We start from the raw sequence: 144,179 nt of genomic DNA, 5'->3' as shown, positions 1-144,179 counted from the left end.
AAATGACGTCTCTAAAAAGTGCAAAACCTCAAAACATATAGAGAACCACATCAAAATACTTCAAATTGTGGGAAAACAATAAATTAAATTATATAAATGAATTCCCACTCCACCTTATCTTCCAAAATAGACTATTACTTATACTATCAACTTGTAATTATACCTTGTATAGATGTTGTCATAGATTCCAATCATAGATGTCATAACTCTTCTAAAAATAGGTCCTATTTATTACAAAAGGATCTTAGCCACAATCCACACTGCTCTTTTTTTGTATTAAGTATCATAGAATCACAAAGCTCAGTTTTTTCTCATTCTAGCATCCACGTTACAAACTTATTACAAATTCCAGCTCCTTTCGAGCAAACTTATTACAAATACTAGCTCTTTTCGAGCACCAAACTAGAAACAACAATTGGAAGACCAAGGGTCACGACTTAGAAATCCACTTTAAACAATGAAACAAATACAACCAATGGAAGACCAAGAGTCACAACTTAGAATTCTACACAAAGGTGTCCCTCATGGGAGTTGAACTTGGGTCTCCACATTGAGAACTTGATGCTTTAACCAACTAAGCTCAACCCCTTGGACAATCCACACTACTCTTGAAAAAATAAATATCAATATTTAATATTTACTTAGTCTCATATGAACTATTAACTCCTAAATTTATGAAAATAATTAAAATATTAAACGTAATATTTTCTCTTATTTAATTTACAAAAAAAAATCGAATTATTAAAAATAACCAAAACCTTGGGGTGATCATTTTGTGCCTAAAAATTTAAATTTTCTCAAGATATGTGTGCATTTGAATTTGTGTGTTGAGAGTGTGTCAAAACACTTGTTAATATAATTGACATTATAGTAACAAACATTTACAAAACTCAAAGAAAATTTAACTAAGCATCGAATTGACTTGGAGATAAATTAAAATTATGCTTGAAAAACTCAACACAAAAAACACACTAGCTTCCTCTTGATTGATTTCTTAATATGTGTAGGAGCAATGACTTTCTAGATGAAGTCCCGAGCCTAGAAAATTTGTCTTTGTACTCAAAAGAAATAAGTTAAAGTAGAATAGGCTCATTTTTAAGTATAAATATTATAAAACAAGGAGTTGGGGATTTTCACCTAGAATAAAACTACAATACTTGATGTAAACTAACTTATGGATTTCTTAAAATGTGAAATCATGCTAAATTTTCAACTTCTTATAGACTCTATAATGCACCAAGCCTTAATAAATGATAGTATCCTCAGGTTTGAAAAGAATGAAAGGAAACCAAAATATGTTGGACAATTGATTGGTCAAGTATATAAAAATACCAACAACAAATTGTTAATAAAATCATCCTTTTGGTGTGAAATGTATGCAAAATTAATTTTTTAATTTTTGAGGAGAGAAATATAAAATAAAATGATAAGAAAAATAAAATAAAATAAATAAGTTGACATAGACAATCATGACAATAAGTAAAACCAAAACAAAGACCTTGAAAGAAATCCCAGGACCTAAAACAAGCATTAAAAAAGAAGAGCTACGACCAACCTAAAAAATGATGTGAATTGGAAATAAACTAAAACAAGAAGCAAAGCACGATCCTCTTCTTCAAAGTTTTCCTTTTTTATTGCCATTTCTTCTAAAAATAGATGTCAAATTTGTTAGTTTGAATAACTTTATTTCCTATCTAGTTATTAATGGGAACCTATTCACATGTTAAGTTCTCTTAAGAGTTAAGTTAGTTGTTCTTATATCGTAGGTGCCATTTCTAAAAGTTAGTTATAAGTGGGCCATGTCTCATTATTTGTTTTTAGTCATTTAGGCATTTAATATTTTGCATTGAACATTTAATGTTTGTATAAAGGTGTTTGTACATTGTATCATATCATAATCATCTCATTATAAATTGATCATTTCTCAATATTTAAGCAAGCTCTTGTTGTAACACTCTCTTGTGGAAGGTATATTTCTTGGTTGATCCTAAAGTTTGAGACTTCATTATGGTTCCATTATCATTTCCACATAGTATTAGAGCCATGACCATGAAAACGATTCTCATATTGGAGAGTTGATCTATTTCTATATGAGAGTTATTTTGTTGCAAGTTATTTTTGGTTAGTGTTGGAGGATATTTGATCTCACCGTTGAGTCCAAAATGATTGAGAGAGTCAAGATTGGATTTTATTTCATCTAAATCTAACCATTTCTGACAAATTTGTGAGGGTACAAGTTTGGGTTAGTTACCCTATTTGGGAGGTAGCTGATATTTTAGGGCGAATTGGGCCAACTTTGACCTTGCCATTGCATCAAGAAGGCAAAAATCCTTTATAAGTTTTGTCAAATAATTGAAATTCAACTTTTTTTTGGAGGGTATCAAAGGTTTTTTTTTTTTTTCCTATAGTCAAATATTTTGTACGACCATACGAATCCATACTTGGTCGTACCATATGGATCTATGAACAATAGGAAAAAATTCCCCTCGCCTGCTACTAGAGAATATTATAAGCATCACGACTTTATTTATTTTATGTAATTTTTATTACAATTTTCTACATAATGTGGGTGTCATCATAGGTACTCATACTTGTCAACTTCAATAGTACATTTTTGTAGTTTTTTTTTAATTCACTTTTAAAATTTGCGGTTGGCCTATTTGGTTTGGTAGCCAAAAGTTATTATTTGTGGCATATTTATTGACAGTCACAATTATTTGTTTATTGGTGCATTAATCTGGTAGTTTACATTAATTTTGTGGCGCATGTTTGTATTGGTTTGTGGATTATCCATGGTCACATTGTATCCATCCGCCATTTGTACAACCATCTATTAGGTTTCTCATTGATGACTGATATCCCAAACTACTAGTTTTTGGCTCAGAATTGACCTATCTTTAATGTTCGACACCTTTAGTCAATGGTGTGGAAACTTGGCATCAAGGCCCCACTAACCCTTGTGTTGCCTTTACTTGCCCCTCAATGCTGCGAGTACTCTACCCACAACCAAGATCTTAGTCCAAATGTAGTCGCCCAAGCAACTATATTAATTTTTAATGCATGCACTTGTAGCATAACAAATTGTAACCAATACAATTCACACCTCATATTTTTGCTCATACTTTAGTGTGTCCTATCATCATTCCCCCTAGGCCCGTTTTGACCCTCTTTAATCCAAACCTAATGTCACTTGTGTACATAGCTGAGTGGACCCCATCCCAGGGTTATGCCCCCTTTATCTAGTAGCTTCTTGCCTTGCTTTTGGAGGACAAGGGCACCGTGGTGCCCTTGTCTGAACCATGGTGCCATGGCGCCCTGGTCCTCCTTAAAAAAGACCTATTTTAAATATGGACGTGTACTCCCCTTCCCCAATGGATTTCGGTCCTTGTAGCTACACTTGGCCATTGGAGGCTAGCCTAATTAGTAATTCACCTAGGAAACCCTATATAAGAACATCTCATCAATTCATTTTGATATCCACTCTCATACCCCATCATTTGTGCATTCATTAAGCATTCACCATCATGCATTCTCAAGCATTCAAGGTAGCATTCCATCCCATCATATCTTTCAGGCATCATGGAGTGAATTCACATCAATCTTCATGCAAGCATGTGTGTTTGATTAGGTCATTTATGCTCATGTGTTTGTCATGTTATTGCATTCAACATTCGTGATCACATCTAGAGAGCACTGCATCATCAGTTTTCTATCTTCTATTATAATTTGAGGCATATCTTCCGGCATTTACATTTAATACTTTAATTTAATTCAAGATTAATTCCTAAACCACAGTTTGACCCAAGGCAAATCCCTACCCACAACCCTTTTTCTCTCTTTCTGTGTACAGGGAATTGATTCGGGAGCTGTGATTGAAGATTCTGACAGAATAGACAATGACGAACGAGTTTAGATTTTGAAGGAATGAAAAGTGGAGGACCAGGACAACCTACCATCCTAGTCTTCATAATTTTTCCCAATATTCTAACAAGGGATCCTATGCACCTCCTTGATTCGAAAAAGATCCCACTTGCCCATCTAGAAGTTATAGGATCAGGGCAATCTACTACCTTGGTCCTCACAATTCAGTCCGAACTTTCAGCATCAGGTTTTGTTCCTATCTTCTTCTTAGATCTTTGTCTATGGCTCTGTCTTCATCGATCCATTGTTTCACCCTAAAGTTTACAATACAAATCTAATTTCAAATATAAAAGGGGAGACAACCTATAGGTAAATTTAATTGGTATCTTAGCCCTTTTCCCTAATTGAATTGTGGCTAGATCAATTGAATTTCCTCCCCCTTTTAATGTATAGTTAATTATGTGAGATTTTTCCAAGATCAAGAGCTCAATGAAAAGTACAATAAAGAGACAAAATATAGGATAAGAATAAACTGTATTCTCATCAATAGATAAATGATCAATTGTTCCATTTTTATACAATGTAGATGAGCCTGCTTATATAGGCAAGGCTTATGGATATGTGAGCACACAAACATGACATGTGGCTCAATAAGAAACAAGGGTAGGTAGGAAATAGGTGTGGGTACGTAGGAGAAACAATATAATAGTCCGCATGAGGTGGATCACCCACTGAATGTGGAGTGTAACAACAAGATCAACACCATAAAAGGTGGAAATTCTCCTACACACACTATCCCAATGTGGCACAAACACCCAAGTGTCTCATACCCAAACTACTAAGAAATGCATTTCCTAAGTAAACTTAAGTAAAGTGTAATAATATCCATGATGAATAATTATTTACACCAACACCCCCCCTTAAGTGCAACTTAGGGGAATGCACTTAAGTCTATAATGCAACTAAGCAATGCAAGATGGGTCCCAGCTACTAGGTCATGTTAGGTACCTATGTACAAATGCAAATGCATGAAAACCAATGCAATGAAATCTCTCACAAAGTGGGGAAAGAGAGAAAAACCCAATGGAAAAAAACCCTCCCCCAAAAGAGAGATGAAAACATACAAGAGAACTCTCATAGAAGAATGTGAAGGACAAAACCCCATGTGAGGAAAAAGTCCCCCCCATATGAGAGAAGAAGAGAAGCTAGGAAGCCCCCCCTCAATGTGGAATTTGCACCAATGATAGAAGCTCGATGTATGAAGAAACTGCTCCACGAACGTCGAACAACATTCCTCCCCTTAGGAAGAAACAAAACCAAAGGTGTATCCATGAAGTCTCCCCAATCATGAAGGGAAGATGTATGAAAAAAACTCATGATGAAAGGAATCTCTGAAAACTACTCAAGTGTCCCCATGTTGATGTTGAAAGATACCCCCTCCAAAGGTGGTAAACTGTGCCACACTGCTGAAAAAGGCACTCCAAGATCTAGTGGAGATGGATGTAGAACATGTCCCAAAGATTCACATGTCTCCTCAAAAAATAAAGAGACCTCCTCCAACTGTTGTACATAACTGTCCACAATCATGTCAACCTCAAAAGAATGATCATGTAGAGAATGAACAAGAGGGTCAGAGTGTTCCCTCGCAATAATCGAAGAAGGATCATCTTCATCCAAGAGAAGATGAATGACATCAATGATGTCTCCCAAATCTGCAATGTAGGATTCCATAAATAAACCTGCAATGTCTGTCAAGTAATCATCCCATGAATCTGAATCTGGAAGACAATGAATATCCTACTGCACTGAATCACATGAAGGCAAAATTGTCGCACTATTTGCATCATCAGGTGCAATAGGTGATGTGATATCAATATGAGGAGATGAAATACAAGACTCAAGAACGGGTTCACATGTGAGAATCCCCATGTTCAAGTGCCCAAAGTTCTCCTCAAAATCTGAACCATCACAAGAAGTGTGATCATCATGTGTAGAATCATCAAATGTGAAATCATCATCATCAACAAAATCTAAAAAGGAGTATAACTGAGATGCATGATCAACCACCCCAGTCACAATGATAGCTCTAGTCTCTAAGTCTCGAATGAAAACTGACTCAAGTGTGAACTCCACAACTCTCTTAGTTGCGCCATGTGTGATTTGATAGATGGAAAGGAGATTGTTTGTCAAGTGGGGTACACACAACACATCATTGAAGGAGTTATCCCCAATGTCAATAGATCCTTTCCCAATCACATCCATGTATGTATGATTGCCCATCAATATCTACGGCATGGTGCAAGGCTCAAATGTAGAGAACATAGACTGCAAAGATGCCACATGATGAGAAGCCCCTGAATCTAGAAGCCATCTCTCTGAATCATGACTGATAGTAGCACATAGAGCTTTTCCTTTTCTTGTCCCAAAAGAGTGAGTCTTCCCACTTGTAGAAGCCATGAATGCTTGCCCTTTTCCTTTTGAATGTGAGGAAGTGGAAGTTGATGAATCATCCTTCTTGTAGACATTAGGCAAATCAATGTTATGCTTTTTGATGATATGTGTGAGCTCATCAATCTTCTTAGAATGGAAACGACGCTCCTCATGACCAAACTTTTTACAATAGGCACAAGTAGGTCTCTCCCTCTTTGGTGAGTTATCCCTCTTGGAAGAGGATGAATCTCCTTTTTGTGGAGAAGATGGTGCTTTGTCCTTAGGCTTTGATTGCCATTTCTTCTTGTTTGAGTTGTCGTTTCCTTGATTTCCTTTGTTCCCTTGATTTGCCACTAATGCTTGAGACTTAGAAGTCTTAAGAATGCCCATGCTTATCAACTTAGTTTGTTCCATCATCAACATTTCATTGAAAGCATCAAATGTAGGCATTGTGTAGCTTGAACCCATTGTCATCCTATGGGTTTGGAAACTAGAAACAAATGCTGCATATTCTTGTGGAAGCTTGCCTATCAAGTTGAAGATCAATTGAGTATCCTTCTTATCAATGCCACAATCTTTGAGTTGTGCCCTCAACTCATTTGCCTTAGTGACATAATCTTGTATAGTATCAAAGTTCTTGGGATCCAACATGGTGAGATCACTATCAATTTGATATCCCCTAGTCTCATCAACTTGACCATATAAGTCTTGAAACTTTTGCCAAGCATCCTTGATTAGAGTACACTTCTCAATATGCAAAATGAGATCCTTTGATACATACTTTCTTAAGGTACCAATTGCCACGATATTTTTAGTGAGCCAATCCAAGTGACCAACTGGATCAACCTTAGGATCAGCGGGAGCAACAATAGTTCCATCAATGTAATGAGTGAGTCCTTTTTCCATAAGTTTACTCCATGCATCAATTTTCCAAGTAGCATAATTATGAGGAGTTAAGAGAGGAAACTTAGAAGAACCCATAGTAGCAGAAAGGAAGGAACACAAGAGCACAAAAGCACAAGAGACACCCCCCTTAATTCACTCAATCAAGTACCCCCCAAAATGATGATTTTGGCACTTTATATGTAGTGCGTGTACAATAGGCCACTTGCAAACAATGGCAAGGTGGAATTCTGGATTTGTTTTACAACTGCCCCAATAGGCTGAGAACTATAAAATGAAAGATCAGAAAGATAGATCTATGCAATACAAATGACAAATTGGCCAAATAAGACCATATGATGAAAGTACAATTTCTACCCACAATTGCTGCAAACTGATAGCATATTCTGAGAGTACACAAAAAATAGTGCACTTTCAAAAAAAATGCCACTTGAAAAGGAGTTCGTATGAGCCCGAACGGAGACTTGGAAGTTGCAAAAATAGGGATTGGACAGATACAGTCACCAGAAACTGAGAATTTTGAAAAATTTGTCCATCAAAATTAGAAAATAATTCCTCCACATAAAAGTACACAAAATTCTAGCCCATTTCAAAAAAAATTGCACAAAAAAAGGGGCAAAAATGAGCAAGATATGGCCATTTGAAGTTGAACTGCAAAATCAAAAAGCTCAATGAGAGGGGCCTGCAAATTTTTTGAAAAAATGATGACATCAATGGATTGTGGGGTTGAATTTGATGGCTGTATGACCGTCGCCCAAACTTCACGGTTGACTGGGCGCTGACGTGGTGCTGACTGTGCAAGTGATTTGACAGGTGATGTGGCAGCCAACTGGGCTATTGACGTGGCGCTGCTGACTGGGCAGAAGGTATGGATCCCAAAAATAATTTCCAATTTTTAAACTGGAAAATAATTTTCAGAAAATAATTTTTTTTTTTTTTTTGAAAAAAAAAATCCGAAAATTCCGTACCGTACCGCCCAAATTGGGCAGATAATTTCCTCCACACCCAAAAACCGATTTTCACCAAAATAGGTCGAATTTATACTTAATTTTTATGGAAATGGCCTCCCGGACTCAATGGTGAGGTCAAAAATGCTCTAAGATGCCTCCAAAAAATGCAATCCCTCATATCCGAAATAGAAGCCTTCCATAATGTCTCCGAAAACCAATCAATGAAGCTCCAATGGCCCTAATACCATGTGAGATTTTGCCAAGATCAAGAGCTCCATGAAAAGTACAATAGAGAGACAAAATATAGGATAAGAATAAACTGTATTCTCTAAATGATCAATTGTTCCATTTTTATACAATGTAGATGAGCCTGCTTATATAGGCAAGGCTTATGGATATGTGAGCACACAAACATGACATGTGGTTCAATAAGAAACAAGGGCAGGTAGGAGAAACAATATAATAGTCCACATGAGGTGGATCACCCACTGAATGTGGAGTGTAACAACAAGATCAACACCATAAAAGGTGGAAATTCTCCTACACACACTATCCCAATGTGGCACAAACACCCAAGTGTCTCATACCCAAACTACTATGAAATGCATTTCCTAAGTAAACTTAAGTAAAGTGTAATAATATCCATGATGAATAATTATTTACACCAACAAATTGGGTAATATTAATGGTTTTGTTATCTTAATTAGTAAAACCTTAATTTTACCACCATTACATTTTGGCGACTTATGTTACATTTCCATCATTCAATTTTTAGATATGATTTGGGGTGTTTCATAATGGAATTCACTAAATCTGATTTCTATGCTATTTTACATGGGATTACATTATTTCTTAGTTACATTTATCAAAATCATGTGCTGGATAATGGTTTCTTTCACTTTATATAACTTCTTTTCATTCATAGTACTCTTTCATATGACATTAATAGAGTTTCAAAGATATTTCCTACTTGCCAATCATCTCTTAAAGCTTTTATCCATATTGTATGTTGTTTTATGATGATATTTATAAGACAATTCATTACATATGTGGATTACATAAAATCTTTCATAGATAATGATAATCCTAGAGATGACATTGAAAAGGTTAACACTTGTACCTCTCCTAGGGTATCTCATGAGAATGAGAAAAGAATCAATGCTCCTATCGATGATCTATCTAATAGAGAGCAAGCATTGAAGAGCAACTAGATACCATCTTATTGTCATACACATACCCTAGTGCAAGGGAGACAAGATAAACATTTTGGTGTATCAATCTCTCTAGATCCCCCTTATTCTCCTAGAGCCTATCTTGATCATCAACATATTTGTAGACAAGATGAAGTTATGCATTTTATTCATGACCCTTCTCCTCACACAACATTAAGCAAAGATGAAGCCCTAAATATGATAAGGACCCTTCTTTCCCACCTACCAAAGGGGACATGAATAATGATGATAGAAAGGAGAATCTCCCTACAAAGGATGTTCCTTCGTCATCTAATTATCTCTTTGACCCTTCTATGTGTCCTTACACTACAAATTTTGAAGAATTTCACAATGAAAGCCCTTCTCCTTCATAATTGAGAACATATTATGTAGTTGAATATGATATGATTTTAAAACAAGGCTATAGAAGACAAGGACTTGGAAAACATGAACAAGGAATTAAGATCCTTGTACACCCTCATACACAATTTACTTAATAAGGCCTAGGATATCCCAAATCTCAAAAATCTATGAAAGATTTTTGTAAGGTTCTAATGCTTAAAGAGTATTTTGCAAAAAATAAAAACTATCACCTATCCAAACATGCTTCTACATCAAGTAATCCTCCTTCTCCTTTACCAATTCTTTTGCCTTATGAGAACAATCCTTCTCCTTCCACTAGCATACCTTATCCTACATCTCAAGAGATAAGACCTAACCATATTAACAATCACCCAAAAAAAGCTAAAAGAATCTTTTGGAGATTGAAGTATGATAGGCATGCTATATTTCCTTTCATAAAATACAATAATAAGAACATAGAAGGTGATGAGTATTGTCTTTTGCATCATTGTTATTATCATTCTCTTGGAAACTGTAAATCTTTCAAACAATTTGTTCAAGACCAATATGATCGAGCTTGCATAGCTCTTACAACCGATCATTAGAAGTTTAACTTTATTGGGGGATTTTTTTTTTGATGTGTGGTGATGCATATTCAATTACAATCATACTTGTGCAACAACTTAATTCTTCCTTGTTTCTTCGCTTGGGGGAAAGGATAGTAAATTCAATTCTCTCCTTTTCTGAAGATTACCTCTTTTGTTGAGTTGTATTTTTCATAACTTGATGTCGTTTCTCACATTTAATTGTTCTTCATGCGAGTACATGTTGTTGAATATACGAAATACTGAGAGGGGAGGGGAGAATCAATATTCCCTTGAACTTATTAAAACTTCTAACTAACCAATCACATAACATAATTTAAATACAGTAAAGGGAAATTAACACAAAATACATAACTCCAGATTTATACCTGGAAAACCCAACATGGGAAAAACCACAGAGAGGATGAACTCTCAAGTATAGTGCAATATGTAACCGGTTATACATTACAAAGGTGGCTCACCGTCGGTGGGGCTCACTATCGAAGAGATGACTCATAGCCAGAATACAAAATTGAACTGCTAGAATTGCATCTGTTATATGCATGAGACACAGTTCTGTTGAAGTACACAAAATTCTTTACTTCCACTGTACATCTACCACCTAAGCAACATTCACATTAACAAAACTTTTCACATATACAATATGTACACATTAGTTGTTCTTAAAACAACTCTACACATATCTTGCAAAATTGCTGATTATATATTTGGACAAAAAATTCTGATGTCAACTCAACCAAAGATGGGATGAGACCGAGATACACACACGCTACTACAAAATAGCTTCATACGATGTTGGCTACAATATTAAATCCAAAACATCATGTAGAATATGCCTCCTTTATATCTGGATAGGACCGGATCCAAAACTACCTTACTTGATCACAAAACTACATGAGATAAATGCCCAAACAAGTACAAACTTTACACATATAACAAAGCAAAAATCGAACCAGAAACATATGCTAGAGAAAATAACCAGACCACACCAACATTATGTATGCCTGACCGGACTACATCAATGAAATCAATTACAATAGGCCAACAATATCCCCCTTTGTCATTGATGGCAACATAAAGAAATAATGTATAGGTTTGCTAAAAAAGAAAACTGAAGTTTTTAAAAAAAAACTAAAAAACTGAAAAGTCAGAAGAACTGTCTAAAAGTATTACATAACATTACATTGCACTGCTCCCCCTTTGACAACAATGACAAATGACAAAATCAAAAAGAAAATGTTCATAAATTTAACTCTCCCTAAGGGAGAGAAACAATGTTAATTGGAGAATTGCTTGATCATTTGAGCATGTGTTGTCCATGAATATTTATGCTTGTCCCAATGTGAAATTGCTTTTATAAAAAACTTGATCTACACCTACAAGGATGCATGCACTTGCTTTGCTTCTTGCACTGAACCATGGTTAGAATACTTGAACTGGAGAGCCTTGGAAAGAGCACGGTTCATAATAGATATGCTTTCACTGCACATGTCTCTTATTTGATACAAAGAAAGAATGATATTGTCTCTTTGTTGCTGCAACTCATAATATTTTTTATGCAGCTCTTCAATAGCCAATCTGCCGAAGCTGGACAGATCCTGAGTTAACTGGTAATTAGCATAGGCTTGCTGATTTTTTTCTTCAATAATGTTGATTTCATCTTTAATACTTTTTGTGGCGTCTAGCCACTAAAGACCGTATGAGAAGAGTACATTCCCATTTAAAAAATATGATTGACCATGAGGGATAAGTTTGGAGAGATGTTGATATGCGATCTCACATTTACCTTTAAGTTCTTGTAACAGTTTCTCTTTGTCTTCCTCTTTGTCTTTCTCATATTTTTTTTTCAATTTTTCTGAATGATTTTTCAGAGTATCAAAACTTTACATTTATCAGCACTAGGGGGCAACTGGATCTAATTCACATTTAGGCATAGCAACATGAAGTGTAGTAAGTAATTCTTTAACAATTTTATCTTTCTTTTGTGACTCACCTATAAAGTCTTGTCTGGCAGAAGATAGAAAAGCTTCTCCAATCTGAAATTTCTGTATTGGATCTACCTTAGCAAAGTCAACTATTAATTTAGATGAAGTTATGGGTTGAATATTTAAGGGCAAAGCAAACAAACTATTCCAGGAGTCATCAATTGTACTGAAACTGGTACCAATCTTAGTCACAATCTCAATGACTTCTTCACCTAATACATTGTCTTGATTCTATATCTTTTCCTTTGTTGCTACCTTTGGTTCAAAATCACTTCTTTCTTGTTCTATTGTCACATGTGCTTCTTGACCTCTATCACTTGAGCTTTTAATTTCTTTATCTTTTCCAAAATCAGTGTTTACTGGACGATCGATATAAGTTTCAAGTACACTCATTACATCTTCCATAATAGATACATTATCTATAGGATCAATATTCACATCCTCAGACATACCAATAACGATACAAAAATCATCAATTGGTAACATTACAAGGTTTTTGGCTATAGACATTATCTTTCCAATGGTTTCTTCCTTAAGTTTTTCTTTAGCATCTGTTCTCCTAACATGAGACTGCCCAAACTTTTCTTTGTCCTTGGTTCTATCTTACAGGCTTCTATAAGACTGGCTTTGTTTTCTTCTGAAAGAGTGAAACCAATAAAATCAAAAGAATGATCCTTAATGACTTGTTCTTCTTTTCTTGCAGCTTGTCTAATTCTTATTAACACTTTCCACAATTCATCTGGTATATCCTTTCTAAATTCTTTTGCAACTGCATCTAACTTAACACAATAACATAAAAAATATTTTATTATACTATCCTTATCTTCATTACTAGCCTCGTTGTAGAGATCACCTACCTCTTTTAGGTTTTCTCCTTGTGGAATTGAGTTGAACAGGCTATCCGCATCAAGGGGTCTCTTGGATTTCTTAACTTTGGACTTCTGAACGTGTATCTAGTATTTCTTTGGTTCTTCTTCTTCCTCAAACTCAATTTCTATGGTTTTCCTTTCTGCATCTTTTTGTCCTTTTTCTTCGAGGGGACCAAATGGAGGAAGTACCTTTAGATTCTCTTTGGCAGAGGTTTCAGATGAGCCAACTAGTCTTCTAGAGCATCTATACTCTGTAATCTCCTCTTCAACTACATTTCCTTTTTCCATTGATTCCCGAATGACTTTCTTCACATTCTTTTCACGAGTTTTCTTGGTATGTTCCATGTGGATTTTTCAGAGATTTCTTAGCTGTCGTTCCAAATATTTCTTGTGTCATCCACATGGCTCTTTGCTTATACTCGAGTTGTACCTTCTATCATGTCCTCAATAAACTCATAATCGAATGGCAGAATCCAAATTTTCCTTGGGACAACGATCTCCATGAAGCATTTCTCAGTTGTGAACACGAAGGTGATATCTTCTTTGTATTTCTCAACAATTTCCTTGAGAATTCTTTGTCTCATCTGCATGTTGAGTTCAAAGAGAGAGAAATAGAAGGTGAACACATCTTCCCTTGTCTCATCGTTAGGAAATTTCCTCAGCCATTCCGCAATTTGATTAGCCACTGGTTTGTCTGGTGACCAAAGCACTCTTCCTTGACTGATAATTTCTTGCAGAAAGTAGAACAAAATACATAGTGCTAGGGTTCCATAATTGAAAGGGTGTTTCTTCTTGCTACATTGCGCAAGGTTGTCCAAGAATTGCTATTTCAAAATTTCTCAGAGATCAATGTCCTTATTTAACTTAGCTTTTTCACAAGCCATGTTTATCGCCATGGTAGAAATGGAAGTGTTGTGGTTGGTAAAGTAGAGTTTGTTTTCTATCATCCTTGACAAATACTATACAACCTTGTTCTTAACAAAAGTGATGGACATGGAACACCCATCAAAAATTGCCCCTGTTAGGCTCACCATGTCTTTATTCTTTGCCGATTTCGAAACAAGAATGGCCCTGAAATCGCTCAAACTAGTAATAACCCTCATTACTTCCTTAGTGATATGATAGTTCTGATCTGACCATAAGAAATCATCGTGGAATCTACTCATTGATATTCTTACCCATTTATCATTATAGCAGAAATTGGGAAAATCATGCCAGGTACTCAATTTCTTTTCAACTAGGGTTTTGAATTCAGGTTTTACCTCAAGGTTGTTTCCCATCAGCTCATCTGTTCACAGATTCAACAATTTTCCATGGTGACTGAATTCATCAAGCTTCACATGAATGTATGCCTAGATATCTTTAGCCAACACAACTCCAACATGTATACTTGAAAATGCGTGCCAGTTGGATCAGTCTCCATTACCTTTTAAGGAGTTTTCTCAAATACTGGGCGAGGCTCAATTGCGATGTCAACAACTATGAGAGTAGCCATGAAAGCAAATCCAACGGATTGCAACTCAAATAGATCCGCTAGGAAACCCTAATTGCCTTCATCACCTTTGACACTTTACAATGCTCTTCAATATTCGGTAGATAATTTTTTTTTGAAAATCCCCTTTTAACAGGTTCCATCCACTAGCTCACATTAAATGTTTATGCACTGTCATCCACTACCTTGATTTACACGATGACTTGCCAGACCTCCATGATGAGTCATAACTTTGCACACTTTTATGAATTTACACACTCTCCACTAGGCTATCACTGTAGCCTTACTTTTCTTCGCAAGGGAAAATATATTTCTATGATTGCTCCCCTTGGGACAAAGCCACACGTTCTTCAATTTTTGGATGAAGTACCTACACCAGAGCTAGGTGCATCCACAATTTATTTCTTCTTCCATATCTTCTTCATTTTGACCTTCACATCTTCTTCATTGATTCTCTTTACCAGTTTATTTGGAGCTTTAACCTCATTCCTTCTACATTGCCTTGCCATGTGTTCGGATATGTTACAGTTATAGCATCTGATATTTGCTGGATCTTGCCTTGACTTGCACTAGTTATATTTATGTCCAGAAATCTTGCATGTATAATAGTGACCTTCAAAATAGTTATATTTATTTTGGTCTATGACTGGATTCCTACATTGATTAGCTTTGTGACCATATTTATTACATGCATAACACCTACTAGAGAAGAAATTGGAATTTTGATTCATTCTATTCCTACATTCTATTTCTCTATGACCTATTTTATTGAATTTATAACAAGATCCATTAAAGAAACTATTCCTTTTACTTACCTATTGCTCGACAAGTGACTTACCTTTGTCCTCCTTGGTGTATTTGTTGGACTCTACTGCCTTTGTTGGAGATGGATTCTCTTTGTGATTCATGTTGGATTGTGAGCATTTGTTGGATTCTAATCTTGCATTCTTTTTGTTTTCCAAAGACATCTTCGCAACTATCATCTTATCAGACTTACCAGAACCAGGTTTGTTTTCTTGTTTCTTTGCTTTCTCTAGATCTGCCTTTAGAGTTGTTACTTCTTGTTTTAGCTTTTCACACTCCTAAGATTTGCATTTCATAATTTTGTTTAAGTACTCCTTGGTCTTATCATTATTTTCACTTTTGGTTTTTTAGATCTGTGATAGTGCCATTTGCTTGCTTGAGCTCTTCACCAAATTATTTATGCTTTATTTTAAACTTCTAGATTTTCTCTCTTAGCTTCTTAATGCATTCATTGGCTAGCTAGATATTATTTTTTAGATCTTTGTTTTCACTTTCTACTACCTCAAGATACTCAAGAGCATTCCTAGGATCTTCACTTAAATCTATAAGTTCAAATTTTTGGATCTCCTTCGAGTGGTTAAACTCTTCCAAAGGACTTAGCTCTGATACCAATTGTTGAATATCCAAAATACTGAGAGGGTAGGGGTGAATGAGTATTCCTTTGAACTTATAAAAACTTCTAACTAACCAATCACATAACATAATTTAAATGCAGTAAAGGGAAATTAACACAAAACACATAACACCAAATTTATACGTGGAAAACCTAACATGGGAAAAAACACAAAGAGGACGAACTCTCAAGTATAATGTAATATGTAACCAGTTATATAGTACAAAGGTGGCTCACTGCCCAAATACAAAAAAAGGCTCACTGCCGAAGAGAGGGCTTATAACCAAAATACAAAAATGAACTGCTAGAATTGCATGTGTTATATGCATGAGACACCAATCTGTTAAAGTACACAAAATGTTTTTACATCCACTATACATCTACCACCTAAGAAACATTCACATTCGCAAATTTTTTTGCATATACAATATGTACACATTAGTTGTTCTTAAAACAACTCTACACATATCTTGCAAAAATAGTGATTATATATTTGCACCAAATACTTTTATAAATTGACTCAATCGAAAATGGGATGAGACCGAGATACACACACGCTACTACAAAATAGCTTCATACGACGTTGGCTACAATATTAAATCCAAAACACCGTGTAGAATATGCCTCCTTCATATCTATATAGGATTGGATCTAAATCTGCCTAACTGGATCACAAAACAACGTGAGATAAATACCAAAACAAGTTTACAAACTTTGCACATATAATGAAGCAAAAACCGGACCAGAAACATATGTCGGAGCAAATAATTGGACCACACCAAAATTATGTATGCCGGACCAGACTACATCAATGACAACAAGCCAACACATGTGTGTTCCTTAGTTAGGACCTATTCTCTGCTTGAAATGGTACATCCTTTATGTATAATCTCTCTTTGGAGGAAGCGTAATCCTTCACTTCGACCCTATTCTTAGGGGCATTGATTCTATAGTCTATCTTCTATCCCTTCTAAGGACCAACTTTTCTTATGATGAGTGGAGTTGCTTATGATACAATGTTATTCCTTGTGTGAAGTTGTTTGTTTTCTTAAGGATTCTCTCTTATGTAAGAGGTGTGTATCCTTGACTACAACCTCTTTCACCTGGAAATGTATGTCTACTATAAACAAACCCCTTTCTTAGGGTCAAAAGTGTGTTATTCTTCATCAAGAATCCCTTTACCTAGCAATAGGAGGAAGGTGTGAATTCTTATTCTCCTTCCATTCTTTTGGTTAATGATGTTATTTTTGTCTGAATTCTCCTCTTGAAGGTAGATGTCTTTGAGCAAAGATGACTTCCTCCTTCTCTTCCAATGAATTCCCTTTACATTTGTTACAAATATCTCTTTTCCAACTATTTTTTCCTTTCTTATAAGATTCATGCCTCTTTGGCTTGGATTTATGTACATTGTTGCCTAAAGAATATCTCCTTGATGATGAAGATGTGTATCCTTGTTTATATCTTCCTTAGGACATCAACATACCACTATGTTGACATCTTAAGGGGAGGGGAGCGTGAGGGAAGGGGCATACGTCACTCCCTCTTTGTACCATATTTTATTCTATTTTGCATGTCTTATATGGGTTGCCGCATGCTCAAAAGCATACCTAACTCTCAAACAAGATTCTTCATTCCCTAAACTGTATACAACCCTTTTATATGTCTTATATGGGGTGTACATGCTTGAAACCAGATCTAACATTTAAATGAGATGTTTTCATTCTTGAAACCAAACATAATGGTTTTAAATTGCATGACTTATAAGGGTTGTTGTATGCTAGAAACTAGACCTAAAGTCTTAGACGAGTTTAACTCCCAAAACCAAATGGTGACATATGTAGTAGGGTGAGTTGAATAGCATAGTGCAACTTGCTAAAACTTTCAGCTCTTCCTTTTCCAACTTCTTTAAGGTAGCTTGACTAGCATAACACAACTTGCTAGACTATTTCGACTCTCCTTCTCTACACGAATCATACAACATAAAACAACTTGCTAGACTATTCCGACTCTCCTTCTCTACATGAAGCACACAACATAACACAACTTGTTGTCCTATGAATATTTATGATCTTATGGATCACCTAACACAACACATCTTGCTAGCTTGTCGGTTCCACAATTTCTCTCTTACTTTTCTTCTCATGGATCACCTAGTACAATGCAACTTGCTAGCCTATGGCATCCATCTTCTCTTTTTTCTCCTTCCCATGAGCTCATAGCTTTGCAACTTGTTAGATCATGGTTCATTACTCAATGCATGCTCTTGCTCTTTTCATGTGACCACTTATGTTCTTGTAATAGCATTCCGAGAATGAGATTAGTGGCTGAGACATTTTGACTACCGAGGTCTCTTTAACTAGTTGACTTAGAGCTTTTTGTTTTTAGTACCAACCCCTTTGTGTGTATTGTTTTGTGTGTTCTTGCATGTGATTGCATGGGTTAAGATCCTAGGATTGGGGGTTTGGTTCCTCAAAAATAGTGATGTCTTATCTCCTCATGATCTTGCTCCTAGTCAATCCTTTCTCTTCCTCATCTTTCTTCTTTACCATGAGTATTTGCATAGGCTCATACTCATGTTAAAGTGGGGGCTAAATGTAGCATCACAAATTGTAACTGAACAATTCACACCTCATATTTGTGCTCCTACTTTAGTGTGTCCTATCTTCATTCCCCCTAAGCCTATTTTGACCCTTTTTACTCTGAACTTGATGTCACTTGTGTACATAGCTGAGTGGACTCCATCCCAGGGCTATGCCCCCTTTATTTGGTAGCTTCTTGTCCTAATTTTGGAGGTCAATGGCATTGTGGTGCCCCTGTCTCGACCATGGTGCCATAGTGCCCTGGTTCTCCTTAAACAAGACCCAGTTTAAATATGGGCAAGCACTCCCCTTTCCTGATGGATTTTGGTCCTTGTGGCTACACTTAACCATTGGAAGTTGGCCTAATCAATAATTCACCTAGGAAACCCTATATAAGGACATCTTATCAATTTATTTTGATATCCACTCCCATACCCCATTATTCATGCATCCATCAAGAATTCTCAGACATTCAAGGAAGCATTCAATCCCATCACATCCTTCAATCATTGTGGATCATAGTCACATCAATATTCATGCAAGCATGTGTGTTTGATTAGGTGATTCATTTTCATGTGTTTGTCATTTTATTGCATTCAACATTCGTGATCACATCTAAAGAGAATCGCATCACCATTCTTCTATCTTCTATTGCACATTTGAGGTATATCTTCCAACATTTACATTTCATATTTCAACTCAATTCAAATTTAATTCTTAAACTAGGGTTTGACCCAAGGAAAACCACTAACAACAACCCTCTTTCTCTCTTTTTGTGTAGGGAATTGATTCAAAAGTTACGATTGAAGATTCTGATAGAATAAATGATGAAGAACAAGTTCAAATTTTGAAGGAGCAAAAAGTGGAGGACCGAGACGACCTACCACACTATTCTCGAGAATTTCGCTTGATGTTCCAACACTAGATCCTATGCATCTCCTTGATCTAGAAAATATCCCACTTGTTCGTCCAAGAGTTATAGGATTAGGGATACATACCACCCTAGTCTTGACAATCCAGCCTGAACTTTTAGCATCAGGATCCTATTCTTCTTCTTAGATCTCTATATGTGGCTTTGCTTGACATCTGTAGCACTCTGCTATTGCTATTTTACTCCACTAATCCATTGTTTTACCCTAAACTTTACAATACAAATCAAATTTCAACTGTAAAATAGGAGACAACCTATAGGTAAATTTAATTGTTATCTCAATCATTTTCCCTACTTGAATTATGGGTAGATCTATTGAATTTCATCCCCCTTTTAATGAATGATTAATTAGCTAATATAAGTGGTTTTATTATCTTAATTGGTGAAACCCTAATTTTACCACCATTACAACACCTAAGGTCATATTGACGACCAAGGGCTTATTCGTGTGCCCCACTTTTGGCTCCCAAGTGCCCAAATTGGGGTTTTTTTCAAACTGAGATAAATTTTGATCAAGGAGGGAAATCTAAAATGAGATGTCGTTGGAAACCCGATTTAGGTAGATTTGTTGTGGTGTAGTTGTTTCTCGACATTTTATTGTTTGATAATATTTATTGTAGCTTGAAGTGAATATTCTTTTTTGGACTCTCGAGTTACAATTTTTTGCCAAATTGTCCAATTTTGGTGATTCTAGTAGTATTTGAAAGGTGATCAAAAGCTCTATCATTTTGTCTATACACTTTTTCTAGATTCACCCCCAAGTATTATTTATTAGGTCTTTCTAATTTATGACATCTACTTTGATTACTTGAACATACTATATCTTGGAGAATTTCTATTTGTTAGGGGGAGCTTACTTTTTAGTTGTACATCATATATTGAAGGTTTCATAACAATTTCTATTAGATATTTTGTCATTTTACTCAATTTGTGCTTGTGTCTCTAATTGACGATTCGGGATTTGAGGTTCTTCTCACAATTTTCATATATGGAAGGTGAGAATGCAAAGATTCTTTGGTTTAGAGGATTATCGTTTACATTGAATGAGGAACAACCTACCTTCACTAAGGAGTATGAAAAGTTTGCTCATAATAAAAAATGTGATGAGGTGATGTGGTTGATTGCAATACACATTTCAAATTCTTTATTCTTCCACATTGAGGAATGTACCACACCTAGAGAGGTATTGGATAAAAACAAGGATCTCTTTGGTTTAGTTAGTGATATAAGAGATTTATAACTAGTGCAAAATTGGCATCTCTTTCTATCGATTCATTTCCTACTATTAAGGATTATTTGGTTGTTTGAATGTTTGAGATCTTAATTAGCTAGTTATGGGAAGGAGAAATTGATAAGGAATGCATATTTACGATTTCTCCTTTGAAAGGTTCTTTTTCATATTTCTCTACTTTCTTTAACTTAACTATGGATGGGTTAGGTGCTTCATTTATCATGCCTTCATTAGAGACATTTTGTGAGATATTGACTAGGGGACAAACTAAGCTTAGTCAAAATGATTCCACTCCTAAATCTCATGCATTGATAACTACATCACCTAAGCGTAAAGAGAAGAAAAAGAATAAGCCTAAGACAAAATCTAGTTTTAATTCCACAACCTCTTATAAAGAGGTTCAATCCAAGAAGGAGAAACCTAACTGTACCTTTTATAAAGGAATTGGACATAGTGAAGTAAGTTTTTTATAAGAAGTAAATTCATGAATTGAAACAACTTCTCAAGGAGCATCATATTTCCATTCCTTCTTTATCTTTTATTTCACAATCTTCTTCTACCAATCATGAGGATTCTTCACACACTAGGTTAGCAAGATTTACTAATAGAGAATTGAAACAAAAGGGTCATGCTTTGATCACCACTCATGTTGATAGAGATATTGGTTGGCTTATTGATTTAGGTGCCTTTGAAGATATTTATTGCTCATTCGATCACATTATTCCATGATCTCTTAGAGCACCATAATTTAATAGGATCTTGATTGCAGATAATCAATCTGTTAATGTTGTGATGTTGGACATGTTGAATTGCGTGCAGGGTTTGTATCTAATGTTATTTGCATTACTGATATTTCTCATTAACTTCTTTCAGTTTATCAGATTACATAGACAAACAACATAGTGGATATCACATTGAATTCAGGTTTTATTCGTTAGGAGACAAGGAAGCTTATTACAATGGGTAGGGCTGATTATAGGTCTAAGGTGTATAATTTTTCCCACTTCCATCCTAACTATGATCCTTATGTTCCTATATCTTCCTCTTCCAGTGTGGGGAGTAATTCAATTCCTCTTAATGGGTTTGTGAATCTCGCCATGATTTCCCCAATACCTACTTCATTAGAGTTGATAGTTAACATGGATTCTAAGACTTCAGTAAAGTAGGATATATTTAGTTTTTCAAATTTGTGGATGTAAAATGGATTCATTTCAAGTATTTTAGACTTGGTTTGTCATTCTTCTTCTACATGTTTGGAGAACATTCTTGAGGGGGTAGCTCTCCTCTTTGAAAATTTTACTTTGGAGGATGTTATTAAGTCTCCTTATTCTATTGTTTCTTCCTTGATTGGGGTTCTACCTGATTTTGATGAGATATCTTTGAAGGCACTTGATTCTTCTTTTGCGATTTGATTTGTGAGACTTCTTCCTTCTTACTTCTTCATGGAGGAGTTTATTCTCTATTCATGATTGGATTTATTTCTTCCTAAGTGGAGACATGTGATTTGTCACCATTGGATTCTCTTTTGGCTTTAGACTTACTCTAGTGTTTTTGGGGACACTTCATTATGCGTGTTTGTGTGTGTGTGGGGGGGAAGCAATTTATTCTCTATCTTTTCCTTCATTGGAGGGGTTCTTGTATTGTATCTTTGTGATGGATGTAGTTCTTAGGGGGTATTGATGTTGAGCCCTACTTACATCACTTACTCTATCACTTGTATATTATGTAGATTTCCCTCTTGGAGAGGAGTTTTGTTTCATCGGGTTTTCTCATTTACCCCATTTGTGAGAGACCATTTGTGCATGGGTACCTAACACGGCTTAGTTGTCGGGACCCGTATTGCATCATCATTTAAGATCGTGCATCATTTGCATAATAATTTCACTCCCTAAGTTACACTTAAGGGGGTGTGTTAGTGTGAAAGAGGTTATTTCTCATCTAGTTATTAGTGAGAACCTATTCACATGTTAAGTTTACTTAGGAGTTAAGTTGTCCTTATAGCCTAGGTGTCATTTCTAGAAGTTAGTTATAATGGGGTCATTTATCATTATTTACTTTTCGTCATTTGGGCTTTTAATATTTTGCATTAAGCATTTAATGTTTGTATCAAGGTTTTTGTACATTGTATCATATCATTCAATCGTCTCATTATAAATCGATCATTTCTCAATATTCAAGCCAACTCTTGTTGCAAAACTTTGATGCAGAAGTTGGGGTTAGACTCAATAATGACAAACACAACTTATAGGTTTCTACGCCACATTCCTCAAAATAACTCTTTTAGGTTTATTTATTAGCCTCCCTCATGAGCCTTTTCAAAAAGATTTGGTTCTTACATATGGAATATGAGGAGAGGGGAGGCTTGACAAAGGTTTGTGCTAAGGGTTATGGAACCAAAAGATACTTTCACTTGTTGGTTTACAATGCCAAATTCTCAACTTTTAGGACTGCACTATTTTGCCTAGAAAGGATGGGGCTTCAACCCTTGTGCAACATGAAAACACTATTGCTGATTTTATCTAACCCCAAATAGGTCTATGAGTGTTCCAATTCACAAACAAACACCTTAGAGTGAGGTTTCAAAGTTCCACTGACAACTACAACCATGACTGCTCACAAATTAACCCAAATTGTCAACTTTATCCTAGTAAGACACTTCATAAGTAATGACACCAAAACTTGTTAGAAACTTCAGACTTAAGGAGTAAAGAGTCCCTAGGACCATTTAACACCCGATATAGTCCTTCAAAATTGACTGACTTCTACTAATTCACTTTTTTGTGGCAGATCCATGACTGAGAATTGTGACTGTGACAGTCATTTCAATATAGCTTAGTTTTTTTTGTTATGCCTTTCAACCGCTTCCAAAGGATGTGCAGGGTCCTAACATTCCTCTCTCTATCACCAACCATTCACCAAAACCATTCACTTGGTCTTCCAACCAACTTCTTCACCCTTACTGCTCTGCTACTATTTGATATATGGAGATATCAGACTATCCTCATGCCCAAACATGTGCCAAATCCAATTTGGAGCCCCACACACAACATAATATGATAGATAGCATGAAAAAGGTCTTCCCATAAATTTGGTAAATTTTTATGCATGGGAGACCAAATTATACATTATTTACACCTTTCGGTAAACCCTAGGTAGGGTTTTGACAGTTTTTAGAAAAACTAAGATTTCTTTTTTCAGAACACAATGAATTCAATGCCACAAAAGCCAAATTAAAGTTAATTCATTGCTTTATCACATCTAATTTGTTTCCAATCAAAACATGATGGATTTCCATATGAAAAATTGAGAGGACCAGATTGTAACATCCAAAAAACAGTGAAAATGCAAGGAAACTCAAAATTTTATTGTCCTTTTCCTTCAATACATCCACCCCATTGACCTAATGGTCGATGAAAGAAAGCTATTTATAGGTTGGATCAACCCTCGATTGTACATAACTGACATTTGGACACTAACTAACCAAAACTTAACAACTTTGCTCAATGGGACCGTTTTCAAGAAAAATTATAATGACAACTTTTGGCAAAACTTGCTAAGGGACCCTTAAAGGACCTCCTATGACTCTAAACCATTTCAAACAATCTTAAAGAGGTAAAATAGACCTTATTACATGATGAAGAGTTGATAATAACTACGTTGACAACTTTTATGCTCATATGACAACTTTTGGCATCATCATGACAATATGACAACTTTGTATCAACCTAACTTCCTAATGCACTAATATGACTCAAACACTTACCCAGATGATCCAAAGGTCCTTATTCAATGCTCACAACATAAAATCCAACATATATTTTGAAAATGGTGCCTCATAGATGCATGCATCCATCCATTAGGTGCTCCTGTACCAAACTCTCTTATGGAAGGTACCTTTCTTGGTCGATCCTAACGTCTGCTTCTTCATTATAAATTCATTAGCATTTAATTTTTTTTTGCGTACAATACAATAGCTTAATGTATGCATTTTCACTACTCAACAAAACTAGGAAACTCCTCCTTGATTAAAAAACTACATAGGCCAACTAAGCCATCACACATAGTTGTGAACAAATTTCTAAGTCCTTGGGGGTAACCAACATATCAATTAGTTATAATTTTAGGAGCAGTGCAATGAATTCACCTGAAATTATTGAATTGTGTTGACTAACATTAACAAGCCTATGACTATAAAGGACGGTACATGAGTATGAATAATGTAGAGTCTTGGAAGGTGGCCATATATGAGGAGATGTTTGATTTAAAGAAAAATAACGTGTGGGACCTAGTACCTTTTTTCGATGGATGAAAGTTTTTTGGATCCAAATGAGTGTAAAAATATAGGGTCCAATGACAATGTTGAAAAGTATAAGAAAAAAATAGTTGCAAAAGGTAATCCACAAGTTGAGGGAATATATTATGGTGAAATTTTTTCCTTAGTAGCAAATATGAAATCCATTTAATTTTGTATTTTTTATTTTTTTTATGTAACGTATGATCTTGAGGTTGAGCAGATGAATGTGAAGACAACATTTCTTCATGGCGATTTGAAGGAAGAGATTTGTATTGCATAGCTAGAGTGCTATATTAAGAAAGATAAAAAACATTTAGTTTTTAAATTGAAGAAATGTTTGTATAGTCTTGAGCAATCTCGTAGGATGACACCAAAATTTTAATTCTTTTGTGTTAAGTTTGAAATCTTTGAGATCTAAAATAGATAATTGTATCTAGTATAAGATGGATAGTGATGATATTCCCATTATTGTGTTATCTTAATGATACGTTATTTTTTGGTATTTGAATATGTTTGATTTGTGAATTAAAAGTTTCAACTTTTAGCTCAATTTGAGATGAAGGACTTAGGGGCAGTCAGGTACATAGGTATGGAAATTAGAAGAGATAAAGTAATTAAATTTTTTTGTTGGGCTAGATAAACTATGCGAGCTTGGTGTTGGATATATTTACCATATTAGATTGTAGGGCCCTGTGTTATTGCTATAATGAAGACAAAGTTATCTATTGAAGTGTCTAATTTCTCCTAGGAATATGGAGGATGTGAGAAAAGTACCTTATTTTAGTGCAACAAAGAGTTTGATAAATGATATGATCTACACAAGACCAAACATTGGCCAAGTAGTGGGAGTCCATAGTTGATTTATGGCTAATCCTAGATGAGTACATTGAGATGCAATGAAGAGGGTCTTCAAGTTTTTGCGATGTAGATTTGAGTATTTATTATTCTATCATGGTTATTTTATTAAGGATAGATATTTATTTTGTATTCATGAATTTATGGATTCATATTGGGTTGGATATTTCAATAGCAAAAGGTTCACCAATGGAAACATTGTCACTATGTTTGTTGGTGCAATCCATTGGATGACTAAGAAACAAGTTGTGGTTGCTTTGTCCACTATAGAATTAGAGTTCATGTAAGCAAAACATACTTATAAGGAATCCGTTTGGTTTAAAAGATTGTCTTTATATGTATGGCTAGAGAAAGGATCCATATATTTCATTGTGACATTTAGAGTGTCATATGTCTAGCAAAGAACGAAAAACCTTTCATGTGAAGATGAAGCATATTGACGTCTAGTGCCAATTTTGAGATATGAGAAAGGATGGGAGGGCGATGCTAGAAAATGTTAACGCTTTGAAGAATGTTACAAATGCACTAAGAAATATAGTAAAAATATAATATGTGTAATGTCCCCTTTTGTAAATGTCCTAGTTTTTACCCAAAAATCACAAATTCCATTCAAATAAGATGGTTAGAGGTATAAATTTCCCAATTAGACGAGACCCCTCATCATGTTAGATATAAGATCAATCTTTCCTATTAAGGTTAGGAACATTATCTTAATCATCATTGTAGTTTACATAATGTGCATGTGGATTCCCTTTAGGCTTTTCCCGATAACCTATCCACATTATGAAGTACCATGGGAGATCATATAAGGCGCCTCAAGCCTATCCATCAACCCCAGAAGCATGAAATGACACCCACCATTCAGCCTCCCAACCCTACTTAGGGTTACCCAAATCGAATGGACACTTATGCTACTTACATTCCTTATATGCTCATATCTCCCCTCGATAATGGGATGATAGGTTGGATAAAGCTTAAAGGAATTTTCATCATCGTTATCTATGCACATATATGCATATATTAATTACAATAGTAGAAACAATAACCTTAGAAATGATATATTAGTTTCTTATCAATTCAAGCATTATTATATCATGAGTGAAAAAGCATAATAAATATTCTATAATATTTGACCCAACACTTTGTGAATCACAAAGTCTACTAACTACTTTCGATATCTCTACAGTAGATATGTCTTCTTTATTTGATTCATTTATTTCTGCTATTTGATAGTTGATACCTTCATGCAAATGGAGTTCTCTTTTTTTTTTATATCATCCAAGGGTAAGAAGTCACATCCCTCCACCTTGAAAGGGACACCATTCTTAAACTAATCACAAGGGATGCCACTCTTCAATTAATCACTTTGATGTTAACCTTTACATGCATCGTGTAGCCTTAGTGAATAACTCTTAAAAGGATCATTTCCCTAGATATAATCACACCCCTTTATAATTGCTACTTATACCTCTTGATCTAGTCATGACTCTGTAATTGTCTTCTATTTGTTAACTTATAGTTTGTTGTATGACATTTTTGTTGATTGATTCTTAATGACTACCGGTTGGAGACTAGAAAACTATGGTCTTATAAATAAGGTAATTTTTTGTTTGATTGATTTTAATTTTACTTTATATATTCTATCTTTTAAGAATGACTCTAAGAAGTATTAGGCAGGAGCATGATAGTCAGTCCTTCACAAGATTGCTTGTCCTCAAGCTATTCTAATATGGATAATTATGGAGTAGACATGCTAGAAACATATCAGGCATGAACCAAACACGAAGAATACACATAAAATCATGAAGCATACACAAAAACATGAAGAGCACACATGGATATGTGCAAACACAAAGCATACACACAAATACATGTATTGTTAGAAGCCTTTAGTATCATTGTGTCTATCAAACTCATGTTCCTAGTGCAACCTTCTATCAACATTATTTCAATTTCATTGCAACACATTCTATATGCTTATTGCAGGGTTTAAATGGCTAGCCCACATAAAAAGTTATGACAGTGAAAAATATTATTGCGTGTCCATCTATTTGAGCTGGCCCATCTTCTATAGTAAAACCCAAATGCTTAGAGATCATGATCATTTTTTTTTATCTTACCCACACCTTTTCAAATCAATGGTCAATATACAAACTCAAGAATGATCAACTGTGGATGCTCTGTTTGCTTGAATGAGTAGTAATAGAAAACTTGACTACTACCATTCTAGTACCTCATTGAATTGCTCAATAAATAGGACCATGTTGCTGCCATAACATCCACTTTGCATTATATGAGATATTTGGGCAAAACAAGTTATATAGAAGATTTTGATTAGACCATGATTGTTGCAATTTGTTTTGCAAGATAAAAATGGACAATGATGTAAAAACCCATAGTCTAGTAGGTTGCCCCATGCTAGGTGGTTTGGAATGATTCTAGATTGTTAAAATGTTTTGTTATATAATTTAAAAGAAATGTGTTTGTGCATTGTGATGGGCCTCATTAAAATAATTTGCAGGATTCAAGAATTGCAAGTTATTTTAAGGAGAAGAGAAGAGTAGGATGTTGTGTCATGAGATACATAGCAATATTTATTCATAGAATGCCATCACTTATCAAGAAAAATGACAAATGAAAATCCACAACATCACTTATTGAATAATAACACAAAGGGATCCAAAGATCTAGCATTAGTATGATTCAACACTAGCAATAAAGATATATAAATAATACTAGTAAACTGACATAGCTTCCTAGATTTTGTGGATCAACAATCACAAAGGAAGAATATTTACATGAAACAAAAAAGATTTTTAGGTCAACATGAAAGAGACCTAAATGCCTCAACAATTTGCATCAACCCTGAAAGAAAAGAAAAGCTAATGTACAACATATAGAATAATTTACAACATGTTCTCATTTGTATCCATGTACCTACAAGGGTAACATGGGTCTTCTAGGTAAGAGGCACAATCATAAACACACAAGTACAAGAGAAACACATACAAACAAGCAAATTTCTACTTCTAAAGATAAGAAGAGTATCACCCTAGTTGATAAACAAATCCTCATCCTCCCAATATTGATAATATGGAGAGGGAGGGTGAACTTGTAATGGCATCATGACTAGTGCAACACTAGGCATCTCACTTGCAGTTAGGGCCAAAGAGGTACCTACAATCTGAACAACATCATCTTTGGTCTTGCAAGGTGATTATCAACAATCTTATAAAGATAGATGACACCATCAAAATATCCTCAAATGATTCAAACACACACTTTCAAAGAAGAGTAAATTGAATGCACTGTAAGATTTGATGTAGGAGGAATATCACTATTAATCACTAGAGGAGGAACAATGATTGGTATAGAAGAAGAGGAAACTTCTTCTGTAAGAAATACAAATGCAGAAAGGTTGTTGTAAGAAGTAGATAAAACTTTTTTTTGTGATGTGCTAGAATGAGTCCTTTATCAAACTTGCACTTAGGTGATTGATGTGTTATGTTCAAATCAACTATGGAAAGGTTGAGAATTCCAGAGGATCTCTGATGATGGGTATGTTGTGGAGAAGAATTCAAAGCAAGAAAAATACTAGATATGACTTTTGTGTTAGGCATATCTGGAGGCTCAACAAAAGACAAAAGCAAGGAAGTGTGGTGATTAACTGAGGTTTCATCAAAAGGGTGATGAAATCTTGCACCTATTTAAGATGAGGTTCATCAAGATCACTAGGAGAGACCGCAGGTAGAGTAGAAGATGCACTGACTGATGTTGCAAAAAATGAAGAAACTAGATTGGGTTGGACCAAGTTAGAATGTGGTTTCATAGGAGGAGGATGTTCATCCTTCGTCATCTACAAAGAAGCTTCTTCATGAGCCAATGCTCATCTATGATGCTTAATCTTACATGTAAGATATGTTGCAAATATGCCTTCAACTTGTCATTGATGTCAACTCCCTGATCCAGAAGTAGTTTAGTTAAGCATAATTTATGTATATATGTGTCAGATATTATCTGGTGATCAAAATCTATCTAAAGATGTTTAGGAGGTTAAATAAGGTTATCATGATGAATTTTCAGAATATATAAGGATTCTATTTGGTCCGGTTGGCATTGGGAATATATTCAAATGGTTAATACAAAGCTTATTTTAGGTTCAAATTGATGTGGAGGAATGCGTTGCACTCCTTGTCTTACTGGTATGGGAAGAATGATACATATTGTTAGATCATGTTCCTAATCCATGTTGTAATATTTTTTTGATCCTATTTCTGGTCCAGATTAAGGATTAGTGGGTGACAACCTATCTCTTGGAGATGCTCTTGTCTATGTGGTTGTGTGCGGAATGGTTAGAACTCTTTTTAAATAACGAGCTGACAATCTGAAGGTCTCTACATGTTTTTGGGCCAATGGTAAAATACATGTTACATATCCACTAGGCCGAATTCATGAGAAGTATAATTGATCTGGATGGTATAAATAAGTCAAAATTGTTGGGCAATAGTGTGTGTGATATGGTGTCGAGTTAGAAAAGTAAGTTGTGTGAATATAATGCGAAGCTAAGGCAGAACGAAGTTCCAAAAGTGCTTAAGAGTAGTCAGATGAGTGCTTAACAATGAACTGTTATCTGCATTTTGATAGATGCTTGTTTCTTCATACAGTTCAAACTATCTAGATAGTTGTTTGTATCTAGCCTTGAAGAAGTGATCTTCAACTATCCAAGTCTTTATTTTGTATCTTGCCTAAGGTTGTGCACCTCAGTCTGCAAGTATGGAGCAATGATCTCCTAGGATGGTGGCCTTAATCATTGTAATAAGTTTGTGTGTGTGTGTATGTATATATATGTATATATCTATATATATGTGTATACGTATATATCTATATATATGTATACGTATATATCTATATATATGTATATATATATGTATGTATATATGTATATATATATACATATACATATATATGAATGTATGTATATATGTATAGATATATACATATATATGCATATATACATACATATACACATATATAGATATATAGACATATACATATACATATACATATACATATACATATACATATACATATACATATACATGACTACTCCGGGGACTAATCTTTTGTGCATAGCGATCCACTTCGCCACTTGTCGAATGGAACCTTACTTTTTGTTCATATTGCCCCAAGACTAGAAGCGACCTGTCCACTTTTTCAGCGGGTGTAAGATGCGAATCAATAGGGTTATGTATATACAGAGGACCTTGCCCATCATGAAGGCAAGGCATTTTGTTTTTTGGGTTTAGTCCGATCCCTAACGCTACGTACGAGGTGTGAGTTACTTCGCTTCGATTAGACAAATTCTTAGATAGAAAAGGGGTTCAACTCACCCTCGATTCTTTCATGTTTTCTGGGTGGACGAACAAATCAACCCAGTTTGTTTTCGGGCACAATCTTTGCTTCGATGTGGACCCTAACCCAAGCAATCCATGGGTTCTAAATGGTATCGCAATCCATAGGTCACACACACACACACACACACACACATCTTGGTGTTCTTGTGTGGCTGCATTTGTTGTTACTCATTTACATGTATTGGATGAATGTTTTCATTCAAGCCGTTTTGATTTGATCAGATATTAGTTTATGCTGATTCACCCCCTATCTCAACATTTGGTAGTGTTCAACAAGATGGTTTCGATGGGTATGTGAGCTTGGAACAAGTGTTCAAGATGACATGGACACACTTTGTTCATCAAGTGTAGCTACTTCAACTCTAAATGATGTGGAGGAATAGGCTTAACAAGAGGAGCAAGACGTACTTGAGGTGTATATGGTCTATAACTCACCACAATGTCATTTCCTTTGCTTACCTTCGGGGCAGTAGGAGGAATAAAAGTCACCCTCAAAGGATAAGGGACAAATGATTCACCTAAGGTGTTACCACCATTACACTATTTAACTTTTCCTAATGAGATGGGTTTAGGTACCATACAAGCTATAGGAAATTGAAAGACACGAGGCAAAGACTTAGACAACATGGGTGCTTTTCTTTTCTTTATTTTGAAACAAAGGGAAGAATAGAAGAATTTGTCAAAGGCTACAAAATATTTGGATGGAGGGGCGGTGTACTGAAGGGAGAATGATTGTCTCTAGCTCCTGAAGTGGAAGGCATAGAGGTAGGGGCATGCTTTTGTTAGAATATTTAATCTTTACTTAGCTTAGGTTTATTTGTATTTAGTTTAGGATATTCCTTTGGAATTCCTACATGTAATTTGTCCTCTAGTACATGTGTGAGGACAAGTCATTTCTTTTTATTTTCCTTTATTAAGGAATATTAGATTTCCTCCATAAGAGGATGTGGACACATGGCACACACATTTTATGAATGGTGGCATTCATAGATTTGGTAGTTACTTTGTAACTCCTCTCCTCATCTCTATTTAAGGGATGTCTCCTCTCTCATTTCTTCTTAATGACAATATTGTAAAGAGCTTCTCTCTCTCTCTCTCTCTCTCTCTCTCTCTCTCACACACACACACACACACACACACACACATTTTAGGCATTGCCTCATTCATAATATCACAAGGGGTTTTTCTTTGCTTTTCCCCTTTCAAAAGTTCTTGTGCCTCCTTCTTCATATTTGGGTGATTGCTCCAAGGTTTTTGCATTTCTCTTGGTAACATTTACTTCATCAATAAACTTTCTTGGATATTATTATTCTTTCCTTGCTCTTGTATTTCCTTTCATGGTATCAGAGCAGGTTTCTAATCCTTGTTTTAAGTTGACATTGATGAAGGTTGCCATTCTGTGGAGTTCACCTTGTTGGAGGCATTCTTGAGAGGAGAAGAAGTTCTTTTTCTAATATTTTCTATTGTGCAGGTTTTGGTTTCAGATTTTAATTTTTTTTTCAAACTTGTTAACAAGTTTACATGCAGATTTAATCTTCTTTTGATTCTAGTTTTCAAGTTCGAGTTTTGGTTTTTGGAAGGCTTGCCGCCAAAACTCCATTTCTAACCTGTTTAACTCGCTTTGGAAGGCTTGCCGCCAAAGTTTTTGGTTTTTTCATTGTGACTAGTTTGGAAGGTTTACCGCCAAACTAAGCCTCCTTAATTTGTTTGGTCGGCTTGCCGCCAAATCTACTTTATTATTACATTGCATTCTCTATTTGTTTGCAGGTTCTAACATTTCCTTTACTTGCAAATATTTTTGATAAAAATAAATTTCATATTATTACTTCATTAAATCTCCATGCATTTAAAAAAAAAAACATTAGAGTTTAACAGTTCCTACAGGTTCTATATTTGTTTGATTTATAACTTGCACAACTATTAAAATCAACGTCTCCTTACATTGATGCACAAAGGAAAGTTAACATCTTTAACTTTTTTCTTCCTTTGCACCTGTCTGAAACCTCTGTAATTTCATTTACACCATTGCCTCTTGGTACCGTATTTCGTGTTCTCTGTTTATCGTTTTCTTTTCTATTTTCATCTCTACTATAATTTACAGTCGCTCTTTGTTTTGTTGAGAGAGCACATATTTAATATTACAGATAAGCTTTTTTGTTGTTGCATGCAACTCTTATCTCAGTTCGTGGTGAACCTGCATCCCCCACTTTAAAAAAAAAAAATTAACACTTCAGGATTCTCTGCAAAGTAACGTCTCTGTTCTCTCTGCACACCTCTACCAGTCTGCTCGTCTTCCTTTAACGTCTCTATACTCTGTGCCATATGTTTGGTAACTTCAGAATCTCAATGTTTCCTTCAGGCATTTTCTGATCCTTTTGTGTAACGTTTCTATTTCTTTATCATTTCAACATTTCTTGCAGACCCGCTCCTTCATTCCTTCTGCAGAGCAAGTGTCTTTAATTTGAGAATATATTATTTTCCAAGTACTTAATGCTTACCATTTAAATCAAGAGAATGAACGTTTAAAGCTTTTCAAAGTTTCAATCTTTCTTTTATTCTTAATCGTTTGCGTATAAAATCCACATTATTTCAAATCAAAACCTCGTTTCTTTAACTTAAAATTCACTTCAAATAAAATAAGGATAAGTTTATAAAAAAAGTTTCAGTTAATTTTAACATTCACGTATTAAAATTTTTTAATATATAAACTTTTAATATATTTAACATTCACGTATTAAAAATTTTAATATATAAACTTTTAATATATTAAAGTTTATAAAGTTAAAAAGTTTTTTTCAATGCTTTTTAAAAAGTAAAGTTTTTAAAAGTATTTTTTAAATAATTTTTTTTTACAATATAAAGTTTTATTTTAGAATTTAGAATTCAAATTTGTTATTGAATCTTTGAAAATAATATTTCTTGATTAATTTTTTTAAAAAATTAAAATTTGGTTCAATTTTTTAATTAAGAAGGTTATTTTTCCTTTTTTAATCAAAAGGGATTTTTTTTTTTTTTAATCATTATTTTACTATCATGTCTACATTAATTCCGAAAATTAAATTAAATAGTTCCAATTATCATTCTTGGAAAACACATATCTCGTTTATTTTTCGTTTCAAACACCTTTTGGATGTTGCAACTGATAAAACCTTTGAGCCTGCTACAATTGCTCCTCAAGTTGACCAAGATAGATGGAAGGCTCAAAATGAGGAAGCACTTGGTTTAATTGGTATTTCAATGGTTCCTGATTTGTATGTTTTAATTGGAAATTGTACAAAAGCGTATGAAGCTTGGAAAATTTTAAAAACAACTTATGATAGCTCAAATGAATCTTGAAAAATTTAGCTTCAAGATCAACTTGAAGATCTCAGGTATACAGATTTTAAAACCATGGATGAATTCTTATTAAAGTTTGATTCTGTTAATAGTTAATTAACTGGTTTAGGAGTTACTCTAGCTGATTTACGTTTAATTCATCTTATTCTGAAAAAATGTCTTCCTCGTCAATTTCAGCAATTTATTACAAATATTCATGCTCAACTTGCTATTCCTAGCGTAGCTACTCAATTAACTTATGATATTTTTCGTAATTTATTACGTCAAGAGGAAGCTAAATTAATTCAATTTGGTACTCTTAAAAGTAGTGAACATGCTTTTATGTCTAAAAATCAAAATCATAATAATAATTTTAGATCCAATCATAATAATCATAATCATAATCACAAATCTTCTAATTATCAAACTCATTCTAAATCCTATCATAATAATTCTCATAATAATAATCATAATAATACGTACAATAATCAAAGGAATAATTCTCAAACAAGACCCCATTGCACATATTGTGGGAAAGATGGACATATTACTAATAATTGTTTTAAGAAGCAAAATGGTAAAAAGCCCATGAACCAAAATAATCAAAATAATCAACAACATAAACCTCATTATAAGAAAGGTAATAATAATGGTAATTCATCTCATCATGCATTTACATGTACTTATAATGTTTCTCAACCACTTGAGTGGATTATTGATTCTGGTGCATTTCAACATGTTACCTCTCATATAGAGTGTTTTGAATATTTGCATCCTGATACTTCTAATATTCCTGTTCAATTAGCTAATAATCATAGTTGTAAAGTTGAAGCTATTGGTGATGTGAATGTTTCTAATGGGAAGTTACATGATGTTCTTTATGTTCCTGAATTAAAATCAAATTTGATTTTAGTTCCTAAACTTTGTCAAGATTATAAGATTAACTTTTATAGGGGCATATGTTATATCATTGATCCAAAAACTAATCATGTTATTGCTACTGCTAAAATGGATAGTGATAACTTATTCAAGTTCTATGAATTTGCTCCTCCAAAGTATTCTTTGCTTACTACTGTTGATTTTACTATATGGCATGAAAGACTTGGCCATCTCAATTCTGATTATATTTCATTGATGCAAAAAGCAAATATGGTTGATGGATTGCCTACTATTGTTCCTTCTCAAATTGTTTGCAATGGTTGCATAGTGGTAAGATGCATAGGGAACCCTTTCCTCATGGTCAATCTTGGAGGGCATATACTAAATTGCATTTAGTTCATAGTGATCTCTTGGGTCCCATGGAGAATCCCCCCATCCAAGGTTCAAGGTATGCTCTTACCTTTGTTGATGATTTTTCAAGGAGAACATGGATATATTTCCTTCATAGTAAGGATCAAGTGCTTGATGTGTTTATTGAATTTCATATGTTTGTAGAAAGGCAATCTAGTTCTAAAATTAAGATTCTTCGTACTGACAATGGAAGAGAATATGTCAATAATGCATTTAATGCTTATTTGAAATCTTTTGGAATTAAACATGAGCTTACCATTCCTTATACACCACAACAAAATGGTGTGGCAGAACGGAAGCATAGGACAATTTTTGAAATGGCTAGATGTTTATTGCATGCAAAAAATATGGATTACAAGTTTTGGGCTGAAGCTATGGCTTGTGCAACTTATTTAATTAATAGAACACCTACCAAAGCCTTAAAGGATAAAACTCCCGAAGAAGCTTGGTCTCGTAGAAAGCTCAATTTGCAGAATTTAAGAATTTTTGGTTCCATAGCTTATGTTCACAAACCTAAGGAGAAAAGAAAAAAATTAGATGCTAAATCTTCTCCTTTTATTTTTGTTGGTTATGATGAAAATACTAAAGGTTATAGAGTTTACAATCCTATTACTAACAAGGTAAAAGTTGCAAGAGATGTTTGTATTGCAGAAAAAGGTATTCATGATTGTTCTAAAGTGGAGGATGATAAACTTGCTCAAAGAAAAGTTGTGCTTGTGGAGGACCAACCTCCTTCTCTTAACCCTACTCCTAATGCATCTCTTTCTATTCCTTCTAGTGATAGTGATGATGATAATAATAACTCTACTCCTCATGACTCTTCTTCTAGTGATGAATCCATTACTTCTAAAAGAGGACCTAAATGGTTTAAATCTTTAATACAAGATAGTGATGAATACTTAGCTAGAATGGATACACTTCAAGCTGGAAGAGTTAATTATTGTAATTATGCTTTAATGACTACCATTATGAATTCTAATGATCCTAAAACATTTGATCAAGCTAAAAATCAACCACATTGGCAAAAAGCAATGAAGGAAGAATATGATACTCTAATTTCTAACCAAACTTGGGATTTAGTTCCCTTGCCTCATGGTAAAAATCTTGTTTCTTGCAAGTGGCTTTATAAAACCAAATTGAATGTTAATAATCAAGTTAGTAAATTTAAAGCTAGATTAGTTACTAGAGGTTTTTCTCAAATTGAAGGCTTAGATTATACTGAAACTTTTGCTCTTGTTGCTAAAATGTCTACAATTAAACTTGTGCTTGCTTTAGCTTCTAGAATGAATTGGCCTATTCACCAAATGGATGTTAAAAGTGCTTTTCTTAATGGTGATTTACATGAGGAAATTTATATGTCTCAACCTCTTGGTTTTATTAAAGAAGATAATGCACACTTAGTTTGTAAATTAAAGAAATCAATTTATGGATTAAAGCAATCTCCTAGGGAGTGGTATTCAAAGTTTAATGCATTCTTTCTTTCTCAAGGCTTTATTAGAAGTAAAAATGATCCTAACTTGTATATTAAACATAGTGAAGATAATATTATCATTATTATCTTGTATGTAGATGATTTGATTCTTACTTCAAGTTCCAATACTTTGATTTCTGATATTAAGTTTCAACTTATTCAAAAATTTCAAATGACTGATTTAGGTCTTTTACATTATTTCTTAGGAATGCAAATTTGGCAAACCTCTAAAGGAATTTTCTTATCTCAAAGTAAATATTCTCAAGATCTCATAGATAAGTTTAAAATGAATGATGCTCACCATGTTTCAATTCCTATTGAATTAGGCACCAAGTTAATGCTTGATATGCAAACTCCTTTTGTTGATCCTACTTTGTATAGACAATTAGTTGGAAGTTTGAATTATTTAACTCTTACTAGGCCGGATATTGCTTATAGTGTTGGTTTGGTTTCAAGATTCATGTCTAAACCTCAACAAACACACTTTAAAGTTGCTAAAAGAATATTAAGATATATTAAAGGAACTATAAATTTAGGTTTGTTTTATGATGCAAATTCTAATTTTACTTTAAAAGGTTTTACTGATTCCGATCTAGGTGGAGATTCCCAATGATGGGAAATCTACTTGTGGTTATTGTTTTTTTGTTGGTTCAGGAGAAATTTCTTGGAATAGTAAAAAACAACAATCTACCTCTCTTGGATCCACTGAAGCTGAGTACAAAGGATGCACTAATGCTTCCAAAGAAGTCTTGTGGCTTAGAAGACTACTTGAAGATTTGGGTCTACCTCAACACGAACCAACTCAATTGTATTGTGACAACCAAAGTGCCATTGCCTTGGCTAAAAATCCAGTTTTCCATGCAAGGACAAAACACATTTCTCTCCAACACCACTTTATTAGAGAACAAATTGAAGACAAACAAGTTTCACTCCTTTTGCAAGGGGGAAGACCAAGTTGCAGATATTTTGACCAAGCCACTTTGTAAAGAAAAGTTCCAATTTCATTGTAAAAATCTTGGCTCCCCAAGTACAGCTTAAGGGGGGGTGTTAGAATATTTAATCTTTACTTAGCTTAGGTTTATTTGTATTTAGTTTAGGATATTCCTTTGGAATTCCTACATGTAATTTGTCCTCTAGTACATGTGTGAGGACAAGTCATTTCTTTTTATTTTCCTTTATTAAGGAATATTAGATTTCCTCCATAAGAGGATGTGGACACATGGCACACACATTTTATGAATGGTGGCATTCATAGATTTGGGAGTTACTTTGTAACTCCTCTCCTCATCTCTATTTAAGAGATGTCTCCTCTCTCATTTCTTCTTAATGATAATATTGTAAAGAGCTTCTTGCTCTCTCTCTCTCTCTCTCTCTCTCTCTCTCTCTCTCTCTCTCTCTCTCTCTCTCTCATTTTAGGCATTGCCTCATTCATAATATCACAAGGGGTTTTTCTTTGCTTTTCCCCTTTCAAAAGTTCTTGTGCCTCCTTCTTCACATTTGGGTGATTGCTCCAAGGTTTTTGCATTTCTCTTGGTAACATTTACTTCATCAATAAACTTTCTTGGATATTATTATTCTTTCCTTGCTCTTGTATTTCCTTTCAGCTTCAATGGTTGAGAGACAGGTGGGAATGCAAGCACAAGAGGTGTTAAAAAAAGATCTAAAGAGGATGCCAAGAAGCTATCTTTGAACTTAGAATATGCCGAATAATAAATCACCTCAAGGTTGCAAGGGTCATATTAGATGAGGCCAAAAATGATCAAGAGAGAGTCCTATTAGTTGTTTATATCCCGTGTCATGGATAGTGTGCATGACATTGTTATGGGTAAATTTGAGACATTTGTGGACAATTGAAGTGACCAAATTCATGGAAACTAGCCATGAAATTCATAGTTTTCACTTTGAAAAGATTAGGTTTGACGATCACTACAAATTTTGAATCTATCATTTGGTTCCAACTAGGACTAACAAAGTGATAGACTCCATAGATAGCAAAGAAAGACCATTGTGAGTACGAATGGTCACATAATATCTCTCATATTTTTCTTGATGAAAATTGTTGATGTATATATATGTATGTATGTATGTATATATTGGTTTAGTTTTGCAATAGATTTATTTGCATGCAATTTCTTATCACTTGTATGGATGGTACAATTATCAATGTACTCTTTGACAAATATTCTAAGATGGAGACATTGCTTGGTATCATATCTAGAGACAAAATAATTTGATATTGATGGAATGTGCTCTCATCAAACTAGCTCAGATATGATTTATCTAAAGGTAGTAGTATAATTTTTGGAAGGGTAATTAATTTTTCCATTAATAGCCTTTGCATGATAGTATAGTAGCCATTAGATAGTTTGAAAGAATGTATTTGTCTATGAGGTGCTAATGCAAAATCCTCAAGAGCTTCCCGTATAGTAATGACATTGGCTTGAATTAAAGGTTTGTTCTTTTTGTACCCTCTAGAAGAGAATGTTGCATCTTGACTATTAGAGTGAAATAATGATGAGGAGCCCCCATATCGATTCACATTTTGCTAATAGTTGTACAATGTAATACACAGATGCACATAAGAGTTGTATTTCATTAACAATATTTTCTCCCTAAGAGCTAGTTGCAAGTTTTCGATGGATATACAATATGCTTCAAAATCAAGGAGTGCATAGGGGATTTATGAGAAGAGAGATTGATATCATAAAATTAAATCAATTAATTTTTTTTTTATATTTTCCTACTTACCTGTGGATGAGGTCAATGAAGGTGACCTACAAACCAGTATTTGCCTAAAAATATTGTAAAAATTGATTAACTAATTGATCAAAAGAGTTGATAGAATGGTATGGGAGAAATAAAAATCAATCCAACATTATATCCTTGGGTAACAATAGGAAGATTTTTTCTAACAACTCATCCTAGAATAAGAAATCACTACACAAGGAAGTGAAAGTAGAGACATGTGATTGTTGATGACCCTTTCCACTACAATTCTTAAATCTCGGTGCTTCAAATACATGTGGTAAAGGAGTGTTCATGATATGTAAAGCTAAAGGGTGTGGTGATATCAAGACTGTATTAATGGTTGCAATGGAGCATGTGTAAGGTTAACATGTTGATTTTGCATTTGGCCCATGTTTTGAAGGAGTGTGTTAAGGACAGGGTTCAACAAAACAACAAAAGTTTGGATTATGGATGTTGGAATGTTAGAAGTTTGAGTGGTAGTTGATTTAGTGGCAACAAATCTAGTAACAAATGCAAGATGAGATGTGAAAATATGTTGCATACTGATCAAGGTTTGATAGGTGTTGAAAAGACTCAAAGTTGCAACAATAACAAATCTGGTAGAAAATCTACTAGAAGGCACAATCGACATCACAAGTGATGTGGTCAGCATATGAACAAAATGTCTTGACATCAACATAGATAACAACGTGCAAGTGATGTTAGATTGCGAGTCTCTTGAGTACATCCATATATCCTTATATCCCCTTTTATATCACATATCTTCCTTTGTACTCTTCTATACTCATCTATTTCATCATATACACATCTTATCCTAGTTACATCATATATCCTCTTTCATATCTCATCCTATGTCATTTACATTTTTCACTATACATATATCTAGAGGATGGGATGTGACTCGTCTATCCTAACCCTACCCTAGATGGTATCTTTTGAATCTCATGCTTTGTGAGCTCCTTGCAACAAGATGCACAAGGATTTGCTTTACTATATCTAAACTATTGCACTTTCCTACCAACACGCAACATCTCTTTATGGTAGATTGAGAATCGCCTAAGTTCCACCTTAAGTTTTTGAATCTCAAAGGGAATCAGAAGCTTGTTTTGTATGAGCATGAGTCCATTCCTTCTCTAGAAGCATTACATTCCAAAAGAAAGGGAAGGGAAAAATTAAGGATAGCTAACACAAGGTGTGAGCTCATTACCTCCTTTATTTGTCAATTTTTTGTTGTGTTGCTTCTATCCACCTAAAGGCTCCTTTCTTTGTTACATCTATTAAGGGGGTGGTCATTTCAAATGGCCCCTAAATGAATCCTTGATAATAACTATTGAGCCCAAAGAATTCTTGTAATTACATTAGAGTTAGGCAAGGGCCAACCTACAATCGCTTTGATCTTCTCCATCCACCTACACTCTTAAGTAGTGATGATGTGCCCCAGACACATAATTTGTCATTGGAATTCACATATGAACTCTTTAGCAAAAAGAGTTTGGGTTTCCAAAAGCTCCAACACCTCATCAAAGTGCCTTAGGTGCTCTTCCAAGGTCTTATTGGATACGAGAGTTGTTGAAGAAAACGAGGACAAATTTCCTCAATTGATTGATGAACACTTGGTTCAAGCATTATAGGAATATTGTTAGAGCATAATTAGGTCAAATGGCACAATTAGAAACTCATAGTACCTATAGTGGCATCAAAAAGGCTATTTTATAAATGCCCTCTTAGTTTCGTATCTAATGGTAACCAATTTGAGGTCTGTTTTTGAGAAATAGACCGCTCCTTGAAGTTCAACTATCAATTTGTCAATCTTGGGGACCAAATATCGATTTTTGATACTCTTATTTAGAGCTTTGTAATCAATGCAGATTTTCACTATGCCATGCCATCCTTTTTAATAAGCACTCCAAAAGACACTAAATGGTTCAAACTAGGATGGATGTATCTCCTATCTAGAAGTTCCTTAATTTGTCTTTCAATTTTCTCCTTATGCCTTTGAGGGTGGCGGTAAGGAGTGGTGATAATAGGCTTCACTTCCTCCAACTTAGTAACATGGTCAAAGCTCTTGTCCTTAGTTTCCCAAGAGGAATGTTGTTGAGTATCTTGTTGTGCTTGTCCAAAATCTTTTGCATATTTGCAAAGTATGTTTTATTGTTATTGGGAGAGCTAGTTGTGAATACTACACACTACACTAACTAATTTGCTTGTCCATGGCTAAAAATACTCTTAATCATCTTTGTAGACAATATTAGGTACTCCATTAGTCATCCCTCAAAAGACCTATTTCCTTTGCTTTTGAAAGGGAATCTTAACTACATGTTTAGAAATTTCGTGTGATCTCTCCCTACAAATGCAACCATCGAATATCTAAAACCATGTTTGGGCTCCCATGCCAACCACATAGAAGTCATCCTTCACATTATACTTTCCTAAAGTTGTGGGTTCAACTAGGTATTTTAGGTGCATTAGAAGGAAAACCGTCACCCATCATTACATTGAAGCCCTTATCTTCCATTTTGAGTCCTTGTTTGGCTACCAAATCTTCATCTATAAAGTTTTATGTGGCATTGGTGTTGATGAGCATTGACATGTTTTGTCCCTTCAAAATTCCTCAAATATGAAAAGGGTTGTATATTAAAGTATTTGGTAGCTTAGCCAAAGTGCTTCCTAAATTTCCATCTTGATAGATTTTGATTTATCTTCTTATGTTCCACTCTCTAGCCTTAGCTCTTCTTCCTCGCTCTATGGTTCAGGTTATTTAACTCCTTGACTTATCCTTACAGACTAACTTAATGTAATGCACTTACCCTTTAACAAGGCACCTTTGTCCTGGTGACCAAGGCTCCTCATAGGAGAAGCATACTATCTTTCTTCTCAATTCATTTCTTGCCAACAATTCTTGCTTTGAAGGATAGCCTTTAGGTTCCTAAGCATTCTTGCATATAATTTTTTTGTAGGGAAGGTCTTTTTGTAGAACCTACTTTGTGGCATAATTCTCTCTTTGTTTAAGGTCGCCTTGATTACCACTTGAAAAGGTGATTCAAAGGTTTTGACCGAGCTCCTAATAGATTCAATAAGTCCTTCAATGAAAAGCATCATTAACCTTTTCTCTAAAACATCAAGCATTTTGATATTTTCTACATCCCAAATGCCAATGTGTTTCCACCCAAAAAATTTACATATTCACAACTCACAAGCCCTTGTCATCTTCAATGGTCAGAAGGGGGCACATTTTGTTTATAAATGAGGATAAAACAAGAAATGGACACAAGTCATACCTAAGAGAGGAGAATGTTAGGGTCAAGAAGAATATACACTAACTATTTTTAATTCCTCGCATAGGAACAACCTTACAATACGAGTAACTATTAGCTAATTTCCATTGTTGCAACACACATAGGCACAACCTCACACTTGTAGTAACTATTAGCTAACTTCCACTATTATAACACACACACACACACACCTAAGATTTCACATTTCAAGCTTTTCCCAATACCACTGTTAAACAAACTTGTCAAATTAACTCGCGAATCCCTTAATGTGCCATAGACAAATTCTTTCCTAGATAAGAAGTGGCACATTTTTGTCAAGAGTCATGTGGGAAGTCGAACAATGCAGGACGACAACACGTGATTTGAATAGGACTACAATCATCCTAGACAACTATGTGTATTTTAAATAAAACCATACTAGAAACAACACCCCCCCAACAACTATCTTGAATGACACAAATTGTGAGTGTCGAATGCATAACAACATTAATACTCCTTTTGTCTTCATCCTATTTATAACTTCTTCACCACTAAAAACAAACATGACATATTATCCTTTCTTTTACTTTGTGTAGTTCATGATATGCAATCTCAACCTCAACTCATTATTCTTAGAATAATAAAAGAACCAAAATTAATGTTTAAACATTTATGTATGCTTATGTTATTTCATACAATTGAGAATAAACTGAAAAGAATGGAAAACTGCAAAATAGCACTTGTTTAATCCCTAGATGAACTAAAACTGATGCCATGTTTAGCCCCAACAAGATTGTAAAAGCAAAATAAAGAAGCCCAACATAATTTAAAATAGCAACAAAAATGTAAATAATATGCATTTACATCATTAAATTCCTTGGATAAAATTCACTTTTGATGAAAAAATAAAGTCAATACTTTTAAAACGACACGCTGCTTTTTCCATTTTATTGGATTAGATTTTAACCCAAATAAAAGAAAACAAAACGATTGTGAGGTTCCATGTGATATGATTGGGTCTGAGTGCGGGGAGGGCATTATGTTTTTATTTTAAAAATGACATTAAGCACATAGAAACACAACTGATTTTATATTATACATTGATTTCAAAAATGGCTAGAGCTCTTGGCAAAATCCAATATGAAACTCAAACACCTAGATGGAAAGGCAATGCAATAAATATAAAATGCACTTGCCTAAAACATACCAATAGAAAGATACAACCTACAACGTATCTTTCTCAATGGATGAACCGTTTTTTGGTCTCAACTAGAAAGACTTTTCTCCATTACAACAAATCTACTTGGCCTTAATATGCACTACAATCTAAGTTACTTAAAACACAAAATAAAAAGATGATAACAATATGCACTACAATCTAAGTTACTTAAAACACAAAATAAAAAGATGATAATTAATGTTATGGTTTTATCATTTCATTGAAAACCATAGGCATAATGCTACTTAGATGATAATTATAAGCCATAATGCTACTTAGATGATAAATATAAGCCATAATGTTACTTAGATGATACATACAAGCCTCAAAAGGCTGTAACCAGGTAATAGTTAAATATATAATAATTCCTATATTCATACTTTTATGATGAGCAAAGTATACACTACTTAGTTCATAAATACATTTACATATTATTTATTTTCCTATGGTGCTTAACTCATAAATACAAGAATGCATCGAAGAATTCAAGAGATTGTTCATACACTAAACCACATGCACAACAGCATATTATATTACTAAAGGCAATTTTGTCCCAAATAAATTTCATGATAAAAGAATAACGTGTGTTTGAAAATTGCTCAAGCCTCCTTTTCCATGGTGATTAAAATATGCACTACCTAGTTAACAAATAAATTTAAAATAATTTCGTTTTCCACAGTGCTTCTCATAAATAAGATAATGCATGTAAATTTTGAAGAAGATTGATTGATTATACATTTGAACATCTGCGCAGCAGCCTGTTGTATTACTAGAGGTAATTTAGTCCAAGTAAATTTCAATATTGTAAACAATTCTATAAAATTCATTGATTCAAATTAGTTTGAGTTTAAACAATTAAAATGAACACTTATTTTTACATATTTCAAACATGTTCATTAGTCCTTTTGTGTGATAATTTGATTTGTTGATCACTTTCTGTTTTCCTTCTTTGCGAAAGTCATTCCTACCACAAAGATGATTGCTTCTTTGCAACCACACGAAATGAAATGTAAAACAAATGGAAAGAGTTTGTAGAAGACCGAAAGAAAACATGGTTCGTATAAAAAAAAATATGAATAACTATTTAAACAGGATGTGAAACATAAAAGATATCCACAAGACCCAATGCTTTAGCAATTCGCTTCTAAAATGATCCAACATGTGCAAATAGAAAGCACATATAACAAACGTACCTTTTGCCATTTCCTCGTTCATCATAGAGAAATAAACTATCATCTGGATCCTTAAGGAACCATCAAAAGTTACAGACATCAAAATGAAGAATGTCAAACAGTGCTACTAGAGAGGTAGATGCGGTGGATATTTTTCATTGTAAGTCTTTTCCTGCAGGTTGGACATTTCTTCTGAACTTGGATAGCATTTGTGATGCACTTTTTGCAAAAAATGTGTCCACAAATAGTCGATGTCTCTTCATCCATTGTAGACATGCAAATTGCACAGGTGAGCTTGAGTTCCTTTGGTTCATCAGATCTGACATCCACCTTCTGCAGATACACAATTTCAAGGTCAATTTTACACAAAATCACCTAAAGCAAATGAGTTGATGAAACACAGCCTATTTGTCGTACCGCATTAAAAAACCACAAAGGCCTCTTTTTACTGGCTTTAAAATCCACCATTCATAGGCAGCCCTATCAATAATATTAATCACAAAATTTGATATAGATAATTCCTATGTTACATACTATCTGGTCCCATGTCTTTCTAGCTTATACCTTAAAGATGTAAAAATCCAGTTGAGCTTGAATCCCTTGTTCTACCTCTTTAATACCAAATTGAGAATCCCTCCCCTCAGTTAGTTTTATATTCATTAGCAACCAAGTGAATCTTACATAGAACAAGCATGTTTGCAGGTAAAAAATCAGCAATGCTGATCTTTTCTGGCCTGCTCTCAAATTTTCTAACCAAAATCACTAGGTTACTTGAATCCTGTTATACGGAGAAGACCTATACAATAATAGTTTCTACCACCTCCCAAGTTTCACAACCAAACCCACCAGATTATATGAACCTTGGTACATGAAGACCTATGCAATCATTTATTTGTTCCTTCCTGATGCATTCTTTGTAACTTAGGCTATTCACTGGAGATAATACACTGATGCAGCATGTTTCCCAGGAATACTTTGCAGTGTAAATATTAAACCAAAAAATGTGTATCTAGTGGATCATCAAAGTGAATTGGAAACAAAATGCAACTATCTATAATAAGCACTCACTTAGGAGATGAATGGCGTCCTTTAGGTGTTTGACCATGACGCCAAGAGCATTTAAGCTCTTGACATCCACATGGAGGGCCTTTAGGCTGCAACTCTTGTAAAGACAGTCTTATAAACATTTTCATGTCAATCTGGTATTGTCAGATTGCCAGTTAATTTTAGAAAAGACTTTCACTCCCTGCATCTGATCAAAATCAATGATTGTAGGCAAGAAATAAATATTACTAATCGTTGTCTTAACTTTTTGAAAGTTAATTGTAACCAATAAACTTCAGACTCAAACCTGTTGGTGTAATTATTTATTCATCTTGGATATAATTACACTTTACTTAAGTTTACTTAGGTACATGCATAACATTGTAGTTTGCATATGAGACACTTAAGGAGATGTGATACATTGGCAGTGTGTATGTAGGAGAATTTCCACCTTTTATGGTGTGATCTTGTTGTTACATTCCACCTTCGGTGGGTGATCCACCTCATGTGGAATATTTTACTAGTACCCCTACCTACCCTTGCATCTCATTGAGCCACGTCATCACTGTGTGCTCTCTTGTCTCTTAGCCTTGCCTTTATAAATAGGCTCATCTACATTGTATGTAACAATTTTTAATGATGATCCAGTTGATCTATTTTGCATCTTGATAGGAATACAATTTATTCTTGTCATATTTTATCTCTCTCGTCATTGTGCTATCTTTTGGTCTCTTTGATCTTGGTTGCTTCAAGCATAATCTCACATGGTATCAGAGCGATTGGAGCACCTTTGGAGAGATTTTGTTGCCTCCTTGAGGAAGTTCAAGAGGCAGATTTGAGGAGCAGCATCTTTTAGAGGCGTATCCTAGACCAGATCCGACCTCGCCATTGCGTCCGGATGGCCGTTTCCATGAATTTTCACTATAAATTCGCCTATGTTAGGTAAAAGTCAAATTTGGGGCTTTGGAGAAATTTTTTTGTCCAATTAGGCAGTACGGTATGGATTTTCTTAAAAAAAAAAAACAATTGTATTTTCTGCGAAATTATTTTAATTTGTTTATTTTTAAATATTTCGCAAAAAATTTATTTATTTGAAAAGTTTTATTTATTCAAATAAAATAAAAAAATATTTATTTGGGGGGCGTATTTACCCCACCCCTGACACCCGTACTGCGCATTCATTGTTGCAGGGTACTTACAGCTCGTACCGTTGTTGCCCACCCGTTGGCCACTTACTTTGTGTCGGCCCCTCACATCCCGCCGACTACCGTCTTCGGTGTTCTCCGTTCACCGGCTACCACTACCGGCCCCTGCTCCTGCCGGTGACTTTCCTCTCGCCGGTTCTGCACTTCCTGACGCCCGCAATAACTCAAGCCCACTGCCCAGGTCCACTGCCGCCGACAGCGGCCCACGTTCTGACGAGTCAGCAACACTTGGCACGCATTTATTGCGTGAATCGACTGCCACATCACTCCGTCGTACTGCCACCTACTCGTACAATCTGCTAACTCACCCAGCATAGTTGGCCGCCCAGTCAGCTTGCCACGTGGCAATCCACGTCACATTGCCACATCAGCGTATGGATTTGACAAATCATCGACCGTATAGTCTAGTCAGCAAGCCACGCAGACCGGTCGTACAGACACATCAACAATTTCGACCAATCGGGTTATGCCATGTCATCTATCCGTACAGTACGAACGTTGAGCAGACAGGGAGGTGAAGTTTTTTTCTGATGGCCATACGACCGTCAATTTTAATGCAGTGTTTTGCTGATGTCATCAGTTTTAAAAAAATTTAGTAGGCCCCTCTCATTTTGTTTTTTGTTTTTGCAGTCCAACTTCAAATAGCCATATCTGTTAATGCATAGATAGCTTAGGTAAGATAAATGATTGAATGAGAGATAAATGAAGTCTCTCATTCAATCATTTATCATATCGATTATTAAAATGAATATCATCATGCCCTCAATTGATAAGCATTCTTTATTCATACATAATTGTTTATTATCATAGAATTCCGATTTGATAATCTATTATATTAGTTGCATTCACCAATTAGCAAATCGGGATAACCATTGCAAAACCGATTTGATGATTATCGGTAAACTGAACATCAATTAGTATTGATGATTATGCTTGAACCGATTGTTATCGGGGAGATGTAATAAACTCACACCGATTGATATCGGGTGTTAAGGAAAACATTTGAAGCATTAATATAACCATACACTGATCGGTATAACTTCGATGGTTATCGAATATAATATGCACCACTTGGTTAATAAACACCGGGCACTATTGTTATAGCGAATGGGCACGATCAAGTGATGTCTTGATCGGCCATGTCCAAAAGACATGGTCGGTCAAGGCATCGCTTGACCGTACCCAACCCACTATATATGTAAAATGGTATGTGTGAGAATGGACATCGAAATTGATAAATGTTCCTCTCACCTGCCACAAAGAAGAAGATAGTCAGATTCATATATTAATTCAATAATATATATAAAGATCATTTTAAATAGAATATAACTTGCGTATTGAATGTAAATTGAACATCATTTACAATATCTTGCTCATTTTTGCTCCTTTTTTGGTGCAATTTGTTTTGAAATGGGCTAATTTTTCGTATACTTTCACGTGGTGGTGTTATTTTCTAATTTGCCTGGACAAATTTTTCAGAAAATTCAATTTTTGGTGACTGTACCTATCCAATCCCCATTTCTACAACTTCCGGGACTCCATTTGGGCTCATATGAACTCCTTTTCAGGTGCCTTTTTTTGAAAGTGCATGATTTTTTGTCTACTTTCATAATCTGCTATCATTTTACAGTGATTTTGAGTAGAAATTGTACTTTCAGCATATGGGCTTTTTTGGCCAATTTGGCACTTGTATTGCATACATCTATCTTTTTGGTCTTTTGCATTGTAGCTCTTAGCCTATTGGGGAAAGTTGTAAAACAAAATCAGAAGTCCACTTTGCCATTGTTTGAAAATGGCCTATTGTACATGCACTACATATAAAGTGTCAAAATCATCATTTTTGGGAGGGTACTTTGATTGAGTGAATTTGGGGGGGTGTCTTTTGTGCTCGTGTTCTTTCATTTTGCTGCTATGGGTTATCCTAAGTTTCATCTCTTAACTCCTCATAATTATGATACTTGAAAAATTGATGCATGGAGTAAACTAATGGAAAAAGGGTTAACTCATTACATTGATGGAACTATTGTTGCTCCCGTTGATCCTAAGGTTGATCCCAATGGTCACTTGGATTAGCTCACTAAGAACATCATGGCAATTGGTACCTTAAGAAAGTATGTATCAAAGGATCTCATCTTTCATATTGAAAAATGTACCTTAATTAAGGATGCTTGGCAAAAGTTTCAAGACTTGTATGGTCAAATTGATGAGATTAGGGGATATCAAATTGATAGTGATCTCACCATGTTAGATCCAAGAACTTTGATACTATGCAAGATTATGTCACTAAGGCAAAAGAGTTGAGGGCACAACTCAAGGATTGTGGCATTGATAAGAAGGATACTCAATTGATCTTCAATTTGATAGGCAAGCTTCCACAAGAATATGCAGCATTTGTTTCTAGTTTCCAAACCCATAGAATGACAATGGGTTTAGGCTACACAATGCCTACATTTGATGCTTCCACCCAAATGTTGATGATGGAACAAACTAAGTTGATAAGCATGGGCATTCTTAAGACTTCTAAGTCTCAAGCATTAGTGGCAAATCAAGGGAACAAAGGAACTCAAGGAAAGGACAACTCAAACAAGAAGAAAGGCAAATCAAAGCCTAAGGACAAAGCACCACCTTCTCCACAACAAGGGGATTCATCCTCTTCCAAGAAGGACAATTCACCAAAGGAGAGACCTACTTGTGCCTATTGTAAAAAGGTTGGTCATGAGGAGCATCGTTGCCATTCTAAGAAGATTGATGAGCTCCTCCATATCTTCAAAAAGAACAACATTGATTTGCCTAATGCCTACAAGAAGGAGGATTCGTCACCTTCCACTTCCTCACAATCAAAGGGGAAAGGACAAACATTTATGGCAGCAACAAGTGGGAAGACTCACTCTTTTGGGACAAGAAAAGGACAAGCTCTTTGTGCTACTACAAGTCATGATTCAGAGAAATGGCTTCTAGATTCAGGGGCTTCTTATCATATGGCATCTTCGCAATCTATGTTTTCTACATTTGAGTCTTGCACCATGCCACAGATTTTGATGGGCAATCATACATACATGGATGTGATTGGGAAATGAACTATTGCCATTGGGGATAACTCCTTCAATGATGTGTTGTGTGTACCCCATTTGACAAACAATCTTCTTTCCATCTATCAAATCACACATGGGGCAACAAAGAAAATTGTGGAGTTCACACCTGAGTCAGTTTTCATTAGAGACTTGGAAAGTAGAGCTATCATTGTGACTGGGGTGGTGGATCATGCATTTCGGTTATATTCCTTTTCAGATTTTGTTCCTATTGATGAGGATGATTTTACATATGATGATCACACTTCTTGTGATGATTCAGATTTCGAGGAAAACTTTGGGTACTTGAACTTGGGGATTCTCACATATGACCCCGTTCTTGAGCCTTGCATTTCATCTCCTCATATTGATATCACATCACCTATTGCACCCGATGATGTGGATAGTGCGACAGTTTTGCCTCCTTGTGATTCAGTGCAGCAGGGTATTCCTTGTCTTCCAGCTTCAGTTCATTAGGATGACTACTTGACAGACATTGCAGATTTGGGAGACATAATTGATGACATTCATCTTCTCTTTGATGAAGATGATCCTTCTTCGATTGTTGCGAGGGAACACTTTGACCCTCTTGTTCATTCTCTACATGATCATTCTTTTGAGGTTGACATGATTGTGGATTCTTATGTACAGCAGTTGGAGGAGGTCTCTTTATCCTTAGAGGAGACATGTGAGTCTTTGGATCATGTTCTACATTCATCTCCACTAGATCTTGGAGTGCCTTTTTTAGCAGTGTGGAGCAGTTCACCACCTTTGGAGAGGGTAACTTTCAACATCGACATGGGGACGCTTGAGCAGTTTTCAGAGACTTCACTCATCATGACTTTTTTTCCTACATCTTCCCTTCATGATTGGGGAGACTTCATGGATACACCTTTGGTTTTGTTTCTTCCTAAGGGGAGGAACGTTGTTCGACGTTCATGGAGCAGTTTCTTCATTGATCTTCGAGCTTCTACCATTGGTGCAGATTCTACATTGAGGGGGGGCTACCTAGCTTCTCTTCTTCTCTCATATGGGGGGGACTTTTTCTTCACATGGGGATTTGTTCTTCACATACTTCTTTTTTGAGAGTTCTTTGTATAGTTTTCATCTCTCTTTTTGGGGAGGGTTTTTTTCCATTGGGTTTTTCTCTCTTTCCCCGCTTTATGGGAGATTGCATTTGCATTTGTACATGGGTACCTAACATGGCCTAGTAGCCGAGACCCATCTTGCATTGCTTAGTTGCATTGTAGACTTATGTACATTCCCCTAAGTTGCACTTAAGGGGGGGTGTTGGTGTAATTATTTATTCATCTTGGATATAATTACACTTTACTTAAGTTTACTTAGGTACATGCATAACATTGTAGTTTGCATATGAGACACTTAGGGAGATGTGATACATTGGAAGTGTCTATGTAGGAGAATTTCCACCTTTTTTGGTGTGATCTTGTTGTTACATTCCACCTTTGGTGGGTGATCCACCTCATGTGGAATATTTTACTATTTCTCCTACCTACCCCTACCTACTCTTGCATCTCATTGAGCCACATGTCATCATTGTGTGCTCTCTTGTCTCTTAGCTTGCCTTTATAAGAAGACTCATTTACATTGTATGTAACAATTCTTAATGATGATCTAGTTGATCTATTTTGCATCTTGATAGAAATACAGTTTATTCTTGTCATATTTTCTCTCTCGTCATTGTGCTATCTTTTGGTCTCTTTGATCTTGGTTGCTTCAAGCATAATCTCACAAAACCGCATTGACAAAAATGGCTATTACACCCCCAGTGAAACATGGTCAAACAAATTGAGATTTATATCCATCAACTCTTGGAGTTGGATCTTCAACCCAATTGACACAATATTAGATACATTAGATAATAATCAAGGAAATAATGTTTATCATGTTTGCTGAAATAGGGTAGATTAGATCTTCTATTCTAAAGCATATAATATTTTGGTTGTACGTGTGTGTGTTACATGGGTATGAAGTTTTCTATGACCTGGAAAGCCTATATAAGCGGCAATTACCATTATGCAATATATTTTCATGCCTTTCTGAATAGAAGCTTATATGGTATTAGAGCCATTGTCCATCATTCTAGTCTGAATTGAAGAAGCAAGGTGATTGGAGTCATTTGCCAATTTATTAAGCTTTCTAAATTTTATTTTCTGCAGGTTTTCATTACGGCCAATAAAAGTCTCACATGCCTGTCCTATATTGGACATATCTTTTTGAGTTTTTACTGATAACTTCATCTGTAGTTGAAATTCTTTTGCTGGAAAGCTGAAGAAAAAATCTTCAAAATGATATGATACAGTACTAGGTAGTGAGAAACATAAAGGGGTTGAAAACAGATTGAAATCAAGCAACGTGAATATTTCAAGTGTAAGTCAGATGTCGATTCAAAAAAAAAAATATTACTTTGAAGTTCAAAAAAGAAAAAATCAACTTTTTAACTTTTAAAACATACCAAAATATTTACCTTTTTGAGTTGCGAGCAAAGTTATATCAAATGCTTTTGAATTGTGAGAGATTCCAAAAGGAATTTTTCAAGATCATCTGTTCTAGTGTGTTAGAGTCAGAGATTAGAAAATCGCCACAAACTCACCAAACTCGGCAAGTTCGAGCCCGAGACATGCTCGCCGAGTCTGTGGAGCTCGGACTTGGGCTCGCCCGAGTCTGGCTCGCCAGACTCGCCGAGTTGGTGAGTTTAGCAAAAACTCGCCAAACTCGGCGAGTCCCGTGCCTAGGACTTGACTGACGTTTAGTGGGAGAAAAGACCAAAAAAAAAACATTTTTAAAAGCTTTTTGAAGTCCCTTTTTTTGGTTAATTATCTCCTACCCCTAAAAGTGAACTTCATTTCATTCACTTGCAAAAATAGGAGTAAAGTGAGTTGGGAAGAAAAACAAGGGTGCATAGAAGAAAAACCAGCAAGGAGGAAGCTCAAGTTTTCTTCAATTTTTCACATTGAGGCTGCATTGTGTTTGGATTTGGTGCACCAAGAGTTGGATAGGAAGAGTTTGCAGCTCATTTCAAGCTTGTTGTAAGAGGTAAGATTGTGTTTTGGGAGATTTTTTTGTTTCTTGTATGCAAAAATTTCATTTTCTATTCATTTATTTTTGAAAGTTTTACATTTTCTTCCAAAATCTTTTGTATGTTTGTATGTAGTATGTAGTATGTAGTATGTAGGGTTTGACAAACCCTACAGTTTTTTTTAAAAAAAATTTACACCCTACCTTAGTTTTTTTGAATGTATGTATTAATTTCATTTTGTATTTGTAATGTTTTATTGCAGCAAACTTCACTTTCTTATTTGCCTCAAATTCAAGTTTCACAAAACTATCCTACAATGTCTACTTCAGCTTCTAGACCCCCCATTAGAAAGAACCCTGCTTGGAAATATCATGAGGATTTTCTAGGGCAAGGAAAGGGGCAAACAAAATGTACATTTTGCAAAACAATATTCCATGGAGGTATATATAGACTGAAATACCGTATTGCTGGTGTGCGTGGACATGATGCCGAACCATGCCTAAAAGCACTCCCTGAGGCCGTACATGATTGTTATGTAATGGTTGAGGAAATTGAAAGGAAAAAGAAGCAAAAGGAGGATTAAGCGGCCATTGGGAGAGAGGCGACTTTAGGAAGAGGGACACAGTTAGGTTGTGTTGGAGGCCCTTCTTCCTTACCTCCATATCGTCCCACTTAGTTTGCTACTGCTAGTGCTGGTGTTTCCGATTCTACTTCTGTAAGTGCTAGTGCCAGTGCCACTTCTCATGTTCCTAGCAATGGTAGTTGTAGTGGGAGTGTTAGCATTGGACCTAGGATTTGTAAATCTAGGTTGGATACCTTCTTTGTGCCTCGCACTACTCCTGAGTCTCAACAATCGCTTGAGAGTATGGGTTGGAACAAGGAAGTCCATGATGCCACTAAAATTGTAGTTGATAGGTTTTGGGTCTACGACAGTGTTCCATTCTTTACAGCCGGGTGAATGTTTTATGTTTGATTGTTTTAATTTTTATACTTTGATTCTTCGTTTTATTTTTTCTTGTACATACTACATACTTATCTCATTTAATTTATTTGTGACAGGTCTCCTTGTTGGCAAGAAATGGTTGATGCCTTTACCATATGCGGGGTGGTGTTCAAAGCCTCTTCTGAGTCTGATTTGAGGGGACCCATTTTGACTCAATTGGTGAATGATGTGAACAAAGAATTAGATGAACAACACCAGATATGGAGCACTAAAGGTTGCACCATCATGACTGATGGTTGGACGGATAGGAGAAATATAACTCTCTTTAATTTTCTTGTTTCTCCCGCAGGTGATTGATTAATTTTAGTTTCATTTAGTCATCAATTTTTTTATTTTTTATTTAATGATTTATTGAATGATCATTGATCTTGCTTTATTTTTTTATTTCAAGGGGCACCGTTTTCATCAAGTCCATTGATGCCTCCGCCCATTGCAAGAATGCCACCTACCTATGTGAGCAGATAGAGGAGGTGATTGATGAGGTGGGTGAGGAGAACGTGGTACAGGTGGTCACTGACAATGCAGCAATTTATGTTTTTGCAGGTAAACTTTTGATTACAAACTAATTTTGTTTGCAAATTAATTACTATTTTGTAACTTCATTAATTACAATGCAACAAATTATGTTGCTGCAGGTAGAATATTGATGGAGAGACATCCATCTATAGTTTGGACTCCATGTGCCGCCCATTGCATTGACCTCATGTTGGAGGATATTGGAAAACTCCCATGAGTCAAGAGATGTGTATAAAGGGCGAGAAATGTGTGCAAATTTGTATATAATCATTCATGGGTGTTGGCTCTTATGAGACAATACACAAAGCAGAAGGAGTTAGCTCTTCTAGGAATCACAAGATTTGCCACAAACTTCATCACATTGCAGTCCATGCTTCGCTGTAAGTCAGCCTTGAGAAGTATGATTGTTGGTGAGGAGTGGTCTTCCTCACCCTATGCTGCCACTTCTGCAGGGAAAGATATGGCATACTGCATTTTTGATGAGCGAGACTTTTGGACCCCTTGTGATGAGATAGTGAAGGTAATTTTTTTATAAATTCTACAATTTAACTTTTTGTTTTATAACTTATTCATCATATTCTCTTATTTGCTCATTTTTCTAAATTACACAATATTTTCAATTTTGTAGTTTGTTAAGCCCTTGGTGGTTTTGTTGCGAGTTGCGGATGGAGAAAAGCCCACAATGGGCTACATATATGAGGGCATGAATAGGGCGAAGGAGGGCATCAAATCCGTCTATGAAGGAGATGAAAGTAAGTGTGGTCCCATTTGGGAGATCATTGATAGGAGATGGCATCATCACCTTCATAGGCCCATCCATGCAGCAGCGTATTATCTAAATCCAGCATTCCATTTTATCCCTACTTTCAAGGCTGATGTTGAGGTCCTTAATGGGCTATACTCAATCATGGAGAAGATGGCACCTGCTGGTACTACTTAGATAAAGCTTATTAGAGAGCTACAATTGTTCTCAAATGCATAAGGGGAGACCTTCTCTTGTCCTATCGCCAAAGAAAGTAGGACAACTATGATGCCAGGTAAAAATAAATTGTAAGGCTTAATTTTAGTTTTATTGTATATTGTTAAATGAGTTTATGAGTGAGACTGATTTTATTTATTTTTGTCATTTTAAACTTAGATAATTGGTGGAGCTTTTTTGGCCCAATGACACCAAATATTCAGAAGTTGGCCATTCGCATCTTGAGCCAACCATACAACGCATCTGGTTGTGAGCGCAATTGGAGTATGTTTGAGCACATACACTCCAAGAGGCGCAATAGATTATCCGTGGAGAAGATGAGTGATCTTGTCTTTCTTCACTACAACCTCCGCCTGCAAAATGGGAAAAAATGCATTAGCTGACATCTCTCCTATCATTCTAGATGAGGTTGATCCTGATGCAGAGTGGGCCACTGAGACAGATCCTGCGACTGTCTTTAGTGATGATGACACTGATTGGATCGATCAGGTAGATATAGACGCTGAGGCTGTAGCCATGGCAGAGGAGGAGCGGAGAGCACAAGCAAAGACAGGAGATTCAGAGGCAGATACTAATAGTGACATAGATGTTTCTGATGTTGGTGAGCATGGCATGGTGTCACGGGGAGCGGCTATGGCTGCCGAATCATCCAGGACCTACCTTAGATGCCTTCGCAGGGGGTCGGGGCCAAAGGGTGCACGCTCCTCTGAGCCATAGGCTTGTAGTTGTATTTACCTTTGGTATTTGTATGGAACATTTGATGATGATCATATGATGACATGGATTTTTTATTCCATGAGTTTTGTAATATTGTATACATTTGACAATATTTATATATCTATGTTTGTTATTTTCTTCCGCTACAATTTGCGTTTATGCTTATGTGATTGATGTATACTTGTGTATGTAATCAAATGAGCCGAGTTTGATGATGTTATTGTGTCTTTAAGGTGTATTCAATAAAGGGTGCATGGAACAAGTTTTAAATCTTTAAAAATCTCTAAATTTCTTGAATTTTTCACTTTCTCGAGTCCAGCCGAGTCCGACTCCAAGTCCTGAGTCCGAGTCTGAGTCCCGTTTCTTTGGTTAGAGTGGTTGATGAGTGCCTTTTGGCCTTTGCATTTTTTATTTGCAAGAGTTATAATTTTTGCAGTCTAGGTGGTTAAGTTTTTAGGTCAAACATGACTAGCAAACATGACTAGCTATTCCCCAAGTTTCAAAAATTAAACAATGAAATATTATAGCTCGTGGAGTCAAATATCAACTATTACTGAGCAGAGACATCACAACCAGACAACAAAAACAAAGAAACAGGAGTGATTACTGACATTGGGGATTTCGAAAAAAGACATAAGGAAGTTTTAATGCTTCTAAAGTTGTCAGTTACAGTAGATTGATACCAGAGGTCCAAAATGTTACATGGGCACTACCACTTTGGGAAACTCTTAAGAACAAATAATAGATATCTGAAGCTGGGCAGGCCTTGTATCTAAAGTACTTCGTGTTTTCATGTAAGATGCGGCAAGGACAATATTTGAATGCTTGTTATGACTGAAGGATCTTAGTGATCAACTGTTTATGATCAAGAAGCCAATAGATGATGAAGATATGATAGCTTTAGTCTTATAAAATTTACCATCATCCTCTGACTCATTTGTTGAATCCCTAAACCTCATTGTGAAAACCCAAGCACTCGACTTTGCAAATTATCAACACTTCTCTTGCAGGAGTAAAGACAAGATCAGTTGGATGCATAAACTTCAGATACTACAATGAATGCTTTTAGTGCACAGATCATTGGAAAATGTTGGTACACCACTACATTTCATTTAGCGACTCTCCTTCAAAGGCAATAATACATCGAAGAGATAAAAATGGAATGCTTTTACTACAAGGAACCTAGATATTTTAATGAAAATTTTTAAAAAGAAATTGATAGAGAAAGAGTGATATGGTACACCAATGGAAATCCAAGTAAGCTAACCTTATTGATGATCTGTAGAATTCACAATATCTGGATATACTGATTCCAAAGGGGCTGAATCAGTTGATATTCAAAGGTCTACAAATGGTTATGTTTTTACTCATTATTTTAGGAAAAATCTCTTTGCAGAGCCAGCTACAACATGCACTCACTTATCCTCCACTGAAGCAAAATACAATGTTATGGTTAGCATAGGTTGTTAGATGATGTTATGGCAAAGGATGTTGGTTGATCATCAAGTTGACTAACCATACTTTTCTGCAACAATTAGAGCATCTCAAGATGGTGAAGAATGCCACTTATCATGCTAGAACAAAGCATATTTAAGTTTATCATCATTATATTCAACAGTTGGATGATAATGAATTATTTTGTCTATTTTTAACTTTTTTATTCTCCTGTGGCGAAGCAGATAGTTGATATAATGACTAAATCCTTGGATTTGTATAATGGAGGAAATAGGACCATGTATGTAGCATGTCTTGTTTGATTGGGATGATGAAAAAGAATTGAAGACATGTCCAAGTTGACCTGAATCTCATTACTAAGATGTGTAGGTGGTTCTTGATGTCACTATTAATTGTTCAGAACAATGTGTTGTCCGCAAACTGAAAATTATCAAACCTCATCACCTTTGATAAAGCAGAAAGATTTTGTCTAATGTCTATGGTTATACATCAGTGCACAGGTGGAGAAGTACTCAAGGTGTGGATATGCAACATGCAGTGTGAACTCCCAAAACTTAGGTATATGGGTGCAAGGGTGCAGAGGTACACAAGGGAAAAGTATGTGAGCTATACAGGGTGCATTAGGTAAACTGTAAGATTTAAACTAAAACATATCAAACACAAATTTTCAAACATAATATCTTCATGAAACCTAGTCAAACTGAAAACAAATATTATTTTTCCCTTGTTATCCTTGAAAGATGTTTTTTCATAAAATAATGTCTTTTGGTGTGGTGCACATGAAATCTAGGCAATGCATTGGGTATGCTGGGGTGCATTAGATTGTACCAAGTGTGCCTCACCTACGAATTTGGATGTGTTTTGCATCCACATATGGACTGCAGGTGTGCCTTTAGTGTGCCCCAATTTCAATTAGGTGTGCTCAACTTGACAACCTTGGTTACAATACTTACAACAAAGCTCCTATTGAAGCCTTCACACAAAATGATAAATAGATATTGTGAAAGGTGATCTCTCTGGCCCTTGACCCCATTGGGAGCTCTGTTCCAAATCCCCACAAGGGGCACTACCCCTTGACCCCAAATATCCACCCACCATTGTTATTGTTAATGCAATCATTGTCATGTTTTATGTTTATTAGTTTAAACTTCACTCAGTATGCCAAAGTTTCATTTGCAATTCTTATACTTATTCTTGCTTTGCTCCCAAAGTTCGAAAGCTCTGCCCACCATTGTTAATGTTCAAATTTGAATGCAATCATTGTCATTTTTTTAATGTTTGTTAGTTTAATTTACATAGTATGCCAAAGTTTCATTTGCAATTCTTATACTTATTCTTGGTTTGCTCCCAAAGTTTAAAAGCTCTGCCCACCACTGTTAATGTTCAAATTTCAATGCAATCATTGTCATGTTTTTTATGTTTGTTAATTTACTTTACATAGTATGCCAAAGTTTCATTTACAATTCTTATACTTGTTCCTTATACATCTTTTTATAACTAATTTTTCAATTACAATATGTATTTGTGCCAGCAGCAACCAGAACAACCTAATCATTCCACAAGCAGTGAGCATTCCATGATGAAAGATGGATAACAATCTGCAAAGATAGTTTTAAGTTGAATGTAGGATGGACAACATATTAAATAAACTGTGAAAATCAATAGATTAAAATACATGCAGATCATTGGTAGAACCAGCATATCCAGAACATGAGAATGTATGGAGAATGCATTCACTACTGGCCATATACTTTGATGAATTGTGGTTGAGAACCAAACAAACAAAGTGTTGGCAAGAGACATTGCATAAATATAGATGAGTGTATGGGAGTTGTCATAGATGCCAACCCAGTTCAGAGATTCGATCCGGACTGTATAGATTCATCCTACCGGAAGTATGAAGTCCAATTTTGCTTAAGTTTGGAAGGTGGAACACAGTATCGGATAGTATGGAAGTATTTTGAGTAGAACTTCATTTTGGTTGTACATCTTGCTTTGAGGTGATACAGGTAGTGGGTTAAATGTTTGGAGTAGCTTATTCCAGAATCTTAGCCTCCGGTGTTGTCTTTCGTGCATGATTGAAGATCTGGTATTCGGCATTTCAGGAAGAACGATGCTATTTGGCTGACTGATGATGTAACATGCTGTGCGGAATCATTGGGATGATTTTGGTGATTGATTTTGTGTTCGAGGTTGCTTGGCCGACATGTGGGAAGCGTGTAGTCAATTTGTTTTGGTCTGCATATGCATTGGTAATTGGATTCCGCAAACTCATCTTACACGTTTCATATTTTGCAAGTGTTCTTGAAGCTGACTTGTTGGTGAGCTAAATTCACCTTGCGGATATATATAAGAGATTGGAAAGTTCATTTTGTGTATAAGAGACTGTGCGAGTGTTGTGAATGTGCGATTGTGCGCAGTTCCATGTGTGCAACTGAAGGATTTTTGCTCTGGATTAAAGCAGATCAGCATAATAGAGTAGAGAGTCTTAGAACAGTGAGATAGTTGTATTTTGTGCTTAAACTGAAACTATCCCAGGCATTTATAGATGCTAATTTATAGTTCAATCTTGTTGTTACCTTTTGTAATTCCTTTGTAAGGCAATGATTCTTCCGAATTTCATTTGTATTGAGTAGTGAGCTCTAGATAGTGTGCCTGAATGCATGTGCATTCCTATGTAAGCTTTTCACATACTTATAACAAAGTATTATCTTACTGTGGGTAGGATTCCCACCGTGGTTTTTCCCTTGACTGGGTTTCCCACATACAAAATCTTGGTGTTATGGTGGTATTTTTGTGTGTGTTTTTCTTACGCTTATCTCTCTTATTCATTTGCATTAAATGGTTTGAAGAACTGGTTAATAAAGTTAAAAGTTGCAGAACACTGATTCACCCCCACCTCTCAATGTTCATTGATTCCAACAATTGGTATAAGAGCCTAATAGCTTGAGGAAGATCTAGGAAGGTGAATCAATGGATTCAGGTAGTCTTAGAAAGCAACTGTTGTTGCTCTTGAAGATCTTGATCATGCACAAAATGAGAACCAGCAAGTGAAAGCAAATCTCAAAGATGTTGAAGAATACATTGAAACATTGAAGGATTAGTTGAACAAGTCAAGGGAAAAGAGAAAGGAGCTTGTTGATTAACTTAAGCAAAAAGAAAGTCAAAGCATTGATGAAGAAGTCTTGAAGGAGAAGACAAAAGAATGTGACAGACTTGCTAGAGCCAATATGGTCCAAAAGAATAAGATGGAAGTTATTGTGACGAGATTGACAAAAGAGATTGAAGAAAGGAAGAAGAATGAGGAGAAGCTTGCTCAGTCCTTTAAAGACAAATCTGAAGAATGTTGCAGACTTGAGAGTGAGAGTGGACAACTGAAGCTTGACCTGCAAGATGCTAGACAACATGAGGAAGATCTTGAAAGGCAGATCATTCTTATTAGACATGATCTTGATGTTGCAAATGAGTACAAGGAGAAGTTCAGGGTCAGCTCAGCCAAGCTTGATGAGATGCTTGCTAGCCAAAAGAATCCTAATGACACACAAGGTCTTGGATTTGAGAAAGGTGAAAGCTCCAAGTCAGCACAACAAAAGAATAGTTCGAGAAAGCCTCCGATAAGACAACCTAATACTCATAAAATCAATGATAACTGTTTTGTTTGCAATAAATTTGGTCATATGGCCAGTTAGTGAAGAAATAGGATGAACAATAATGGTCCATCTTTTACCGGTCAATGTTTCAAGTGCAATAAGTATGGTCATAAGGCAAATGTATGCAAAAGCGTGATGAATAACTTTCAGAATAGGAGAAATGTTAGATGCTATACTTGTGGAAGATTTGGATATATTGCTAATCAATGCAAATCAAGGACAAATCAAGGAAATTTCAGACCTAGTCAGAGGAACAATGTTGTTTGCTATAATTGCAACAAATCCGATCACATTGCTAAGTTTGTAGAAGCAAGAATGCAAACAAGAAGGCTCAGGAAGATAAGAATAAGAATGCAAAGTCAGATGAGAAGGGAAAAGCAAAAGTTGAAGAGATCAGAGATCAAATGCAGAAGACATGGGTGAGAAAGAGTGACTCAGATGCAGGAAATGGATCTGTACTGGATTCAAGCACTACAAATTCCTCCGGAAAATAGATTATAGCCTTTGGCTTAAGGGGAGTTTTCATGCCAATCCAATTCTCCCTGTGAGATGTTGGTGCCAAATGATCAGTAGTATGTTGGAAGCTATGTTTTGATAATGCAAATGTTCATGATAAATTTCCGGAAGATATGAACCGAACTGAAGGTCTGCAGAAGAGAACTTTGTGAATGCAAGGTATCCGAAAGAATTAGGGCTAAGAGCATTTATTATACCTAAAAGTTAGGAATGCGGTCGATAAAAAGTGACCCAACCTCTCATTTCTCACTTTACATTCGAAGCGAGTAGGCAGTGGAGTGTGGCGAAGGTGATTTTGCTGAGATTCCAAAGTGAAAGAGAGATTTGTCGAAGAGATCTTGCATCCGGTTGAAGATTGAAAAGGTATTTCTTTGTTAGAACTTTTTCAGTTTGAAACCTAAATTTTCCGATGTGGCATCGACTGGTGTTGCGACCCCACTAGTAGTTGATGTAACTGAACGACCTAGACCAAACTTCAAGAAACACCCCTAGAATTTGATGGAAGACGATCCAAACGAGACATTTTCATCGGTCCCATATGGAGTTTTACATGTGGAGGACATTAGGGTTTACAGTCACTGTAATATTGAGGAGCTTGGGAATGCCCAAATGTTGAAACTTTACACAAATCATATGATTGACGAGATGGGAAGCTTAAAACCAGAATTCAAAACGCTTGAGGAAAAGGGTTTCGCACAGTTTGTGAATTTTCCAATTTTTGATGAACCTGAGTGGGTCCGATATATCTTAAGCAGAATGCATGACGAGTTCATGTGGCTTGACAAACCACACATGATCATCAAAACAGCAATCAAGGCGGTGACTAGTCTGAATTCGACTGGTAACGTACTTGGTCTAAGAAATCTGAAAAACTAGACCGTAACAGAAGTAACCGGTACACAATTTGACAAAAGGGCAATGACAATCAATGACATAATTATATATGATGTCATATTTGCATCGATGGTGATAGGATACAAAGTCTATCAATCCAGCCGGGACAATTCGGTACCCGATACGACCATCTATGCTGCCTACCAAATCTTGAAGGAAGATAAGAAGTACGGCCTGTGTGAGGTGCTCCGGAGTGAGCTTTTGAGCAATCAGAAGGAAATCAAGAAAGACAAGAAGCATGTGTTCAAATTCGGCACTTTGATTATTTGTCTATACTTCTACTTTATGAATGAGATTCTGGGAGTGGGAAAGGTTCAATGGGCCAATGACAGACTGGTGGCTATGCAGATCAAAGAGACACTTCAGAGTCTAGGAGATTTACAAGCACAAAAAGGCATAATTTGGGGATACTTCAGGACCTTTCAAAGCATGATGCAAAGCAAAGAAAGGATTCCTAGAGAGATAGTTGAGAAGTATCAAGATACTATTTGCTTTATGGTAGACACTGACCAATGCCTTATGGAAGCCGTTGAGCCAAGGATTTCATGGATCATGCCAATGGGGTATGAGGTTGAAGGACATGTACTTGAGGCATATGCTCAACACCTATTGAGCAAACTGGTGGACAAGTCTGAGGAGAAGTTCGACACATATAAGGAAAAGAGCTTGAGCCTGCACTCTCAATTCAAGAAACCTGAGATACAGAAGAAGGTAAGGAAGGAGGTGGAGCAGCTGGCGGAGAGCATGGGGAACATCTTGAAGGACGAAGATATGGTCAAGCCCAAGGAAGTCAAACCGAAAACCCGTCCACCTAAGCCAAGGCAGACAAGGAGTTCTGCACCCTCCTCTGGTGCTCAGAAACCACTCAATTAACCTAAACCTCAAGCCTAGCCATCCGGTGGAGCAGTAATGGGGAAGAAAGTGCAACCACATAGAATTTATGTGGCAGCCCCTGCAGAAGAAGAGGAAACTGAATTTGATGAAGTGGTAAAAGAAGTGAAGAAAAGTACTACAGCTGCCAGGGTTGTCAAAAAGAGACCATCCGGTTGAGGGGTAGCCTAGCAAGAAGCCAAGAGCTGAAGCAGAACAATCCAGAATAACACTTAAGCAAGTAAAGGAAGCAATGACTGAACAAGGTAATCTCAAACTACTTTCTCAATTTTATAATCTATTGGATGACAAAGGGAAGAGATCATTGGAAGAGGCCACAGTTGTATAGCTAAATAAGTATAGGGCTCTCATTGAGATTGTATCAGAAATTCCCAAGAGCCTATATGATCTCTTAGAATTAAGGAAAGAGACAACTAGATTAGAGGAAGAAAGGATAAGGGAGTATGTGTTAGTGCAACTTTGTCCGGTAATTGCTAAAGTGGAAATAGATAGAATTCTTAAAGAGAACAAAGAAAAGTTCAGGAGCAAATCAAGGGTGAACAAATTAATGATTGGGAAAAATGAAGAAGTCCACAAGGAGACTGAACAAATTTTGAGAGAAATACTTTTGAAGTATCAATATGAGGGTGATAGAAAGGCATTATTAAACTGTCATACATATTGCAGTCTAAATTAATATTACTATTAAATTCTACATAAAAAGTTAAAAACATTATCAGGCTTCATATACTAAGCATACATATTCAACAACTATGTCCATAGAAAAATAATGACTAATTATCACTAACTGTTCATATCATAGTTGGACTACTCGAGACTCGGCTCGACTCGCCAAGCCCTTGGGAAAAACTCGAAAAAACTCGGCGAAAAACTCAACAACTTAAAAACATGCTTAAATTTAATAAAAAATGCAAAAATTTCATGAGAAGATGCATCCAATGAGTTAGTAAATGATAACACAAAAGAAATGAGCTGATTCTAGATATATTTAAATGCAAGGTGTCTACAAAATCGCATCCTCATGAGGAATGCTGATGGCTGGAAGCCTGGAAGCAAAATAGTAAATAGTTTTTGTAAAACCAAAAGTAAATACCACATTACAAATTACAATTACAACTTCCTCTTCCCAACTCTAGCAAAAACTAGGGGAGAGGTAAAACTAGAGGGTCTAGTTCTAGAAGTCTGTAGTGGGCGTGACTGTGCCTCCTCGCTTGGTATGGCTGGCTCATCCTCCATCCTGGATGAAGCTATGTCTCCACCTGCTTGTGGCACTGACAATGACTCCTCATCCTCATCCTCTTCCTCCTCAATGTCATCTAGCGTGAAACCAAATCCACCCCCCTCCTCCAAAGCCTGCCTCTCCAAATCAGTGATGTCATCCTCGTAAAACAATGGAGGCTGCTCCTGTGATGTCCAATCACTGTAAAGATCTATATCATCCAAGTCAAGTGGACCACCTGCTACTTCTTCTACCTTCCTTACGGGCAAATTGAAGATTATATTACACAAAGACAAGATCATTGAGGTGTTTTTGAGCTAACTTGCTCCTCTTCTTCGTGTCGATGGCTTCAAACAAGCTCTAATTGCGCTCACAACTGGATGTACTACAAGGTTGACATAAGATTTTGAGGGCAATTTTTTTGAGATTTGGGGTATTTCCACCCCAACTTTGCCACCAAGCATCTGCAAACTAAAATTAGGTTCAGAATAGCACCTCTCGTCGGGGTCTGAGGGTGAGAAAAAGAAGGGTAGAGAGATAGGTCTAGATCTTGGGGGAGAGAGGAGAGAGTGAGATGGACTCAGGTTTTCGTGAGCATCTCTCAAATCTGATTGAAAAGGACATCAACCTTCATGTGGTAATCGGTGATGATGCTCGATATTCGGTAAAAGGTTCTGGTACCACCTCTTTAAAACTAGATTCTGGTATTTCCTTACAACTCTGTGATTTTCTCTTTGTACCTGGTATTAAAAGAAATCTTATTTCCATTTCTGCCTTAGAAGATAAGGGTTTGCAAATAGCATTTTCTGAAGGGAAAGTACTCGCTTGGTCTAAGAAATCTAATTTCAAAACTGCTCGTGTTATTGGAAATAGATGTGATAGTTTATATAAGCTTGCAGCTAATCCAATTCAAGCTCTCATTCATGAGGCCCCTAAATCATGCGAGCTATGGCATAGAAGACTTGGACATCTATACTTTCAAGCCCTTCCCACTCTCGGTAAAATGGTTAAAGGTATGCCTAAACTTAGTTTATCTCATGATGATGCTTGTAAAGGTTGTGCAATGGGTAAGAATGTAAAGAATCCTTTTCATAAAAGCGATAGTAGGGCTAAAGAAAAGTTAGAACTTATTCATTCAGGTTTATGTGGTCCTATGTCTGTAGCATCTCCTAGTGGTTTCCTGTATTATGTTATCTTCATTGATGATTTCTCTAGGAAAACATGGATCTACTTTCTTAAATCTAAAGAGTCTGAAGAAGTCCTAAACAGATTTAAAGAATTCAAAGCCTTAGTTGAAAATACTACAGGAAATCGAATTAAATGTTTAAGGTCTGACAATGGAGGTGAATACACCTCAGGTAGTTTCTATGAGTTTTGTGTTAAAGCAAGAATTAAGAGGCAGTTCTATGTTCCCTACAATCTTCAGCAAAATGGAGTTGTTGAAAGAAAGAACGGGACCATTGTTGAAGCTGCAAGAGCAATGATCCATGATCAAGACCTGCAACCTTTTCTATGGGCGGAAGCATCCAAAACTGTAGTTTATATTCAGAATAGATGTCCTCATCGTACCCTAAAGGATGTGACTCCTGAAGAAGCCTTTACAGGAATCAAACCTGACATCAGCCACCTAAGGATATTCGGGAGCCTGGTGTATATTCATGTGCCTAAAGAAAAACGAACCAAGTTGGATCCTTCTGGAAAGAAAGGCATCTTAGTGGGATACAACGAATCTTCCAAAGCCTTCAGGATCTACATTTCAGGTCAAAGGTATGTTGAGGTAAGTAGAGATGTAACTTTTGAAGAAGACATTGCTTTCAAAAGATCTAAAGGTTCATTATCTAACAATAATGATATGGTGATTGAAAATCAAGATTCAATAGTTGATGCTAACCCTGAGATACAGGAGGAGTCTACTGACCTTCCGGATCAGGAAGTTTAGAATGACCCAATAGAACCCATGAACTCTACCGATATACCTCAGGATATTGTAGTTTGCAAGAAGAGACCACTTTGGGTTAGAAACACGATTCAAGATGCTGAAGGATTTGCTGCTCCTAGAGGAACCTTTAAAGATAGCAAGAGATTCCAAAATCATGCCAACTACATTTCTGTGATGTGTAATATCATTGAGTCTGAACCTCACAATGTCAAAGAAGCCATGTCCCATCATGCTTGGAAATTAGCCATGGATGAAGAGTATGGATCTATCATCAAGAATGATGTCTAGGACATTGTACCCAGACCCAAAGGTAAGTCTGTTGTTTCCTCTAAATGGTTGTTTAAAATTAAGCATAATGCTGATGGTAGTATTGAAAAATACAAAGCTAGGTTTGTAGCTCGTGGTTTTTCTCAAAAGGAAGGAATAGATTATGAAGAAACTTTTGCTCCTATTGCTAGATATACTTCTATTAGATCTATAATAGCTATTGCTACAGTCAAAGGTTGGGAACTGCATCAAATGGACGTTAAGACAACCTTCCTCAATGGTGTTATTGAGGAGGAAGTCTATATTGAGCAACCAGAAGGTTATGTAATCCATAAAAGAGATTCTCATGTTTGCAGGTTGAAGAAAGCCTTACATGGGCTCAAACAGGCTCCTCAAGCTTGGTATGAAAGAATTGATAAGTACTTACTAAGCTTAGGGTTTTGTAAAAATGATGCTGATGCTAACATTTACTTAAAGGTTTTTAATGATGATATGCTTATTTTGGTTTTGTATGTGGATGATTTATTTCTCACCGGTAAAAATAAATTAATTATCAAATGTAAGAAAGAATTAGCCTCAGAATTTGAAATGAAGGATTTAGGTCTAATGCATTACTTCCTAGGGTTAGAAGTATGGCAAAAATCCAATGAAATTTTTCTAAGTCAAGGAAAATATACTATTGATATTTTGAAAAGATTTAGAATGATGGATTGTAAACCCATGCATACTCCTATGGAATCTAACTTAAAGAAGTTAAGTGTTTCAGTAGCTAACTCTGATTTTGCAGATCCATCTGAGTACAGGCAGCTGATTGGATCATTGATGTATTTAGTCAATACAAGGCCAGATATCTGTTATGCTGTGAATGCCCTCAGTCAGTTCGTGAGCTTGCCTAAACTTGTTCACCTGGTGGCTGCCAGGCACATCCTAAGATACCTGTGTGGCACTATTGGTTATGGGCTGAAGTATTCACTCAACACTTCAATCTTCCTGGAAGGCTATTCAGATTCAGATTGGGCAGGAAGTGTCAAGGACAGGAAAAGTACTTCGGGTATCTTTTTCAACTTGCATTCTGCAGTGATCTCTTGGGCATGTAGAAAGCAATGTTCCGTAGCATTGAGCACCGCAGAAGTTGAGTACATTGCAGCGTCTGTTGCATCCAGAGAAGCAGTGTGGCTTCGCAAACTTCTCGTTGAATTATTTGGTCAAACTAGTGGTCCTACCACCATTCATTGTGATAATCAAAGTTGTATAAAGATGTCAGTAAATCCTGTATTCCATGACCGGTCCAAACATGTGGAAACACATTATCACTTCATTCGGGATATGGTGCAAAGAGGTGCCATTCATCCAAAGTACATTAGCATGGATGAACAGGTTGCGGACATCCTTACCAAACCTTTATCTAGAGTGAAGTTCGAGTACTTCAGAGACAGACTTGGAGTTGTGGAAAACGGAACCCTAATTGAGAGGGAGCTCCAACCTCAGTGACTCTATTTGCAACACTTTGATCATTCCTTGCTTGTGTGCAAGAATGAATTGTGTCCAGTCTATGCTTGTGTGCTAGATGGATAATTGTAATTATGTAAAGACCCACTTGTGTATTACACTTTCTATGCTTGTGTGCTAGAACCATCCTATGCTTATGTGCTAGGTGGAAGATGTAATTCTATGCTTGTGTGCTAGATGGAACTCTAAAGGTTCAGATTATGTATTCTCTTCTTCCCTAGTTAAGAGGGAGTGTTGTTTGTGACTAGGTCTATATATGGGTTCAGATTGCCTTAAGGCAACATCCGAACCCATTTAGGACTGGGCCCTATCCTAAAGGGTAACGTGACCCAAGTCTAAGCCCAACCCTATACTTCACGCCATCCTAAATACCCACGCCACAATAACTATATTGGCGCCAAAAAGGAAGGAGGTCGACTTGAATTAATAAAGGCTAAAGACATATATAAATAAAGATATCTTGCAAAGACAATTCATTCAAGTCAAGCGAATTAGCTTTGCATAAAAGGTGCGAACTGTTAATGCATTAATAGCTTTTGCAAGATAAGACTTTCCTAACTCATTAATCTTCTCTATTCTATTTTGGTTTACTCATCTATGCTATTAGATTATCTGATTTATGCTTTCCGAACTGAATATGTTTATCAGACTGTAACATTGATCATGATTATGATATTGACATTGGATAAAGATGGATTAGATCGACAACTTGCTTAACTATGTTAAGCGTCGATCTAAATGCTATCGGGCTAGTAACCCGATAGCATATGTAATGCTATTAGTTATCGGGCTTGTTTGCTTTGATACCGATTCATTATCGGGTGTGTTCATATCGATCTCTTATCATTTACAAAGGCACCGATTCATTATCGGATGTGTTTATATCGATCTGTTATCATTTACAATGGCACCGATTAGTTATCATAGACACCGAGTGGATCGATTGACATTTGTAAGAGTCACGACCAAGTGACATCTTGGTCGGACATGTCTAAAGGACATGTCCGATCAAGGTGCCACTTGATTGTGACTACCTTACTATCTATGCATCATTCAAAAGAAAGGGGATGATATTGAAATCGATACATGTTCATCCTCCATACCTGCAGCAAAAGAAAGACAAAAATATTATTGTCATTGTCATAATACCAAAATCTTAAATACACCATCTTGCATATAACTTGTTCATTAAATTGGAAATTGCAATAACATTTACACAAACTTGTCCAGACTAGTGCGAAATTGTCCAAGAGGACATAGGCTGTTTAGGTGCAGACTTGAAGATCTTAGAAGTGCAGATCTGTCATACAAAAGGGATCAGATCTGACAAGGAAGCTAAGTATTGTACTTGTGATTTTAAGGGAGAATATATAATCTGACCTGTGGGTCTTTAATGCTGGGTATTTCCTCCTTGGAGGTTTTCCCAGGGAATGTGTGTTTGTCACTTGTTTACTTCCTTCATTTCTGAGTTTACTAAATTATGATTTACTAAAATGTTACAAATCTGATTAACAAACTAGGGCATAATTAAAGGACATAAAACTGATTACTGATCTAGGGCACAAAAATTACAAGAATAGGGATCTTGATATGAGAGAAATGAAGCTTATGACCAAAAACAACAAGTGCAGATGGTTATGAATGGATTTTTGAAGAACTTTTCCATGTTGATCACATGAAAAATGGGAAGAACTTTTACTTGTAATCAAGTTTTAAAAACCTGATTTTGAACGGATGAATTTTTCCAATTTAGAAACTTGGAGTTTCACCAAAAGATGATTAAAATATTCCAGCCAAAGGGGAAGATCAATTATTTTCATCCTACTTGTAATCGGGATTTAAAATCCCGATTACAAGTAAAGAGGGAAAATGGGGAAGAACAATGCAATTCACAAATTGCTATCAAAGGGAAAAATCTCTCTCACAAAAACTGATTTTATGAAAGAGCAAAACAAAACTAACAACTATCATGAAGAGAAAGAATCTTTTATAGAAAAAAGAAGAAGATTCAAACCCTAGCCACATTTTTGAAAATATGCCATATGTATCAAAATGCCCATTAAAAGAATGAAGAATCGGTCAAGTAAAGCACCCAACCTCCACGCCTAGGCAAGACAAGCCAAAACGATTTAGGAAAGACAAGATTTGTGGCACTTGAATGAGACAAATCGTGGCATTTTTCAAATACGTTTTTGCTGTTAAAACCCCATAAAACCAGCGATAATGTCTTCCAAATGGTATGAAGAGAGTTGGAAAATGCATGAAAATAGCAAGGAATCCAAAACGCCTTCCTCCTTGAATTTCTCCACAAAAATCATTGGAAATATTCAACAAAATCCTCCAATATTGCTGGTCGGGTTTTTGGGAAAGAACAACAAGTTTAAAATTGCACGCAATAAGGAAAATCGGGTTTTTGAGAGCAAACAACAAGTTTAAAATGTTACTTTTCTCTCAACAAGGCAAAATCAGGTTTTAACAATCTAATTGCAAGTTTAAAATTTCACTTTTTCCATCAACAAGGCAAAATAGGGTTTTTGAGAGCAAACAACAAGTTTAAAATGTTAATTTTCTCTCAACAAGGCAAAATCGGGTTTTAAAAATCTAATTGCAAGTTTAAAATTTCACTTTTTCCATCAACAAGGCAAAATCGGGTTTTAAAAATGCAATTACAAGTTTAAAATTCCCCAATTTGCACTTTATGGAGAAAATCGGGTTTTTGGGCAAAATAGCAAGTTTAAAATGTCACTTTATTTCAATTCTAGGCAAAATCGGGTTTTGGAGAGAGATGTCCAAGTTACAAATTACTTGTAAAGGGAAAATAAAATCCCTACAACAAGTTTTAATAACTTGCACATATGTAATAGAGGTTTAAAATCCCTATTACAAGCAAAAGACATTAAAATAGGGGTTTTAGAAAAGAATTACAAGTTTACTTGTAACTTATCCAAAAAATCACTATTTTAATTTAAAAAGCCAAAAAGTATCAAGGGGGAAATAAAAAGCAAATTACAAGTTCTTATTTTTCAATAAAGTGCACTTGTAAATTAGCCAAAGATTTCCCTACAAAGACCAAAACAATGGAAATCATTAAAACTTGCAATTCAAGAGAAATTTCCCACCTGTAGTCAGGGAGAAAAACCCGAAATTGAAGGAAAGACATAGCAAACGAATCCAGAATGCGACGAAATTTGAAACGCGGTTCGAGGATGGACTGAGGATTAAGCCAGTCCAAGGATTAGTCGAAATTATGCCTCGGCAAGCATGCCATAGAGTAAAATTTTCATTTTTTTCACAAAAAATTCATGTAAAGGTCCATTTTTGAAAACAAAAATGAGGACAACAAGAATCATAAAAATAATGTAGCTATTTCTCTTATTATTTTTATACCATCAGTACTAGCAAGGATTCTTGAAGACTTAACATAGAATCATGCAGAATTTCTTTTGGGAAGAGCTTAAAGGGGATGTCCAAAAATATGTGGTCAAATGTATGTTGTGCCAGCCAAAAAAGGGGAGACAATTGAGATTCTAGATCTTTTGTAACCTTTATCTATTTTTACACTAAATCTGATATTAACTTTAATTCGTGATCATACTATTTAATAATGGATAATTAAATACCCTTTCATTGTGACATCCATCTTTGACCCTAGTCCATTTTTTGGCTATTTAAGAAATCTCAGAAAGATGTGCAAAAGTCTGTTCTGGAAGTCCTAGGAATGCCATCCCTTGGAGATGAGCCAAAAGTTGTTGAACCGGGAGAACAGACAGCCCAATAGGTTGACATAGATGGTTAGGGAGATGTAGGAGTTGAGGATATTGCAGTTGTGGAAGCAGATGTAAGTCAAAAGGAAGTTGATGCGGATGAGGGAACTTAGAACCCTCCGGTGGTGACTGTTGAACCTAAGAAGGAAGCAGAGAAGGGAGCAGAGGAAATAGAAAGCAAGGTTGAGCAGATTTCGGTGGAAAGAGACATTGTGGAATCTGAGAAGGGGAAGCAGATCATAAGTAACTTAGACTTCACCCAAGGCCCCATCAATCTTGACTCTCTATCCCCTGTCCAGGCGCTCAAATTGGCTCTCACTTGCTCAAGCCAAAACAAGTGAAGACTTACTAAAATCTCACATAGAGGACAGTGAGGTGATATCATTGGCAACGAGTGTTCTTGAGAAAATTTTGCCATCTTTCAAGCAGGACTCATCCGACACACCCTCCGGTAAGCTAAAGAGTTTGCTAGAGTCAATTGATTCTCATTTTGAATCATTAGAGAAAGCTATTGAGGCAAAGGTTCTAAGAAATTTTAATGCTATGAGGATGAGGACAGTTCTGAAAATGATTGAAGGAGATAGAAAAAGTTTGGTCACCTATGTTAAAGGCATTCAAGATGCATTGGACGAAGGAGGAAGAGTCTAAAAGTCATGCCTCTTATTGCCTAAGTTCACTATTGAGGTTGACAAGAAGATAAAGGAGTATGAAGGGCAGCTAGCTAGCCTATCTCAATCTTATGATCCTCGTCTGTTTTTGCAAGCAGTAGAGAAAATCAGGTGATATTTTTGCTTGATAAAATCAAGAGTTTGAATTAGGAGAAGAATAGGATTGTAGGAAGAGTGGGAGAGCTAAGGAATCTTATCACTCCCCGATTAGACACTTTGCTTAGTAGTCTACAGAATGCTCAGAATGCATTGAATAAAAGTGCTCCTACAGATCTTAGGGCAGCAGAGATGCATGCATATCTATTCAGCGCCCTCATATCTATTTTGGAGAATCTAAAGAAGGGACGGGATGACCATTTGCAATCATTGAAGAACATTTTTGCAGATATCTTCAAATTTTTTAAGTTTTGAGAAAATTTTGATATGCGGATACTTGCCTTTGTCATTGATGTCAAAGGGGGAGATAGGGAAGTGAAAAATGGTGTATAGTCTAAGGGGGAGTCTGTAGAAGTTTTGTTTTTTGCAAGTTTGCAGTGTATGATATTTTTGGTTTGACACTTAGTCATTTTTCACTAAGTGTTGCCATCAATGCCAAAGGGGGAGATTGTTGGCAAGCGACACTGCATAAGTATAGATAAATGTATGGGAGTTGTCATTGATGGCAACCCAGCTCAAAGAATCCATCCGGACTGTATAGATTCATCCTACCAAAAGTATGAAGTCCAATTTTGCTTAAGTCTGGAAGGTGGAACACAGTATCGGACAGTATGGAAGTATTTTGAGTAGAACTTCAGTTTGGTTGCACATTTTGCTTTGTGGTGATACAGGTAGTTGGTTGGATGTCTGGAGTAGCTTATTACATAATCTTAGCCTCCGGTGTTGTCTTTCGTGCATGATTGAAGATCCGATATTCAGGATTTCAGGATGAACAGTTCTATTTGGCTGACTGATGATGTAACGTGTTGTGCGGAATTATTGGGATGATTTTGATGATTGATTTTGTGTTTGAGGCTGCTTGGCCGACATGTGGGAAGCGTGTAGCCAATTTGTTTTGGTCCGCATATGCATTGGTGATCGGATTCTGCCGACTCATCTTACACGTTTCATATTTTGCAAGTGTTATTGAAGCCGACTTGCTGGTGAGCTAAATTCATGTTGCAAATACATATAAGAGATTGGAAGGTTCATTTTGTATATAAGAGAGTGTGCGAGTGTTGTGAATGTGCGATTGTGCGCAGTTACACATGCACAACTGAAGGAGTTTTGCTTTGAATTAAAGCAAATCAGCAGAACAGAACAGAGAGTCTCATAGTAGTGAGACAGTTGTATTTTGTGCTTAAACCGGAACTATCCCAGGCATTTATAGATGTTAATTTATAGTTCAATCTTGTTGTTACCTTTTGTAATTCCTTTGTAAGGCAGTGAGCCTTCCGAATTTCATTTGTATTGAGCAGTGAGCTCTAGGCAGTGTGCTTGAATCCATGTGCATTCGTATGTAAACTTTTCACATACTTCTAACAAAGTATTATCAACTGTGGGTAGGATTCCCACTGTGGTTTTTCCCTTGAATGGGTTTTCTGCATACAAATTCTTGGTATTTTTGTGTGTGTTTTGCTTATGCTTATCTTTCTTGTTCATTTGCATTAAATGGTTTGAAGAACTAGTTAAGAAAGGTTAAAGTTGCAGAACACTGATTCACCCCCCCCCCCCAAGTGTTCATTGATTCCAACACAAGGAACCAATCTGAAGGTGCTTGGGACTCTTGAAATGCTTCGGCGAAATGAACATTGCACCCAAATAGTACTTCAGGCACTACAAAGATATCCTCATTACGAAAATATTGCTCAATATCCCCATATGTGATTTTGCCAAACTCGCTGAATTGTAGAAACGATTCCCTATCTTTGTCAATTATACAATTTGGAGAAAAAAGTGAATTACAAAAGGATGAATAGATGTAGTTGAAGAGTCACTGATCATTTCAGCAAGATACATGAATGTTGTAGAAAGGAATAGACCATACAGATAGAGAATAAACAATGTGTAAGAATTGACTAGCAACCCAAGATCTAGAGGCCAATTGAATAGCACAAAAGCAAGAGAGAATAAGATAGACAAGAACAATCTGTATTCTCATCAAGAGGCAAAAATCAATCAGCATACAATGTACACGTGCCTGCTTATAAAGGCAAGGCAATAGGGAAAGAGAGCACACAATAATGACATGTGGCCCAATGAGATGCAAGGGTAGGTGGAAGTTAATTAAAACTCAACCACCCAACACAAGTAGCTATGCATCCTAGGAAAGGACAATTCCACCTTAAGTGGAAATGCTCCAACTAATCTTATGTAATTCCCGAAGTAAAGCTCAAGTAAAGTGTTATTATATCCTAAAGATAAATAAAATAAATTAATTACACCAACACACTGTTGATGTGTCTTTTGTACACATACGAACACAGAATAAAATACCTAAAGGTACCTTATCCTCTCTTGAACAAAGTTTCCCGACTGCTGAAGATTTCGCCGAAGGATCAATCAAGGCAACTCCAAGGTTCTTGTATGTAGGTTCTCTACATGTGGATAAGCTTCTCATGGTACGATGTGATTTTGCTAGAATCACAAGGGGACTTACGTTTGACTACCTGAACATCTGATTTGCTTTGGATATTGCTGGAACGTGAGATTTTACTGGCCGTTGATTTTGAAAAAAAAAAAGGAAAAAGGAGAAAGGTTGAAACGGGATCTATTTCTAATACTAAGAATGTAAGAGCAATGAATGACCTTTGATGAAATTCTAACTAAGTCTTGCTTTGACATCCCAGGACCATCTCCACAAGGTTAGTGCGATCTTCTAAGGAAAGCTTTATGATGTTCAGATCACCGCTACAAGCATGGACACCATCAAGTTGATGCATATCAATGAAGAAGCGACAATTAAAGTTAAGCTTAAGTTGGATGATTCCAATTGACTACACAAGGCAAGTCTGCAATCAACAAACTGCTAGTAGTATGGATATACATATTTCACCATCGATCATACACATTTCTTCCACTCATCTAATAACATGAAATCAAATTAGAGAAGTATAGAGACCATGCAAATTGTTGAATCGACCCATAGAATTCACCATTTCTTCAATGAAGTTTACAAGTCCATTACAACAACATCTTGGCAGCAATCTTTGCCTTCTCTTTCTACTCTACTCTAACTATTTCCTACTCTCTGACTATTCACTATTAACTCGCTATTAACTATTCATCCACTATTAACCTTTACAAATGAGGAGCCAAGGCTTTATATAGAGAGCCCTTTACAAATTGACGGCTTTGATTGACTTAGAACCAATGGCTAGGATTGCAAGATGGAAACCCTAATTAAGGTTTGTTACAACAAACTTCCTTAGCCAATTAGAAAATTACATTCCAAGGGCGAGGACCAATAAGAAGCAGGGGTAGGTACATCGAAGTTTGTGCTGCCTCCGGTAAATTAGGTACATTGAATCTGGTCATGCTAAGGTGTACCAATCCGACTGGAAGAACGATGATTGGGATGCCACCTTGTCTAACGCTTGTGACTTGGTTGATCCTCTTCAGTCTTTTGACATGATGAATGATGTACTTCCTTTGTTTGACCAGGCTTCCTTATTGTCGAGTCTTCCTTCTCCAGTAGCATATCTCGCCTTGAAGTGTTAGCAAAGCCTTTCTTTGCCATCTTGTGGTTCCTTAGTGAAGATTCTGGAGGTAGCTGGCAATTCCTTGAACACCTTGAGTCTTCCCTTTTGCCTGTGGAACGTCCTTGACGATGGTGGACTGGAAGAGGTCGTCCTTGATGATCCTGGACTGGAAGAGGTCGTCTTTGTCCTGGCCTGGTCTTCTTTCATCTGCAAAACAAACCAAAAGGTGATTAAGTACATATGACGTGTTCATTTCAACAAAGCATTTTCCACCTTAAATCATCAACAAGAAGACTTTAAAATAAAGTTCGTTCAAAAATCCTTCCCAAGGACAGGCCCTATAAGAATTTTGCCTTGGACCCTTTGTAAGGGTCAAGAGCGAATTTTGCATTCCTAGCTCAAATTCTTCTCACTTTGTGACCATACTTGCTTAGATACATGTCCAAGGAGGCCCTCATTCTCAACAAACACCAAGCTTGATGTAAATTTGGGGCAAAATAGAGGTTTTAAGAATTTCACTCTGGACCCTTTGGAAGGGTCAGGAGCAAAATTTGCATTTTAGGACAAAATCTATCATGTCTCTACTCCAAAATGCCTTCCAAGGCAAGCATACACTAGTCTTCTCTCCTCTAAAGCCTAGGAATCCACAACATGACCTTCATCATGAGCAAATTAGGTGAAATTGAGGATTTCGCCCTGGACCCTTTGGAAGGGTCAGGAGCGAATTTCTTGATCTTGGACAAAACACTCACTTCTTTCACTCACAACCCCTTCTAAGGCATGCTTGAGGCAATCTTTTAAGCCCAATCTACCTTGATCATTGTCTTGTTCTAGCACAAATTTGGAAGAAAAAGGACATTTGGTGAATTTTGCCCTGGAAACTTTGGAAGGGTCAGGAGCGAAATTCATGATTTGCTTGTTTTCCCTCACCAAGGTCTATCTTTTTCACTTTCTATACTTGGACTCTTATCCTTGGATCCTTCTCCCATGTTTGCAACATTTGTTTGACCCCCAAGAAGGCCTGGAAGAGAATTTCGCTAGAAATCATGGCCAAGGACAGGGCCTCTAACGGATTTCGCCTTCGACCCTTTGGAAGGGTCAGGAGCGAATTTCTTCCTCTAGCCCAAAATCATCATTTTTGGAGACAACAATCCATTCAAGGGCAATCTCAAGGGCTTCTATCACCTTGGTCTAGGCCTGGCTTGGCACAAATATGAAAGGAACAAGTGGTTTTTAGGAATTTCGCTCTGGACCCTTTGGGAGGGTCAAGAGCGAAATTCATGATTTGAGCTTATTTTCTCATTCTCTCAACTCCAATCCACCTCCAAGACCAAGGATACAACATTTTAAGCCCAAACAAGGTAAAAAATAAGGTTAATAAAGAATTTCGCTCTGGACCCTTTGGAAGGGTCAAGAGCAAAATTCAAGTTTTAGGCTTGATCTTACACTTCCTTTACCTCAATTCACTTTACAAGGCAAGAATACCTCACTCCACCTTCAACCATGCCATAGGCATTAAAGTTTTAGCTTCACTCAAGGAGGAAAAGGGTGGTTTAAAGAATTTCGCTCTGGACCCTTTGGAAGGGTCAGGAGCGAAATTCACACTCTAGGCTTGATATTTCATTTCTTGAACTCCAATCTACATTGCCAAGCAAAAATACATCATTCCACTTCCATATACACCATAGGAACCAAAGTTTTGACCTCATCCAAGGAGAAAATAGGTGCTTTGAAGAATTTCGCTCTGGACCCTTCGGAAGGGTTAGGAGCGAAATTCACAATCTAGGACAAAATCCTTCACATTCTTACATCCCATCACTTCAAAACTAGAATGTTCGTGCAAACAAGGAAGGAAATGAGGTTTATGGGAAATTTCGCTCTGGACCCTTTGGAAGGGTTAGGAGCGAAATTTCCATTCTTGGACAAAAATCCTTACTTTTCAATGCTTTCATTCACTTCTCAAGGCAAGAACACATCAAACCACCTTCCAACATGCCTTAGAGACCAACACTTAGCCAAAATTAGGAAGGAAATGAGGGTTATGAGGATTTTCGTTCTGGACCCTCTAGAAGGGTCAGGAGCGAAAATCTTGATTTATCCAATTCTCTCTCAAACTCGATCAATCTCAAAGTCCTTTCAAACTCTATTCATCATTTTAGGCAAGATAGAAGGTCAGATGGAAGATTTCGCTTTGGACCCTTTGGAAGGGGCACCCCCAAGAGAGCTCGCAATTGATGAAGCTTACTCTCAGTGAAGGGTTTGGTGAAGATGTTTGTAACCTACTCTGTTGTAGGACAATACTACAAATCAATGACCTACTCCTATATCAGCTCCCTGATGTAGTACATATGGATCTCGATGTGTTTGGTCTCTGATGGTGAACCGAGTTCTTCGAGATCTGAATGGCACTCTAATTGTCAAAATGAAGGACTGTAGGTTGTGGAGTGGTGAAACCAAACTCTGATAGAATATTCTAGAGCCAAATAGCCTCGGCAGTTGCATTAACAACCCCTCAATACTCAGCCTCAGTTGAAGAAAGCGCAATAGCATGCTGCTTCTTGCTTTGCCAACAAATGGGGACAAAACCAAGATGAAAGTTGTAGCCTGAAGTAGACTTACGATCATCAAGATTGCCAACCCAATCGAAGTCGGTGTAACTAACCAAGGTAAGTCCTGTGCCTGCTGCATAATAAATCCCAAAGTGATGTGTACCCTATATGTAGTGCAAGATGCATTTGGCAGCTTTCCAATGAAGCTCATGTGGTTCCTACATAAAGCATGAAACCATGCCAACCGCAAAAGAAATATCAGGGTGTGTGTGAGTCATCAGTCAAGTAGATGAGACTCCCAACAAGTTGACAATACAATGTGGCATCAACAAGTGGAGTGGAAAACTTAGCCTCAAGCTTGAATCCTGAAAGAAAGGGAGTCAATGCAAGCTTACAATCAACCATGTGGAACCATGCTAGAAGATCAAGAGCATACTTGGGTTGAGCAAGAGTGATCCCGAATGAAGACTATGATATCTCAATCCCAAGAAAGTAGTGCAAAAGGTCCAAGTCAGCCATAGCGAATCTCTCATGCAAAGTAGATTTGACACTGCCAATGATGGATGAGGTACTCCATGTAATGATCATGTCATCAACATAGAGCACAAGTAGCAAATGAGAGTCATCTTGTCGCAAAATGTAAACATTCGAATTTGAATGAGACCTGGTGAATCCTCCTAAGGGAAGACAAGAATCCATCTTGGTATACCAAGCCCTAGGGGCCTGCTTGAGGCCATAGATAGACTTCCTCAATCTGCAAACCAAAGAAGCATCCTCAATGAATCCCTGCAATTGCTCCATGTAAATCTCCTCTTCTAGATCCCCATGAAGAAATGCACTCTTCACATCCATTTGATGTACAACCCAACCATGAGTTGCGGCAATAGCAAGTGTCAAGCAAATGGAGTTCATCTTAGCTACGGGTGCAAGGGTCTTTGTATAATCAACACCGCAAACTTGTGAGAAAAATTTTGCAACAAGCCGAGCTTTGTACTTATCCACACTTCCATCTATTGCAAACTTAGTTCGATAGATCCACTATCTTTCTCCCCTTAGGGAGAGGGACTAATTCCCACGTGTTGTTCCTCATCAATGAGCTATACTCTTCCTCCATTGTTGATTCCCACTCGGGAACCCTTGATGCTTCCTTTAAGGATTGTGGATTGGAAGCTCAAGCAATGTAAGCATGTGGAAGATGCTAATGTTGTGACCTAGTCCTTCGAGTGTTTGAAGGATCACCAACAAGAGAACCCGCTGATTCAAGAGTTTGTCAAGCCCAACGAGGTCTTGAAAGAGATGAAGGACAAGCATCCTCAACTTCAAGAGAATCCTGCGGAGGTGTGAGCTTGCGAGTCAGAATTGAAGTGAAATCGTCATCTGAGTCACTATCATCACTTTCCACTATGAAGGATGAGGAGGATGAGAGGCCAAGCTAGGAGAGTTGTTCAAAGTGAACACTCCTCTCAATGAATAGCTCGTGTCTTTGGATCCAAAAGTCTATATGCCTTAACATCCTCGGGATATCCAACAAATATACAAGGCCTACTTTGAGGTTCCAATGCCTTGCGCTTCTGTGGAGGAATGTGAGCCCATGCTAGACAACCAAAGACCCCAAAGTGTCTCACAATCGGTTTTCTACCACACCGAGCCTCAAAAGGAGTCATACCCTTCAAAGCTTCGTGGGGAACCCGATTTCAGATGTGTGTGGCACAACTGATAGCTTTTGCCCAAAATGTTGGACCAAGAGAACGAGCATGAATTATGCAGCTAGCCATCTCTTTAAGGGTTCTATTCTTCCTTTCTGCAATACCATTTTGATGTGGAGTGTAAGCAACTAAGTGCTGAAAATCAATCCCATCAAGAGTGCAAAATTCCTCAGGTCTATTGTTCACATATTCCCTTCCATTGTCTGTGCGGAGAATCTTGATTGGCTTCCCCGATTGCTTCTCAACATGAGCTTTGAAGGCTAGAAATCTGTCAAACACTTCACTCTTGTGAGCAAGAAAGTAGACCCAAGTGAAGCGAGACTAGTCATCAATGAAGGTGAGGACATAGTGAGCCTTTCTAAATGAAAGCACTAGAAAGGGGCCTGCTACATCATTGTGAACCAATTGAAGAACTTCCAAAGCTCTCCAAGACTTCCCTTTGTCAAACTTCTCTTCAAGATGCTTGCCAATGGAACATCCTGAACATACACCATTTAAAAAGCTGATTTGAGGGAGACCTATAACCATGTCCTTGGAGTTTAGCTGTTGAAGATAGCGGTAATTGAGATGTCCAAACCAATCATGCCATAGCTTACTTTTTGAATTTGAATGAGTGAGCAAGGCGGTAGAAGGCGATCGAGGCACAATGTGGGAGAATTAATAAAGCTATGTGTTGTGATTGCCTTGTCCCATTGCTACCAAGGCATCATTCTCAAGTTCTTTGACCACAATTGAATCAAGTGTAAACTCAACTTTCTTTCCATTTCCATAGTGAGTGATTTGGTAGATTGAAAGAAGGTACATAGAGAACAATCTCAAATGTTCCATCATCCATGTCAACCGAACCTTTCTCTTCAACTTCCACTTGTGTATCATCACCAATGAAAATGTGAGGTACCTTGGATGGCTCCAATGAAGAAAACTACTCCCTTGTAGGACCCATGTGATGAGAGGCACCCGAGTCAAGTATCCATTGCTGTGAAGAACTTGTTGTTGCCACAAATGCTTGCCCTTTTCCTTTTGACTATGAGGAAGTGGAAGGAAATGAAACTTCTTCTAGTAGGCAGATGGCAAATTGATGATGTTCTTTTTGTTGAAGTTTGTCAACTCATCAATTTGCTTAGAGTGGCAACGATGCTAATCATGACCAACTTTCTTGCAATATGAACAAGTTGGCTTCTCCTTTTTGTTTGAATTTCCCTTCTTGGAAGAAGATAAAGTATTGCCTTGTTGTGGAGAGGATGATTGTGCTCTATCTTGTTGTGGCTTTGGCTTAGACTGCTTTTGGTTCTTGCCTTTTCCTTGATTCCTTTGATTCCCTTGATTAGCCACCAAAGCTTTGGACTTTTAAGACGTGAGAATCCCATATTGATCAACTTAGCTTGCTCAAACATTAACATTTCTGTGAATGCATTAAATGATGGTTTAATGAATGAAGCACTTGAAGTCAACTGATGGGTTTGGAAGCTAGAAATAAAGGCTGCATACTCTGGTTGAAGCTTGTTCAACAAATTGTAAACCAATTGTGCATCCGTCTTGTCAATGCCACAATCCTTGAGTTTTGCTCTTACCTCATTTGCTTTAGTAACATAGTCTTGGATTGTATCAAAATCCTTGGAATCCAACATTGTGAGATCATTATCAAGCGTGTAGCCCCTAATCTCATCTACTTGGCCATACAATTTACCAAATCTCCTAAGCCTCTTTAACTCTACCACATTTATCAATGTGAAAGATAAGTTCATCTAAAACATACTTTCTCAAAGTTCCAAGAGCCATAGAACTTTTAGTGAGCCATTCCATTTGAGCATTTGGATCAGCTTTAGGACCTATTGGTGCTACCATTGTTCCATTTATGTAATGAATTAGTCCTTTTTCCATTAACTTACTCCATGCTTTAATTTTCCATAATGCATAATTATGTGGAGTTAAAAGTGGAAATTTAGGACAATCTATAACAGAAAATGAAAGAGCACAATAAAGAGAGAGGCACAATCACACAAGACACACACCCCCCCTCCCCCCCCCCCCGCAAAAGAAAAAGAAAAAAAAAGTGATTTGGCACTTTATACTTAGTGCATGTACAATTGGCCACTTGCAAACAAAGGCAAAGTGGACTTTTCATTTCAATTATTACAATTGCCTCAATTAGGCTATAGCAAACTCAAATAAATGATGCAAAAGATCTTAATTGAGATCTAAGGATTACATGTGCTAAAATAGGCCAAAAAAGACCAAGTTTTGAAAGTGATATTTCTACTCACAATGATGAAAAACTGATAGCACCATAGGAAAGTAGACAAAAAATTATGCACTTCAAAAAAAATGACACATGAAAAGGAGGCCCTATGAGCCTGAACAAAGCCCAAGAAATGGCAGAATTGAGGATTGGACAGGTACAAATGAGAAAAACTGAGTAAATGAAAAATTTGTCCACCAAAATCAAAAACTAACCACACCACTGTGGAGACGAAAAATTAGTCCAAATAAAAAAAATTGCATTGAAAAAGGCCTCAAAATGACCAAGTTATGAGTTTTCAAAGTTGCATTGCAAAATAAAAAAGCTCAACGGATAGGGGTCTAAAATGTTTTCAAAAAGTGCTGATGCAGTGCTGACATCAACAATTCATGAGCTTAAATTCGATGATCATCTGACCGTCATGCCAAAAGCCCTTGATTATGTGGACTGTTTGTACTATACAGACTGATGACATGGTCGTATGGTTGAATGACGTGGCACTATACGATCAACTTGCATGTTAGTGTAGGGATGATGATGTGTCCGACGATAAGGCATATGACTGTGACGTGTGGCAACTAACTGGTTGGGCTGCACGGCATGTTGACTGTGCAATCTAATCAGGCGACTGAAATGGTAGATCAAGCAAATTAGAGGCTAACATGTGTTCATAGGTTGTTGAACCTGTGGGCCAGTGGACACCTGCCATGTGGCGAGCACGGGCTAACGCCAGTTTTGGTAGCCAAGTGTCGGTGTCAATGGGAGGGTTGGAGACCAAGGCAGCAGTGTCAATAGGAAACAATACCAAGGGAAGTATCGAAGGCCTCAACTATCGTCAGTGATGAAAACTGTGGCAGTGCCGTGGGGGAGGTTGGGGAGAATGTTGGCAGTTCGAATAGGTGATAGCAAAAGCAATCAACAACGGTGGAAGCTAGTAGTGGGGGAGCCAAAGGGAGTATGTAGTGGGCGGCTAACGGGTTGGACATATGGGGGGGGAGGTTTGTGGACTACCCCCACCCGCTCAATTTTTTTTTTTTTGATATTTAAAAAGAATCCTTCAAAACATTAAAAAACTGCAATTTTTTTATAAAAAATAAAGAAATTGAAAATGAATCATGTAAAATTTTAAATTTTTTTTTTTTTCAAATTCGTACCGATGATGGCAATCGGGCCGTATGGCTTGACCTGCTAAATTTTTTTTGCCTCGAAATCAACTTTTGCCCCATATAAGCAAATTTATAGTCAAAATTTATGGAAATGACCTCTTGGACGCAATGGTGAACTCGGATTTGGCATAGGACGCTCCAAAGATTCGCTGCTCCCCAAATCTGATAATACGTGAAACTTCAAATGCACCAAGAACTCTCCAAAAAGACTACACAATGGCACCCTATTGGCTTTGATACCATGTAAGAATTGACTAGCAACCAGCACAAAAGCAAGAGAGAACAAGATAGACAAGAACAATTTATATTCTCATCAAGATGCAAAAATCAATCAACATACAATGTACATGAGCCTGCTTATAAAGGCAAGGCAATAGGGAAAGAGAGCACACAATAATGACATGTGGCCCAATGAGATGCAATGGTAAGTAGGAGTTAATTAAAAATTTAAAACTCAACCACCCAACACAACTATGCATCCTAGGAAAGGACAATTCCACCTAAAGTGGAAATGCTCCAACTAATCCTATGTAATTCCCTAAGTAAGCTTAAGTAAAGTGTAATTATATCCTAAAGATAAATAAAATTAATTAATTACACCAACACAGTCAATGGTTGTATAGTAAAAATTTGGACAGTTCGTTTTGTTGAAAGTAAATATAATGAAGTATGTCGACATAAAATGAAGAGTGAACATTGTGATGGAGATGTTGTACAAGAGATAAGCCTGCAGTAAAATCTATGGCAAACTGGAATGGTACAACCTTCTGAAATTGAAAGCAAAGAGAAACTGTGGAATATTGCAATTGTCATTTTAAACGTCACAGTATAAAAACAATTTTTTGTTAATATTATTAAGGAGTGCACAATCTGGATACACAATCTTTCTCTATTTAATGTATTACCCAAGTGTCTGGCCTCATCCAGGTGAGCCCAGATTATCACATGAAGCTTTCCCAACAAACCATTAAATGATAAAAATGGTGAACATGCATCATGTGTAGTTCTCGGACATTTCTACCTATTTAAGCACACAAATTGAAACCTATTTATTCAGTTCATTGCAGGCCTATAGTCTATTACAAGATGGAGTATTTACATACTTGATACCTTGTTTTTTATAAAGTGGAGCGTTCCTCTTATTGAAGGATCCAGCCAATTATGACCACCTCAAAGATGCTTATGGACTACATCCTTTCAGAAATTACCAAATTATAATTGAACTTGTAATAACTATGGGTTCAGTTCTTTTTTTAGATGAATTGTTTACTAGAAGTTGAATGGTCCACCCCCTGTTAATTTCCACTTATGTGACAGTAATTCTTGGAAATATCCAACCCAATATTAGTTGAAAATCTGATAATCTTTTGCTGTATTTCTAACAAATCATTGTTTGACATTTTCAGGTCAGCATCTATCTCTTGGACACATTTGAAAGCAACTAAAAGATCAAAGATGAATTATTATTGACCGGATAGAAAGCATTAGCCTGTTTCTTATTATATACTAGAACTTGAAAAACTGCATCATGGCAGATAAACAATAAGATAAAAAAAATTAAAAATGATTCAAGCAAAAAAATAAATTTACCTTTGAACACCTTTGATCAGCTTCTCCTGATTCATCACAAAGATCAATTGTGTTTATTACAGGAACTCTACTGCGTTTACGACGTGGATTGCAATCTGTTGACGTTTTTATTGTCCCAGTAGTGACTGCACTCCATATAATAACACCAAAAAAGGTATCAAAAAACATGCATACATCAAATAGTTTATAAAACATGCACTTATGATTGATGAAAACATATATAAAAATTATTAGATGGGTTGATTTTTTTTCCTAAGAAACATACTGCATATATACAGAAAAACAGACAAAATCTAATATAGTTGGTCTGAAAAGAAAATCAATAATAAGAATGCATTATATTTCAAGTAATGCCATATACCAATAAAAATGATTCGAAATCTTCAATGGGATAAATTATTCCCACATGCAGGTAATGATTAACAGCAGAGAATAAAGAGAACAATTTTATCCTTCATTAACTCTTAATTTGAAGTCAAGAGTTGTCTTAAAGTCAGAGAGATAAATGAATGTATAAATGAGTACACAAAACATGGTATTGTTTTTATTAGAGGGTAACGGGGTTTTTTAAAAGGGTCTGAAGTTTGAACTCTTGTACAAAGAAACAGCAATGAAGCCCAACATGCTACAAAGATACCTCAAGAAGGGACTATCAAAACATTAATGTTTCGAGGATGAGATGGGTATATATCATTGCATTTTAAATCAAGTTTATGATTTATGGTTCTTTATCATGGTTATTCTTTGCAATTGTATGCCATAGTTTACCATGGTATCAGAGATTTTAAACCATGCCTCACTTTGTCTCATAACTGAAATTGTGATGGACATGTTTCCAGATAAGTTTTAAGGATAAAAGGAGGCTTCACTTTGCTACCTCAATGTTAATAGTGTTGTTCTCTGTTATGTCTGTAATTAAACATGAAGAGTAATTGCATGTTTTTGAGTGTCGGCAGGTCATGGGTATCAAGTCATGTGCCTTTCAAAAGCTGCGAAGGGGGGATGTTTTGTTCTATAATAAAATGGTAACCGAAGGTCTAAAGTCCATCTCCTATTTTTCATAGAGGTGGAACTGGTGATCCCTCTACAGCTCTGGGTCTATATTATACCTTAAGTGTTAGTTTCAAGTTCTTACCCAGAGTAGTAAAGATCAGGTTCTACTTTATGCTTTGAAGTCCACGTATGGGTCAAATCAATATTACGAAAGGTCATGTGACTTGAAATCTTTTTATGTCAATTAAATTTGTTAAAGCAATGGATATCTGGGCTCTTGCTTCATTTGGATTTGAGGTCATCAGGAAGTTAAGGTTGGTAGTTGTGGAATAAAGATTATAAAAACCACACCCCAGAAAGAGGTTGGCAATAGATTATTGGAGGTATCTTCTAGTAAACTCTATCAGTGACATCAAAAGAAAGGGTCATAACTTTTCCATTCATATGTTATCATTCTTTGTAATGTCCCCTGTTGAGTGAGTAGCTGATTTTGCCAAAAAATAATAAATTCAATAATACAATTTATTTACAAGGGTATCCTTTCACTAAGTTACACAAAAGTAATTGAATTTATGAAAATAATCAATTAACATCAAACAAAATGATAATGAAGGTTCCTATTGTAAACATGCACACTATAGCTCATTGCTAATAACCAACCATATTAGAAACTTTGGGGGAAAGCACAATGTAATGTCCCTACTTTGAAATATAATTTAATGATAATAATAATAATAGTAATAATAAAATTAAAATACAAACGAATAAATATAAAAAAATTAAATTAAAATATAAAAGAATATAATGAAATATAATTAATTAAATTTAATTAAGTTAATGAATGGTCAAAAGGCATGAAATGATAAGTTGTGACTCCCTCAAATGTGAGCTATAAAAGAGAGAAGAGAACTCATTTGAAGAGGGGAGAATTTGGAAATGAGAAGTGCACATCTGAATTAAATAAGTGCAGACCTGATTATGAAAGGTTATGTCCCTTTCAAACGGCAGAAATAATGAAGAGTTGCACTCCTTCAAAAGGTGCTAATGGTGAAAGGGTATGTCTCTTGCCAAAGGGCATGGATGATGAAGAGGTGTGACCTTTCCCTCACATTGAGAGATATAAAGGAAAGGAATCAAAGCATCCAACAACATCACCATGGATTGGATCAGATCAGAACTGTTATTAAGTTACAGTCAATAGCATCTTTGTGATCGGTGGTATGCATGGGGGTGTGTTGAATATGTATGCTTAATATATGAAGCCTGATAATGTTGTTATGCAGAATTTAGTAGTAATATTAATATAGACTGCAATATGTATGACAGTCCTACTTAATCTCATATATATTCATAATACATAAGAAGTTAGTATACTTATAGTTTGAATCAAGTTATTACTATCAGTATTTAAGAAGATGGGAATGAGATGTTCCAAAGAGGGGCAGTCTAAATCCAAGTAATAGGTTAAGTCCCAAGATAGGGTGGGGATCAGCGACCCATAAGCCTTGAGGGTATAGACCCAAGATAAGTAAGGGCTTGGATCTGTAAACTTTGAGGGAACCTATTGTATTTGGTCCCTAAGCGCTTTGGTAACATACATAAACCCTTCTCCCTTAAAACTGAAGTAGTAGCAGGGTCTGATATCTATATTAAGAGATTATGAATAATGAAATTAATCCTCTAATGAGGAAAATAAATAAGCACTTGTTACTAACTAATTTAAGAATAACAATCAATTTTAGTACATTGAAATAGATCCGGTAGGGGACATGACACACAATAGGGCGCCGGGAGACTGTACTCCACAACTAAGCCCAAGAATGCTGAACGGCCAACCAAGTAAATCCAACCCCTTGGCCCACAAGCAATCCAACTCAATGGGTGGTCGACTTAATTGGGGGAACTGTACTCCTGCATCTCCCTATTATGTTTGTTTGCCAATTCCTAATATGATTGCTTTGTTGGAGTATATATGGAATATAACTTAAAGTATAAGTGACATTACTTATACTTAAATGTTATATTCCATAAAATGATCCTGACGGAGAGTTTAAAATTGTCAAATTCGCTCCTGACCCTTCTAGAGGGTCCAAAGCGAATTTCGCTCCTGGCCCTTCCAGAGGGTCCATAGCAAAAATCTCCATAAGACATTCTCGTTTAACCCAAACTTAGAACCAACTCGTTCCCAAGCATCTTTGAGGGCAAAACACTTGTTTGGATGGAAAAATGAGTAAATGAGGAATTTTGGCCAAGATTAGGAATTTCGCTCCTGACCCTTCCAGAGGGTCCAAAGCGAAATTTATCATAAACTTCATTTGCCACCTTGTTTGAGCTTGAAACCTCGTTCCTAACTTGGAGAATAGTCTAACTTTGCCTTGTAAAGTGGTTTGAAACTTAAAGACTGAGCAGTTTAGCCTAGAATGAAGATTTCGCTCCTGACCCTTCCAGAGGGTCCAGAGCGAAAATCTTATTTGAGCTTATTTGTCACTAATTTTGGCTAACTTTTTATGTGCAGGGTCTCTGGGAATGAAGATTGGACGTCGTTTGATACCTTTGAAGATTTGAAAGCATGAGTAAATGAGGAATTTTGGCCAAGAAGGGTAATTTCGCTCCTGACCCTTCCAGAGGGTCTAGGGCGAAATTCCCAAATGCTCCTATTTTGCAGTGAAGAAAGTCAAGTCTGTGGCATGAATGAAACAAGAATAACTTGCTTTTGCCTATTGAGGTTGTTTTGACTTGGAAAAATGAAGGATTTTGCCTAAAACCAAATTTTCGCTCCTGACCCTTCCAGAGGGTCCAGGGCAAAAATTCTTCAAACACCTACTTGCTCTTGCGAAATCAAGTGAATCTTGGGTTGAACGTGAAAGGAGAAGTGTTTTTTAGCCTTGAAGGTGAATTGAAGTTGAAAGGATGGAGGAGCATGCTCAAAACTTGAAAAACGCTCTTGACCCTTCCAGAGGGTCCAGGGCGAAAATCTAAAAAACCCCTATTTTACCTTGCAATGACAAACCAAGCATGCATGAAGTGAATGAAGAGGATCATTGCCTAACCTTGTGAGGTGGATTGGAGTTAAAATGATGAAGGAGTAAGCCTAGGCAAGAAAAATCACTCCTGACCCTTCCAGAGGGTCCAGGGCGAGAAACCCTAAATCCACCTTTTTCTCCAAGTTTTGAATGAGACTAAGCCTAGACCTCAATGAAAGATGCCATTTGGAATGCCTTGGTGAGGTTTTGGACTTATAATAATGAGAATTTTGAGCTCAGGAGAGAATTTCGCTCCTGACCCTTCCAGAGGGTCCAAAGCGAAATTCCCTAAAATGCAATGTTTCCTTCGAAGTTTTGATGAGCTAGCCCAGTGATGGAGGTAAATGAACCCTGGAGATCGCCTTGAAGGAGTTTAATGATCAAACTAAGGTGAAATTTTGGCCTAAAATTGAAAAATCGCTCCTGACCCTTCCAGAGGGTCCAGGGCAAAATTTACATTTTCACTTAATTACTCATGGGAAATGGTAAAAATTGAAATGCGAGACCTTGATTAGGCCAAAACAAACATAAACTTTCCTTCTGGGAGATTTTGGAGTGAAGGGAAGGAGGTATTCAAGTCTTAAATTGAAAAATCACTCCTGACCCTTCCAGAGGGTCCAGGGCGAAATCATGAAGAAGCTTCATTAAGCCTCAATCAAACATTGATATTCCCCAATTTGCGCTAAATTCCCTAAATTAAAACATTTGGAAAGATTGAATTAAATGCGCATTAATTAAGGTATTTTTAATTTAATAAATTAATTTTTAGGCCTTGAAATAATTAAAAAAAATTTACCTTAGAGGCACTAAAATTAATTTTTAAAATTAAAAAAAATACAAATGAGCGCTCAAAAAACATTATTTTGTCTTTATAGACAAGTCGGCCACCTTTTCAAGGAAATTTTATTTATTTTACCCCTTATTTGCCAAGTCGGCCTTGAAGGGAGTAGGGTGAGCACTCTATATAATGGGGGAGTATTGCTTCAAGTTTCAAATCATTCATTCATCCCTTCTAAGTGCGAAATTGAGGAGCAATTTGAGGAGCGAAATCCAGCAGATTGGAGGCGAAATTTTGCTAAGTGTTGGAGGCTGAAGAAGGAGAAGCTCTTTTGGAGGCTAATGGAGGCATAATTCATCCAAAGGAAGACCACAATTCAACCCTTGTCCAGCAAAATCCGGTCTTCTTTCATCATTTTCCAAGGTTTTATAGTTAGGCTTTCAAAGGAGAAGGTATGAAGAATCATTTTGAAATTCTTATTCAAGATTTATTTTGATTTCATTGCCATTAATTTGAAAAATTAGAATTCTGGATTTATCATGTCATTTTCAAATTAATGTTTTGAACTATTCCTTTGAAAGGTCTTGAATTCTATGCTTTAAGGTTTGATGCTCAAAGACTAACTTTAATCTTTTGTGTAGGCATCAAATGGCGACCCCGGAGAGAGAAGATCAAGACAAGGACGACCTCCTCCCATCTAGCATCGACAAGGACGGCCTTCTTCAATCAAGCATCATCAGGAATAACCTCTTCCAATCCAGCATTCCAAGGTGAGGTACATCATCATCCTGCACATCAAAGACAAAAGAAGTCAGAGCAAGGGTTCGTTAAAGAAGCAAATAGTTTCAGATGAATTAATTAAAGCTAGCTTCTCAGCATCATCGAATTGGATATCTACCAAGTTGCAAGTGTTAGACAAGGTGGCATCCTAGTCATCACTTCTCCAGTCGGGTTGGTCCACCTCAGCATGTCTAGATTCGATGCACCTGACTCATGGGAGATGGCACAAACTTCGATGTATCTACCCCAGCTATCCATTGGTCAAATATTCCAGAGAAGACATGTGTCCAATTAATACAATTATTTCATTGGTCAAAATTGAGTTTGTTGTAACAAACCCTAATTAGGGTTTTCATTGTAGAATCTTGGCCATTGATCTCAAATTGATCTTAGCCATTGAATTGTATTAAGGGCACTATATAAGCCTCGGCTCTTCATTTGTAAAGGCTAATAGAGAGTAGTTAGTGAATAGTGGAAAAATAGTGGGTAAATAGTTAGTGAATAGTCAGTTAATAGTATAGCAATTAGAGTAGAGTAGAGAGAGAGGCAAAGATTGTTGCCAAGATGTTGTAAAAGACTTGTAAAACTTCATTGACGAAATGGTGAAATCCATGGGTCGATTCAACAATTTGCATGGTCTCTATACTTCTCAGTTTTGATTTCATGTTATTAGATGAGTGGAAGAAATGTGTTTGATTGATGGTGAAATCCATATATCCATACTACTAGCAGTTTGTTGATTGCAGACTTGCCTTGTGTAGTCAACTGGAATCATTCAGCTTAAGCTTAACTTCAATTGTCGCTTCTTCATTGATATGCATCAGCCTGATGGTGTCTATGCCTGTAGTGATGATCTGAACATCATAAAGCTTTCCTCCGAAGATCGCACTAACCTTGTGGAGATGGTCCTGGGATGTCAAAACAAGACTTAGTTAGAATTTCGCCAAAGGTTATTCATTGCTCCTACATTCTTAATGTCAGAATTAGATCCTTTCCTTGCCCTCATCCTTTTCCTTTTTTTTTCAAAAAGTCTAGGCTAGTGAAATCCTGTGTTCTAGCAATATTCAAAGCAAATCAGACGTTGAGGTCGTCAAGTGTAAGTCCCCTTGTGATTCCAGCAAAATCACATCATACCACAGAGAGCTTATCCACACGTAGAGATCCTACATAACAGAACCTTGGAGTTACTCCGGCTGATCCTTCAACGAGATCTTCAGCAATCGGGAACTTTGTTCAAGAGAGGATAAGATACTTCGGTATTTTATTCTGTGTTCGCATGTGCATAAAAACACATCAACAGGTAGCAAATAAAGTAACAACATGAGATATATAATGAGCAGTGAAGAATCTCATGAGGATTAATGATTGAAGAATTTATGACCAGAAACTAATATATAAACAACAATATTATAGCTCATAAGGGAAGCAGCATGTAGCAGTGATTACCTTATTAAAAAGGTAGCAGTGACTAAGCAAGTAAAAAGGTGATATACATCACAAAGGTATTTCAAATTATTGACAAGATAGCAATGTGCATATTAATGTATTGCAGCACTGGCAGACTATAGGGATTTAATAGATATACTAGCAGCGATTAATATAAAGTAATAAGTGATAGTAATTAGCATGATTAAAGAGCAATGTTAAACACGCAGAGATTTATGAGTTTGAGGTAGTGTATTATGGTTAAAGACTTAGTTTGCAAAACAAACTAACTATTATTAAAAGCCGATCCAATATGCAGTGACTCGTTATCATAGTTGGAAAACCTGAACTTGGCAATAACTCAGCAGGCCCAAAATTAAAAACTCGAGACTCAGCAAAAACTTGGCAACAACTCAGCAATTTTATCAAACATTTTATTACATAAATGTTTAAAAAATTTCTTCAAAAAGACACATATTACATATTACTAATTTCCATCATATATAAATTAAAATTAGAATTTAATAAATAACATAGACCAAAAAACAAATTCAACTCTAAATGAGTTATAATGCCACTTCCACTAGCCAGTCATACTGTAGAAGTTACCTCATCCAAAGAGATTTTTGGCAAGTCATGCAATAATAACATCTAAGAATTATATCCCAATTCAACTCTAAATGAGTTATAATGCCACTTCCACTAGCCAGTCATACTGTAGAAGTTACCTCATCCAAAGAGATTTTTGGCAAGTTGTGCAATAATAACATCTAAGAATTATATCCCAATTCCCCATCACCCCCTCATTGTAATCAAGTTTTTTGTTTGACAGATTCCAATAACTAATGGGCATTTGGAGCGGAAACCCCAATGAGGTTGTGGAGTAGTTCCCCTCATGGGGGTCTGTAGGCAACACCCCTAGTGGGGTGGGGCAACATTTGAAACCTTTACACCAATGAAAATCGCGTTTTTTAACTGCAAGCAAGAAAAAATAAATTATATGAATTTAGATGAGTTTTTAATACAAAGGTTACGATTTTTTGTATTTACTTGGGAGTTTTATAGGAAAAAATCACCGCAGTTTTTCAAAAACTCATTGGGGAGTTATTGGGTGAGTAACTTGCCTAGCATTTTCACTTGGGAGTACTCACAAGTCAAAAGAGTTTTTAGCGAATTTTTCAAAACTGCTCATTATAGACAATAAAGGTGCAGCGATTAAAGAAAGTGATCCTTATCAAAGAGAAGATAATTGATTAGTCAATGAGATATGAAGACATTATTATATGCAGCAATCATCATTAATGTGTTTTCTTATTTATAAAGCAATGACTTAATGAAGGAGTTATAATAAACAAGAACAATGGTATCATACAGCAAAGAAAGGTGGCAGTCAATTCTATTTTTTAGACAAGAAATGTGTTTCATGTGATGGCTGACTTCATAGACAAGAAAGAATAATTAATAAGAGGAGCGCTTTAATTAGTAAAGTTAAAATGCAACAAGAACAGTGATAAAAGAAAATGAGTGTATGATCATACAAGCAAACACCTCTTGTTATCATAGGCAAGAATTGTCTTTACGTCAGTTTTTGAAGATAATCTAATAGTGATCAGAAAAGAGCAATGAAGTTAGTTAACAAAGGCTATGGTTATATGTAAACTAAAAGATAGTATTTAATCTTCAAAAGATGTGATCCATTGAAGAATTATCAATAAGTGTGATTTGTAAAGAACTGACAATTATCAAGAGGTGTGATCCTTAAGACAAAGCAATGGAGTCAATATTTAAGGTGAGACAAAAAGCAGTGATGGATATTAAGTGTTTTATCTTAAACCAAGAGTTAAAAGGGTATGGTGAAGAGTTGTATCTCATGATGAGATAAGACATAAAACGGTGAAGCAAGGATTGAAAACTAGTGAGGAACAATGAAGAATATATAAGGAAAAACAAAGAGAAGAAAGTGATCAACATATGATATACATAGTGAATGTTAATTGTAGAAGTGAGTAAGTGTGAGGAATAAAAGAAAGATCTTTAAGAGAGAAGTGAGTATGAAGAAATAAGTGTGACATGGGATAAGATAAGTATTATAATTTGTTAGCAAAAGACATAACTATTCAAATGGTTGTATTTATTTTGAAGAGTTGCATCCTTTCATGAAGGCATTAAGATATAAACCAAAGTAAGATTTTTGAAAAGAGGGTGTGATGAGTTGGAAAGACAATCAAGCATGTATACCAAGGAAAATTGATGAAAAGATAAATAGCAGATTTGATAAGAAGAGCATGAGAAGATAAGATTGCAGATTTATGATCGGGTTATAGCAGCTTTGAGAAGAAGATTATGACAGTAGAGTTATAACTCTTGTGAAGACAAGTTGAATGAGGGGTTGGTTCCTCTAAGAGAATGAGGGGTTGGTGCCTCTAGTGAGTTGGTTCTCACAAATTGAATGAAGGGTTAATGCCTCTAGTAGGTTGGTGTCTACAAACTTTGTAAAAGAAGAATTTGTATAAAAGCATTGATCTATCGTGGTTTTCTCCTATAAAGGTTTCCATGTATATCTTGTGTTCTATTTGTAATGCATGATAGTTAGACCATGTGTATGATAATATGCAATGGATATGTTTATGAGATTAAGTTATATGCTTATATATGCTTAAGAAATTATTTAAGATTTGGCCATATCTCGGCAGTCAACCCTCTAAATATCACCTTCACCTATTGATCTGCAAGATCGAAAGGTCAGCTCTTCCCTATTTAAGTCAAGGAGTTTCCAGCTGCCTTTCATCAGTTATGAAACATTGAAGACTTGTATACAACGTTGTTGGAGACTCAGGATAATCTGAAGTATCCTCAGGAAGAAGACAACTTATATGCAATTTTAAAAGCTTGGTGTTTTTCCACTTTTGGCAAGTCTGCCACTTACACAAACAGCGACTCACATGACACTGTTGTGAACATTTTAAAAACTAGCAAAGAACAGCCATTTGCCCCTGCAAATTTGTGTGAAGCAACAAACTATTTCCATTTGAACAAACAAACTTGCATCTGTGTGTGTAAAGATTGGAATTCAATGCGATGCAACTGTACATTTTCACTTCTATGTATGGTTTTGGTACCTCCATCCTTTGGAAGTGTGCAACCAGATATATAAACATGGATTTATGTTGGCACTCATAGTTTTCAATTGAAAGTAAGAAGTTTTGCATTGTAAAACACCATTGAAGCAGAACAGCAAAGTGTATATTTGAGCTCTTTGTTGTTGTTGTGCCTTATTGGTTGTGTTCAGATTTTCGTACACTCAACTTTATGTACTCGGCTGATTGTAGGGTGGAGATGAGGCAGTAGTTGTGCCTCAACTAAAGTTTTCTCTTTGTATTGCAAAATAACGTAACTGAAACTGATTAGGAGTATCTGTAACAGTTTACAGATAACTTACCTATCACAAAATACTCACCAATTTATAATCATCTCAGAATTGTCCATCTCATGTGAATTGACAGAGGCCAGTGGTTCTGAACTCTAGACTAATCTCCTTCAAAATTGGTTAAACCTAGAAAAGATCACTACTGAGGAATGGAATAAACTTGAGTGGTAAGAATATTGGCACTGTCATAATAGAGACTCAGTTTCCAATACAAAGATATGATGAAAGTGTTTGAATGGGATGAATAAGGCATTCAACTTGTTGCAAATTCCAAATGAATTATACAGAAGACACAAGAAATCTTCAAGTACGGGAAACTATTATTTACACAAGCGCTTGGTCTTTGTCAAAGTTTGAGAGAAGGGCCAAAGTCGTTCATTGTTCTTCCTATTCAGGTAAGATTTCTTTTTGCCTTGCTTTCTTTGGGTTTTACTTTCTTCTATCTTCTTACTTGAAAGTTCGGGCTTCAATGGGCCGAGCTTTGTTTTTGTTTTGAAACACCTCTATGATGTATGTTGGATATGCAATCCTGTAATACACCAAATTGCGTTTGTTATGGTGTACAGCGGGATTGTATATCCAACATATATATATATATATGCGCATATGCCATATACCATAGACCAGTCTGCAAATCTTATCATTTGGTGGATGTTGGGGCCGTAAGCCCGACATACACCTAAATCTTACCATATGGTATATGTCGGGGTCACAACCTTGACATATGGTAAAACCTTTAAAGAATTGTTGTTGCCTGGTGTTAGGCAGGGTTGCAACCAGCCTACACCAAAGTCCTTCCATTATGGTGCAGGTTAGGGCCGTAACCCCACCCTACACCAGCGGCTATACACATTGTACTGTGTTTGGTGTATGTCGGGGCTGTAACCCCGACCTACACCGAGTCTTTCCCATTTGGTTTAAGTCGGGGTTACGACCCTGCCATACACTAAAACCAAAACTGTTTTGTTTTCAATGTGGTGTAAGACAGGTTTGCAAACTCGATCTTCACCACTTTGTTTTGTATGATCCCTCATAGGTGTAGATCGGGTTTACAAACCTGACTTACACCAATATGACTTGTAATTCTTGTAGAATGCAAATCAAACTTGTAGGTCCGAAATGCCATTTCTTTGAGCTCCACACCTATGTTAGGTGTTAATCAGGTTTGTAAACCCAATTTGCACACATGTAAATCGGGGTTACAAACCTGATTTACACCCAAAGACATTTTGGTTCTATCAATAAGTTAGGGTTTTGAAACTCTAATAAGGTGATTCTGATGAGCTACGCATGGTGGTGATCTTTTTCAAATGTTACAGTTGCAATCAGATGATGGAACCATCACAAAGCAAAAGGGCTATGAAATTCAAGAAACAAGACCCTCATTCAATCTTCCTGTCTTCATCTGTATCATCTAATATTGACAATATTAGGGATACAGAGATAGGACACATAGCCCTTGAAGAATTCCTAAAGAGAGTGAAAGAGCCACCTGAGTACTACAAAATGGAGGAAACCATAAACAGTGGAATTCACTTGGTAGCAGCTTTCCCAATGTCAACACAAAATCCTGAGTTTGTGTTAGCATTAGCTAATAGGTATGATCCAGTAAGCAAATCTGTCAAGGATGCAGAGGGAAAGAAAACTCTCATTAAGTTGGATGAAAATTTCTTTGACACCATCTTCAAATGTCGAAACATTGAACAGTATGCTAATATTGACATGCAATCAGCACAAACATACTATGATAACAATTCAGATAAGTGCAGAAGAAATATCAATGATAATTGGAAGAAGACTCCCAGGCCTACTATTGCAAGTGGCCTAAGACTATTCATCAGAGTGACTTCATTCAAGAGGTAAATGATTTGATCACTCTTCTTAGTAAAGTGAAAGGGCTCTCTATTTCAAATACTTATCATGAATGGATGTATCAATACATCCATATTATTAGGTAAAACAAGAAGATCTTTTGGGGAAAACAGATAAGTGATCCTTTGTGTAAGCAACTTACCAAAGTCCCTACTACTTTGAAGTTTTATATGACTTCATATCTAGTATATGCAGCAGCCTCAATGAGGCATTTTCCAAGATTGTCTACTACAGGAGATAGGAGTCAAATTCTTGTATACCAGTACTACTCTCAATTGACTCTAAAGAACAGTTTACATCATTTCAAGAGAGTGAATGATGCTTTCTTCTATCACTATATGTTCATGTTTGATAAGGAACTCCAAAAGAAGAGGGTGTTAGATGAAGCTTGGAATGTGGTGAACCAGTATGGGTGTATGTTTCTACAATTTCCCACTTTCACCTATCTCAGAGTAGGATGCTATGATAATGAACACTTCATGCTTCCTAGGTACCCGTCAGATAAAATTGTGCTCATGGAGTTGGCTCGTCAGATGGTTGCAATGCATGAAGGTCAATCAAGTTCACACAAGCCTAGGTTCAAGTTCTCCCTCACCACTGGAAGATATTCAATCAATTCCATTTACAAGGCCAAAGCCATGGATGAAGAAATGAGAAGGGTGACCATGAGGTTCTTCAAGGCAAGGAAACGCTTTGACTACAGAGGAATGAAGAACAAGCTGAAGAAAAGCTATACTCATGTTCATCGTGTTGAAGATATTTGGATTGATTGCAAGACAGAAGAGGATATCAAAAAGCATGACTATTGTTGTCTTACTATGGAGCAAATTGAGAACCTAAATATTGTTGATATCCCTGAGGATCTTGAGGATGATGGAAATGTTTTAGATTCAGTATATGAAAAGAATAAGATTGCAAGTTCACCCTTACCTCTCATCCAGTGGTCTCAGAAGGATAATACTTCCATAAGAACCAGATTCTAGAATATTCTTGCAAATACCAATGTCTAGTTAACACAAAAAAAGAATACAATTGAAGCCTTTCCAAACTGGATCAGAGGATGATACTACAAGACCGGTGGGAAAAACTTCTAAGTTGAGAATTAAGAACAAGCAAGATTCAACAACTCCAAAGGTTCCTAAAAATTCACTATTGGAAAGGGTAAGGATAAGAGTCAAAGGGAATCCTCGACTCAGGATACTCAAACAGAGGCAGAAGCTAAAGAAGAGTTGCTTGAGGAGGAGATACAACAAGAAGGTGAGGAAGAATTAGAAAAGGAACAAGAAGAGGAGTATGATGAGGGGTTACCAGAAATTCCTAGTACTTCCCAATCTGAAAAGACACAAGAAATCATCCCTCCTACATCTCATGATACTCCAAGTACAACTACTCCTCTAGTATCTATTTCTAATCCTATTCCTTTTGGTTCTACCACTTCCTATGCATTTGATGCTCCTGGTGTAGTGATTCATACCATTCCTTCCACAACAACCAATGAGTTAGCTTTGGATACCCCACAGGACAATATTGAGAATGTGTTCCCTTCCAAATTTGTCCAAAGTGTCTTCTTCTATGTTAGAAGATTTTGATAAATACATGTAAAAAATTGAGCTTGCACCCAAAGTTTTGGTTATTGAGAATCCACCTGCAATTGTAACTTCCACTCCTATTGTGACCACAAATATACAAAATCAAGAACTTTAGTCTCAAGTATTGGCCACCAGAGTAGAAGATGATACACCTTTACCACCCTGGTTAATTTCCAATACCTCCAAGAGAAAGAAGCAGGCCATCTCCCCAGACGACTTTGACTTCAGCTAGTTAGTTCCTGTCAAACCCAAAGTTACAAAGAAAGCTAAAACTTTGTCTAGGATGAAGGTGGATAAATCAAAGAACAAGTATGTAGAGGTGGTGATGCCTCCTCCAGAAACAGGTATTGACAAGATCCAGCCCACAGATTGTTATCAACAAGAATGAATTGGGTAAGCAAACTCATGAACTATTGAAGATGCTCAAACATCTTTTAATAACCTTGTGGCTAGGTATAATGAGGAAAAGATCAAGAAGGACGAATTGAAGAAACAGATGTAACAACTCACCAATGTGTTGATCAAGATAACAAAGTCCTCGGAGGTAATTGAAACAATTACTTCATCAGTTGATGAACAGGTCATCAAACAGGCTGAGCAAGTCACTTCACGAGGAAGATTAGTGGGTGAATCGATGGATAGGATATTAAGCCGAGGAACACATCTTCTATGTTCTACAGTTACATTAATCAACAACCTAGAGGGTGTCAAGTCTGAGGTAGATTAAACATTGGATCTACTCTCACAGGAATTGGACACACAAGAAAAAGACTTCGACTCATGGTTGAAGTTAGAAGATTTTCAATTAGATGTTCTAGTTGATAATAAGGTGCTCCCTTCAAGGGACATGTATATTGAACAAAGGGAAGCATTAGAACATCAAATGAACACTATAGAAGTACTCATCAAAGATATGCGAAAGGCCCAAAAGGAATATAATGACAAAGGAAAGGAAATCATTGAAAAGGTATCAACACTTCCTCGTACATTCCTTGATGAAAATAAAAAGCCACTTCATGAAGATTCTATTGTCAAAGAATTCAGCTTGCTCATTGGAAAAAAAGTCAACAAGGAAGTTTTCTCCATGTTTTCAATTGATAAGTTAATAGCTATTCAAGTTAAACTGGATACCTTGGCTTCTCTTCTGAAGAAGCACAAAAGATGTTATATCGGCCTTGGAGATTCTATCACTCGAATTCAGGTTGTCACAAGCCATACTCAAGGACCTGATGAAGAACAAATGAAGGTTGCTCTTCAAAAGTTCGAGGAATTCATTAAGCGAGATCATAATGGAGTGTCTGGCAACACTTAGTAGTTTATATATTTCTCAAGTTGTAGGTGTATTTTTGCAGTTGGAATTCGACACTTCAAGTGTCATTTTGTATTTATGTTTTTGCATCTAGAATATGCAAAAGTTCTAAGTGAAGTAGGACTCAATTTTTACTTGGTCATAGTTTGTTGTAGCTTTCCTAGATTAGCTCATTGCCCCTCTCTTATATATATGAGGGTTCTCACTGTAATTTTAATCTTTATTCTTATGCGACGAAACTCTGTCGAAGTGAAGAGCAAAGTGAAACTTTGAGTTCGTATTCTTATTTCGCAAATTTGATCAAATAAGAAGACATCTTTGGCATGCAGACTTTGACGTCATTCTTGTTATAAAATCTTGTTTTGATCGAGTAAAAGCATTGTGGAGAAATATTATTAAAGAGTAGAACAAATTTTGTCTTGTAAACTTTGAGTTACATTTCAACGTGTTGACGTGTTTTTTATGACAGCGCCTAACACAGAATAAAGTTACCAATGGTCACTTCACTCTCTCTTGATCAAAGTTTAACCGTATGCTAAGATTGTGGAAAGTTCAAATGGCTAACTCCAAGGTTCCTTCATGCAACGGACGTGACTCAGTTGGCGGATGTGATTGCTAGTAATCCAAGGGGCCTTACGTTTCGATCGTTCTTTCACTTCTTCACTGTGGCTGGAACTTTATCATCGGATATGGCAATTTTGTGATGCTGCTTCTTCGAACGGACTAAAATGAACTGAAAATAAAGGGGAAAGGGTTTAGAAGGATCTAAATCTATTCCTAAGGGCAGTGATATCAACAGTTAATGCTTTGGTGGACAAATTCCAAATAAATCAAGCTCTGCTTCACCAAGTTAGAGTACAACTTTGCAAGAACCGGTGCAATCTTTTGAAGATGTTGAAGGATTTTCACATTGAGAAAGTGCACTTGAATACCCAACACGATGCAATCCAAGCAACTATCACAATCGAACTTAGCACAAATTTGGGGTTCAGGCTAACTTTACACTGCAACTTACAATCAGCAAGATGCAAAAAGTATGAACCATGGAAATTCATCAAACACTATTAAATTCTCTATTGAAATCAAAGCACTTTATCTAACAACTGAGAAAATAAAATTCTACTCTAAGTGAGGAAGGTGAAACCATGCAAGTTTCGAAAAAATAACTTAAGTGGACACCATCAGAGAACAATGTTTCACTATTATTTTCTCAAAAACTTATCGCAACAATTTCATACAAGTCTCCCCCCTTTACAAATGAAGGGGTCTCCCCTTTATATAGGCTTCATGCCTTGGCTAAATGCAAAACCCTAATTACGGTTTTCCCTGAAAGATTCCCCCCCACATGATGCAACAATGTGGGAATCAACAATAAATGCCTATTATGCCCATATACAATTAATTACAATCCTGCCAAAAATGGCACCCATAAAGCATTAATTAACCATTACATTCAAAAAGTGGCCACTATGCAATGAATGCACCCTCATGCAAAAGATCGTCCATTGTGCAATAAAGATTCCTCCATGCAAAACTGCCCCATCATGCCATAAATGCACCATCACCTCCACTTGTGATGGCTGCATGCAAAAGATGCTCCATTAATTCATCATGCGTTGACTCGGTTGCCACTTGGCGAGAAACCCTTGGAGAGAGAAAACTTTATCTGGGAAGAATTTGCCTAAGATTTTGAATTTTCCTTGCCTTGGAGAAGATTTTTCATCAATTCTGCACATTTCCTATTTTTTAGGAAAATTTTCAAATTAGGGTTCCACGGTCTGGGAGAGATAAAATTCCCTCACGACTCCAAATCTATCATCATTTTGAAATTTGGATGATTTTTTATGCCCAAAAATGGATTTTTCAAAACTTTTCCTGGGGGAAAGTTTCTTGTTCAATTCATCCTTAATTTCTTCCTTGAATTAGAAATTGTTTTTTTCACCTTCAATTCATCCCGACGTGGAATTCATGTTGTGAAGAAATTCTCCTTTGGAAAGAAATTTGTTCCTTACCCCTGAGGAAGGAAATTTTTCATGCCTTAGTCAATTTTCATAATTTCCAGGAACTATGTCCTGAAGGAAGGAATTTCCAACACTTGTCAATTTTTAGCTTTCCTGGAATTTTGTCATGAAGAAAGAAATTTTCACCTTCCTGGAATTTTGTCTTGAAGGAAGGAATTTCCAACACTTAGCCAAATTCTCACCTTTTCCAAGAATTCTGTCGTGAAGGAAGGAACTTCCATCACTTAGTCAATTTTTTCACTTTCTCGTGAAGGAAGGAATTTCTTCTTCTTGGGCGCAATTCTTCCCAAGGAAGGAATTTTGCGATTTTCATCTTTTCCAGGAGCACCTCATTTTGGCGCCCTCCCTTGGTCTAGGGCGAAAATTTGCCCAAGGCAAGGAATTCACAATTTTTTCTATGCCTCCATGCATACTACATTTTGGCACCCTTCTGGGGAGTAGGGCGGAATTTTGCATTTGGCAAGGAACTTTACGTTTTCTTCATTTTCCATGGCTCCTTCATTTTGGCGAGTCTTCTACTTCATGGGCGCTATTTTCCAAGGAAGGAGGAATTTCTCCTTTTCTTCATCATTCCAAGAGCTTTGCATTTTGGCACCTTGCTTAGGCTTGGGGCGGATTTTTGCCATGAGGGAGGAATTCATCATTTCCTTTGAATTTCATGAGCATTAGAGTTTAGCGCCATCTATCCTCTTTGGGTGGAATTTTCACTTTGAAGAGGAATTTCACATTTTTTGAGTTTTCCAAGACCACTCCACTTTGGCGCCTTCATCCTTGCCTAGGCGGATTTCCATGCTTGTGGAGGAATTTGATGATTTCTACCAAGTCGATATCATTCTCATCAGAATATATGAAATATAACATTTAAGTATAAGTGGCATTTCAATGTCTTTCTCCTTTCTTATACTTTAAGTTATATTTTATATATATTGGCAAGATGTTTGAGAGTGGTTTCAGATCCCTAGGAATTATAATGCAAATTCTAGGTTTTAGAAGATCTTTTAAATTTTCAAACAGTCAAATTTCAAGCCATTTCCAGATCAGAATGACATTTGTGGATTGATGTGAATTTCCAGACTTAGATGATTTTTCGAGCTTTCCATTCTTGGACTGGTTCCCATACTTAACCAAATTTTGATCACACTTGTTTGCCTTCTGACTCTTCCGGATTTAGAAATGATCTTAAAGAATGTTCAATCTTCAACGTCTTCAGGGATGTTCAGTTTTCAGAGTTTTCCTGTGAAGAACCTGCCAACAATAGATTTTCCCAAATAGTAAATGTTTCAAAATGTTAGGGTTTGGACAAAATAGGTCAAGAAAGCACTTACTAAAAATAGTAAATTTGATTTTTGGCAAAATGAAGACAATTCGGAACTCAGTAAAATCCCTAAAAATAGGAACTTTCTAAAAATAGAAAGTTGCTTCGTTTTGGCTCAAATTTTACTGGGAGGTTCCTTGAAAGGTCTTGATTCCAGTTATATGTTCAGTTTTGCCAAAACCTTAGCAGAAACCCCTAAAATCTAGGACCGAAGGACAAAAGCCTAAAATGACCAAAACAGGCCCTAGACTTAACCAAATTAGCTCAAAAGAAAAGCAGACTTGATCAAATTGAACCCACTCACTTGCAAGCTTAGAGAGACTGAAGAGATTGCCACAAAAAGACCCCAAAAACGAAAGCCAAAAGACCAAGAGGGCCTTAAAAGTAGGGGGTCCCCATTTGCAATGGAGCGATGTGTGAAAAGGTCACAACACAGCGTTTGTGAAATAGAATTAGAATTAGTACAAGAGATAGTTGTTAAAAGACTTTGAGCTTCATCTTGTTATTTCAAGAAAAGACTATTAAAATTGTAATTAGATATCAATACAAAGACTTTGGGCTTTGTCTTGTTATCTTAAAAAGTACGTCGAGTTACAGAAGTTATTTATCAAAGGTTGATAGGACTATAGTATATTGAAGATTTTGTGCTCAAGTACTATCTTCTCGTCTCAGGGAAGCAATGTAAGACTTTGTGCTTTCTTGGAAACTTTGCTTCTTGCTATTTGTATTGTTCATTAGCATACTTTGAGTTATTCTATAGTTATTTTGAAGATGTATTAATCATTACTGCTCCAAATTGTAATTTCTTTTCTGAAAAAAGAGAAAAGAATAGCATCTAATCTAAAAGAGAGAATAAGATGATGTACCATCCAAGTTTAGATTAAAATTCATAGTTAGAATTTAGTTCTAAGTAGAGGTGAGTAGTAAACAAAAAGGGGAGCCTTCCCTATAACTAGGAGAGATTTAATCTTGCATACTGTGGCAGAAACCACAATTTTGTGAACTTCCCCAATTTACAAAATTTTCAACCAGCACGTTTATTTCTTTTGTCTTTAGTTAGTTTTAGGAAGTTTCCTTTTTGTCTTTTGTGTTTTTATTCTCAATCATTTCCGTTATGGAAAGATCGTCTTGTAATTTTCTATATAAGGAGTATTCCTCCCCTTTGTTTAATACAACATCGAATATACAACATTTCATTATCATTTCATGTTTATGACATCAAGGCTGTAATGTCTCCTTATGGTATTACTTAGGAAATAAGGGAACAATTGATTTGTAAATCTATTGCAAGAAACTTCTTTCCAAAAATCTCTTAAAATGATGATAATTGATAAGAATGATAGATTATATTTCAGAATTGTTATAACTTATAATACGATGATATAAAAACAAATATCTCTACAATCTCTGATTCAAGAATTAGATGTATGCAAGATGATCTTGATCCATGTATCTGATACTAAATTGTGTAATCAATATAGTGTTATCACTGCTGTCTCTGAAATGACAGTGTATTTTATGCTGCCCGTTATCTCTCAACCACTGGTATGTATAGTATGTTGTAAACTCTTTCCTTAATTGCTTATAGCGATGATATAGATATGTTGTTCCGATTAGATCCTTGAAGTATGTAGTGATCTTCTCAATATTGCTTATAGTAATGTTGTGCTATGTCAAACTGGGCTATATCGATATGTATCAAACTGGTATCGGTCGGTTAAGACCTTCAATCTATATATGAATGTTTGACGGTTATGTATGTTTGTGTGACAGTAGTGATTGCATATGATCTTCCGGAATGGCTACTTGCCAGAATTATTGTGCTTATTATTAAAACTCCAAAAGTGTTACTCCTGATATGTATTACTGGACAATATACATCCGAAACCACCGTCTGTATGCTTAATGATGAATTACAGAATAAGATATCCTCTCCTGTCCTTTTTTTAAGTGGATCCAATTGCCATAATATATCATGGAATATGAATGGATTGCACCTGTTAACGAACAATGAGACACATTCTTTCTTTATCGTCTCTCTTCATAAAATACCAATTAGTTTATAATTGTTTTTTCTAAATGACTAATCGATGTTGGCATTAATTTAAGTGATTGCTGCCTGACATCAGGAAAGATGGTTATCATTTCATTGGAGATTACCGACATTAGCGATAGTAGTATTTTGATCTTGGTTGCTTCTCAAGAGGCTCAAAACTTCTACTTGTGTCCACATCCTCAAGATGAAATATTCACACCACAGTGGAAGATCAAGTTGCTGCGAAGTCTAACACTCAACTCTTAATAGCGCGGTGCTTGTATTCCCTTCTAGCAGAAGATATCAACATCATCTACATTAATAGTTCAACTTTTCACAAGGGAATCATCATCTTCCTTAATAGACTGAAACACTATCACGTATAATCTTGTTTATTCTTTACAATATAGTTAAGAGGTGTCAATTACTTTTAACACATGTTGTTATGATTGGTGATCATGACTTAATCAATTGATATCGTTTGGTAGCGATACTTGATGGAATCGGGTGTGCTTCTAAATATTGTCATCTTCTATGTTATTCCTCTTCACACATCAATGACGGTTCTTAACCTTCATTCTTCCACTATTGCTCTCCGACATCTAATGCTTCATACTTGCGGCTTTGTCGTTTGTCAGAGAAACCATATAATTGCTCCTTACATATTCTTTGACCGGTCCTTATTCATTTCCACAATATCATTGATATCGATTTGAGTCTTGCTTCCAATTGGATAGTCTTGTTTGGGGACATGACAAAGTCTGGCAAGGATTGGTATGGATTAAGGCCAAATCATTTGTCTTCCAATCAAAATATTATGCCATAGTAGATGAACAAACATGGCAAATAACTACAAATTCTACAATCCTACAATATGAATAGACTATCAATGATACAATGATTGTCATTACTGGAAAAGTTGCATATTGTAAGATGGCCATATAATATTCATCAAAAGTCATATTGGCCTAGAAATTCGTAAGAGGTATTAAGTGATGGTCCCAAAGGTACTCACTAATTTTTAGTGAAATTTGTGATACATTGCAACCTCCCTACTATTGATGGTCACATAGATGAGAAGTATTAAAAGGAATTTTTAAATACCTCATAATATCATATTCATTATTTGCAAAAATAACAATACTCAAGTCTCAAAATGTCATTACACAATGAAAATTCAAACTACAATAGATATTAAATATTCATATTCTTCTTCATCAGAAGCATTAAGGTGAACATTTGGCTCAACTTCATTTGAACCACAATCCATAAGATTGCCACTCCCACTAGCTGTGTCAAGTGCAAGATCTGCCTCATCTATAGAGACTTGGGCAAGCTGTGCAACTATACCATCTAAATCAGCACACTCAAGAGCTAGATGCCAATACTTTGTCACACCCTCATTGTATTCAGGTTTTTGATTTGACAACAGACAAAGGTTGGAGTGTATGTAGACCAAATCCTCTACTTTTTTGCACCCAAACAATTGCATTTGACCCAGTGCATGGAGTATGTAATCCAATTCCACTCAGCTGAAGAAGAACTTACATACAACATTTAGTATTTAATTTTATAACTCAAGAATCAAAACTTTAAACATAAATTATGAACAAAAAATATTATATAGCATGATAGGATTGAATGAAAAATGATAAAAATAAAAAATAAGATACATACCTGGGAGAGAACTTTAATTGCAAGAGGCTGCATTTAAAAGGAGGCTTGACCATGTAGATACCACCACTCATCAACACTTATGCTATATTTGTCATGAAGAGTAGAAGCATCATGATTTTTTGAGAATATGAATTGGCCAAACTCGCTCAAGACAATAGTCTGAATTTCATCATTTGCATATACCTTTCTAAATGTAGCCGTATAGCCAGCAACAACCTCCCCATCTCTATATGGTGCCACCCTCCTTGGCAATGAAAGTACCTCTTTGCTATAATACTTTGGCAACAAAGCAAATGCTAAGACATGTAAGGGGGTTGTCATCTTGTTCCAATGGTCAACGATAATTTTTTGCACATTTTTTAAATAATGTTTTCGTTGGGTCATGTTCCTTGGCCTCTATTATTATTCTTATTTTCTCCACCATGGAGTCCATGCCATCATAAATTTCACCCATGGGTGATCAATATTGGCATACCTAATCATGCTTGTGATGGGCTCAGTGAAATTCAAAACATATTCCATAGGAGCCCACCACTCATCATCTAGGATCAATGCTTTTTTTTTTGGGCTCTTTTTGTGCTTGATGACCATAGAACTCAAGGCCTCTCACACCTTCACAAGTCACCTTAAGATGATTGTGTGAGATGCAAATCATCTTTCAACAACCTAACCTGGTACAAAAAATACTCTCAATGATGTCTCTACTGAAGCTTTCTCCTTCACCAACGACGTGGTTCGCACCTTTTCATACCCGAGACTAACATAATCAGGAGGTGTATTGCAAAGGTTACTCACCATCTCTCACCAATAAGTTGATCTAACAATGTTGAAAGTGAGCTCATTGCCATAAATGCAACAAGCAAAACTCTAATCAGCAACCTCTCTGATTTCATTTTTTAAGGCCTTGTCCAATGGGCCTCTTTTTTTTCATGAAACTGAAACATTCTCTTGTTTGGAAGATGGTGGCATTGGCATGAAAGGATGTGGGTCAGCTGGTTGTGTCAAACCACTAGGAGGTTTCTTCAAGCTTTTCTTGGCAAGAGGATGTGCAATACTCATTGATTTGTTACTTCTCATGTCAGCATCCTCTTGTTTTTTAATATAAGACATTATTAGATCATGTGGCAGCCTTTTTTTATTTGGCCTTCATACGCTTTTATTCCTTGTGAAGGGATGGCACATAAGTGAGCTTTCACTTGAAAATATAAGCTCGTATACTCAGTGTTGCAATGGTTACACTCACAAAGAAAACTCCCACCACCAAACATTTGTTTAATCCATAGTTTAAAAACTCGTGGACTCGCCACGGACTCGCGAGTCCATGGGAGCCACGAGTCGACTCGCCAAATGAAGGCAAAAAAATAAAAATAAAAACTCACGTTTAAAGCTTGCATGATGTTTTTTCTAGGTCGCGCGAGTCCATCTGAAAGACTCGCAAGTCTTTTGCACGGACTCGTGAGTCTTTCAAATGGACTCGCGCGACCCAAAAAAAACATCATGCATGCAAGCTTTAAAAGTAAGTTTTTGTTTTTTTTTGCCTTCATTTGGCATAATTGAGGGAGTGAAATATCTCGTGGAGGGTTTTTTTGCCAATAGAAAAATAACACCCGGTGCCTATATAAAATAATAAAAGTATTTTTGGCCTCGTGGGGCGCTGCCCCTCGACCCCGCCCTATATCGCGACAGGGAGCGCGCAAGGGGCGCTGCCCCTTGACCCAACTTGGGGGTGCTGCCCCCAAACCCCTATCAAAAAATATAGGGGGAAACTACGCTGATGGAAGTAGTGAAAATTTAACCTCCGAGTCTGATTAGACTCCATATAACAACATAATTAGCATTGAAGAAATTTGGGTATTTAGATTTAGTATTTCAAATTTCAAATATTGCGCGTTTGTAAATCATATGACATGTGTAATGTTTCAATTATGGCTCTTATGTTCTCTAAATGCATTAATTTCTTTATGTTTTTTTTGTAAAACTACGGTTTTTTTTTTTTGCCGAGTCTTTCGCTTGTCTTTCACGAGTCCGAGTCTGAGTCCAAATTCTTTGGTTTAATCATTGTTGTACATCACCAAAGAGGCCACATTGAATCAATTCTAAAAGGACTCTCTTCATTTCGGCCCTAGGCAACTAAACTAGAACTTCCAGTTCCAGCCATTATGTATGAACCTAAAATTGAAAACATTATTGAAATTTTTTTTTTTAAAAAGGCATTATAACACCTTATTATGCATAAAAAGTTCAAATAAATATTCACAACTTACCAAAAAAATTAAAAACTTGAAAAAATTATTCATAACTTGGAAAAAATTAAAGATTTACTTACCTTTGACGGTTTAATCTTCTTGTCCAACAATTCCTAAGCTTTTGGTGTGTATCTTACTCCTTCGTAGCCTTCACCGTCGAAAAAAAAGAAGCAACCTTCAAAACCCAACAATGGTAGCTTGGAGGAAAAAATGGTGTTCTTGGTATCTTGTGTTTGTGAAATGAGTTGCAAACACCAAATAGGGGTAAATTAGGGTGAAATAATGCATTGGGGGGCATTTTAAAAGTATTAAACGTTTTTTGTTGAAAAATCACCTTTTTATGGCAGTTTCAGCCCCTAGGTTCACCCAAGGTAGCATCCAAGCAGTACCCTGGGCAAACTCGAGGCCACACCCAAACCCACACACATCCACAAGGACCCAATAACAAAGATCCTCATTAGCAAGAGCACTAGAAGAAGATGTAACAATGTTAAGCAAAAGAAGCTTTTTCACATCAAGATCCAACTAAAGGCCATGAAAGAAAATACACTTCTAATTCCAATTCCCGAAGTAATTTGCTTTCCAAAGAGTTGGAGTATAAAATTGGATTATTAGCATATGAGCACTTGTAATTTCATTGGGTTGATTCCATTATAGAAAGAATTGCCCAATATCACAACAGGTTCAGCTCTCATTTTTGGATATAAACAAAGGTGAATAAATTACAAATGGAGATGAGTGATTACAGCACACAAACTTTATTTATCAGTATTGGAATCTCATTGATCAACATATTCTTGCAATATCACTAATATGTTTCAATCTGTTAGAAACCATCAATCTCTTTGGAAAAGGGAATTGGTAGTACCATAGTAGCAATTGGGCAAGTGTGTTGGCTTTGAGAAATAGACATGCTGGCTGGACCCAAACTATGAAAGCTGAATCAATTGGCCAATATTGGTAATATGGCTCCACAATAGGCAACGAGTGAACAAAACACACATAATGCAACATCTTTCAAAGTGAAAACTTCCAATCCATGCCCTTATGGAAGAGGTAAAACATTTGGTAATAGTCATCTCCTTCCATTGTACTCTCCTTGACCAGTAGGTTGAGAGTTTGGCGGGATATAATATAGGCTTGGATGTCATCACACCAAAGCAATCATATTAACCAAGAGCTCTCAATCAATAAATAGGAGGAAGGGGTGAGCCTTTAGGCACTCGGCTAACTTCAAGACTTGACCAACAAGAGAGGATTTGATAAACAGGCCAATTGATAAGTAATAGCAAACCACTCAATAGATAGGTCAACTTCCTTATCTTGATGAAGAGTCTACACACACTCAACCATAAGGGTGTATATACAAAACTTGTCTCCTTTTCCTATTGATAGTAAGATCTCTTAATGTCACTCAACATTTAGTCTCATTACACACACACCTCTATTACTTTAGTCTTATCACATTAGATTGGTTAAACAAGAGAGAATTATCACTATCATAACATATAGGACCATACAAGTGCTAGTCTATGACAATTAGGTCAAATTTCCAATGTCAATTGATTATGTTAATGTGGCGAAATGAGATATAGTGCCAATACATGTGGGCAAAGGATGTTAGGATGTTTCTACTACTAGGAATGATAACAGCAATATTCATGATAAGGAAGAAACAACATAGCTTAATCAAGAATGCCCAAGCATTCCTTATCAATGCTTACAAAGAGAAGAAACAGGTTTCTCTTGCTGTTGTAGGCTAAGCAAAGGTGAATTTTGTTGTCAGAAGCAAGAACATCAACTCTCCAAGAATGGCATAGAGGAGTATATGGAGGTAAAGGAGAAGGATCTATGCCTTCAACTTCTGCCAAATAAGAGCTTTTGTGGGAAAAGCCTTCCAATTCTCACTTTCTTGAATGAGAGTATAATAATAATAAATTAAATAAATTGGGGTTGACCCTGCAGCATGACAGTTGTCATGGGCCTTGTTGATAGGGTGGTCCCATGTTCGATTCGTGTCCCAGTTTGGTGATTGTAGGATTATCGGCGGCATGAGGCTGATCTCCCTTGTAGCGGAAGGCAACGAAGGAGAAGCGGCTAAGGTGTGGTGCTACGCAGGCTGTCGCTGGACATGGGCATGGAGAAGGCGGCAAGAAGGCAGAAGGACACAAAGGAATAAGGAGAACAGAGATGGCATGGAGAACAGAGACAACATGGAGAACGGTGGTCGGAGGTAGATGAGAGGACTGTAGAGGCGGTGGTTTGGAGGAGCTAGGAGATGGAGACGGAGGTTGGAGGAGGCGTCAGTGGAGATAGGTGGAGGGGAGGAGAACAAGAGGTTGGAGGAGGCACATAGAGGAGAAAGGCGCAGGTGGTGTGGAGGATAGAGGTGCGGGTGGAGCAAGGAGATGGCAAAGGAGGATGGTGACGCGGAGGATGCAGGTGGACAATGGGAGGAGGAGAAAGGAAGGGGAGGATAGAGGATGAGAGGAGGAAGAGGAGGAAGGATGGGAGTACGGAGGTGGTACGGGGAGAAGGATGAAAGGAAGGGAAGAAGTAGAGCAGAGGATAGGAGGTGTTGGAGGATGGTGGCCATGGATGGAGGTGGATGTTCAAAATGAAGGAGGTGTTAATACCTCAAGATGATACTCAGGGATGGGGTCCCCCTCTGTGGCCCCACTGGTTCAAGCTCCAATCAAAAGCAGTCACCGATCAAAAAAATTAAAATTAAATAAATTAAAAAATAAAGTAAAATAAAAATATATATGTTAAAATATAAAAAGACAATATAATTATAAAATATTAATATAAAAAATAAACTTTATTTTAAATAATAATTTCTCTTGAAGGTCATGAAGGAATGTGAAGAGGTATGGCCATTGGAGGAAAAAGGTATTTAAAAAGAAACCAAGCAAAGAGAAGGGCTCATAGAGAAACATTTTATTATCTGATTTTACTCCTTGTGGAGCATGGATTAAGGTTCAATTAACCTGAGGTCGAAACCCCTCAAGGCAGAAATTAAAGGACAGAAATCCCCTAATTTCCATCACCGAATTACTGGATGGAAACACCTGATTCAGCCAGACTCTAGGATATTTCAGAGGCATTTGACTTAAATAAAGAATGATAACTGCAGTTTGGAGGACTATTTACAACAGAGATAAGAGTATACATTCTATCTTTTTGAGATACATGCCAAGCATTAAATCTGAGATATATAATGAACTGTTAAAACTGCAATTTCTAGGTTGATTGCATACTTATAATTAATTGTGCAACTGTTATTGTGAGTTAGATTTTATTATTTAAAGAAAAATAAGGAAAATTAAAAAAGGGATATTACATTCTTGCACTGATTAAAAGTGAATTTTGAATCTATTTTAGGGTTTCATTTGCATATTCTGTAAACTTGTGGATTACTAATTAATTTGTAGGTTTGTCCATCAACCTACCTAGGAATTGGATTCTTGTAAAAATTAGGCATACTGAGAATGATTTTGAGGAACAATGAACAGTTTGAAAACATACGGGGATTTAAAATGGCTGAAATAAGATAACAAAATGTATGGCAAAATCCTGAGTATATATTCTGTATTACTCTATTCGAAAATAAGAATAACCATTGTCTAACAATTATGATTGCAAATTACATGTTTAATTCTTTGCAGGAAAGAACCTTGCACAGAATTCTATCTAGAACAAATATCAACTATGAAACAGGTCTGCTAAGCAAGTGTCCCCCTCTGAAATCAAAGCGATGTAGACACAATTGTTTGGTAGCGTTAACTTTTTTTTACTTGAGGTAAATTTATGCTAAAAAGTCAAAAACATAAAAGGAGTATCAAATTATTCTGCATGCTTACTAATATGATCATTCTCTCTTGAACATTCACTTTAGGCACACTTAAACATCAAAGAAAGCCTGCGATGCCCTCACGATCCTTTCAGAACTTCATTGAAACAAATTAATGAAATCTAAACCTGCTACTGTACCTGCAAAACCAAGTAGGAGTTCCACATCTTCTTCATTTATAACTGGATCTCGACCACTTTGTTGAGAATATGCACTTCTTGCCTGCCCATAGTAATAACAGATCAAAAACTATCTCAAATCAGAAAAAGGTAAAATATTCTGGTTGGTCACAAGTTATATTAATATGTGCAACTTCAACATGAAAAGATAAAAAAAATTCAAGCAGCTGTACAAGTGTCAAGGATGTGTTCAGGATTTCCTAATATAAGGTTACATTCCAGTCAAAACAAGATGGTTTCCACTAGCGAAAACTACTATTGCTAACCACTTACAAAGCCACAAAATCATTTTCAAGTTTCAATTTCATTCATTACCTTTAAACCATATAGAGTTTACAGGAGAGGTCAAACAAAAAGACTTCTAATAGCAGAATAAGAAAACATGTTAGAGCTTAAGACAATCTGAACTTTTACAATAAAAACATGAAAGTTGATAGTTAAAAATAGATTTTTAAGGCAACTTACTGGAGCTAATGTCCTGGAAGATGAAACAACAACTTCATCATCGTTCTCATCATCATCATCTAGAACAACTATAGCAATATTGGTGCCCATACTCCAATTAGACACCAACGTGGCTTCCTTCGTTGACTCTGACTGCACTGATCTCACTTCTGATATCTGATCACGCTTTGACCGCAGCCCGTTCATGACAGTGTTCTCACGTGATCCTCACTACTGTATTTAAAAAATAAAAGCAGTTTCAAACTTGCTTCCCATCAATTCAGAGAAAAATAGATACCACACAAATCTTAATGAACTAAAACAAGTTGGTGATTTAAAATACAAAAAACACATTTCAAAATGGCACTCAAGTAATGAAGGTAGAAACCTTACCAAGAGAAGCAATAGGTAAAACAATAAATAAAAAAGAGCTTCCAATCTCAATATCGCAGATAAAGAATCTCAATGGATTACAGTTCTTTTGAATCTTTTCTCATGGACCAAACGATAAAATGCAGCAATTGTACCCACTATTTTCCTAAGCTTTCCATAACATAACAAAAGCATATCGTTCAAGGGGCCACAATGTAAAGGTGAAGGGGGATACTGATAAAACTGTGGCCCACAATTCAATCCCCTCACCACTATAAGGTCACCCATCAACTCAGCAGAAGCATGGTGATGTTGTTGTGTAATTGAAATAGTATACATTCATGACCAGATGTAATGGAATACATTCAAGTTAGACCCAAGCTTAATAACACAAAAGATACTCCAGTTAGACCCAAGCTTAAAAGCATAATTATGTAGCTCCAATTACCCCCACACAAAAGATACTCCAGTTTATCCTCACACAAAAGATGCTTCAAGATTACCCTGCACCATGTACAAGGTGGTCCATAGCTGACACATAACTGACCTAGATATTCCAATGTGCAATTCTTCAACCCCAATTTCAAAATATATATATGCTAATCTAGTGCACTTTGCTACTGAAACCAACATATTTAAGGTGGAATATTGATGTGTGTTATAGCAAAGGGTGTTGCCTACCTATTTCATTCAATTTGTAATTTGTACCAGCTAAAAAAAATGCCTATTTTTGCCATAAATCAGATCTTTCACACCTTTATGCCACTAGCAATGCAATGTGTGATTCTTCCATCCACAAATTCAATCGTGTACCCAATAACTATGCTCGAAAACAATTCATGATAAAATATAATGCTTACATAACAGGTGGACATGAAATTAGCAAGAAAGAAATGAATAATATTATAATAAAGCAAGTACAAACACAAAGTACATCATGCAATTAAAGGCAGTGTTCCCGGGGCATTGGGGACAGGGGGGGCATGGGGACGGGCCTCGGGGACTGGGGGACAAAGAGCTTAAGTTTCGGGGACGGGGTGTTGAAGTTATAGCTGTGATAGAGATCCAAGATGCAACGTCTCTTATTTATCTTGTGGATTCGGTTACCTTTATTTATCCTGCTTCGGTTCATTGGCTTCCGTTTTCTTTTCATGTTCTGTCGGTGAAGATGTCTTTGTGGCTGTCGGTGACTTTTCATGTCTATGTGGCTGTCGGTGACTTTTCATGTCTATATGGCTGTCGGTGAAGATGTGGCTGTCGGTGTGGAGTCTCTTCACTAGCAATTCCGATTCTTTATATTCATTGCCCTTCCATTTTCGTGGCTCTTCTTCTTCTTCGGCAGATGGATAGTTATATATTGCTGGCTTCTCTCGTTTGTCTTGTAGCGAGTTGAGAACATTGTGTATGTAGTCTGTCAGATCAGTAATATTATATGTTTTCTGTGTTCAGAGTTTTCAGTCTTATGAAGGTTTATAGAATGTATATGAGATGTATCATTTGACTTCATTGTCATGATTGATTTGTAGAGAATCAAAGTTATCTTATTGTGATTGATAGTAATCTGAAACTATCAACAGTTGTATTCAATTTCAGAGATATAATAAAGTTCATTTTTGAGTGGGCTGGGTTTTTCATCCTCAGGTGGAGGGTTTTCCCAGGATAAGCTCTTGTGTTTGTGTTGTTTATAAGTTTAGTTTTCTGCTTTCTATTTATTTTGGTTCAAATTTAAAATGGTATCAGAGCGGGTTTAGAAGATTGATCTAGAACCAGAATCTTTAAGTTCTTTATTTCTTTCTTTTGTTTGCCTAAGTTATTCATAATGGTGAACGGATTGAAAGTAGAAGATAGACTAGATGGGTCATCAAATTTCTCTTCTTGGAAATTTAGAATTCTGATTACTCTAGAAGAGAATGATCTCCTTGACTATGTCTCAAAAGATGTAGAAGAACCTTTTGCTGATGCAGAGAAAGTTCAATAGAGAAAGAATAGGACTATGGCTAACCTTTTGCTGATGCAGAGAAAGTTCAATAGAGAAAGAATAGGACTATGGCTAAGAAATTTTGATTGATTTTGTTAAGGATCATCTGGTTCCTATTATTTCTAAGTTGGGTTCAGCCAAAGAAATGTTTCAGACTCTAAAGGACCTATACGAATTCAACAACACCAGCAGAGCTCTAGCCTTGAGACGTCAACTGCTGCATGTTAAAATGGATAAAGAAGAATCAGTTGTTTCATACTTCATGAAAATTATAGAGTTAAAGGATCAACACAGTGCAATTGGAGAATATTTTGCTGATAAAGACTTGGTGATGTTAGCCATGAATGAACTTCCCAACTCTTGGGAATCTTTCATTCAAAGTATTAGTGGAAGAAATGATCTACCCAAGTTTGATCAGTTGAGAGCTGATTGTATTAAAGAGGAATGCAGATTGGAGGCGAGAGGTATTGGGCATAATCATCATGATATGGAAAATCAAGTCCTTGTTACTCATTCTTCTATGGAAAAAGGCAAAAGGAGAAAGAGGGATAGAGACAAAGAATCAGATCCTGTTTCAAAACCGAAAAAGAAGGACTTATCCCACATTCAATGTTATAGTTGTGACAAATATGGTCACATTGCTCGAGATTGCAGATTCAGGTCTTCTCATCTAGCTTCTTCTGTAGAAATCAACATAGGGACACCTCAAGAGAAGCAAAGGTCTAATGTAAATTCAGAAGGTTTCTTATTTTAAAATGAGAATATGGCATTTCAGCTTCAGAGGGAGCCTGACATTCCAGCTTCAAAGGGAGTCTGACATTTCAAGAGCCTCATTGTCTTGAAGATTTTGTTAATGAGTTCTTCTCTACGAGAGAAGTTCGAGATGAAATCCCTTGTTAATGAGTTCTTCTCTGCGAGAGAAGTTCGAGGTGAAATCCCTTGGTTAATAAATTCTTCTCTGCGAGAGAAGTTCGAGGTAAAATCCCTTGATCCACCCTCTGGGAGTAGCTATGGTGGAAGTCATGTGTATGACTTTATGATTTTTATTTCTGTTTTCATTCACCCTCTAGAAGTAGCTATGGTGAATATTGTTATGCTGAGATAACAACTTTATTGAATAAAATTTGTGATGAGACTCTGTTAACTTTCTTTGGTTGCAGCTGAATGTATCTCTCATGAGATGACGAAATGAAGATCTCTCTCTTGCTAAGAGGGAGTGTTGAAGTTATAGCTGCGATAGAGATCCAAGATGCAACGTCTCTTATTTATCTTGTGGATTTAGTTACCTTTATTTATCTTGCTTCAGTTCATTGGCTTTCGTTTTCTTTTCATGTTCTATCGGTGAAGATGTCTTTGTGGCTGTCAGTAACTTTTCAAGTCTATGTGGCTGTCGGTGACTTTTCATGTCTATGTGGCTGTCGGTAAAGATGTGGCTGTTGGTGTGGAGTCTCTTCACTAGCAATTCCAATTCTTTATATTCATCGCCCTTCCATTTCCGTGGCTCTTCTTCTTCTTCGGCAGATGGATAGTTATATATTGCTGGCTTCTCTCGTTTGTCTTGTCGCGAGTTGAGAACATTGTGTATGTAGTCTGTCAGATCAGTAATATTATATGTTTTCTGTGTTCAGAGTTTTCAGTCTTATGAAGGTTTATAGAATGTAGATGAGATGTATCATTTGACTTCATTGTCATGATTGATTTGTAGAGAATCAAACTTATCTTATTGTGATTGATAGGAATCTGAAACTATCAACAGTTGTATTCATTTTCAGAGATATAATAAAGTTCATTTTTGAGTGGGCTGGGTTTTTCACCCTCAAGTGGAGGGTTTTCCCAGGATAAGCTCTTGTGTTTGTGTTGTTTATAAGTTTAGTTTTCTGCTTTCTATTTATTTTGGTTCAAATTTAACAGGGCGGACACAGGACTGGGGGGAGGGGGGGGAACGCGTCGTCGTGGAACATTGATTAAAGGGAAACAATATATGCCTTGGAAATGGCCAATATGAGAAAAATCCATTTTAGAAATGGTATCTTCCACCTGATGACAGCTGGAAATAGCAAGCTAAAAAATCCATAGCTCTTCTTTGAAATCATCAACAACAATACAAGTCACATCAACAGCCCTACAATATGTATCCTTGCTTCCTTTGCTTTTCAACTCACTCACACTACTTTATACTATCTCCTACGGTTAACTTGGAAATACAACATCCCTTGATTCCAAATGATTGAAACCTAGATAAATAAGATCAGGATATAATCCACTGCAAGCACCCAACACCTAGTGGGAATATTCATGCACAATTTGGAATGGTAGTTGTAAATGAACCAAATGTTTGATAAACCTCAATAGTCAGAAAGGTGACTGGTTCATTTTCTAATTTGGGCAATTGTTCTTCACCTTTGTCATAGTTGATGAATTTGTCAGTTGACGACTGTAATGATTGTGTCGTGTGGCTATTTGTCTAATGAATTCACCATGCTAGAAAAATTATTTTGTGGGATTTGACCTGCATGTATCTTTAAATTATCTCAAGATGACCTATATGACTGGTCATCTACACCAATGATTTTTATTTCCTCGTGTATGTTGATAATACTACAAAGCAAGAAGGTACTTAGTACAAAGCACCAAGCATTTGTCAGTTAGGGGAGCAATAGTGTATATTCATTGCTTTGGACTTGTCACCCTCTACCTCTTCCCCCATTGGTAAAGCTTTTGGAGGATGTAATGCCTTCTAAAATCACCATTATATTGCAATTCCAACAAATGTGGAAATAACCCAAGTACAACTGATTGAGTAATGAAGACGTGTAATTAAATTTTTATGACATCCATGAGCGGTGTCAATGGTATTTTATTTTTTTATGTATGTTTGTAATAATTACAAAGCACGGGGACTCAACACACAAACACCTCTAAGCATCTGTTGTTAGGGGGGAGGATCAATGATGTTCAAGGTTTTGTGATTTTTACCCACTAGCCTCTTGGGTTTAGTTAAACCCAAAGTGAAGAAGAGATTTTAGTATTTACCCAATCTTGAGAATTCACCTTTGGTTGTTCATTATCTGTTCATGAGCCTCTATACTTTCCTTTAATGATCAATCTTTGGCTTTGAGGATAGGTTCACACTCTAGGCATGTGGAGCTGCAACTTTGGGAATCAGCAAAGTGGCATTGCTACCAAGGAATAAGAACCCATATATTTAATTGCAATCTTTGTGATTCAAGTTCTTTAAGGTTGCAGATTAGCTAATGTTTTTGTAACTGTGGTCATTTTCTTTGTGTGTAGCTGGCTTCCTGTCAGCTTGCGCCAACAATTGGTGTAGTTGCTGGGAAACTATTAACTTGCAAGTCTCATTGAAGAGATCCCCAAGACCATGAAGAAACATCCATGAATACAAAAAGGCAACAAGCCACATCTACTCAGTTCGCAAATGCAAAAAACTAGTAATTCCAGAAGGGAAAGAGTTTTTATGGACTTAAGAGATCAATAGCTATACACATCTCATGGTTATGTTGATAATGTTGTAAGAACTACTAAAATACCTTGTCAACGAAATTATGATGCTACAAGGCATATGCATAGAGGTAGGTCCCATGATAGACGTGATCAATAGCTTGTTATGCCTAGTCCAAAAGCAAGATCCCCACATGTTAAATCACCCCATGTTTCTCCTAATACCTCATCGGAACATGATATTGAATTCCATGACTCCAATGAACCACATTAGGTTGTGATGATAAGGAGAGAAATATTTATCAAAGGATTAACCTGCTTGACCACCTTAGGAAAAGAACCCAAGCACTTCAAGAAAAGATCAAAATGAATGAAGTTAGCTAAGTTCAATAGCAGATTTGACAGTTTACTCATCAACAAAATCAAAACCAAGATTAGTATGCTAGTAATCAGCCACTGAATCAAAATCAGGAACATAACCCATGGGTTAATAATTCTTGTAATGTGAAAGCTCCATTTAGGAGACAAGCTCAAAGATTCCAACAAGGTAGCCCCTTGAATTGGATAGATTAGAACAATTAGACTTCTATGCAATCTCAGATTATCCTAATCAAATTCAAAATAAGACTAGAGGGGAAATTCCTAAGTTTCAGGAGGGCGTTGCAATCTCTAGAGAAGAACACCTCAGGCACTTCATTAATATAACTAATGAGTATGGGATTGACCATGATGATGTCACAATGAAACTATTTGTGCAATCGTTGAAGGACAATGCAAGGGAATGGTATAAAAGTCTATTGGGTAGTACCATTGGTTCATGAAAAAAATATATGAGGGTCTTTAGGTTGTATATGGAGAGAGGATAGACCCAAAGTTTTTCGTACATGAGTTCTACAACCATAAGAAAGGAAATCAGTGAGACAGTTGTGGATTTCAACAGCAGGTTTACAATGACTATGAGGAAAGTGCCACTTAATTTAGACCCGATGAATATATGTGCCTAGTATTAATTTGTGGTGCTTTTGATGCAAAATTGGGATATTGTCTGAGACTCTCAAAGACAAGAATCCTCCAACTCTAAGGGAGGCCTATATATTACACCGCGGCTAAACTGGCTCCAAAACCACACAGTACAAATCAGTAACCTTTGTGTTATTGATTTTTGAAAATTACAGATCGTTGATCATGATCAGCAGACTTAGCTGCGGCTTTGATTTTTCGAAAAATCAATAATATGAGTTTTAACATGCGGTTTTGGAGCCAATTTAGCCACGTCCTGTTACAATGTTACACTTACAGCCATTGACATTGAAAGTAACATGAGGGTGTTCAATAAACACATAGTAAGAGTTGACATTAAGATTTCTCAACCAGCTAAAGGTGTCCAAAGCAAACCTATTTCAACTAATGATAAACTTGATAAGCTTATGTGTGCAATAAAAGATCTATCTTACCAAGTTGCAAGAAATGAACAAGGGATGCTTCCAAGTAATATTGCTACTCATTTCAATAAAGGTCAAAGACCAATAACAGGGCATATAACACAAATTGGTCTCAAAAGTTAAGGCATAATGACAGACAAGTAGTTCCTAAGCTAGGGAATTAGATACATAAGAACAATAAAACCTCTGACCCCTTGAGGAAAGATCATGTGAACCTTCAAAAAGATTCATTATGGTGTGAGCCATGCTGTTCACCTCATGATCCTATGAATTGTGTAGTTGCAATTGCTATTGCAAAAGAGGATGAATTCCCAAATGAGGCAATCTTGAATATTAAAGAAGACCATGATATAGATCAGTTTGACACATATGAATATGGTCACATAGACAAAGGAATAGAATATGCAATTTGCTCTAATGAAAATGATTTTTTTCTATTTGATCGAGGCAGCACTTCAGGCCAATATGAAATTATGGATTATGGGAAATCCTCATACATGAAAATATCATAGATATGGCAGCAGATCCGACAATTCATAATGTTGTTATAAACATGGAAACCCTCACATACCAAGCATGATCAATTATGACAGCAGCTTTGAACAATTAATGCTGACATAAATAATAGCAGCCAATGTAATCAGCAAATGAATTATTATCAACAGCAATCAACCCTTGAGCATCACATAGATAGGTCTGCAACTAATTGTAAGAAAAATTTATTGATGTCAATTTTCAACACATAAATGTAAGCAAATTCCACTTTCAACAGGTCATACAGTCCAATGTTGGCACACGGATTATTGTACTAATCAAAAAATAAGAATGATGCTCCTACAAGGCTGGAAACCAGGGTGCAGCTCATAAAATACAGCCACTAAATATGCTGAAAATGTACAGTGTTGGTAGTAAATGATGGTGGCAGAAGTGTTAGATGGTACAAGGCCTATAACACAAATTTGTCTAAAAAGCTAAGGCGTAAAGACAGACAAGTAGTTCCTAAGCCAGGGAATTAGGGACATAAGAACAATGAAACCTCAGACCACTTGAGGAAAGATCATGTGAACATTCAAAAAGATTCACTATGGTGTGAAGCATCCTATTCACCTCATGATCCTATGAATTGTGTAGTTGCAATAGCTATAGTGAAAGAGGATGAATTCCCAAATGAGGCAATCTTGAATATTATGAAGACCATGGTATAGATCAGTTTGACACATATGAATATAGTCTCATAAACAAAGGAATAGAATATGCAATTTGCTCTAATGAAAATGATTTTTTTCAATTTGATCGAGGCAGCACTTCAGGCCAATATGAATTGACAAGAAACTATATCTCTGCCCACTAGTCCCCAAGTTCAAGGATCCAAGACCTTGGGCTTTTGTTTCTCATAGGCCGGTCGTAAGGTGCGCCTTTCAATTATGGATGGATAGTTCTTGCACTATGAGGTTGCCCCTATCGACTATAGAGTAAAGGAGGGATGGCTCAACCAAGGTCACTCAATAATCCAAGGAAGATTGAACTATCTATCTAGGATCGAGGAAGGCTATTAGATCTAAGATCTAAAGTCTAATATAAATACGGGGTGAATTAGAAAAATAAACTGGAAGCATCCCCCATTGACTACTATAATTCAATTACGCAACCTCAAGAACTGCACCTTCCTAGCAGCAGGAGGAGAAGGAGCAGAGGTTTGTCGCAATCGAGTATGGCATTTATTAGTCCCAAATTCCAACTTTATATGTCAACTTAGTGATGAAGTGATCCAAGTATCTCAAAGAACTCATGTATCAAAGGTACACGAGGGTTAGGCCTTCAAGTGAAGATACTAAGGGTCTTATCAGTGCAATTGGTCAGGTTGGTGCAAGGTGGATATCATTTACAGAATAGACAAGTATCAACTAAGAATGAGGTTGTTGTTGCAGCCAAACTAAATTATCTATCCTATAGACTAATGGAGGGAAAAAAAAAAAAAATTGTTAGGGACTGTGACCTGGCAGAGAAGGCAGTTGAGAAAAACCCTCACGTGCAAATTTCAGCAGCCCAAAAGAAGTATATCCCAAAAACAAAAGGGGTTGATATACCAGATAGTGGTATTGAAGTACCCAAAGCCAAAAATGCAAATGTTAAAACAAGTGAAATCCAGATGGCACCACAACAAGAACAAGATACCATCTATGGGGGTTGTAATCTTCATTCTTATCAATAACAAGAATATGAGCACTTGCAGCAATGTCCTACCATTCATTCCCAACACTAATGATATAATCATACCTCAGTCCGCCCCTTGCCCAACTATGTTCCCATTGATGCTACCCATGTCATGAGTCAAGTTAGAATTTCAATGCCTATAATTAAGCTCCTTCGAAACACTGAGCACAAAGAGAGGGTCTTGTCCTACTTGACTGCCCCAACTACAAATATTTAGACTGTCAGCCTTCCCCAACCAGAAACCTTAGGAAATATGCAATTCTCTATTTTGATGGTGCAAACTGGAATAAATATGAAATGTAAAGTATAGATGCCAAATTTCACTACCAAAATGCTGGTCAGCACTATTTGATAACAGCATTACATTTGGGAAATCCTCATACATCAAAATATCATAGATATGGCAGCAGATCCGACAATTCATATGTTGTTATAAACATGGAAACCCTCACATACCAAGCATGATCACTTATGACAGCAGATTTAAGAATTTAATGCTGATAGCAACACTGTAGTAGCACTATATCAATTGAGAATAACTTCAATCTTCCAGCACAAATGTGATCCCCATATGGAATCACCTCACACGAACAAAAGGGTTTTCGTCTATGGAATCATGCTTCCAAATGTGATCCCCATATGGAAGCATGATCAATTATGACAGCAGATTTAAGCATTTAATGCTGATAGCAACACTGTAGTAGCACTATATCAATTGAGAATAACTACAATCTTCCAGCACAAATGTGATCCCCATATGAAATCACCTCACACGAACAAAAGGGTTTTCGTCTTCAAGTGCTCAATCTCTGAAAAGAAGAATTGATGACAGCAACAGATGATGCAAAGAATCAATTCACCCTCCTTTTATAAATTGCTTTTGCACCCTCAATTTAAATTTTCTTTTTTCCATCAAAAGTGTTTACAAAACATTTATCCTTTTTGTTCTGTCCAAAGTGTTCAAAAACTTCTTTTTTTAAATATATTATTTAAGTTATCCTTTTTAAATAAAATGACTAGGCCTGAATAGGCCCAACTTAACATATTATCGTTAGATTATTTCTTATTGCTTGTCCTCAAGCCATGCAAGTTCAACAGCTCTACCTCTTCGCAAATGACAATCTCTATAATACCAGGATCCCCAATCATCCCTAAGAATTGGCAAATCCAAATCCTCAATTCCTTGTGTGATGCAATAATTTCTTAAAAAATGAACTCACCACCACGTTTTCGCTGCACCACTCTGATACTTTCTTTCCTTTCTTATAATTGATCAGTTGTAACAATGTTCTTGCTACTAGTCTCATACATGATGTGACCTCCAAAATCTGTATTGTATTATACAAAAATTGTACTACATAACTTTCATGTCATCCAATAACGTTTTGTGCTTCCTACAATTCTCTAATATGCGCTTGTAATAATAAAATCAGTAAGAATGTCTACCCTGAATGATAAATGGTAACTTTCATCAAACCTTTTCCAACATATGCCCAAATCTGCATATTTGGTCTTCTTCCAAGTATGTGCAAGGTTACCATGACTAATCTCTAATTTCTTTGCAACCAAAGAAACCATTACATACTCATCAAAACAACCCTAAACTCTTGCAAATTCTCCTTTGTGCATCCTAGGGTGGCAGTAATGAGTGACTTTGGCAGGTTGGGAACTTGATTCCCACTTCATGATGTGCAGAGTCCCTCTATATGGCGGTGATCTAAGAGGCAAACTACTAAAAACATTACCATATTCATTCTTTATTTTGAACATGATAAGTTCCCTACTTACCCAAGAATATGAATGGATACTTGGCTACCCATCCATCTTGTTCTTTGTGGATGGAACCTTCCATTTCTTTGTTGTAACTAGGCTGGGTGTCTTATTTGAAATTCCCTACAATACCATTTCCTTTCCTTCAAATAAGAACTTAAGCTCCATGATTGATAGTTCTATAAAATTCTCGAAGGGAGTATAGCCACTATACACCCAAAACAATGTTGATTTCTCCTAAGCCCACAACATCAAAATCATCACATACCTTATGTTCTCCTATGATTATATTGGGCTGCCTAATTTTCCTGGTACAAGGGATGGTGAATCCATTAGCTATTATGGCATTGAATCCTTCAAATCCCCTTTTGACAATCAAGCCCTCGTCGATAATATATATGTATATATATACATAATACACACGCACACACACGCGCACACACACACACACACATATATACGTCTATTATATATATGTTCAAACATCAAAATTATAAAATATAAACTGTATTAGTGTATAACTATAAGAAGAATGATACTCATAAATCCATAATTGTCAATAAATATTCATGATATCATAATATCATATTCATAATTTGCAAAAATGATAATATTCAAATCTCAAAATGTCATAACACAATAAAAATTCAAATTACAAGCTATGGCCCATATTTAATAGCCATATTAATCTTCATCAAAAGCATCATCTTCAAGGTCAACATTGCATTCAACATCCCACAATCCATTTGATTGACACTCCCACTAGTTATGTATGTTTCAAGTGCAAGGGCTGCCTCATGATCATCTATAGAAACTTGGGCAAGTTGTGCATCTGTAGCATCTAAATCAGCACACTTAGGGGCTAGATCCCAATTTCTTATCACACCATCATTGTATTCAGGGTTCTTATGTGACAATAGACAAAGGTTGGAGTGTATGTAGACCAAATCGTCTACTATTTTTGCACCCAAAAGATTGTGCTTGACCGAGTGGATGAAGGAGCATGTACTCCAATTCCACTCAGCTGAAGAAGAACTTGCAACTTGTTGAGTTTGCATACAACATTTAAATAAAAATTTAAAACAAAAACTATAAAATAAAAATATTTTAATATGATAGCATCGAATGAAAAATGATAAAAACAAAAAATAAAAAGATACATACTTGGGAGAGAATTTTAATTGCAAGAGGTTGCAAGAAAATGGAGCCTTGACCATGTACATACCACCACTCATCGGCATCCATCCTATATCTGGCATGAACAGTGGTAACATCATGACAATTTGAAGATACGAATTGGTCAAACTCGCTCAAGACAATTTTTCAAGTTTCATCATCTGATATATCTTTCTAAAAGAAGCCCTATAGCCAATAGCAATCTCTGCATCTCTATATGGTGGCACTCTCCTTGGCAATGCAAGTAACTTTGTGCTATAAAACTTTGGCATCAAAGCAAATGCTAAGAGATGCAAGGAGGTGGTCATCTTGTTCCAACAATCAACAATAATTTGTTGCAAATTGAAAAATGTTTTCGTTCGGTCATGTTCCTAGACCTCTATTATTGCTCTTGTTTTCTCCACCATGGAGTCCATGCCATCATAAATTTCACCCAAACATGGGCGATCAATATCAGCATACCTAATCATGCTCATGATAAAGTCACTGAAACTCAAAACATATTCCACACGATTCCACCAATCATCATCAAGGGTCAATGCTCTTACTTTTTGGGCTCTTTGTCTGTTTGACTGCTTACATACACTCCACAAGTTGTTGATGACCATAGCTCAAGGCCTCTTGCATCTTCACAAGTTATCTTAAGACAAGTGTCTAAGATGCAAATCATGTTTCAGCAACGTAACATGGCATAAAAAAACACACATCATATATCAACTATAAAAACTAAATACTAAAAAATTAAAAAATTAAATTTAAATTACCTTCAACAACTCCAGCATGGAGAAGGTCCCAAATATGGCTTGTGACATGTGATTTTTAGTCACAAACATTTGAATCTCCTCACCCTCCATGTAAACTTGTTTGACCCAATCAATTTGTCTGCCAATCTTTTGCATGATTAAATTGAGTAAATGGACTGCACACGGTGTCCAAAAACTGTGATTATATGTAGCCTTCATTATAGACCCAGCTACCCTACAATTTTTAGCATTGTCCGTTATGACTTGGACAACATTTTGAGGCCCCACTATGTCAATGGATTCTGAGGATATTGGCAATGAAACTTGCATTTTTCACTTGCCCCTCACAATCCACTACTTTCAAAAACATTGCCCTTTAAGGGGCATTGCTATAACATTGATCAATGGCCTATTTTTGAAATCTTTCTATCCATCAAAAACGGTGGACACGCCTGTTTCCGACCATGTATCTTTAATCACTCTCAATTGTGTCTCTATGAACGCTTTCTCCTCCACCAATAAGGTGGTTCGCACCTTTTCATACCTGAGACAAACATAATCAGAAGGTGTATTGCAAAGGGTATTCACCATCTGTCGCCAATAAGGTGATCTATCAATGTTGAAAGGAAGCTCATTGCCACAAATGCAACGAGCAACGCTCTAATCTGCAACCTCTCTAATTTCATTTTTGAAGGCCCTACCCAATGGGCCTCTTTTTTGTGTAACCACAACATCCTCTGGTTCAGAAAGTGGTGGCATTGCCATAAAAGGATGTGGGCTAGTGTCATGACCTCGTTACAGAGAGTTCTTAAAATCTCAAAAGATCGTCTTATGAAATAAGACTTCACAATTTTCTAAGGGATTTCGGTCCAAGATATCAAGCTATTAAACCCATCAAACCTGCATCAATTTCCTTATCCACATATACATTGGTCTCTATGTTCGATCATGTAGAAAGCATGTTTGCCCAGGCATGAACATTCCTAACTCACCATGAGCATTGATAAAGAGGCACGAATGATTAGTGGCTAAGTGATGAAGACTACTCTCATAGAAACGTCGCCCTTAGAGGAGGCATGGCTATAGAAGGGACGTGCACCTTCCATCGCAAGTGAAGAGATATATATATACTGTGAAAAATAACTCTGGGGGATCATCATCAAAGGAGAATATATATTAATATATTGGCAAATTGTATTATATTGGCAATCATTGTGTAACAATAGATTGCTATGTTGTATCTCACTCATAAACTGAATGTTTATTTACAGTAATATTACATCTGAATTCTATTAGGAATAAAGGACAAATATATGGCCTATAGTATAAACTGTTACATTTGTTCTTATATACACATATAACAAAAATAATAAGATTTATATTTGTTAATCAGATTTATATAACAATTATGTTTAATGTCATTTGTTTACATATATATTCATAATAAATGAGAGAATAGTATACTCAGAGCCTAATCCTTAATCTTTCTCTATTGCCCCTCATGAGGATAGGTTGGTTTTGTTAGGGAAAGGCGGTTGTAATGCCTCCCAAAACAGGTGAACCCCAAGAGGTGGTATGGACGGATGTTCCTAAAACCCTTAGGGAGTTCAAGAGATGGTATGGATAGGTGTTCTTGAAACCCTTGGGCCTATTTGTGGAGAATGGTTTTCCTAGCGCCCTAACAAGTAATTCCCCATCCTCCGTTAGGGTTGATGATTAGGAAAGAAGTAAGGATTGGGGCTTCAGTATAGTAGCTATCAATTGCATTATGAATGCTGATTGTTCTCTAGTTTAGTGTCATGATTTAAGGCATAATGATGTCTGATAATTATACAGCGACCTCATAGTAGGGGACATTACAGCCAGCTGGTTTTGTGAAGCCACTAGGAGGCTTCTTCAAGCTTGCCTTGGCAAGAGGAAAATTAGTCTTTGGTTTGTTGCTTCTCTTGCTAGCTTCCTCTTGTTCTCTAATATATGGCAAGATTAGAGCTTTTGGCAGCTCTTTGTTATTTGGCCCCTTACAAGCTTTTGTTTCGTCTCCAAGGATGGTACAAAAGTGACCTTTCACTCGATAGTATGAGCTAGTATACTCTATGCCACAATGGTTACACAACCAAAGAAAACTCCCACCACCTGACATTTGCTTGATCATTGTTGTGTAACGCCAAAGTGGTGAACCTTCATCAATTTTAAAAGGGCTCTCTTTAGTTCGGGCCTGGGCAATTGAACTAGAGCTTCCACTTGCAGGCATTATGTATGAAAAATGAACCTAAAATGGAAAATTCAAAACATTATTGAAAAAAAGAAGGCATTATAACCCCCTATTATATATACAAAGTGTAAAAAAATATTCAAAACTTTAAAATTTTAAAAAAAAACTTGAAAATTAAAAAAAAAAAAAAACTTGAAAAATCTTGAAAACTTGAAAAAATGAAGATTCGCTCACCTTTGATGGCTAAATCTTCCTTCTCTAACGATTTCCAAGCCTTTGGTGTATGTCTAAAACCTCTGTAGCCTTCACCTTCAAAGAAAAATCAACAACCTTCAAAACAAGCTTGGAGAGAAAAAATTCTGAAAATGCAAGTATAGTGATCAAGAATGAGTGTGATGACCAAAAAGAGGCAAGTATAGGGCGAAATTAGGATTTTTATTGTTTTTAAATGTTTTAAAAGTGTTTTTTTATTGTGGGCCTCATTTTTGGGCACCCACAGGCCTGGAAACGCCTAAGCTCGGCCGAGGTTTTACTGGGTGCAGCCTGAGCGCCCAGGCCAAACCCAAGTGCGAACCCAGACCGTACCAAGACTCAGATCACTTTCAGACCTAATTTCAAGGTTTTTTGGGCAAACCCAATATCGTATCCAAATGATGTTTTAGGTTTACTTTATGAAAAAATAAAGTTGTTTTTTAAACAACAATTTTCAATTTTAAGCAATTTTTTATGTCTTTCAGTGGTAGTTTCTCTTGGGTATGGCCATGTCCAGCCCATGTTCACCTAAGGCATACCCTACACTAAGCAAATCCAAGCCACACCCATGGCCAAACTAAGATCTGTCTTGTTTGGTACTGTGACACAGACCTAAACCATATAACCCAATCACTTAGAATTTCTCTAGCCTCCTTTAGCCTCATCCAACCTTTGACAACCATTTCATACACACTTTCTTAACCCTTCCTCTCTTCCAATAGTAGTTTCAGATTTATAATAAATTAGACAACACTTCGTAGTTAAAATACTAAGTTGCAAGGTTTGCCCCCCTAGACCCCTGGTACCAGTTTGGTCCGGTCCTAGTCCGGTCCACTTGTGGTCCGGATAGGGTCCGTGATGCACAGGCCTGGTTCGGACCAAGTCGAACCCAGGAGGACCCAAGTCAAACCCGGGGATCTAATGGCCCAAAAATAGTATTTTTTTTGCAATTTTTTTTTTAAAAAATCCACCACATAAAAAATTAAAATATAACCCTAAAAGTGAGTTTTAAAACATTAACTTGGCTCATTTCACACAAGCAACATGACTACAAGCAAGGGGAAACGAAGATGTGGGATATAGAGTCAGAGCATACTGATTTGGATGCTTTCACTTCTCAGCTTGTTGCATTTGATGACTCGGATAGCGAGAAAACTTAAAGTGCAAGTGCAAGTGCAAGTGGCATTGGCATTGGTTCATCTAATGTCAATGTCAATGATGAGGAGGATGATGAGGAGGAAGAGAATGAGGATGATGAATTAGAGAATCCATTTGATGATTAAACTTTAAATTGTTGAAAGTTGAAACAATGATACTTGAATATTTTGTCATTTTGATATTAAACTTGATGTATATAATGCTGTTATGGTATGATCATGATGCTATGATTACAAGTTTATGTTGGTTTGGTTGTTTATATGATGCTATATGACATGCTAATCTTAATTCATGCTTATAGGCTGCATATATATATATATATATGTTTTTTTACTAACGAACCCAAACCCCTTTTCAAAATTTTGTCGTACCAGCGTACCGGTTCTTCGAACCCGAACCAGCAACTTAAATTAAAATATACTTAGCTACAATTGAAAAAATTGTAAATAATTGTTTCAATGGCTCGCAACATTCACCATGCTCCCAGTCGCTCTTTCTCACCTGCACGCCCTACTTCATCTGTTCTCCAGGGTACTTAGGTCCCTAGCTTTTTCCAGTCTGGATCGCGGCTTTAGGATTTGGAGGGAGTGGCTTCTGCTAGGGTCTTGCCAGATTCAAAGGGTTTGATGAAGGGCCTATAGTCCACGGCCCTCATTGCTCCACAATGCCCTAACCCTCTAGTGCATCTGCAGCTTTGGGGACCATTCCTCGCACTCCCAATGCTACGACAAAACGATCAAATCCTACAACAGCAAACAAAAACTTTAAAGAGGTGTTGTGTGTGGGTTTCCGAGATGGTGGTGGGGGAAAACGTTGTTCTGCTGATGCGTCGTCCTCTCCCAAATCAAGCAGTGCCATGTGGTAGTGCCCACCCTTCTTATCCGCCCCTCATATATAACCCCAATAGTTAGCTTGGAGGATTTTGCTATGGACAGGGAAGTCTTTTAGCAGGAACATGTTCTAATATGTCGATTTACAAAGATCTGGCTAAAATTATGTGACCTACACTCATGGGTTTATGAGATATGGAAAGAATTTATGGAAGGGGAAATTTGGTTTTACCCCTATGCCAAGGGATTCTTTATCCTAAAATTTGACTCTCAGGTGGAACGGATTTGGTGTTGGAGAATGGCCCTTGGACCTTCAGTGGTGATTTCTGGTGTATGAAACCTTGGTTCCAAACCTTTGATCCACGTTCTAAAATCTTCACTATAGCTTTCTTTTGGGTCTGGTTACCATATCTCCCTTTACAATTTTGGTAACTCAACTGCTTGTGAGCCATTGGGAATGGTTATTGGGAAGTATCATTGCTCTTCCAAGGAAACTATCGATTATCAGAATTCTACTTGCACTCACATATGTGTTGAGATGGATTTACCTCACGGCTTGCCTGCAGAGATATTGCTGAAGGTGGGTGATAGGAGTTGGAGGCAACCTATTGACTATGAGAAAATTACCTTCAGATACCAGAAGTGTTCCTCAACGAACCATTTCACATCCCATTGCCATAAACAACATGTTGTGGGATCCTCGGCATCTTCTGGTGAACCATCCTAGTGGGGTGGGGCTGGGCCTCAGCATTATTTCACCCCTCCCAGCTCTCCCCAAGATTCAAATCAACTTCATGCTCCTTCTGAAGACACTAAGGCTGGCTCCCCTCCTTCACCTGGTGCTTGTCCTTAATCTCCATCTGCTGTTCGCTCCATAATGGCTCCATGGAGGCCTCTCAGATCTTGCGGAAGACTCTTGCGTTGGAGGAATATGTTCCTGTGAGCTCTCCTGAGCTGCAAGAAAATTCAGGTATGACAAGCTGTGAGGTTGGTCCTGAAGTTGAGGGCGTTCTAGAAAACAAATAATTTCAATTCAGTCATATGGGTTGGAAGGTAGTTTTTATGGGTGGCGGCAAGCATTTCTGCTTGTCTGTAGTTTAGCATAGGCTGTGTTACTGTTTGTGGCAGCAGTAACTATATAGATTTGGCCCAAAATGGCCTTTTTTGTGATTATCCCCAGTTGGAGTTATTGGATGCACCCCTATTAGACAGTTCTTGCGATTCTTTCTTTATATATTTTATTATATACGGGAGTGGACCCCATGTCCACATCTTCTTACGAATAAAAATATATACTAAGCTACAAGTGGTTTATTATTTAGTTAATGCACAGTAAGATTAATCAGAAAACAGATAAACAACACACAGTCAAAATTTTGCAAAGCCAATTCTGACTATGCGGAACAAACCCACACCTGGAGTTTTGATCCCTGACTGTAAAACAGAAATTCTGATTCCAACTTCCACAAGATCCTTCTGAGGCCCGAGAAGGATGCTCCAGCATGTACAGCAATAATAAAAGTGTTGTGAGTACGTTTTTGAGCATATGAGGACAAATAGAATCTTGTATTGATAAAATTAAAGTAGAATTCAGCCGGTTCATAGTTGTGCTTAGAAGTTTAAACTTTAGACAATTGTGTATGTAATTCCTCAAGCAAGGTGCAGATTGCATCCATAGCATCTCATTGGACTTGGTAATTTTTTAATATTACAACGGTTTGAAGTACATTTGCCACCACCAAAGCTGGGCTTTCCCTCACAGAAGGTTTCCAAAATAAAATTCCTGACTTCATTATGTTGAATTCTTTTAGTTTCCAACATATTATTTTCCTGATTCGCAACAGCACTCATCTCTCTTAAAAGCTGTCATTTATAAATCAAGTTAAACAGTAATTAATTTACTTCTGATTCGTTATTCTAGGATCAACCTTACTGTTCTTAGACCGCTCACATATCCTATTCCCCTCCAGATTCAATTACAGAATTCAACTATCTAGCCCGTATTTGTGAATACCATCTATTTAAATTTTACCCTAAGTGCAAAATTACCGAAAATAATGACACGGTTGATGAATCCACAATAATAAGCTCCAACCCAATTTTAACTAAAAATGCGTTTTCCTTAATAGTAATACACTAAATTTACGAGATAACATTTACAAAGACAAGCCCTGGCAATATAACTCGTACAAACCCTCAAGTGGTGGAAAAAATTAACATGGCTTTACACCGTTCGGGGGACTTGGTCAAACCAGTATGTAAGGCAAAACTAGGGCACAAAATGCATGCCCTGTTAGCTCCATTAAAAGCACTCGTAAAAATTATCATACAATACTGAATTATAACATAAATTACAAGCCATCGGTACTTATATTTGAAAAATGAGATGAAGTGAAAGAAAATTTCTTAAATCTTGGGAAAACTGTACGAAAAATCTGTTGAATTTGCAGTAATGGAAGGTTGGAAGGTCGAACCTGTAATAAAATCGAAGATACAGAGACAACAGATTAAGGCCACCAGTGACACCCTCTCAACGCGTTTTAAACTGCGATATTTTTTTATATTTTTTTTTAATATGGAAGTCAATTTCTGTATGCTACTTTTGTTCGGTGTCCAAAATAGCTCGAACTTCTTTGACTGCAAATGATTTGAAGATTTTCTCTTAACTTAAAAGTATTTTTAAAATCCTTTTCCCCTAATTTCAGGAGGGATTTCTAAAATCCCCACAGGTTAAAATGAAAGAAAAGAAGTGTTTTCCATCAATATAAAAATTTTAAAAAATTAAATGTTCACCACATGGTATATGTATATGAAAAGAAAATTAAATAAATTTTATTTTATTTTTTTTATCGATTAAATTATCATTTTTTCATTGTAGATTAATCAAATGACAATGATCAATAACTTGATTTAGTATATAAAATTAAAAAATTAAACTATAAATAGATAAGTATACTTTTTGAAATCACAAAGATTGAATATGTTTATTTAATTTTATGTGTGATTTGATGATGTTGGATTGTAAGTTGACACTTTATAATTTGAAATGATGTTTTACTATTAAATTTGGTTTTTTTTATAGAAAATAATCTAACCTTTTAATTGTGCAATGTGGAATCTATTAGGAATTAGGTGTTGTACACCTTGCATAATGTTAATAATGTTTAATTTATTATTATGTGTGTGGTGCACTTAGGGGAACCTAAATGGATGTGCATCACTAGGACTAACATTCTTTGGGGGTTCGAATTACATCTTACTACTAGAAGTAGGGAGCTCTACAACTTTTCCCGCCTCTGCCATCGTTCGAATTTGAATCAACTATATGACCGCCCCCTCTGGGGAGGTCCCCTCCTCTCTGCAACCAGACCCCCCCCCCTGATACCACGATCGATTCACATGCCCTCGATTCTGCATCTGGGACCCCACTATCTGTGGGTCATACAGAAAAGACTACCAAGGTTGATATTCCTTCCAGCTCTTCATCTTTGGTACTGACGGAATCTGGCCTGAATGATGAGGACAAAGGATTGGATAACCCTGAAGCAAACAAGAACACACACACCCCCCCCTGGGCCGGAAAATGCTTCCGGACAGAAGAATGCGGAGATTGGTAAGAAAGAATCCAAATCCAACTGGAAAAGTGCCCTTCTTGGGTCCACTTATACGACTTTGGAAGCGGCTTTGGCTAACTTTACCCAAACTGACGAAGGAACGGAGATCAAGCTCCCAGATAGTCTCATAGATAAAATCGCTTCATCCCTTCACCTGGCGATAGTTGGATGCTTCTTCTCCTTCAGATCATCTATTGGCATGGTTAGGCGTTGGGCTAAGGCAAGATGGAAACAAAAGGGAAGTGTTGACTCTTCCTTTTCAAGTTTACTACGAAGGAAGACCCGATCTTTGTCCTCTCGGGCTCTTGGGCCTATGGAAAACATATTCTAATTCTTGCTAAATGGAAGCCTGGTTTTGACCCCTCAACCGAACTCAATCACATGGCTCCTATTTGGGTTAGACTCCCTGGCCTCCCGCTGGAATTCTGGGATGAATAGATCATTCGCTGGATTGGGAACTTGTTTGGCAGCTATGTTACAACGGACTCGGTCACTCTTGCTAAATCCAAGTTGGTTTATGTCCGTTTCTATGTCAATGTTGCTATTAACAAAGCACTCCCCAACTTTGTTTCTTTAAACTCAAAGTGGGGAAAATGGTCCTAGACCATTGTTTATGAAAATGCTACTCTTTTTTGTCAGAAATGTGCTAAACAAGGGCACGCGTATGCTAAGTGTAGGACCTCGGCGTCTGCAGAACCCAAGCTAAAAGAAAAGGCTATTGTAGATGAACCCATCAACCCAAGTGCTCCCTCTTCCTTAGCCCCTTTGGGACTGCCTAATGTGAGTGAGATCTCTGATGATTACCCCCACACTGACAAGATCCTTGACATTCTAAAACCCATGTAGATCTAGTGAAGAAATCTAGCCTAATTGTGCCTTTGGAAGATGGTGAAATTCCCCCTATGGTTAGTCTACGGCTATCTCCTAGTCCCCCTGCCTCCCCCTCCTTGGCTACAGGTGATGGCTACCTCTCCCCCAAGCCTCTTGCTATATTTATCCCCACGACCCCACAACCCCCCTTCAACCACTATGGTGTTATGACCCCTCCGGGTGAAAATAAGTTGTTAATCACAGCCTCTCTTTGTCCCCCTAGCAAGGCAAAGAAGCTGAAAGGAGTGGCTAAATCCCCCTGCTGACTTCTTGTGTGAAGTTATCACCACCCTGTTCTCCCCCTACGGATAATGAAGACTGGTTGACCCAGAAGAAGAAAACCCTAGCTAAGAAGGCAGATGTGGGTATTGAGAGTAAAGTTGGAAGACCAACAGAGAGGGTGTCTAGACATAAAATTATGGCAAGGGATATTGCAAGGGGCAGATAGCTGACCCTTGATGGAATCAATAGGAATAAGAAATGAAGTTCCTCTCCTAGAACATAAGGGGTCTTAACAATCCCCATAAGCATTGCTATAAAACAATATATCTTGGAAATGAAACTTGATATTTGTCTTCTTCAGGAGGTTAAAACATCCTACCAAACTTTTGCAACCATTGTTGGTAAACTTTGGTCGAGGGCTGACTTTTTTGTATGTGGAGGCGTTGGGGGCGTCTAGGGGAATTGCTACCCTCTGGGACCCCTTCAAAGTCCAAGGAAATATATATATTAGCACTCAGAACTTCCTGGCGGTTACTTTTCAATATGGTGATCATTGTTGGCACTTGTTCAATATATATGCCCCCAATTCCAAAGTGAGAAGGCGTCTGGTGTGGGAGGAAATTTCTGAGCTCATCCTTGCAGACCAGAATTCTCATTACATGTTGGCAGGAGACTTCAACACCCCTCTCTACCCCTCTGAGAAATGTGGAGGTCATGTGGATTTTTCTAATAGCATGGGAGATCTTGCTAATCTTATTAATGTTACTAGCCTCTTTGATCTCGATCTTCAGGGTGTCCCCTACACTTGGTCGAATAATAGGAAAGGTAATCATCTAATTCAAGTCAAACTGGATAGATTTCTTGTCTCTACCAACTGGGATATTGGTCATAACTCCTATCTAAAGACCCTCCGAAGGACTGCATCAAATCATAGTCCCCTCCTCCTCCATTGGAATGATAGACCCCTCTTGTGTCCCCCCCCTTCCGCTATGAGATTATGTGGGCCTCCCACCTAGATTTCAGAGATCTAGTCAAGGGCTGGTGGGCCACCCCGATCCAAGGGACTGCAATGTTCAGAATTGCTGAGAAGCTAAACCTCATCCGCAAAGAAGTGAAAGGTTGGAATAAGGCAACCTTTGGTGACATCTTCAAAAAGAAAAAGGAGTTGTGCTCTAGACTCGAACAATTCCAAAGCAATATGGTTGCAGGTGACCCCCCTCACTCTCTTCTTATTGAAGAAGAAGAAGAATGTCGTAAGAGTTGGAAGGAAATCCTTTCTAAGGAGGAAATCTATTGGAAGCAAAGATCCAGAATTTAGTGGCTAAAAGAGGGTGACAGAAAGTCGGCTTTCTTCCACCACTCAGCGAGCATTCACAAAAGGAGAAACTTTTTCAAATGTCTAAAGGACGACTCTAGTCAGGAGATCACTGGAGAACCCCTAATTGGTCAAACTACCACTAACTTCTTCATCTGTATGTATACTGAATCTGGAAGACATAATGAGTCCCTCCAAGACAGGCTTTTGAGTAAGCTCCCTAATGCCATTGGGGAGGAGGATAACTGTCAGCTCCTTGCTCCTATTTCCTCAAAGGAGGTCTGCTTGGCAGTCTTTGCGATGGGTGCTTTCGAGACCCTGGGCTAGGATGGCTTCCCCCCTTCATTCTTCCAGGATTATTGGGACATTGTTAGTTATGACGTTACTAAAGCAGTGATGGACTTCTTTAGGACTGAAAAATTACTGAAAAAAATTGAACAACATCTACATTGTTCTTGTCCCCAAGTCTTCGAACCCCAATTGCATGAAGGACTTTCGGCTCATAAGCCTTTGCAATTATATCTACAAGATAATCTCTAAGGTCTTGGTGAATAGAATTAAGCCTCTTCTAGCTAAGTTTATCAGTCCCTCCCATAAAGTTTTTGTCCCTGGTCGTCAAATCCTGGATGCGGCCATTGCTACCCATGAAATAATCCACTCTATGGATAGGAGCAGAATCCAAGGTATGGCTTTCAAGCTCGACATTTCAAAAGCTTATGATAAAGTCAACTGGTGCTTCCTATTTAAAACGCTCTCAAAACTGGGCTTCAACCAGAAGGTTGTTGACATGATACGGGAATGTGTTTCTACGATTCAGTTCTCGGTCTTGATCAATGGGACCCCTAGGGGCCACTTTAAAGATGGAAAAGGTATTCAACAGGGAGACCCCCTATCCCCTTATCTTTTCATTATGATTTTTGAAGTCTTGAGAAGGAATGTGGTTGATATGATGATCAATGGTAGACTGCAAGGATTCAAAGCGGCTTCTATTATTCCCCCCTCAGTGATCCAACAATTTGTAGATGATACCTTTCTTTTTGGTATATACTCAGTGATTGAGGCTAAACTATGGAAGAATTTATTGGCGGATTATGCCTCTGCCTCAGAGCAATGTATCAACTATGATAAAAGTAATCTCTTCTTCTTCAACACCTCTGTCGACTTTCAAACTAAAATCCTCTCTATCTTGGGGTGTAAGTTTGCTGCTCTTCTTGGGACTTACCTGGGTCTCCCCCTCACTGTTAAAGAGGTTACCCCTGCGTTCTGGAATACTATCCTTGAGCGAATATAGAAGAAACTTGTTGGTTGGAAGGGCAAATTCCTTAGTAGTGCGGGTAAGCTCCAACTCCTTGTTGCTTCCCTCTTGGGAATCCTGGTGTACTTCCTTTCCTTGTTCAAAATATCTGGTGTTATGGGGGAAAATCTTGAGAGGATCCAAATAAATTTTCTCTGGATGGGCATGGAGGAAAAGAAACACCTCTCTCTGATCAACTGGGACACTGTTTTCTTACCCAAATCCATGGGAGGTTTTGGTATCAAAAAGATAAATGCCTTGAACAAGGCTTTAATTGCTAAAGTGGGATGGACCCTAGCTAAAGGTGAGGCAGACTGGTGTAACATTATCATGGCTAAGTATTTGGAAAGGGAGCAGTTCTATTTTAATTTGAGTGTTGGTGACCTACCTCATGGGTCAAAATTATGGAACAACATCTTGAAACTCAGACCGGTTATCAGAGAAGGACTGAAGTGGTAGATTGGGAACGACGAGAAGATTAGGTTCTGGGAAGACTCTTGGTTGGATGACAAACCTCTGGCTGAATCTCGATTCTACCAAATAATGTATTCCCTAAAGGAGCACTTTGGTGATTACATTGTTGATTACATGGTGTCGGGAAGAGGGAGATGGAAGAGCATAGCCCTGATCTTTTCTAATCAACCTAACTTGTTACCCATTGCCCCTGATCTGCAAGATCTTATGCTTGAGTGCAAAATTCCCTTATCTCCCCAGGAGGATAGATTCATTTGGAAGGGGACCCATTCGGGGGAGTTCTCGGTCAAGTCTGCTTACAGACAGCTCGTGAGACCCATTCGTGATGTTGAATGTTGGAGGAAGATATGGAAATCACAACTGATTCCAAAAGTTAACTTCTTATGGTGATCCCTTATGCATGGAAAAGTCTTGACTCAAGACAATCTGAAAAGGAGGGGATTCCAACTTCCCAACAGATGCATTTTATGTAAAGCTGAGGAGGAAACTATTGACCATCTTTTCATCCACTGCCCCTTTGTTGGACACTTGTGGACCATTACCCTTGAAAAATGTGGTATGTAATAGGTTTTTCAGGATAACATTTATCAGTTTGTTACTGGATGGACACCTCCCTCCCACCACCCCTTGATTCTTCGCTATGGAGGCAGATCCCTCCCCATGTCTACTGGGGTGTCTGGAAAGAAAGAAACAACAGAATCTTTAGAGATGTTGAAACCCCCCCGGATAAAGTTTTCTACAATTGCTTCAAAATTCTTATGGATAATATATCAGTGACTAGGTGGAAACCCCCCCCCCAATCCTCCTAACCTGACTAATAAAAAAATTGTTGAACTATGGAAGCCCCCCCTGGAGTTTAAAGTCTTCAACAACTTTGCAAAGATCAACAGAAAAAAGACCAAATGGTTAGCCCCAAACCCCCCTTGGCACAAACTGAATTTTGATGGGTCAACCCAAAATACCTGCCAAGCGGGAGGTGGAGTCATCTGTGACCACCAAGGGAATACTATAGCAGCCTATGCGGGTAGCCTGAAGAACCATACTGTCACTCAAGCTGAGGGAATGGATCTCCTTTGGGGTCTAACATTGCTACTACTATTGGTATCAAACATTTGGAAATTGAAGGTGACTCTAAAGTTGATGTGGAAGTTGTCAGTGGTAGATCTGTTGTTGGTTGGAAAGTGGATTCTATTTTGAGGGATGCTAGAATGCTTTTGGCTAACCTTGACTGTTTCACCATCTGCCACATCTTCAGAGAAGGGAATGCAGCTACTGACTCTATGGCTGCGGTGGGTAGGTTGCAAAATGGCTTCCGATGCTGGAGGAACACCGATCTGCTGCCAATGATCACCAAGAAGATCTTAGAGAAAGAAAAAAACCAAGTCTAATGATGAACACATATAATTATCATCGGATGAAGAGAACCAAATTTTGAATTTTGAATTTGGAGGGGAAACCCGCCCATCATGGGTTGGGCTTGCCACGTAGCTCCATATGGCCTTGTCATCAGCTACAGGGGGGGGGGGAGATAATGATGATATTTATCGATGTAGTACTGAAATCAAGAAAGACAATTTTCTAATTATCATCCGAAAGAATATCATTGGCGGCGATAAAGGCAACAGTTGGGCTTGGCCAAATCACATTGGTTGGATTGATGGTTTACACAAGTGTAATAGATTTCATGGTGATGAAATCTTTTTAGACACTACTTGTAATAATCGTAGTGTTTATTGCATGATTTTATCCTAGAGTTGGCTAAGTTTTCTTCTTGATTTTGCCTCTGCTCTGGTTCGACCTTGTTTCTTTGCTGCCCTATTTCTCATTTGCTCTACTAAGCTGGAAGAAACGACCATGGGGGGTGACAGACTAAGACTAGAACCCAACAAAATGAATGAATTTAAAGCTAGGTCGGTGGTGTGGTTTATTTTCTCGGAAGGCGGGATTGATAAATTTATGGAAAGCATGAAAGGAAACAATGAGAGATTGTCTAAGTAGTTTGTCGCCTCCTGGGAGGATAGAAGGGTTACCATGGGTGGTATTTCCTTCAAAATCAACGAAGACATGATCGCTCAATCGACGGGTCTATCCATGGAGGGTAGGAAATGGAAGAAACATAGCCGCATTTCAGATACCACCAACCTGAACCAGTTTTTTCATGAGGGGGAGAACCCTGTGAAGAGGGCAGGCGGCTTCAACCGAAAAGATCTTTCGTCACCTTGGGAGGAGGTCTGCTACATCATAATGAAATATTTCACCCTTGAAGGACAGTATGGGGTCTTCTACTATTATCACCTTCCTTTCCTTAACCTTCTTAGGAATAAAGATCTTATCTCCATTCCTTTTTTTTCTGCTACACCAAGGCCTTATCCTCTGCCTCTACAATTTCCACCTGGCCCTTTGCCCCCCTCACACTTCTATCCAGAATGTTCCTGAAAACCAACCCCTAGCCATTGTTGTTGATAAACCTGACACAAGCCCTCCTCAGCTACCTGAAATTGGCTATTGTAGTAAGAAGAATAAAAAGTGCCTTTCGGAGGATGCTAAACCCCTTAAGAAAGTTAGAATTTAGGAAATTGACTCTAATGTGGAGATTACGAATGAGGCTAACACTCCCCGCCACTCTATGAGATTGACCTCCAAACCCCCTGAGAAATCCTTAAGGGACCCCTCCTCATCCCATGAAACTGGGAATTCCATCCCTTCTGA

The 144,179-nt window shown here is 36.8% G+C and overlaps 1 protein-coding gene across 1 annotated transcript; it reads right to left on the bottom strand.

Moving 5' to 3' along the window:
* Positions 1-45,725: 45,725 nt before the first annotated feature.
* On the bottom strand, positions 45,726-136,390 carry LOC131029359 (uncharacterized RING finger protein C548.05c). The gene is made up of 5 exons (XM_057959826.2): positions 136,156-136,390; positions 116,097-116,309; positions 115,593-115,674; positions 87,110-87,234; positions 45,726-46,171 (listed from the first exon to the last, which is right to left on the bottom strand). Exons 2-5 carry the CDS (start codon positions 116,280-116,282, stop codon positions 45,953-45,955), a joined length of 612 nt encoding a protein of 203 aa, XP_057815809.1. The 5' UTR covers positions 116,283-116,309; positions 136,156-136,390; the 3' UTR covers positions 45,726-45,952.
* Positions 136,391-144,179: the final 7,789 nt, after the last annotated feature.

Source organism: Cryptomeria japonica, chromosome 10 (assembly GCF_030272615.1).
Source record: "Cryptomeria japonica chromosome 10, Sugi_1.0, whole genome shotgun sequence".
In the NCBI taxonomy this organism is placed as follows: domain Eukaryota; kingdom Viridiplantae; phylum Streptophyta; class Pinopsida; order Cupressales; family Cupressaceae; genus Cryptomeria; species Cryptomeria japonica.
Note: the sequence above shows the minus strand (reverse complement) of the source record. Positions and strands in the feature narration are given on the sequence as shown.

What these genes read in the sequence shown, in the direction of transcription:
- LOC131029359 (XM_057959826.2), bottom strand. Translation starts at nt 116,282, where the DNA reads ATGAACGGGCTGCGGTCAAAGCGTGATCAGATATCAGAAGTGAGATCA. An exon ending in ACTCCTACTTGGTTTTGCAG is followed by an intron (nt 87,235 to 115,592) that starts GTACAGTAGCAG and finishes TATGGAGTGCAG; the next exon opens with TCACTACTGGGACAATAAAA. An exon ending in CTGATCAAAGGTGTTCAAAG is followed by an intron (nt 46,172 to 87,109) that starts GTAAATTTATTT and finishes GTGTATCTGCAG; the next exon opens with AAGGTGGATGTCAGATCTGA.